We start from the raw sequence: 102,197 nt of genomic DNA, 5'->3' as shown, positions 1-102,197 counted from the left end.
GCGTGCACGAACAGCTATTGTGTTCGACTGTGGCGGCTCTGCAGGGCGTACTGCAGCAGGTGTTCTTTCACCTATGTGCGCGTTCGAACACGGGGGGCACATAACAGCACTTTGCCCTTTTTTGAACAACTTTTCCTGATAATCAAGTCCCGAATCGCAGAAGAGTCCGAAGAACCATCATGGTGCATACTTCCACGGCAGCGCGTGCGTAGAGGCTAAAAGGCGTACGCTGCCTCACCACGTGGCTTCACTTCACCAATCAGGTGCGGCTCGGATGACGCCAGGAGCATCATCGCTTCTCATCGTGTTTTTCATGCACCTGTGTTTGCCGACGACACAACTCTTGAATGATAATGCATTAATCCTGGCTTAGAAGACTGACGACATACCCGCAGGTCAGCAGGAACGGTCGCATAGTTGACAAACGTATTCCCAGCCAAGAGCACTTTCTTCCGATTCAATTAGGCGGGCGGCCTGCGAGGAGTTATGAAAGAGAGATGGCGACTGCAATTCCGGCGACTGCTCTGAGTACCCTGATAGCCGCAGGTCTGGTGGTGATGGCCTCAGCAGAAGAGCCGGACTTCATGAATCAAGTGATGCCCGTGATCTGCGGTAAGTATTCGATAACACGGTGCTGATGGCTTCGTACCGCTCTCACACGTGTATACTTGTATGAAATAGTAGCGACTATATCAGCTGGAGTGCTGCCACACTCAAGCGCCCAGCCGAAACCATACCACTCGCACCACATGGTGTAGCGAACGTCTTCAAAATTGCGTGAAGCGAAAAAGATTAAATTATGAGGGGGGTGGTTTAATAATACTAAAAAAATTTCTTTCGGTACAATTCGCATGGACTTCGTTGCAAGATAAGCATAAAAAAAACCACCTGTATTCAGTGTAACTGTCCACTGAAAAACGAACAAACAGAAACTATCAAACTTATGTCCTTATGTCCCAGAATACACGAGAGTGAAGCAAAGAAATAGCCCCAAAGTGCTCGTGAAAAGTGATTCCGGTTCATGACATTCACAGACGTTTTACCACTACGATGCTCTGTAGCACTGTAGCTGTATAGTAAGAGCGGATAGCGTTGTAAAATAATTGTAGAAAGCAAGCAGTACGTTACCACGCAGCACTTAATCCACTCCTGTACACATATCCCAGATCTGTTTCCCGCCAGTTTGCTTAGTTGCCTGCCTGACAGGCCCATGAGGCGAAAATACTGTTTGTTCTTTTTCTCGTCTTCTAGACGGATGTATTCGCTGCTGATGCTAGAGTGATGCGCAAAGTGTGAAGTAAGTTTAAAATAAAGCGTTTAAGTGACATGCATCTGCTAGCCTATAGTCACCGATAGGAATTTGAATTCGTGTGCCTTAGTCGCCTCACTACATCACGTGACCTATAGCGCAGCGGCCGTTTTCAGAAGAGGAGTGGAGAGGGTTTTGGTAAGAGAAGCAGTAAGAGTACAGAGGGCATCACGCTGCCGGTCGCGTCGTGGCATCACAGGAGGAAGCATAGGAATCGGGCGTCGCTGAGCGAGTGGCTTTTCGCTTTCATATATACACGTAGGCGGTTTAAGAGTTAACGAAACCGTGCTGTATACACCTGTGATCAGTGAACCTTTGAAGAAAATTAGATCCGTATTTCATACCTGTTTTCTTAATTTATCATCATCAATACGAGGCTTTGCTCACATCTTCGGCTATAGTCATTTGAACCGAAAGAAAAGACGACGTACAGAAAAGGCACTGCACTTTAATAAATATCTACCTAACATGTGTCGAATGGTATACGAGGCGATTATTGACAAGCTCGCATTAGAAGTAATTGTGGACGCAAAAATGAGTGCCATCTTTCAGACATAGCCCTGGCAGGTGACACGGCAGAGCTCTAAACGCAAAAACTCTTTTACTGTTCGAAGACGTTGGCAGACATATATACCGGAAGAAGCACGTGTATGATCGGCCCATAATCGGCACATAAATAAAAGCAAATAAAGGGCACATTGCCATCAACACAGTATGATACATTCTTAGCGGGGCATCCCTCCAGCGCTCTAAATGAGTATGCTCGTGGATGTACACACAAGAATGTTCCTTCTCGACTGAATTTGCGGCCACTCGTATTGGGGTTTACCTTGCTTAACTGAACTCCTAGCAAATGGTGGAATAAAGCGAGATCATCGCGAATCATCTCAACTTCCGCCGTCACAAAATGATGTCGCAATACCATTTTACATTTACCTTTGCAGTGTTAAATCCGAGACGTGCTTGTATTTTTCTGATTTTCCATTCGCGTAGGAGTCCTCAGCGCTGGCGATCATAGTGAAGTTGGAAACGCCCTGGAGGCGAGGGACAATCGTGTGCGGCTCCGCTTGCACGGCGAACGTTTGAAGATCTGCACAGAACGACGGTGTCCAAGAAAGAAAGAGAGCAAGATTTCTAATAGAAACATAGATATTAGCCAGCGTTAATATTCGCTGACATGCTACTCTGCATGAGTGGGGGGGGGGGGGGGGGGGGGGGGGTCGATTATGGTATAAAGATGAAAAAACAGTTGGCAAAGAGTGCGGTCATTGAAGATGGATGGATGGCTTTTTGAATAGGACCGAAGTCCAGTAGTTTGATGATAAAGTCGGTGGGTAATTTAGAGTTTGTCTAACATACCCATAGCATCTACACAGACAAATAAGAATATATAAAGTCCACTGTGAGCGGCACTTGGGTGGCAGACTGCATGCATTGTTCATAGTGCGCATGTACATTGGCGTACGCTGGACATTCGCGGTTCTTCGTTTTACACAGATTAATACAAAATGATTAGCTAAAACTCGGTGATAACCTTCAAACAAGACCAGCTCATTTAAGTCGTGCAATCAGAAACGAAATCCTGTTATTGAGCCAAGACAGATCATAGACGTAGCTCCTCTTGAAGTCGTCATCTTCGCCCGATGGCCGTGCTGTTTATCAAAGTCACTAATAGATGTCAAAGGCTTTTAAAGTAGTATATAGCAACGTGAAAATTACGCTGTCCTCTGATGACTGTGTTAAACACAGAAAACAAGCTGAGGGTAACCGTAACACAAACAATTTATATTGGAACGTTGTGGGCCTTTAACATTCCGAACAGAGCTACGCCTTTCAATGTGCATGTTGATTGTGAATGCGACCTTTTTCTTTTTTTTTTGTTTACGGACAGAATTGCTAATGATAGCAGCCTCTTATCTGCCATAGGGACCGGGCGCCCGTTGTATGGCGCCACCGTCGCCTCGGTGGAACAGCGCCGCCCGCGGCGGAGTGCCGAAACAGCGGAATGGCGAGGCAGCTGAGCGGCGCAGTCATTTCCGTTCTGCGAGGCGTTTTTGAGCCTGTCCCAACCCGTCGTTTTGCGGTGTGGCTTTGAGAGCTTTGAGCTGCTTTGAGCTGCTTTGAGTAATCGCAAGGATTGGATTGGTAAAACGTTTATTCGGGGCCTGCAGTAGAACGCGCGCTCGCGCGTGCGCGCTTCGGACGGGGCCTACGTCGTCCTCTGGGCACCGGCCGCGCGGCCTGGGTCCCCGCTCGCCGTGGCCGGCTCGCTGGTTCCCTGCCGGGCTAGCGCCTTGATGACCTGCTGGACGGCCCAAATCGCAAGGAGTATTTTTTGACGGGGAAATCTTGAAAAAGAAAAGGGCCGTTCTCGGCAGGGCGTGCGTGTTTTTTCTGTTTTTTTTTTTTTTTTTTTTTAAACCGCCTGGCGCATGGTATTTCTGATACTCGAAAATGCCGCGCGCGTGATTTCACCATGCGCTAGGAACACCTTCGTTAGGCACTTGTTAAGGCGACTTCGAAGACGGGAATTGCGCCTGCACTGCGCGTCTATCTTATATTAGGTATACTCGGAATCTGCCTGAAGATCAAATACCGCCGAGCCGTGTAGCCGTGTAGTAGTGGTAGTTGTAATGGTCAGTGTTCATGTAAAATGAAAAACATGCTGCACCTGTCTTTTTTGGTAATAGCTAGGCTCAAACGATTCAGAGCAGAATAATAGCAAATGACATTCCAGTTTCAACCTTGCAACGAGAGCTGTAAAAGGAGAAAAATAAACAAGCAAGACAAAAGTAGGATCCTATTTATGGTTAGAATAGCAAACACACATATACTTCCAGGACTTCCTGCACAATTACGCTACAATAGCTCACTGAACCCGACCTTGAGACCATCAAACTTAATCATAATATAAGCCAAATGAGTAATACCACCTCAGCATCATTTTTACATATACGGCAATGCTCTTGTTGAACACGTCGGAGCTGCTACATATAATTGACTTAGAAAATATTATACTATGCATTCCTCTCTCCCGACATGCTGCAGAGGTTGTGAAAAGAAAAAAAAATAAATTTCCTGCTAGCGTTCTCTCAGCGCAGGAAGTTCAATGCGATTGACCGCACCTGCCTTGAACATCTGAAGGCAATAGTCCAATACTGTCAAACTGTTAAATACAATAAAAAAACACAGTGTGATGTGTTTTAAGATAAGCCACCGACAACCAAGAGAGCGTTCTATTGTTAAATGAATCCCTCTGACGGCTCGTTCGCTAAGGTGGTCTACTTTCTCAGCGTACCACGAACTTGCGGGGCCGATACCTAGCTGACCTCGATACCTGACGAGTGTGAGGGGACACGACCATGTATGTAGTTTTCTATTTGCACGTAAAGGAATCCGGATAACTGAAAGCCATTCCTTTTACAACTTTGTCACTGCAGCTTGCCGGACTGCTGCTAAATCTGTTTGCATTAGCCATACCTAGAAGCAATTTCTGAGAGAGGTAGAACGGTCTTGTCATACTACGCCACAATCAGGAAATCTCACGTTCACTAAAACGCAGACGAGAAACACATGTGTTTAGGCGGGCCAGGAAATGGATACTGCTGAGAAAATACGTAAAGCCGTGTCAGGTGCAACGTGAATGCGAAAAAAAAAAAACTGCTACACGGCCTTCGAAATTAAAAAAAAAATGCTACGTTTATGCTCGTTTCCACCAATTAGATTGTATTTTTTTCTTGTTCGACTTTTATATGAAGCCGATAGCAGATTTTGTGACCATGCGGTATTGATTGAGCTGTGAAATGAGTGATATTATTAGGCGAAATGGACATGCCACAAACAAATGTTAACAAATTATAAGAGTATCAACGCAGAGCTCTCAGCGCATTTTCATTGGTTGACAAACGAAAAGAGGAAAAATTACAAGATCATGGCAATAGGAATTGTTCATGTCTTCTATCTGCTCTTTCTGTTAGGAGAAAAAAAGTAAATTATCTTTGACTATGTCAGCGAAAGTATCCGCACAAACATTGTCTCTGCCCATCACTGAAGATCGTAACGCAGCCCGAACGACGATGGTGGAGCTGCCTTTTTTTTTTTTTTTTTGCCGTTCTGGCGTTTTCTTGTACACAGGCGGGGAAATGCTAGCGTTGTAACTTACGTTGTAGGGTTATTTCGATTTCCAATTGTCAATAAAGTGACTACATATGAAGTAGTGCGGCTTCGACTCCGAGACTCTCGTGCCGTCACTCCTGGGGAACAGACGGCACAGAGCATCCGGTAGCAAGCAGAATTTTAAAAATTCGGCACTTTCCAGGACCACACAGTAACCAAATACGTAGATTCGTGCCTTTGCCTTTCAAAGAACCATGCTTAGGTCACCCGCCACTCATGCTTCTGTGGAAACCCGTAGAAATGAATCGACTTAAAAACTTCCGACGAGTTTGGGTAGCTGCCAGTGGAGCCAACAACGCACCACGTTTCGCCAGCCTTGTTCGACCAGACTTCATTTCACTAGACATATTCACACATTTAACTAGCCCAACTTTCTGTTCTCTTGAGGATATATCCAGGCACAACGTCATCTAAACCTTAGGATTTCCAATTTCCACACAAACCAACGACAAACAGTACCGTCCAATGCGCTGGCAATGCGCCGGCCAGGGCCGGCGCATTCCGGCGATTGAGCGATGCGCCGAGAGGCGGCGCCACCCGTTCAGCTGTCCGGTCCCTATAGTCGATGCCTATTAGCCTTTATCAACTTTAATTCAGATCTCCACTTTGGACACGAGCACAGTCAGTATGAGAGGTATTAATACATGTTATATACTATATATGTGTGCCGGGACTTGTCTTTGCTCGCAGCCTGTTCGAGAAACCACCGTTGTTTTTTTACCACCGTGAGAATGGCAAAAATCTAAAACCTCGAAAGTCTTTCTGCATTTCATTTTACAGTCCATATGTCAGAAAGTACGCACAGCGTATTTTGGTCCATTCCCCAGGTAAACAGACGACGCGGCGCGAAATGTTTCATGGATAAAGCAACACCACTGGGAAAAAAAGTGATTGTGACCATGGTCATTTGTTCAAGAAACTACTTTCTGATCACTTATTAATGTCACATGATCGAACTGTGATCGCATAGTTTCGTTTTGCAGGCGCGTTGTCATTGGTTATTGAATTTGCACTACAGCTTAAGTACGCCACCTGTTTTTTTACAATTTTGCAGTTGGGTCATTCCATCTTTGTGGAGATAGACTATCTTATATTGCTCAAAACAAAGTTCGTGGTAGTAGGTAGAAATAACAGTAATCTGCCGAATATTCTGCGAAAAAGAAAATTCATTGTTAAAGCGCGTGTTGAAATATAAGGCTTGGTGCGAATACGGGGATCAGATTATTTAAAACATATATTTAGCATATCACTGGAATTACGTTTTTCCCACATATTCACACGTTCCTTCACGCTCAAGCTTAATGCAGAGATGAGAAATTTCTCCTGAGTACAGTTTGTCTATTTCAATGTCCCAAAATGGTGCTAGTTCTCGGATTGATTTCAAAGTCAGGGCTTGTATTGTGGTTGAATAAATCGTTTTTTTTTTCTTTAATTGTCAAGATGCTTTATTATAAGGAAAATAAATTGTGCTCATAAGCTGCATACCGGCTTGCAGAAAAAAATAGCAAATACGCGAAAAACAGCGGGCTGCGTGCGCTGGCTCTCCACCCAGAAATATAAAACACAACTCTGCGGACAGCCCAATCTACTTCGTTCTAACTTACTATAATTTGCCTGAAACAATAGCTGCTTTCAGCCGAAAATAGATATTTCTTTAATTGAGCAGTATTGCTGCGCACTGCATGGCTTATCACGGGCGCTCCGCCAATTCTCAGTGCGCTGACACAGCTATTGACTTTACCATGCTATAATCTGCACGAAATATCGTTTGGTGTGATATAACAGTAAAAAAAAAAAAAAAAAAGAAAAATTGCCGCGGTTTAGCTCAGCGTAAACCGATATAGATGCGCCAAAGCACTGTTTACTGGCATGGTTTGACATGATTAAAACAAGTTTGCACTCATGGTTACACTGGTAAATTGTCTTAATGGTAGTGCATGGAGTGTGTGATTACTTTAATACCATATTTATATGTTGTGCAGTGTTCTTTTACACTGCCATTCTGAACTGATTGCTTTACCCAAATATGCCAGTCAAAAGCTGTACAGCGATTCATCAAGTTCTTTACAACTGCTTATTTCTCTTCGTGATACATTTCAGAACCTTTAGTATGTCACAAGCACGCTGACGTCTTGCTCATATTTTACAATAGAAAAGCAAGCTCCACGACTAATCATGTTTTGTGGGATACATCACGAAAGGCACGACGAATGATTTGGAATGATCAGTATCACACAGTTGTGTGAGAGCTGAATGAGACGGGTGACATGCGATTTCGAATGACTGACGAGACCACACACAATAAATGTGGTCGCAAACAGAAACCCCCTTATCTTTGTATGATATCAAGCAAAGACATCATACGCACTGACGCGCTCGTACATCGCGGGCCAGGCGTCCACGTCAGCACAATGCTATAGTGTCCTAGAAAGCTTTGTAGTGGCAAGAGCGGCGCCCTACCGGTGAGGCTGTTGAGGCGGTTGCCGCGACGCGGCGCTGCCGCTGGTACACGCACGGCGCGCGGCTACGATGACTGATCAGACAATTGCGGCACTCGTTGTGGCGAAATCTCATAAACATCTACCTTTTTACGCAATAACGTAAGGGCCCCATGTCACAAAAAATCTGACATCGGCGTTGCCTTGGTTTTAACGCAAACATGAGCGGAAAGCAAAAAAATAAAAGCAAAATAGCCTTGTAGACCCATTTGATCAAACTCGGTTACATAGATGTGATAATTTATCGAATAAAAACTGGGCCGTAATTTTTTGCGCAGTGTTCATGGTGTTTTCATACCATTTTGCTTCCCACTTAGTATCCATTTGCTAGACAAGTTGAAGGCTAGCCCGGATTATAATCCTGACGACACATACACGTACGTAACCTCCGATTGCATGTTGGTAATTGTAAGCGTCGGTGTCCATCGAGAACTGAGACAGATGTTCTACCTTCCTTTCTCCAAAACCCAACATTAGCAAAAAATAAAATTTGCGGATTGAATGCGTTGTTAATACAATGTCAAAAAAAATATATAAATAAACTACGCTTGAGCAAGCGTCTCTCTATATTTAGCTTTTTCCCCGCCTGGATGGCAATGGAGGTGCATGAAACAAATGGGTCTTTGTTTCCTACTCTTTTTAAGTAAATCAGTCGGCTGCACATGCATAGTTATATCTTATTTTATTTTAATTTCTTTCAAGATTGGTTGCTACGTGAAATATATATCACTGCTCGGCTTCCCGAAACTTGCTAAAATATATAATACAGGCCATCACAATTATTTTTGCCTGTATTTTTTCGTACAATTTCGTTCTGCGCAACATAAATCCATAATTAAGCGTACCGAAACTCTGACTGTGGTGTAATAAGGGAAACAATACCAATATATAATATGATTATACATGGTACAACTACACAAACAATTATCGCTGCTTTGAGACTCGACAACGATGTATGGATGGGAAAACATTTATTTCATCGGCTTTAAGAGGTTCAGTTTGATTGCTGGCCGCGCCAGATGGCCGCCAGTTGCGTCCTGTCGGCGATCTCTTCGGCCCACTCAGTGACCCGAGCCTGGATGGCCGGGTCCGAGCAGCGCAGCACGGCCTCCCACTCCTCCAGAGATGGAGCTGGCAGCAAATCGGCTGGTGGCGAATAGGCCGCGCACCCCCATTTAATGTGGTCTAAAGTAGCGTCGACGCCACACCCTTTGCATTCAGGGTCAACCTGCTCTTTGAATATATATGAATAAACTTTGGGGCAGGGGAAGGAGCGGGTTTGTAGCTGGCGCCAGAGTATCTTCTGGGCCTTCTGGTGGAGGGAAGATGCGCCTTCCCAGGCTAAAATGGCGAGTTATATCATGGAACGAGAGCAAGCCCTCCCTCGCGCCCGCGGGAAACGAGGTGCTCACCGCCCGGCCGAAGAAACCTCGGGCATATTCGTGAGCCTTCTCGTTCCCGGGATTGCCCGAGTGAGGCGGGACCCATACCAGTTCTATCGTCCTACCAGGGACTGGACGGTAGCTTTTAAGGATATTCGTGGCGGCAGCCGACAGACGGCCCCTCCTGAAATTCCGTACGGCTGTTTTGGAATCACTGACTATAACATCTGCTTCGGTAGAAGCGATAGCCAGCGCGATGGCTGCTTCCTGTGCAGCCTCGGAGGTTCTGGTGCGTACAGTAGCTGAAGCTAAGATTTTGGTAGGCGTGGACTCACAGGCCCCAGTCACCGCACAAATCGCGAAACCGCGGTCCGTCTCTTCATATTCGGCCGCATCTACGTAAGCCACCGAATGGTTTCCTTTGTATTTGGTGTGTAGTGCACGTGCGCGTGCTAGTCGCCTGCCTTCGTGGTGAACGGGGTGCATATTCTTAGGAGGGGCTTGATAACAAGCTCCTTCCTGATTGCTGTGGGTATTTGCCTGGGATCGTCCGCCATGGGTTCGGCATTGATGCCTAGCCTCAGCAAGACAAGCCTCCCGGCTTTGGTGCGCGCCAGTCTGGAGTACTGCGCTATTAAATGCGCTTCCTTGAGTTCATCAAGTGTGTTGTGCATTCCAAGAGCTAAGAGCCTATCTCGGTTGAGGTGTTTCTCAAAAGTCCTAGTGCTGTCTTGTAAGCTTGCCGGATAAGACATTCAACCTTTTGCTTTTCGTCTCGGTAAAAGTGCAGATAGGGCAGGGTGTAGACTAGCCTGGTGATGACGAAAGCCTGAATGAGTCGACAGGTGTCGCGTTCTTTCATGCCCCTCCTCTTGTTGGCTATTTGCTTGATTAGTCTGGCTGTTTGGGTGACTGTTGTGGTCAGTTTAACTAATGTTCCTAAATTTCTGTGGTTACTCTGAATTAACAAGCCTAGGATTCTGATGGTGTCTACTTGTTTGATTGGCAGTCCTTTGAGCTCTACCCTGATTGCAGGAGGCGGAGGTCTGTTCTTTCGATTGGGGCCTTCTCGAACTACAAGGAGTTCGGACTTAGAGTGTGAACATTCAAGACCCGCCCTTAGAGCGTAAGTCTCAATGGTGTCGACTTCTTCCTGAAGCACACTTTCTATTTGGGCATCACTTCCTCTGTTCAGTTCAGTTCAGTTCAGTTCAGTCGTTCAGTCGTGTCCGACTCTTCGTGACCCTATTGACCATGTCACGCCACGCTTTCCGGTCTCTCACTATCTTCCTAACATCACATAACTTCATCTGCAGTGCCTCGAGGATGCCATCTAACCATCGCGTTCGCTGCCTACCCCTTCTCCGGCGACCCTCAACCTTTCCCAACATCAAATCTTTCTCCAGCGACTCCTCTCTTCTCATCAGATGACCAAAGTAGCTGAGCTTTAACTTTAGAATTTGACCCTCCAATGAGCAGTCAGGGTTTATGGTCGACAATATTGACTGATTTGACCTTCTGGCAGTCCAAGGAACTCTCAAGAGTCTTCGCCAGCACCACAATTCAAACGCGTCAATTCTTCGGCGGTCAGCTTTTTTCACAGTCCAACTCTCGCATCCATACATCACAACTGGAAAGACCATAGCACGAGTTATACGGATCTTGGTTGGCAGACTAATGTCTCTGCTCTTTACTAGGCGGTCAAGGCTAACCATTGCTCTCTTTCCTAGAAGCAGGCGTCTCCTAATTACATGGCTGCAGTCTCCTTCCGAGGTAATCTTGGAGCCCAAGAAAAGAAAATCTGTCACAGCTTCCACTTCTTGTCCCTTGATGCTCCAGGACTTTATAGGGCAAGACGCCATGATCTTTGTCTTTTTAATGTTCAGTTTAAGCCCAAACTTCTCACTCTCTTCTTGTACGCACATCAGAAGTCTCTTGAGTTCCGCTTCACTTTCTGCCATTAAAGTGGTATCATCCGCATATCTAAGGTTGTTGATACATTTTCCAGCAATCTTCACTCCAACTGAAGACTCGTCCAGACCGGCTTTCCTCATGATGCACTCTGCATATAGGTTAAATAGGCAGGGCGACAGTATGCAGCCTTGCCTCACTCCTTTCTCAATCGGAAACCAATCAGTAAGACCATGCCCAGTTCTGACTGTGGCCTCTTGCCCTTCATACAGGTTCCTGAGGAGACAGATGAGGTGAATTGGAACTCCCATCTCTTGGAGAGCTTGCCACAATCGGCTGTGACCTACGCAGTCAAACGCTTTCGCATAATCAATAAAGCAGAAGTAGATGGGTTTCTGGAACTCTCTTGCTTTTTCCATGATCCAGCGAAGGTTGGCAACTTGGTCTCTAGTTCCTCTGCCCTTGCGAAACCCAGCTTGCACGTCCGGAAGCTCCCGATCCACATACTGCTGCAGCCTACCTTGGAGGATTTTCAACATCACCTTGCTAGCATGCGAAATAAGCGCGATCGTGCGGTAGTTGGAACAATCTTTGGCACTGCCTTTCTTTGGAATGGGGATGTAAACTGACCTCCTCTAATCCTGTGGCCACTGCAGGGTTGTCCAAATCTTCTGACATAATGTATGCAGAATGTTAACAGCGTCATGGTTGAGGTTTGGAAGCAACTCAGCTGGAGTGCCATCAATTCCGCTAGCTTTGTTCTTAGCAAGGCTGGCTAAGGTCCATTCAACTTCACTCTTCAGGATGCTCGGCTCGAGATCAGTGATCACAACCGTCTTATGTTGGGTTTGCACATTCGGGTCCTTCTTGTACAGTTCTTCTGTGTATTCCTGCCACCTCTTCTTTATCTCTGCGGCTTCAGTGAGGTCCTTGCCTTGTTTGTCCTTTATCATGCCCAGCTTAGCACAGAAGCTTCCTTTGATACCTTTGATTGTCTTATACAGAGCTCTTGTGTTCCTTAATTGGCTGTCGTCCTCAACTGCTTGGCACTGTATGTTCAGAAAGGCATTCTTATCTCTCCTTGCTATTTTCTGAAATTCCGCATTGAGAACCTTGTATCTTTCTCTTTCCCCCATAACTTTTGCCATCCTCCTTTCCTCAGCTATTTGCAAAGCCTCTTCAGATAACCAGATTGCTTTCTTGCACTTCTTTTGCTTTGGAACTACCTTAGTAGCAACTTCTTGTATTATATCGCGAACATCAGTCCACATCTCTTCGGGCTCTTTGTCTTCTAGATCTAATTCTTAAAATCGATTCCTCACTTCCACAACATATTCTAATGGAACTTGATCCAGATTATACCTGAAAGGCCTTCTAGTTTTCTGCGTTTTCCTCAATCGAAGCTTAATCTTGGCAACAAGAAGCTGATGATCGGTGCCACAATCGGCCCCAGGCCTTGCTTTTACTGCTTGTATAGCGCTTCTCCATCTCTGCCGGCAAATAATATAATCGATCTGATTCCTGTACAGACCGTCCGGTGAAGTCCATGTGTACAGGCGCCTCTTGTGCTGTTGAAAATGAGTATTCGCTATGGTCAGGTTCACCAACAGGGTAATGGCGTCCGCGTAAAACGTATGCTGTAGCCCCTCGATGGCGGCGAGTCTGGGGGGCAGTGTTATCAGTGCAATGTTGAAGAGGAACGGCGACATCACAGAGCCTTGTGGTGTTCCCTTTCAGCCCAGAGATATGGGGTCTGATTTGATTGCGCCGAGAGTGAGCTCGGCCGTCCTGTTCGTAAGGAAGGACCGGACGTACCCGAAGACTCTCTCCAGGATTCAAAAGCGAGAGGTTTTCTAATATCGCCTCATGCGAGACATTATCGAAGGCTTTACAGAGATCAAGGCCAAGTATTGCCCTCGTTCCATGACAGTACCTGCGATCCATAACATCCCTCGACAGCTGGATCATGACATCCTGCGTGGAGAGGTTGGGTCTGAATCCTATCATGGTTGAGGGGATGAGGTCGTTGTCCTCTACATAACCCTGCAGCCTGTTGAGAACAATGTGTTCCATTAATTTGCCTAGGCACGACGTTAACGAAATGGGTCTTAGGTTTTCTATGTTAAGCTTCTTCCCTGGTTTCGGTATGAATGTCACTTTGGCATGTTTCCATTCTTGCGGTACCTCTCCTTTCCTCCAGTAGGTGTTCATGAGGTCAGTTAGGGCCGAAACTGAGCCGATATCTAGGTTCCTGAGGATTTTGTTTGAGACGCCGTCTGGTCCCGCCGCCGAGGTCGTCCTGAGTTGTCCTATCGCGTACAACATCTCCGCTTCCGTAAAGTCCTCGTCCAACTGTTCATTGGGGAGTCCTCCATACATAGGGAGTGGGCTAGTGCTAGGTGTCGTGTACAGGTACATTTGACATAGTGCATTTAGTAGCTCCGCGTCCGTACCTTCATACTTTTGTATAATTTGTGCGAGGTGATCCCGCGCAGCAGATTTTGTTTGCGTTGGGTCGAGCAAGTGTCGGAGCAAGAGCCAGGTTTTCTTACTGCCGAGCTGTCCGTTCATTCCATCGCAGATTTGCCCCCACTGTTGTTTCTCCAGGTCGCTGGCATGTGCCTCGATCTGCCTCTCTAGTTGTGCAATGCGCCGTCGCAGCGTTCTGTTGAAACGCTGCTTTTTCCAACGGCAAAGTAAACTAGCGTGAGCCTCCCACATGTGCAGTAGCCGCGCGTCCGTGGTTGTGTTGTCCTGACCATTGTATTTCGGCTGCGGTGCTGTGAACGTCAATAATAAAGGAAAACTGGAGAACTGAGAGGGAGAAATAAACTTTATTTCTTCAAACAGGGAGACCAGTTTTGTCCAGAGCGGAGCTCCGGGCGTGTCTGGTCAGCTTAGGTGCAAGCCTGAAAGGTGTTCTGTGACACGATAGACGATATTGCTGGTCTATTCAGTGGCTAAAAGGCTGATTTCCGTGCAATGGAAAGAAGTGCAGACGCACAGCTACGAATTAATTCTGATGTAATGGCACTTTGCTCGATTACCTGATCACAATAGGGGAAAAATGAAATGAAAACAGAAAATCCACTGCAAAATATATTTTCGTGGACATGTACTTAAAGCAACAATGAATATACAACCAAATTTTGTTCATTATACGCCATAAAATGTCGTCAAAGATATATACAGCCGGAGACAACCGAGGAGCAAGGCAATGAGGGTCCAGTGTTCGATGCGCTCCTTTCTCTTCACTTTCCAATGTTCCACAGAGGAGCGCGCCACTTCATTCTCCACCCGTGACAATATCACACAAATATCGGTCAGATCATAGGCATCATTCATCACAGATTTCTCATACATTTATCACACAGTTTTTTCAACAAGGAAGGTACATGTACCGCAGAATTTTTTTTTATGCGTTTAAGCTTGAAGCAAAAAGGGGGGGGGGGGTAGTGAAAAACGCTGCAAAAGAAACATATATGTGCTACTAGCACAGCTTTTCGAAGCCATGTGCTAAGGATAACTGAAAGATGCAATTTCATACATGTTTTGTAAAAACAAAAGCGCTACCTCTTGCAAGTTTGCGTTGTTCAGTGCGTTGCTCCTGTTATTTATACGAAAGTAATATTTAAAATTCCACACGAACACTTCTTGTCTGGCAATTATCTATCTCTGGGGAGGGTTTAGCGGTATGAGACAACTTCGTTGGGGTAAGTTCTCTGCTGCTGCCTATGCACTTTACGACAGTACTAATATATATATATATATATATATATATATATATATATATATATATATATATATATATATATATATATAATGTCAGCGCACGTTAAAGAACCCCAGGTGGTCGACATTTCCGGAATCCTCCACTGCGGCGTCTCTCATAGCCTGAGTCGCTTTGGGACGTTAAACCCCACAAACCAAACCAATATATATATACTTATTTATTTATAGATCGATCACTGCCTATGGCTTCACGGGGTTTTACAGGAATGGATTCTTGTTTGCCTGGAGACAAGCAGTTGACAAGAAATACCACTGTTGCAAGAATACACGAAGGGCACAAGGACAGTGGGAAATATAGGGCCAATATTACAATGCATTGGCCGAGAATATAAAGAAAAGAAAACGCATAAATCAGCCTCACCCTGTCACATTACGCATGACCGCGAGAGAGCAAAGTACAGGAAAAGCCCCTTAGAACGGAGGAAAAGAATGAAGTACATCACGTTTTGATTTCTGACAACTCACTTTTGCCAGCTATTTCTAAGAATTTCTCAATAGTTGACTGTGCGATCACCGCATCGTCTAGCGAGTTCCACTCCCGCACAACTCGCGGAAAAGGACAACACAAACGCTATATTTGAGCGGAAATAACCTTGCAGTGGGAGTTTATTCTTGTGAAGCGTTTCTCTGGAAGTGCTAAAGGAAATGCATGTGCCGGAATCAACTTTAAACTTATTATTTAATGGCATATACAAAACTTCAGCCGTCTGAGCATCGCACGACTAGTTAGCCTATCAAGCCCGATCTCAGACATTTGCATCGGTGAATCGGCGCGCCTATATATATCTGTTATAAATAAAACGCACATCTTTTCGCTGGACAGCCTCAAATGTGGTCATGTGATCTTTCGTATACGGGAACCAGGCGACGTTTGCTTAATCTAAGAGCGGATGTATAATATTTTTGTAAGCCAAAAGCTAGGCTTCCTTCGTGGAATGCTAGCAGGGCTCGTTTCGTAAACGTCAGCTTTCGCATCACTTTATTTTCTACGTGCTCTACGTGAGTAGTAAACCCTATGGAGGTTAGATGATAATGACGCCTAAGTATTTATTCTCAGTCACATTCTTGAGTAGCTGCTATAGCCGAAAGAAAAAAATAAGCTTTAAAATTTTTCCGTTGTAGTCATTGAAACGGTGCCACTCCGCACATCATTCACCTGTCTTTCCTATACATTGCTTAAGCTTATTTGACCTTCTCGGCTTATTTCTCTGCACAGCTAGCAGAAAATCATTAGCAAACGACCTCAGTTTGGCTTCTGTCTGATCTGCAATGTTATTTATGAACAGAAGGAACGGAACTGGAGCTAGATCAGAGTTCTGCGGTATACACCAGAAGGACCGGGACAGTGTCTGAAATGTGGTCGCCGAGGTGCATGAACTGGCGACGCGGTCTGTTAAGTAACTGGCGATCTGCTCAACTATTGGTACATCCTTTAATATATGATTTACTTTCTGTAGTAATTCAGTATTGCAGACTGGATAAAAGGCCTTTAAAAAGTATTTAAATATTGCATCTATTTGTGTTTGGTCATTAATTGCTTTTACGAAGTCGCTTAGAATCTCGACAAGCTGCGTAGAAGCATGCTGTATCTCAAAAGTTCCTTGCAGCAATACCAAAGCTACTGTAAGCGCTACGGAGTGCAGTGCCAGAATAAAATGGCCGTAAAACACATGGGATGACATGTTTTAAAGCATGCATTCACGAAACACTATTTCAAATCAGACCTTAAACTAAACTCAGCTTACATGAACTATTTCCCGAGTTCACCCTTCGCGACTCTTTTGCATGCTGCGATCACGTTTTCAACATGGCTTCGAAGCAGGCCCGCCTCGAAGTCAAATCGTCGTTGTTACTAGTTTTTTTTTTTTTTTTTGTACATTTGCCATAAATGGTGCATCCGGCAGTGGAAGCTTCTGCCCCGCCACGTGTCATCTGCGGGGGCGCATTTTCCGACCGTGTGATTGCTACGATACCAATACACTATAGCGCAGCAAAAGACGAGGACACAAGAGCGAGAGACGAACACCACGAGCGCTAACTTCCAACAAATTTTATTCTCCTGAAGCATCATATATAAACGCCAGAAAAACATGAATCAGATGTGCTAACAGTATCAATTCCTTAGAAAGACAAGCTCTTTATCTGAGAGGAGAATGGAAGGTGTGCTTACACACGCGCGTCCTGAACTATTTATCTTTTCGGCTTCAATGATTTCGCTGCGCCTTTTGCTGCGCTATAGTGTATTGGAATCATGTACCAACAAGCCCAAAAAACCACGCTACTGATTGCTGCGATCTCACCTCCTCGTGAGAGGAAGGGCATCAACCCTGTGACCGTGACCGCTTTCGTGGTGCGTCGTGGCCCTTGAGCCGGGTAGGACCTTCGCCCCATAACACCCCCTCCCCCCCCCCCCCCCCTTCCCCTCCGGCTCTTACTTGGCAGGGGGAGGTTGCCCTTCCGGAGGCGTCGGATGGATGATGACAGATAATGGGGTGCGACCTTCGGACTCGGCACTTTCGGGTGCCAAGTCATCTTCCTATCTGACAACAGCAAATAATGCATCCGGCTTTCGTTTGGTTTGATCTCACCTACAGCATAATTCATAAGAGTTAAATTGTCTTTTTTTTTTTCGGGCTATGATTGCACCTCTCCCAGGCCTAAAGAAGAAATTCCGTTCGGTAAAAAAAAAAAAAAAAAAAAAAATGAAGAAGGAATGGTTGAAGTTCGGAAAACCAGATACCGCCATTAGGCTGAATTTTCCAGGACACCTCGATGCAGCCTAGAATTTTCCACCACGGCTTCGTTTGCGTATTATGAACTAAAAGCGCGGATATGACAAATAGCTTAAAGATACTCAAAAGGCTATTCAAAAACTTAGGAATGTTTTCCAAGGTTTGGCATATAGACATGATCTATTCATACCTTTAGAGTAACGTTCGCATACGCCGCGAGCAGGCGATGTGCAGACGACGCGGCGCGGAGGAGCATGCTTAACGATCGCTAGTGATTTGTTGAACAGGGATTCTCGTTTCCACAATGCTGTAAGGAAGTGATGAGACAGGGTATAGGCAGGCCGCTCTGGAAGCCATTTGGTGGGAATGGAGAATATTGCTCGACTCAACGAACTCTGAAATTGATTTTAGTACAATGCGTTCTAATACTTTACAGAAAGCAGAATCAAGAGAAATATGCCTGTAATTTGATTGGCAAGACTTATCAGCTGATTTATGAAATGGTATTATTTTTTAAGCTTCATTTCACTCGTAGCCAGCGCTCCAGGGTAGGCTTACTGAACACAAGGCCTATACATTTGCTTATATAGTTCGGCATAACATTTAAAGAAGGCTATAGGTATTCCGTCGAACGCCGCTATTTTTGTCAGAGAGGTTAAACAAAGTGTCAGTACTTTTTCAGTTACGACTGGGGAATCCAGACACCGTGTTGCTTTGTTTCCTTGCTGAAAACGATGGGTGATACCGTGATACCATTGTCAGGTGTAAATACGGATTGGAAAAATACATTAAACGCTTCCGCCTTTTTTATCTTTTCAAAAGAAGGCGAACGATATGAAGGGTTTTCTTTGTGACTAATATCGGTACGACGATTCTTTGATAAAGTTGCTAACTGTTGTTCTGCAGAAATGCCGATCTGCTTTTCTTTTCTTCTTTTTTCAGCTCTTTGTTCAGGGCATTAACCTTCTGGCAGTAGTCTGAGATTGGGCTTGATTTGCTGGATCTTTGAGTTATGCCTTTTAAATGAATTACTTCACGTGTTATTCCGCAAGGATTGTCACGTTGGTGGTTTGTATTTTATTTGAGGGACTAACTGCATTATAGAGCGCATAATATGCTACTTCAATAACTGCATTATAGAGCGCATAATATGCTAGTTCAACTGTAGCCATATTTCCTAGATGTCCGTGGAGCCTTCAGTGCATATGATGTGAAAGTCATGGTACTCACGCGCAAGGCAGGTCATGATAGCGGGATCGTCTGTTTTGTTAAAGGCATATAGGCACATTGTATAACCACGCTGGCAGAGCCGTCCTGGAAACGATAGCATGCACAAGACCATAGCATAGTTAGATAAACCATCAAGAATATTCACACTAGCTTTTTCCTTCAGAAAAGGTCACTTAAGAAAAAAATAAGATCTAGAAGAGCTTGAAGGACCCTGCACACGAGTAGCCTGGCAAACAGTTTGTGTTAGATTTAAAGTGAACATGAAGTCAAGCATAACGTTGCTTGTCACCGTGGGTGGACTTAATGGGTTCCAATTAACGTCTGGAAGGTTCACATCATGTGGCGATTGGTGCTTTCCAGCGTGTATTTTAGCATGTACTAAAGAAGCGCCAGTACCTGTCACTCAATCATTTAGCCATTGTGCAACGTCTGAAGCCTGATTGACCCAGGGTAATATAAGAATGTAAGATACTCCGCGGATGCGAGTGAGTTTCGAACCATAGGCAGTGCGAACAGATCAATTTCGCTGGACACTGCTTTAGGCCATTATCAATCACCGCTGACTAATATATCGCGTGTTTAACTGCCACTCTCGCACTGTGCGTTGCATTTCGATCTTCGTTAACCTCAATCCGCTCGCAACTGATTCCGGACGCACAACTACTGCATTGCTCTCTTACGGTGCCTGTTTCAGCTGTAAACTCAGTCCGAGATGTCACACAAGGACGAGGAGATGCAAACGCGCTGACATGTGGACAGGGTACTGCCGTGTTCATCATGAAAAACCGTTACAGCGATTATTACGCCACTATTCAGTGCTCCCAGTTCTTAGATATTGGTGGTGGCGCAGTGGTTACGGCGCTCGACTACTGTTCCCAAGGACGCGGGATCGAATCCCGGCCTCGGCGGCAGCTTTTCGATGGAGGTGAAAAGCAAGGCGCCCGTGTGCTGTGCGATGTCAGTGCACGTTAAAGAACCCCAGGCGGTCGAAATTACCGGAGTCCTCCACTACGGCGTCTCTCATAGCCTGAGTCGCTTTGGGACGTTAAACCCCACAAACCAAACCAAACCAAGAAAAAACGAGCCGTACTTTTAGAAAACTTCACATATCTAGCAGATTTTAGACATATTGTCTTTATTGGAGAGTTGAAGAAGTTGGGCAGTTGAAGTTATGTGTTTCTTATTGTGCTCTCCTCGCCCCCCTCCTCTGTAACGCCTTGGCGCTATGGGCTTATTGATAATTAATTAAATAAACAAACGAATAATATATATTTAATTTTTTTTCCATTTTCTACACTTGCATCTGCAGCAGCAACCCAGAACCTGACAAGGCGAATCTGGTACTTAGCCTGCGTGGAGTACCTTATGGAGTACGGGGTGCGTATGCCGTTTTACAGTCTTAGGCATGAAAGACGCTGTTCTTTAATAGTTACGTGGCTCCACCGATTTGTAAAACGGCGATGAGGTATTGCCTAAAAGAGATTTTGAGTTCTTGCTATAAAACAAGGAGCACGGTGGTGGCAGACCTGGAGATGTAATTTGACAGCGAATATAGTATCTTCCTTACAAGCACGCGTAGAAGACTCAAGACGGTGGCTCAGTAGTTTTGACTATGTGCTGCTGATCCCAGGATCGTGGATTGGATCCCGACCAGTACGGCTGTATTTCGATGGACTAGTGGCACGGGGAGGGGTATATTATTTTATATTATTTTTGGGTAGCCTCACCATAATATATATGTATTTTGATGGCGGTGAAATGAAAATATGTCCTTGTGGTGTTCAATGTCAGCGCACGATAAATAACCACAGATGGTCTAATTTATTCTGGAGCCTTCCATTACGACGTTCCTCGCCACCCATATGTCGCTTCGGAACATTACGACTTACAATTTATAATTGAAAAGTACGTATATGTTACCGGATCATAAATTTATTAGCAACAAGTGGTTCTTAGGTGGCCGATGTGGCAAATGTCATCATTCACGTTGAAGGGCATTGAGATGAAAAGCACGGACATTGACAGGCGGCTCTTCCTCTGCATTAATCGCAAGGTTCAAAATCAGTTCAGTGATAGAAAGTTTACCAGAACGTATACATCGACAAGCCCCGGGGAGGACTCAGTGCGTCCTCAACGAGAGCGGACGCTTGACGAAGAAATGCGCGATGAAGAAAGAGTGAAATTGTAACCAGTTCAATTTTTCAAAATATAAACTTATACGTTTTTATCAATGATTCTTGCAAATTGGTCGTATCAATCGTCTTTTTCCATTTCTTTTTTTAACAGATGTTACTCATAATAAAAATTAAAAAAGTAATTCAAATATGATTTGCAATGAACAGCATGCACTCGGTCAGTTAATTGGGACTATATACTTTCGATCTGAACATTTTTTCTGACATGCCAAATTGCTTCAATATATTGCAATAGCTGTGTATGAGTGGTATAACCAGACATAATTTTCGAGGGCGTTATACGGCATCGATAAAAAATTGCAAAAAAGGCCGAAAAAAAGGAGTTCAAAAACTTTCGGAAGGTGTTTTGACCTCGAAACAGAGCCCTGGCTACGCCCCTGCTGTATATTGACAGGCGTATATACAGAGAAGTATATTCACCTAACAACTTGCTATGTACTAACTTTATATGAACTGATCTAAATACACAAAAGTAACTGTGTATGAACTTCGTATTTATACATGTCCATACATATTAAAAGTACGTACAATATTGATACAGTCAATAAGGTGCTAATACAAATTCTAAAGACCGTTGACGACCATTTTTGTAAGGGCCTCCGCCGAACTATTAGAAGGACTTGTACCGCTATAGACAGGCGCAGTGATATACTATCAAAAATAGAGGCGCTGCTCATTGCAAGCTCTAGCCAGGCATAAGCACTGATAGGTATACGGATAGTGGACCTCCGTACTTTTCCACGTACAGGAATAAGACATATGTGCTGGCTCGACATACGAGTACACAAATTGTCGAAGCAGCTGTGCTGAGTGACACAAATAATAGACCTTGTTCAGTCCGTTCACGCGCCATGACATTCCCAAGAAATTCGGAGTACAACCGTTTTGCGTTGTGTCTAGCGCGTTCAAACAGGCGAGGGATCCGCACACGCGTGTCTGGTCGAAATTCTTTACAGGCTGAACTAGATTCAGACTTCGACAGAAGCATGCGAGTCGTCTCAGCAAGGTTTTACTTTCTGTGTTGTGACATTTTAATCAAGTGATAGTGTTAAAGCTGAAATATACTAGAGTCAAACGAATGTCTCAACCATCACACAACTACTTAGCATAGCTTCCAACACCGACGACAGATTTCCGCAACAAGCGGAATAGAGCGTGCAGACCGTCGGGCAAGAATAAGAAAAGGAAAGGGCGAGGAGGTTAAGGAGGATAAGTGTGAGTCTGCTGACCGGCAGTGAATGAATTGGTGATGTAGAGGAGGAATCACAAATGAAGGACATATGGCAGAGTGATAGCATATAGTACCAGGTATGCACGACGCCCTCAATAAAAGGAACAGGGACTCGAAGGCCTTTGCAGCCTGCATTCAATAAGGACTTCCAATTCAGTCAGATGGCAAGGGTCACAGCAGTGCAGTGCAAACGATGCAATGCAAGGCTGGCAGCCATACCAAAAGGAGTGTTGGTGTCCGTCAACGAAACACCACGCAACAGGGCCCGTATTCAGAGTTTGCGTCGTTATCGAAAGTGTCGCTATCTCCCCGACCTCGAGTAATCTGATTGGTGGAAACCCCGGAATATGATGTGGCCTCCTCTTCCGGTTCCGTATTGGCAACACCCAGATCCGGCGTTTCGACCAATCAGATGACTCGAGGTCACGTGAGATAGCGACACATCGATAACGACGCAAACTCGGAATACGGGCCCAGGCGACACGTACAGCAGATCTGCGCATCATGCTGCGGCATACGCACAGTGGAGTTAGAAACTTGCGGATCAGGGTTTTGATAATATATAGTCGCGAGTTCGAAAACTAGCCCCGATTCATGATCACAAGAAAGAGAACGAAGCCTATCCGCTGCGTTCATTCTCCAAATTGAGATCAATAAACACAAATCAACGATGTGGACATATATATCGTGTGACCTCGTCATATTATTCATTTCGGTGCCACAGTTTGCTACTATTCCCTAATAATAGATAATATCATGTCTGCTATATAATAACCGGGTTAATTAGTTCTTTAAAAAGTACCTTCAAATATTTCAACCCCATGATGTAAAACGCATATTGTTTGTGGTATTACATTGCGTTGTATAATAATATACGTAAACTTTACCGCCTCTGTCGAGTAAGGAGCTCATGCGTTAACTTTTCTTCTCCTTAAGTTTTACTTGCAACCTGAAGTTTAGCGTTTTGAACGTAGGGCAAGTTCAATATCATACTTTAAAAACCCATAGCTACAGGTGCGCCTTCGAGAAATCAATCTGAGACCGCTGCTTTTCAACTTGCACGTATCAATTACACCCTTATTTTGCGATACGCCATGATTAGCGATAAGACTCATCATGTCATTCTCGGCGACTATGCCAGCCAGCCTTTTCTCTCCTTTCCCGGCAGCAAAATGCCATTACGTGCACCCGATGATTTCCTGGAAAAATTAAATGGAAAGAAACTAACTCGCTGATTAGTACGGTATTCCACAAGTGCAAGAAAGCTGTTCTTCTCTTCCACCCATCTCAGCGTGCGGCATAATAGCGCACGAAGTCTTGAGCAATTTCGCAAGAAGTTTGTTGAACAGTATCTCTTGCTGGGCTAGTTGGTGTGACATTGCGTTAAACCAAAGGAAATACAGCGCTAAGTTTTAGACGAACCACACAGAAAGACGGACGGGACAGGCGCTAACTCCAACTAAGTTTATTGAAAGATTCATGTGCACATATATAACCCGAAGATAGTGAACGCTTGCGCATGTCCCTAAAGTAAGAAGGAAAAAAAACCATTCAGAAAAAACACCCTAAGGTAAAAACCTTCTCATAATCTCGTATTTTTTAACAATCTGTGTTCACTTTCGCGTAAAGATACAGAAGTTGTGCTGACACACTTACCCCCCCTCTCTTTGATAAAAAAGCTTCTACGAGCTCGCGAGCTAATCTGTCTTTACTTCTGGTTAGAATTTTAATCTCTCCAAATCGTGGTTCACAGATTTTTTTATTTTCATTAAGGCAAGAGCGGCAATGGGCGGGTAGGTTTTGGAACGAGTCTGATGCGTTCCCTAAAGACCTGTTATGCTCGCCGGCACGCTCGTTAACGCAGCGTCCGGTCTGACCGACGTACACCTTGCCACACGTAAGGGGGATCTCGTAGACCACTCCCGTGGCACACTTTACGTAGGGCTTCGAGTGTTTCTTTCCACACCCAGATATTGTTTGAGCCCTACTGGTAACCTTGGGGCACATCTTGGCCAATTTGCAGGGGGCGGAGAAGACCATGGCGACTCCGTACTTGTTGCCAACTCGTTGTAAATTGTGGGATACTTTGTGTATATACGGTATCACCACTAGCTTGGCTCCACGAAAGGATTGTTTTCGACGTTGCCCCTTAATTTGGCTTGCCCTTGAGGTTTTGTAGCAATGCCTCGGTCACGCTAGCCAAAACATGGTCTGGAAACCCTGCTTAGCGCAGTCTGCTCACCTCACCCTGGAAGCTCGCTTTCATCATGTGAGAGCACGACTTGAGGAGTGCAGATTCCATAGAGAGGGCGGCAATAGCCCTCTTTACAGTTTTTGACTGGGCCGAATCGAATGGCAAGAAATCTTTCTTAGCCCTAGGAAGGTAGCGCCAGCACACACTTCTGTCCCCCAGCTTAATGTTCAGCTTAATATATGTGCACATGAATCTTTCAATAAACTTAGTTGGAGTTAGCGCCTGTCCCGTCCGTCTTTCTGTGTGGTTCGTCTAAAATTTAGCGCTGTATTTCCTTTGGTTTAACGCAAGTTTGTTGAAACAACAAAAATTCTTTTTTGTTTCAACACCGAATTTTTTTTCAACGTAAACTTGTCATGCAATAAGCACGTAGAGCATGTTCAAACAAATTTGTCAAAATATCTTTGACTGCGGACATAATTTTGTTCGCTTCTTTCAGCCTCCCCAGTCGAAAAATACTACAGAACTTTGTCAAAAATACGAAAAAATATCCTGTAGTTCTGTCGTAACCAGCAGATTTTTCTGTAGTATATTTCTGTTGTCTGTACCCGTCAAAAACCGCACAGAAATTGTGTCCTAACATCAGAAAAATTTCTGTAGTTTTTTCCAACTGGGTCCTTTAAGGTAACGGCTTAACGCGATCTTATTTATGTCGTACGTGTTTGCTGCTTATTGGCAAATGGAGTTCGAAAAGTTTGAGCGCTAGATATTGTTGTGCGTTAAAAAAGATATTCTATATGTACCGACAAATTAAAGTTTACTCTTACATCCCAGAACTACTCGTATGTGTTTAACATAATACTAATACATACGGCCTTTAACGAGTGCAGCCAGTTGTATATGCAAGGGGTCTATAACGTTTCCATTAGTTTAACTGATTTTTGTTACTTTTGCTCACAAAGAATATAGAGTAATCATCTCGTGCAGGTTAGACGCCTGAACAACGCCGCGAAAAAAAAAAGGGGGGTTTAGGGCCAGTTGGCAAACAAAGTCATTTCATAATCGCATTTACAGTCTCAGTCGTCGTATAACGTTTTCCACATACCATAAGTACATTGTTAACACATATCTCGTCGCATGAATCGTAAACATCGTCAGTGATCTTTCTTTTTTTTTTTCTTTTTGCACTTCGCCTTCAACCTAATATGGCCGAATATTGTTACGACACACTCTGCAGCTGAGCACGACATCACCTAAGCCATCGCCGCATGCAGGCTTCTTTATAGGTCGACTTAAAGGTTATAATGCCCCTAGTAATATCAAAAGAAGAATATTGATACGTTTCATGCTCTAGAACACAAAACACAGCTGCCAGATCTGCTATTCTTTTCCGTCTGGTGCTCCATCAACCAACTAGCTCAGATTTCCGTTCTTGTGCTCCATCAAATGCTCCATCAATTCCTCTTTTAGCTTTCCGAAACAAAACAGGACGGAGAGCCGTTTTTTTTTTCTAGTTGATTCTTTTGATTATGTTCCGCTTTGGCAGCTAGTGGTAGGAAAGAACCAAGTATCGGAAAAAATTGTTTCAGGCCAATATCTGCTAAATATAGACTGGTGACTATATATCTAGTGCTACAAATGACGAAGAAGCTTTTCCTTGCAACCTATTGCTAAATAGTCTCTTATTGTTGCCTACTCCTAGTACATTGTAGCTCCATTCATGTAGCACGATAAATTTAAAAATTCAGAACAGAAGTATTCGTCGGAAATAGAGCGCATAGCGACAAACGATATTTTCGCACCAAAGGCTAAATAATAGGGCGGAATGATTGAAAGTTAGCTTCTCTGGGCGCGTTTCCTTCTCATATTTCGAAGCTGTTACCATTTAACGCCTATGCTGCGTAAATTGACAACACACTTCTGTGCATCCCCCGATACCTTAGTGGGCCACGGACGCTTCTAGAAAAATTGCTTTACTAACCCCTCTCTCCTCTCTCTGTTCCCCCTTCCCTGCCAGCTGGAGACTGACGCCAACTACTGCTTCAGCGGCGTGAACACGCAGACCTGGGAAGAAGCGTTCGGATTTTTCTGCGGCGACAAAGAGGTATGACATACGAGCGATATAACTAACAATTACAGAGCACAGCTGGGGCAGATTTCCTGCATTAAGCGGGTGAAAACGCCGTTACTGTTCTTTTTTTTTTATTTTTTTATTTTTGTCTGCTGTAGCTACACTGCAACGGGAAATCCGCTGTCGCACTGTGATAAACTATGGCAAATACAGCTGACAAGCGTGTAGTATATGAAAATGCGTCGGCAAGCTAGGCCAAGCGAGGAACAAGTGTCATAGACACAAAACGAGGGAAAGTCCGCCGCGTAATGACTTTATCCCTTGGTTATGGGCTACTCTGGTAATGTTGTTTGGGACATATATATGGCCCAACAGTACACGCTATGTGTGGTACGCGTGGATGAATCGAAGCCACAAGCCCTGGTGCACGTCGTTGCAACACGACATACCCCGTAAAGGCTGTAGGTGTATTTACGGTCGATTGTATGGGTGCAAGTGGTCTGGGGGATTACGTGCCTTTTCGCCGCTTGAAAAATGGAGCGTGCATACATCCCGTCAAAAAAGTGCTGGTGACGTACCGCTGACTGCGACGGCGGTCGAGCGAGCGATGCGGCGCTATACTTTTCTGCCTATACTTTGCATAGCAATTGAGTTTGAGAGATAGGTCGAGAGCGAATTTATACAGAGGGGAGTGGGGTCGCTTCTCTCATGCGAGAAATCTTACATAGCAAAACCGTGTTGCGCGTAATTTTTTTTTTCGACGGAAAAACATTTTCAAGTAATACATGTTGTTCAAATAGGATCACACCCAAGCAAATCACCTCATCCAATTGTGATCCACAAATCAGCATCTGTGGTATACTATGACTAAGGTATCGAAGCTAGCGATATTAGTCATTGACTGGCGGTTGACTTTAGTGTGAGGTTCGTCTCAATTGAATCGTCGAGTAGGACCAGCGTGCATTGACTCGTTTACTGTTTGAATAACTATATTCCTTGCGATACAATCTGCCAATTTTGACTCGGGTGAAATATGCCTTTATTCGCTGAAAAAAAATCTGAGAACAGTTCGCTTCTTGCTACCCATATGCTTACGTTAAGGAGCAACTGGACACCGAGGACTTATGTTTCATTTGAGAGCATTATAACTATAGGCAAGGTGCCACAAGGAAGCCGTGGTCGTGGTCTATTGAGCCACTCAAGCCTTTCTTGGCTCATGGTGAAAATCTCGCTTCTGCGAAATGAGTCCGCGAGATGTGTCAGCGAGACGTCGCCATACGTTCTGACGTCAACATAATTCCCCGGTAAGGACGTGCGAGCTGCGAGCTGGCGAACATTTCGCTAGCGTATAACCTCCAACTTTAGCAGCTTCTCAAGGCTAATTTATTCACTGTGAAGGTACCCTCCCCATCGCCACGAAAAATAAACCGCGGAGCAATTGCAGCCTTATTTCTGATGAATTATTACTGCCCGAAATTATTTCTCCTAAATTTCGAAACGCCTACAGCCCACAGACGACGGGTCGCGAAGTGCAAGCATCAGCATGATTTTCCCTGCTGAAATGCGTGGAACCATAAAGACATGGCAGGGTATCGCTCAGCAAAATGTACAGCACGCCACTCGTGGCGGTGACTTCAGGGGCCAAGCGGCAGAAAGAAACAATGGACGCCGAGGAAAGTAAGCGCACAACTGTCGCTGTGTCCAGAGAGCGCGCAGTTACACTCCTCTTTCCGTATATTTAATGCGCCCCAGTCTGAAACGAAAACACAAAGGCTGCGTAGTGAGACGAAGTGCCTTCGTCCGAAGGATTTACGAGACAACACAAAGCATGGGTGAAGAAAAGTAGGGGGTGGCAGGGAGAGGTATAGCAGACACGATGAGCGCTTGCACGATGTAAAACGCCCACGAACGCTCGGTAAGGAAAGCGTGGCAGCTGTGGAAACACCTGTAGCTGCGTCAGCGCAATGCACCGTATACATTTGCTTCAATGGCGGGGGCATGTCGCTGTTTCGCCTTACCTGCCTTGACCAGATTTTTTGAAATTTTATTTCGTTTGTGTTTATTCGCGCTGCGCGTGCCTGATATATGTGGCAAGCCTCGCGCACTTCAGCTGCAGTGTTACGTTGTACCAGATTCGCAAACAAGCTTCAGAAAGTGTTTGCGAGCGTTTTCTGGATGCCGTCGACCTCAGAAACTGGAAAAGAACCGCTCACAGACAGAGAGAGGCTTATTTACAGAGAACGGCAATGAGGTCGATCCGAGCTGTATCTTGCCTATACTGCTGTGCGTTTGGGAAAGGAAGATGAGATTAAATGGTGTTATGGTGGATTACCGCGTAGAAGTATAATGCGTGTAAACATGGTACCCTGTTCGGTGACATGACACGGCGCGTGGTGTTTGGTGACATGGAGCCTCATTACAGCCGGGAGTCGTGATGCGCATTGCATATGAAGCGAACCATGTGCCCAAGGTGTCCACAGAGATTTTCAAGTGATTTACGTACATGAAGTTCATCGACAAAGTACTGCTGAACAACGCACGGAAGCGTACCAGCAAATCACTTGGTTAGCTTTAGTGCTAGCGGGAGTCTCCGAAATTGGACCGCTATGTATGATACAAAATTCGTTTTCTTTTCTTTGGCGGCATAATCTTATTTTTGTCGAAGTTACGAGATGAAACGCTGCGACGCACAGTTTTTCTCTCTATTTATTTTTTGTCGGATCGCTGGAAAGCTGTACGAGTCAGAGTGTCATTTTTCATGCCCATAAGAGACCAAAACAGACAGATTGACTAACATGGATGTACTGATAACCCGTCTTAATTGCTCGCTATACTTGCACGTGTGGTGCAACTCTCACAGTTCAGAGGAGGGGGGGGGGGGGGGGGGGGGGATTTGGAAAACGCGGACGTGCAGAGGTCGAAGTCACCCCAACACCATTAAGGGTGGCTCACTCACATCCATTCACACTCATTCCCATCACACTCAGTATTCACACATCCCTTACTCGCGCTCGCACTCAAAACCGCTCACTCGCACTCATGCACACTCACGTCAACTCACTCAAGCTCACATGCACAACCGCTCATACTCACAACCATTCACACATAATCACGAATATGAGCGTGAGTGAGTGGATATGAGAGGACCGACTTATGGGTTCCCCTTTATAAAATTATAAAAACAAAAACGCACACCCCTCAAAACACGCCTGCGATAATGAGAATATACCTCTATAATATTCTATACTTCGAATATACTGTCATGAATCACTGGATTATGATATAACTACTGATAACCGCGTCCGCTGCGCAATTCAGCATCACGCGCCACACAGCGGCCCAGAATACCTAACACTCCTGCGCATAAATCACGCCGCGCCCCGCATTCGGGCTTCCAGCTGCCTGCCGTGGCGCGAAGGGAACGCACGAACTGGAGCCGCCCAACAATTCGGGCTGCCGAAACACAACGGTTCCAAGGTTCGAGCGAGGATGCAATCTGATGAACTGGAGATACTGCCAGTTCGAGGCATCACAGTAACGATCCGCCCACGCTCAGCAGGCCCACACAATCATCCTAAAGTGTTCAAAAATAAGTTTGCTGTTTATTGAGGTTCCAGCATCCTTGCTGTCAATCGTCAGTCTGATTAAAACACCAATATCCTCGTTACATAAGACGGTTACCATGGATGAACTGATTTCATTAGCATAGTATTCACATTGGTAAACAGAGATACCATGTAGTATAAAAACATGAAGCCACACATCCTTCTTAAATTTTCTTGACAGAATAATTGGACCTTGTCCCGGCCTCTGACCTGGAAGCACAGTTATAGACGAGGTCTGTCACTTTACCCACAAAGCTTACATGCGGTTCGTAATCGATAAGCAATTGGGGACGCCTCCGAATAGCTTGCCTGAAGCGGCAGGTGTATTAAGTTCACACATCGTTACAAATTCTATTCACTTTGATTGATTCACCAAAATTCCATTGTACGACACGTCATGATACTGCTTTATATTCACTATATTGTATCATATATAGTTGCCCTTTCTTTAACAGTGACAACAGTTTTAGGATTGTTCTCTTGGTCTGACGGAATAGGCTTTAACATCAACGTCGGCAAATGAAAGCTCTGCGATGTCACCCCTTCGCGGTATATCACCTTCCCACTGGTGACAAGAAGCTGCTATGACGAGCCATAGGGTTGCAGATTGCAGCCAGCTCGCCGTCGGCATTCAGTGCGATATGGATTAGGGAACAAATACAAATTAATTATACAGTCTAGCTGAAATCTAGAATAAATGGCCATGGACATGATGGGAAGCATTATATATCAAATAAATTCAAAACATAATGGGAAAAGTATATAGCCTAGCCCTTTGGGTAACAGAACAGATTTCAATAAAGCAAACGTGCAGGAGGCGGCAGAGAGTCATGTGCGCTGATTAGATCATAAAGTTTGCGGGGATGTAATTGCAAAGGGGGCGCAATTAAGGCAAGGTCATTTGGAGGCTAGTGGAAGAGGCCTGTCTTGGAAGGAACGTAGCTTCCCTAGCGAAAAAAACCCTATGAGTCACAATAATCTCATACAGGTTTCTCATACTAAACTCATACTAAACTCATATAAATTTTATATAATCACGTACAAATATCATTCAACGTACGAGATTGAGATTGGAAGCATATGAGATTGTACGAGACTTGTATGAGCTTAGTATGAGTTTATATGAGGAACCTGTATGAGGTTATTGTGACTCATACAGTTTTTTTGCTAGGGACGTTAATTGCGATGATACCAAACACCCAATATACGTAATACTTCACGGGGCACCGCGTGCGCAGGAGGACAAGCACCACTTCCTGATGCAGTGTTTCTCGGACCGCATCAACGAGAACGTCATGTACGACGCCAGAGACGTCGACAAAATGCTCCAGGTGGGACGTCATTTTCTGGTCCCAGCAGTGTTCGCGCGAAGACTGACTTCACCTGTACGTCAGACGCGTTCTCTCTTCAGTGTTCCATTTTCTCAGAACGGTAATTTGTAATAGTTGGCTAATGTTTGTCGTGACTCGTGACGCGCTATACTATCGCAGTGTTGATCATTTGCTCTCTGCGCATGAGACGAACACTATATAGTTCATTCTGGTGCCTTTTTTTAATTCCGTGTTTTTATTGTGTTCAACAAATTCATAGCTGATCTGTGCGTATTACAGAACACTGCGTAAAGGGACATCTACTGAATTGTTTTTGACACCTGTTGCGCCACATTTTTACTTTCCTTGATAAGTAACTGTTTTAAAAGCGGCGCATAAAAGGCCTACTCAGTGATTCCTATGTTAGGCATGCATATTTTAAAGTATAAGTAGTCCACATGGAAACTGCTTCTGCCCATTTTTTTACGAAGCCGGGTCACTGGCCGAAACAATGAAACAAATATCAGTTTCGCAAGCACGATCAATTGCTCTGTTTTTCCAAGTAAAATTGGATGCTAGAAGGTTTTGATAGCGCGCAGAAGCATGCGTGCACTCACGCAGGCGCGTACAATCATGCATGCGCAAAAAATATCCCTTCAGCAGCCACCAAACGAGCTCGGTTTCCTCAAATGACGTAAGCAAGCTGTGGCTATAATTTTGCGCTCGTGCTTGCTTTCAGATTGACCCTTGTGTCTACCAGAAGACCTGAGCTATAAAAGGCGCGGAGAAACATGAAAGATATGACCCTTCCCTCGACAGTTTTTTTGCTAACACTGCAGTAAGCTCTCCCATTTCACTTGCGTGCGCTTGCGGCGCGCGGGATCAGGGACAGCGTCCCTTGGAATGCCACATCGGGGGGCATCAAGCAGCCGTTCTGTCAGGTAAAGCCTATAATGGAGTAGCGCTGAAGGTAACTTGAAGCTGACCACATTTCTAAGCCCGAAGTTTTGAAGCTTACTTTCACACGGCCGATTTGCGCACGCACCTCTCTTCCTCCAGCTCCATGGAAGCGAACCGCTAGCTCCAACTGCGCTTGCGGGGTTCTTGTTAGTGAGCCGCATCGCAGTTGTCAAGCACGCACTTATATATTACTCCTCCGTCTCCCATATGGGTTTATTTTGAACCAGTAGCAAATGCATTTTCTCCACCTCTAGAAGGCGCCGCACCTCTAGAAAACGAGAGATTGGAAACAAGTTTCGACCTAATCTAAAGTCTGTACTTAACTCCCAAAACAATAGGTTGCTTGTTTGATACGCTACTCTTTGCTTAGGAACCTCGTTGCAGTGACTTGTTTTGAGGCTTAACGAAGGAAATCTTTTCCCTTTCAGATCCTGGTAAAAATTATCAGTTGTTCTGACAGGCACACGATTTTCCTTAAATCTGCCGTTGTATTTCAACGAAACGACTCGAAGCCCCGCAGATGGTGAAAAACTCCAGTTGGTTGGGAGTTCGGAATTTATTGGCGCAAGGGCGGCTAAGGCAAAAGAGCGCAGAACAATGTTTGACGTGTGAGATGACGCGGAAAAGATATTCGCTGTGTGTCAAAACTGACACTAAAATCCAGTGTAAACGACTGGAATCGAAGGATAAAATAGAATTAAATGGAAGCCAGTAACAGGGCTTTGGCACGAGCAAGAGGGCGAGGAGTTTCCTCATACGGCGCTTGGCTACGACGGGATCCCACTCGGAGCCAGATCTATCTGCAACTATAGTCATCCTGAACTGAAAGGTTTGGTTTGGTTTGTGGGGTTTAACGTCCCAAAGCGACTCAGGCTATAAGAGACGCCGTAGTGGAGGACTCCGGAAATTTCGACCACCTGGGGTTCTTTAACGTGCACTGACATCGCACAGCACACGGGCGCCTTGCTTTTCGCCTCCATCGAAAAGCTGCCGCCGAGGCCGGGATTTGATCCCGCATCTTTGGGAACAGTAGTCGAGCGCCGTAATCCCTGCGCCACCCCGGCTTTTTTTTTTTTCTTTATTGCATGAATTGGTACAAATACATCAGTAACAGATCGTGGTCTGATGGGCGAACTTGTGGTAATGAAAGTCCATTAGACACGGTTGTCAGCCAAGGGGCATGGCAACCACTGCGCCACCCCGGCGGGGTTGAAATGAAAGGATTAAAACTTTATATATTCATTAAAATTCCGATGGTATGTAAATAGTGCACGACTCGTTCAGTGGTGCCATCCAGTATTAAAAGTGAAGGATCAAATGGTATATGATATTCATAAAATTTTCCTAAATGAATGGGACGATGTACTTCGTAAAATGGACACGTGAGGAGAACATGGACCACTGAAAGAGGGCCTCTACAGTGCTCCTATTGCGTTGGCTGTCTTCCTAAAAGCAAGTAGTTGTGAGTTAGATGTGTGCGCCCAATTCGTAATCGTGAATGTATCACTTCATAAAATCGATTTTCGTGATGGCAATCCTTCCCGTTCTTTTAAAGTTGGTTAGACTAAATGCTATTTATCATCTTGTTCGTGGTCCCATTTTAGCTACCATTTAGACGTCAACGCTCGTTTAATTGTACTTTTATGTTCTTGATAGAAAATTTTCATTTCGAGCGCGTCGCTCCCGGCTGCATTTCCTAAGCTCGTTTCCTGCAACACCGACATGGTTTGAAATCCAGCAAAGGTGCAGAACATAAGCGCGTATCGCACGACGAATTTTTTGGATGGCATGCAGTAAGAGAGTGTTTTTATCCCTTTGTTTTGAACTAATTGCTGTCAGCGCTTGTAGAATCCGTGCAAATTATGACGTTTTTATTGTTTTTATTGCTTATCATTTCTAGCGCCGTTAATACACCGTACAGCTCGGCCGGGTACAAACTTCCATTTAAATTAATGGTAATGACATACCACTTGAACCCTTGTGTACGGCAGCTGCACTAACACGGTTATGTTTTCCGGAGTCATCTGCGCAAAAAGCTGAGAAATGACTGTATTTATGTTCAGTTTACAAGAATTCACTACGAATGATTGTTGAAGACACGAAATTCTTAGTTTCGCTAGTGCAAAATTACATTCCATCCATGGTGCTGCGTCATTTTCATACGGAAACGTATGTTGTAGTGAAAGATCAATTTCATATGATTCTACTATCTGGCTTAGTCTGAGTACTATAATCGGTATAAGGTTTGGCTTGTTGCGGAAAAGAGTGATCATACGTTTGTTTTCAAATATAGGTTTGCATGGGTGACCAGGCAATGAAAATATATTTTGTGCGTATGTCAGTGTTAAGAAACTTCTTTATGATTTGAGAGATTATTCATGGCATTCCATATACAGGCTCTCAATAGGGGATGTTCTGTATGCGCCAAAATCAATTCTTAAGCCGGAGTAAGACGCAGGGTCTAAAGCTTTTAAAGTTGATTTTCGGGCTGAACTATTGACGATACACCCAAATTTCAGCTTTGAACGGATTAGCGAGCAGTATAGCTGAAATAAGCAATCTTTGCCGGCACTCCATGCCTTCTGGTGTAAAATTTGAAGAATATTTATTGCTTTTTGTGCACGGAGACGTAATGTGTGGTCCAAATATTAGTTTAATATCGAAGAGCATCCCGAGAAACTTTTCTTTTTTCCCAAGGATGGGTTTCCCAATGATGCTAAGGAACGACTGCGGAGGCAGACCTCGCTTGCGTGAAAAACAAACTGAACTGTTTTTGTTTTGTTTTTTAAGGAAAAAGTAAATACTGTTTTCGTTAGCACCTTTTGTAAGACGGTTGATAGTTGTCTGTATCTGTCATTTACAGACGGCAAGGTTACAAGACGCGAAACTTATTTGTAAGCAGTCTACGTATAGGGAACCTGCACTGCCTAGGTGGCGCTGCAATTGTCCTGCAGCGTGCCTCAAAAATGCTGCTGTTAGCCGCTTCGCGTTCGCGATAAACGACCGACCATATTCAGCACCATTATAGATACGCGTGTGGCAGATAACGTCCTTGGTCGGGCGCTCTCGATGCATCCCAGTTATCTGACACACGCCATGCAAAGCTTCGACAGAGCGTGCAATCTGATACCTGTAAGCTCATGCAGGTGGCATGAAAACGCCCTCAAAAGTATTTGTTCTTCTCACTAGGATATGTGTTACGGCGCGGCGATCGCCAAATCAAACTTCACTATAGGCTGCCAATAGCGAGCAGTGTACACTAGGCGTAATGACACTCTTTACTGAGTTTAATTAAGAGAAAATAGCGTAACACTCAAACCGCTGCCTTGGGGAACGCCATTTTTTTTAATGAACACTCGGAAAGAGTGTTCCCAATCTTAATCTAAATGTGCGAAACGATAGAAAGTCTTTAATGCAGTTTGAACATATTGCCACCGATTCCACTGTTTACGAAGTCCAAAAGAATTCCGTATCTCAAGTTTGTGTTATATGCTTTTTCTAGATAAAAAAAAAAATGCGGAAAAGCAATGTTGGCTATTTGCATGAGCCTCCCGTATTTGCGTGTTTCGAGCTGCAAGAACAGATAAACTGCAGATCGATGACATCTGAATCCGCATTGAAACCTATAGATGCTCTTATTCTTTCCCAAAACGTACTACACTAGTCGCGTATTGGCAAAACGCTCAAAACTTTTGCTGAGACAACTAGTCAGGGTAATCAGACGAGAGTTTTCAGCACAGAATCTACCTTTTCCTAGCTTAAGTATGGGGATCAGTATTGCTGTTTTCGAGGCTTACCTTCCTTCTAAATGCAATTAGCGAAAAACTCGCCATGTTTCAACACATGAATACTTTTTAAATGTACATACTTCACCAAACCGAGGTGGTTTCTTCTGCTATACCACAAGGATAGTAAAGTTTTGGCCACGAAACTTATCTTCGTAAAAAAACTGGTATTTTTTTACGAAAGAAATGACGCATACTTATAATGACACTTGCGGAGCTCATGCCATGCCCGACGTGGCTTGACAGAACGTCGTTTGGTGCAAACGTCATCAACTTTTAACTGGGTGATGGATCGCACACGTGCATTATGTTCTCAGCTGGCATATAATGTTACGATTTCTTCTATATCGGGGAACAACGACTGATGCTTGGATGAACTATTTAGTCGCACATAAATAATGGATGCGCTATCCTCAGATTGCCTGTAACATTTTGTTCAATGAAGGAGTGCGTTTAACTGCTAAATTTTCACCTCCGTTTGTCCGTCCGTCCATCCGCACCGAGAGTAAATGGATATCTCTCAATTCGCTTGTCACGTAAATTCATGAACAGGTCAAAAATATTCAGACAGACAAGGAATTCTTTAGGATGCTTCTTGTAAGCAGAGGAGGGTACTTGAGCTGAAAAAGAACGAATGCGTTATTTTTGGAGGGGCGGGATTCGAACACAGGACCTTCGGAATGTGAGACGGGCACCCTGTCTATGCATAGGCCAAGGAGGCTTTTCTTTTTTGTTGTAACGTAGGTCACGGAGGCTCGATCGTGGCTTCAGACTGAACAAAAGAGGGCCTATAGTGACTACACGATGCCAACGGGAAGGGCCCGATAACGCAATCGCGTTCAACTCTTCAGCAAACATTTATAACAGGACAATACGAGAGATAAGCTTTATCTTTTTATGCGTGCGCAATATCACCGCGAAATGACCGAAAGGATTAACTTTCGTCTAAAGAGTGGATGACATAGCGCTTTTAACATATCGCATTTTCATTCCGCGAATTTTTTAAGTTTTTATTTAAGGGGGGGGGGGGGGGGGGGAGAGAACAACTTTTATTTAAAATGCCTGCAGAATCGGTTAGGCTCCCTCCAAGCAGGGAGGACAAGCTTTTACCGCGACGCGGCCACTACGTCAGTCTCGTGCGTCGTGCTCCTTGAGGTCTTGTTACGTCCCTCGCTACTTCCGCGGGTTCGAGAGGGCCGCCGCCCCCTTCTTGGGGGTGCTGCCCCCCCTCTCCTCGGTTTCGCTCGGTCGCTGCCTCTCTAGAGCTGCCGAGACCTGCTGGACGGCCTTGAGTTGTGTCTCTTGATCACAGCTCCTCGTTGCAGCCTCTAGCTGCGGCGGGATCGTCGTCTTCTCGCTGGCTTCGCGTGGATTTACGCTACAGTCCCAAAGGATGTGAGCCGCGGTGGCTCTCTCCTTCGCGCACAGTCTACACATGTCGCTCGCGTGCACACTCGGACACATGTGCTTAGCTAGCACCGGGGTGAGCAGGGACCCCGTCTGTAACTGTCTGTATAACACTGCCTCCTTCCGGGTAAGCCCCGGGTGAGGTGGCGGCATAGTCTGTCTGTTCAGTCTGTACCATTTCACTATTTCGTTGAAGGTGGTCATCTTGTCCTTGGCACTGCGCCGCGACCAAGACTCCGAGTCGGCCGTGCTTGTAGCCGCGCGGTTGGTTAGTCCTCGCGCGGCCGAGTTGGCCGTCTCGTTGTGGTTCATGTTTCCGCGTTCCGACACGTCACTGCCCATGTGGGCCGGAAACCACTTGATCACCACAGGACTTTTGCGTCCGATGTCTTCGGCCTTGCGCAGTATGCGCGCGGCCTCACTACATACCCTACTCTTGGCGTAGTTCTTCACTGCCGTTCTAGAGTCACACAACACTGTAGTGCATCCGGGGTCGGAAACGGCCAAGGCGATGGCCACCTCCTCCGCCCAGTGCGCTTCTCGAGTCCGGACGCTCACCGCGGTCTTCGTTGCACCCGTCGATGCCCCGACAACCACCGCCGCGTATGCGTCGGTGTTCCCTCGATACTCCGCCGCGTCCACGTAGGCGGCGCCTTCTTCTCTGGCGTGGAGGTCTACGAGAGCCCTGGCCCTCGCCAACCTCCGCTCTCTGTTGTGCTCGGGGTTCACGTTCTTCGGGATCGGGAAGACCCTGAGCTTTCTGTTGATGCTATCTGGTATAGGTACGTCTTTCTGCTGCTTGCCTTCCCTCGGTTCGAGGCCAAGGTCCCGCAGTATCTGTCTTCCGGTTCTCGTTTCAGAGAGACGCTCGAGTTGCGCCGTTCTCTGTGCTTCGGCTATTTCGTCCAGCGTGTTGTGGACTCCCAGCGCCATGAATTTTTCGGTGCTCGTGCCCCTGAGGAGACCGAGTGCCGCCTTATACGCCTTGCGTATGGTGGCGTCTATCTTGTTACGTTCACTCGGCCTCCAGTTGTGGAAGGCGGCCACGTACGTTATGTGGCTAACTGCGAAGGATTGAACGAGCCTAGTCAGGCTCTCCTCCTTCATCCCCGCTTTTCTGTTGGACACCCTCTTGATGAGTCTCATTGCCGCAGCCGCTTTGCCCGCGAGCTTGTTGACCGTTTCACCGTTGGCTCGGTTTCGCTGGATGAGCAGCCCGAGTACTCGAATCTTCTCGACCTCCGGTATTACTTGTCCTCCCGCCGTCTTGACCGTGATCTTGGGACGCTCGTACTTGACTTCCATATTCTTTCTTTTCCTGCCCGATCCTTTCGGGGGAATCACCAGCAGTTCTGACTTGGCCGGAGAGCAAACGAGTCCAGACCCGTCCAGCTGCTCCTCGATGGCGTTGACCGCTTCTTGCCGCGTTGTCTCGATGTGTCCGTCGCTTCCTCCCGGTACCCATAGCGTAACGTCGTCGGCGTAGATGGTGTGCCGGACTCCCGCTACTCTTTCTAGTCGGGTGGCCACCCCGATCATCACGAGGTTGAAGAGTAGCGGGGAGATTACCGACCCCTGCGGAGTTCCGACGCTGCCCAGCTTCTTCTCTTCGAGCTGCAGGTCTCCCGCACAGATTTCGGTGGTCCGTTCCGTCAGGAAGTCTTTGATGTACAGGTATGTCCTCCTGCCCATGTTTAGCCTGGATACTTGGGCCAGGATAGCCGAGTGCCTCACTTTATCAAAGGCGCTCTGCAAGTCCAGCCCGAGTACGGCTCTGTTGTCCTTGGTGCCCGTCGTATCGTCGATGATCTCGTTCTTCAGTAAGATCATGGCGTCTTGCGCCCCGAGTTTGTTCCGAAACCCGATGATAGAATTTGGGTAAAACTCCGATTCTTCCAGGTAACGCTGCCACCTGTTCATGAGAACGTGCTCGAGGACCTTTCCCACGCACGAAGTGAGCGAGATCGGCCTGGGGTTCTCTATGTTGGGCGGCCTGCCAGCCTTGGGGATGAGGATCGTCTTGGCTGCTTTCCATTGCTTGGGTAGCCTTCCTTCTTGCCAGCACTTGTTGTAGAAGTTCGTGAGCGTTTCGATGGCCGCTTCGTTGAGGTTCTTGAGCGCTCTGTTGGTCACTCGATCGGGACCCGCGGCAGACCTTCCATTGAGATCCTGCAGGGCAACTCTGACTTCCCAGGTCTGGATGTCGCGATCTAGCGTCTCGTTCTCTTTGCCTTGGTAATCCGGGTGTCTTTCCGTGGGGGTGGTCGGCAGGTACTTGGCGTCCAAGCGCCGCTTGACCTCGTCTTCCCCGTGTTCGCAGATTGCCTTGTGTAGGATCCTGGCCAGGTTGTTGTGTTGGTGGCCCTTGGTCTTGGTTTCGTCGAGGAGGTGCCGCAGCATGTTCCACGTCTTGCCCTTGTGCATCTGTCCGTCGGCTTCGTTGCAGGCCTCGTTCCACTGTTGGGTGCATAGCACCCTGCAGTGGACCTCGATCTGCCTGTTGAGCTCGGCGATCTTCTTCCTTAGACTTCGGTTGGTTCGTCGCTTCTGCCACCTCGTTTTTATGGACTGCTTGGCTTCTATCAGGTGGGCCAGCCGACTGTCCATCTTGTCTATCCGTTCGTCCGTCTCTAGCTCTTTGATGGCTCCTTCCGTCGTCTCAACGACGTTGGCCGCCCATTGCTCGATGTCCGTAATGTCCACTTGCACCGCGGATAGCGCCTTTCGAAAGGCGTCCCAGTCCGTAATGCGATGCTTCCTTATGCCGGTGTTGCCTTGGCCTTCGAGCGGTACGACGACCTCCACGATGTAGTGATCGCTGCCCAGCTCTTGGCCCGTGTTTCTCCATTTCGCTTCTCTTGATCCTCCGTCAGTTTTGACGAAGGTAAGGTCCGGAGTTGTGTCTCTCGTAACAGATGTGCCGATCCTGGTGGGAAAGGCCGGATCCGTGATTAGGTTCAGTCCGACGTCGGTAGCGTCTTGCATCAGCTCTCTCCCCTTGACCGTCGTTCTGTGGTAGCCCCAGTCTTGGCTCGGAGCGTTAAAGTCTCCGCACACTACGAGCGTATTGCTCCCCGCGACTGAAGTTGCCTTGTGGAGCAGTGCCTTGAATTTCTGTTGTCCGTGGGACGGATTGCTGTAGACGTTCACCAGGAAAGTGCTCTCCTTTCTCTTCTTGCCCGTGATTACTTCCACCGTGCAGTGTTCGATGGCGCTTCTGCCGATCATTTCGTGTTCCACGAAGGTGATCCCTTTCCTAACGAAGGTGCAGACCCCTCTGCCCTTGCCCTTGGACGTGTCCCTTTTGCTCGGCGGGCTGTCGTGCGACCGGTAGCCCGGCAGTCTCGGCGTCTCTTCGCTGTGTGTTTCTTGAATCATTATGACGTCTGGTTTCCTCGTTAGTTGCTGCAAGTGTTGCTGCAGCACCGCTCTCTTGCCGGTAAAGCCGTTGCAGTTCCAGTGCCAGACCAAGAGGTCTCTCACTGGTGGTGTGGATGTTGCTGTACGTGCTGTCCCGTCCATGATTGCTGCAGTTTGGCGATGATCTGTGCTTCCATACCTTGTATTTGTGCCTGTATCTGCGTCTGCAGCTGTGCTTGCGTTTGCGCCATCATGTTCTGGATCGTGCTCTGTATGTTCGTTGTCATCTGCTGAACCGTTTGCGCGAGCGCAGTAAGGCTTTCGTTGCTTACCTTGCTGATCGCCTCGAGACGGTCGAGTCTGTCGTCCTGTTTTTCGATTCTCTCCATTGTCTTTCGTTCCTTGGCGCCCTCTATGGCTCTCCTCTTGGGAGCCGGTCCCGCCGCTTTCGTGGCTCTCGGGTCCACCTTGACCTCTGGTTCGTCCTCGGTTATCTCTTCTTGTTTCCTCTCTTGTGCGGGCTTCGGCAGCAGCTGCTGCTTTTGCTGCATCGCAATTAATGTCGTTAGCTTCGCGTTGATTTCCTTGATGGTTGCGTCCTGTTCGGCGATTCTCTGCTTTAGCTTCTCGTTCTCGTCTCTTAGGGCTTTTATTACCACCCCGTTCTCTTCTTGGAACTTCTTAGTGGCGTTTTGCGCCGGTGGTTGTCTCTTCTCTGCCATGTTTGCCTTGACTGTTTCGGCCCAGGCGACTCTTTCCCCCGATTGCGACGGTCTGTGGCGGCTGGCGCTCCTGCCTCCCTTGCTGTTGTCCCTCTTGCGGCTGCTGTCGCGCTGCCTCGAATCTCCGCGGGGTCTCTCGGCAGACAGCTCTCGCAGCGGCGGAAAGCTTTTCGGATCCAGTTGTTGCTGCATGGCTTCCATCTTGCGTTCCCATTTCCGTTTTTTGAGCACATACGGCATCTTGTACTTGTTCTTGCATTCCCTCTCGCCCATTGGATGCTGTCCCCCGCAGAGCCTGCACTAGGGCTTGCATTCGCGTTTGTGATCCTCGCTGGGGTTCGCGATTCCGCAGCCGAAGCATACTCTGGTGTTGGGATTCGGGCATACGTCTCTTCTATGGCCGATCTTGCCGCATTGCCTGCACACGTCAAAGTGCTTGCGGTAAAGCCCGCACCTGACTAATATCGAGCCATACTTGACGTAGTTCGGTACTTTCTCTCCTGCGAAGAGTACTATCACCGTGGTTGTATTGCCGATTCTGTGCGCCTCCACCGCTAGGGGGTTGCACGGGTTCACGATGTTTTCGGCTATCTCCTCCGGGGTGTCGTCTACGGCTATGCCTCGGATGACTCCCTTGACCGTGCCGTCCGGCGCCCTTCGGTAGGCGCTGACTTCGTATGTCCTGTCTCCTACGTTAAGGGTTTTGACCTTAGAGTACAGCGTGGAACGCCTCTCGTCCGGGGTGCTGACCACGATGATGTTTTGCTGCGCGTTCGTGCAGATGGTGTCTGCTTTGGCTTCTTCCTTCGTTACTCGAGCCGCCGTCATGATGGCCGACATAATTGTTGAAACCTCAGTTCTCGCTACGTTGAGACCTCCCCGTGGTCTCATGACTATCTTAGTGTCTTCCTTCGGCATGTCCATCGGCATCCTCGCCGCTTTCGTTACCGAGGCTGCAACTCTCTTAGCAAAGCTGGCCCTAGTCTTGGGTCTAGACTGGCGAGTAATGGCGGCGGACTCACCGTTTTCCTTGCCGGCCATGATCTGCTTGACGCGCTTGCCGGAGGCCGACCAGCCTTCGACTTCTTCCGGTGTAATGTCCTCTCCTTGAACTTCAATGCACGTACGCCCGCCGAGACTGTCGATGTTCGGTGCTGACGTCATGTTGTCTCCCATCGACGTGGCCACTTCCATTTCGGACGCCATCTTGGTCGTACTCGTCGCCGGGTTAGGCCTAGCGGCCGGGCCCGTCGCCACCGGTGGCCGTACTCGTGGTAGGCCGACGTTAGGCTTAGAGAAAAGTCCGCACCGCACCAGAGAAAAGTCCTCGTAAATCGGGAGAATCACGTACCGCTTGGTCAAAACTGGTACCGGTCGATGCCCCGCACCTTCGCGCACACTTTGGTACCAAATATATCGCGGTAACTGTAAATTAACACTGCGGTAATTGGCATAACAGCAGGGGCCGATGAGAAGCACGTCCCCTCCCGTCGGCGACCGCAGCGCCCTCCTTTCGATGGAGGCGAAACGAAATTTCTTCCGTGTGCTGTGCGATGTCAGTGCACGTTAAAGATCACTAGGTGGTCGAAATTACTCCGGAGCCCTCCACTACGCACCTCTTTCTTTCTTCCTTTCTTTCCGCTATAATAACTCCCACCTTCCTCTCTCCTCTTATTGTTGCTGCGACTGTAGGAATAACGACAAGGAAATGCACGGGCCTGCTACTGGCTCTGTATCTGAGCCACCTTCGCTACCTCGGGCAGACAGAGGAGAAAATAGAGAAGAAAGTAAAAAAAGAGGTAGAGGAAAATACGCACGTCGCAACAGCCGTCATCCACCACCGAAGCAGTGGCGGGTGCAATGCCTCCCTTCTCTAACGGCGCGGTTCAGATGCCCGCAGGACAAGTGACAGATACTGCGCCTTTCCTTTCCTGTGAACCAATTATTATTATTATTATTATTACTATTATTATTATTATTATTATTATTATTATTATTATTATTATTATTATTACTATTATTATTATTTAACTGAATACAGAAGTTTCAGTTGCAGCTGTACATGTGGCGTCATCTGGGAGCCGCCGCGTCAAATGGCAAATGTTTTAATGACGAGCGAAAAGTACCATCCGCGGTGGTTCAGTGGCTGACGCTTGGAACTCGGGTACTCACTTTCAAACCGGACCGGTTCGAATCCGCTCCAATGTATTCTTTTTTTTTTATGTGAAAACACCAGAAGAGGTCATGGTCATAGACTATATCACTCTGTTGGCTAGCAAACTTGAAAGACCCGTTGGGGGAGACTTGTGCTTTGGAATGAATGAATGAATGAACGTTATTCTCGTCATCATGCTGGTCTGGGTCCAACAATTAGGAGAGGGTGCCTCTAAGCCAGCTCTTAGCACCGGAGACTGAGGAGAAAGCCTTGCAGTAAGCTCTATCCGCCTGACGGATGATGAGTCTGCTGACCCGGGTAATGGTTCCGGATCAGCTTTTCCCACGTGGCAAGGTCTGGGATGCTATGTGATTCAGCCCCAGGAGAATCCTGACACTAATTAAGCGCAGGATTGAGTTTGAATTAGCCGTTCGAGGCCACGTGGTTGTGACCTCACGAAACCGCTTAGCCAATTAAACCGAAGGCACAAATAATGGGGATCGTGTGAGTGCTTTCGCACTAAAATGCGCGGGGCTCCAAAATGGCTTCGGCTGAGCCTCTATCGCTGCTTCGTGCGGACATAAGAGACTTGGAAGAATGCGGCAAGACACACTGAAAGAGGGAACGCGACTCACATCATTCGTCGTCTGCCACGGAAGCTACGAGTACAGCGACGGAATGAATAGATGCCACTCTGGCAAGGAGCTTCCACCGCAAACACAACCTCTAGGCCCACAGCCCCGGAAGGCCAAGGCTTGCAATCGCCAGACCTACCTCACCTGGAACACGTGGCAGCTTTCTTTGTGCTGCGCATTGAACAACACGCATGCATTCCTAAAATGAGTTAATCTATGTGTAGCATGGATAGACGGCATTTTTAAGCGACAGCTGATACAGCTCGTTCGGTCGAAAAACTCGTCAGCGTAGTAGTCGGCACCGCGTATCGGAAATGATCAGGGTCTGCGTAAAAAAAATTGTAACACAGTAATTTGCGGTTCTAGCGATTGATGATTGATTGGTGTGTGATTGGCGGTGACGAGTTAATGAAATCACTGTAATTTTGTAATCAATTGATTAACTGATGAAAAAAAAATAGGAAAAAGGGTGGTTCAAAGGTATCAAGATGCTCAGAATGAAGTCACTGCTTAAGGATGATAATTAAGAAACATTTAGAGTGTGTAATTGATCAAATGAATTATTGAAAAAAAATGAAAATGCGTTCAAATATGTCAAGCTGCTCAGGATGAAAAGTCAATGTTTGCTGATGCTAATTATCGGTGTATGAAGCAATTATAGATAAAATAAAAATTAAATGCGGAAAAAGCATCGTCCGCGTGTGTGAAACCCTGTAGCGTCATATCCGTAACGGCGCAGCTTAAATATCCTCCTATTTTTTCTTTTTACGACATGCGGCATGCTTCGCTTGAAGATGCATTTATCAGTGTATTTTACTGCTTATACATTTGTTCTGAATTCGTACTTTTCAGAACTGCAAATACAGAATTCCACCGGACTGAACTTGGACCTTCTGTTCACCAGATGTTCACAGCGGCCCTTAACGAGCCTCGCACGCCTAGCAAGTGACATATCCGTTTTCGACGCAGTAAATTAGGTTATTTCTGTCACTCCTGTAACAGAAGCTATAGCGACAATACCCATGTGTCCCCTGTGATGAGCTGTTCGGTCTGCGTCAAAACATTTCCTAACAATAAAATATATTTTTATCGCTAATTCAACATATGCTGCCTACATGTACGTGGTAAACTGAAAATAAACAGCGGCAACTAAAATGAATCGCCACACTCTTGTTTCTTTCTCTGCGTGTTCGAAAGCATTGGTTTTCTCGCAGTAAAATTTCAGCTCAGGTTTAAAAACCCTGAGTTTCGGTACGTGTTGTCGCGTCGCCCCGAATGGAGTTGGATATATTTCGTGGACAGCAAGTTTCAGGGGTCTTTCAAAGCAGGAAGAAAAATAGGAATAGATTGCATCTCTAGAGTTCGTAAAACAATGACCATGTTGTTTAAAGGAAGCGTCATCAGACAGGTTAAGGCTGAACCATTTGGAATTCAGGTGGTGATGGTAAAGGCGTAGGCGTTAATTGCATCTAAATATGGGTATGACGCGATAGCCTAGGGCTACAAGCCCACATATAAAACACCGCTTTAACCAAGCCGCATGAACGTGCCTTAGTGGTCTATAGGGGTAACGTGAATACCAGGGTCCTGGCAGGCTGATTCTGACATAACCGTCCCATATGAAACGAGAGACCGAAGTTGGCAGTTCCTGCCACCTGCGGCTAAGGCATATGCGACGAGGCGAGCTTTTGTTTTCGCAACAATAAATACGAATTAATCATCATTTTAATGCTTGAAGCTTCTAGTCGTTCATACTTAAGGCACCAGCCCTGCTGCTGATTGGCCAACATCAATGTGTATGACCATCACAGTGGCTGTACTTGTACAATAGAGCAGACATGCTAAGCATTACGACTCCTTGTGTAGTGGAAAGGCAAGATGATCACAAGGTGGCCGCAAATTTATCCACGTTGGCAATCATTATGTACTTGCCTAGAAAAGTGTTCGATTCTACATAATGAGCCTATACTGATGTGTATCAAAGCATGTGCTGCCCGATATCAACATCACAAAAATTCTAAATCAACCACTGCGACTTAAGCTTTCACGGTGACATATCAAGGCAGCATGTAAAGCGGTATTCACTAATGCGCCGCGTGCAGTGCATTTTGGGTAATTGTGGCGCAGTCGGCCATTTTTGTATCCGCCGAAAGAACAAGGCGAACGTATGTATCAAATGCTGTAGTGCGCGCGTGGGGTTCCACAAGCAGTGGCATCCGCAGCTATGGTTTATTGAGCTGTCGTGGAATGCGATAGCCGTATACAGTGCAAGCAATGGAAGCTGAAGAGCTGCGCGAACGGCCGGGGCTTTTTAAAGGCGAGAGCCTTTAATGGCTCATAGGTGACACACTTTGCGGCCACCCTATGTCACGTGATGTCACCCAAGATGACGGCCACCATAGATCAAGGTGGGCCACCCTGGGCCCATACCCTCCAAAGGGGGGATGTATTAATACGCTTTCGTTATGTGGGAGGCGGTAGCTGGCAGCTGACAAGGCCGAGCACTAACTTGACGTAAGGCTTCCTTACATTACGTTTGGCGGCAGGCGCTGCCAACTCGAGCCTCTCCTTTCATATGGGAGGTGATATATCAGAATCAGCCTGCCAAGGCCCTTGCATTCACGTTACCCCTTGGCCACGCAGGCACGTTCATACGGCTCGGTTAAAGCGGGGCTTTATATGTTGGCTGGTAGCTTACGCTATCGCGTCATACCGATCCAGGCGTCCTTTCGGCGCCTTTCATTTACCGCTTCCTCAAACGCCGCACCACACAGCCTACAGAAGCAGACAGTAAAACCAGGAATCAGCGAAGTTTAAAACAAAAGCTTTCGCCTTATCGCACTTAAGTGGTTCAAAATGTTACATAAATTTTTAAAGCACACACGAACGTTTCCGCCCGAACGAAACAACTCGCAGAGATGCGGCGTCACTTATGGCTGGCACGGCTCAACCGCGTAAGTGTCACGGAAAATGCAAAATCTATGTCGAAAATGGACTGGACTTGTTTTCTGGATGTTCCCTGGCAGCGAGCTGTTGCCACGATCCGGGCACAGCTGCTCTTCCTGCACTCACACGCCATATTCCAGGTAAAAGAGCAGCGCGGCAACATAACAACATGCATCTCCGTGTGCAGCCATGCGCATGCAGTGAGCCGCCAACACCTCCTTGTCGTGTTTTGCGGCAATCCAAGTATTTAGAGGACTTCTGCGTTTGTAACAGCAAGCGCCGCGCATCCAATGCAGACGACCCGAGCTTTTGCCTACACCACGAAAGTCACTGCTGTCGCCAGCGCCGCCGCATCTCCACTGACATCACGGGCTGACGAAGTAGTTGGATGGTTGGATGTTGGCATCGTTTGGGTAAAGGAACGTAGGCGGGCAGAGTTTTTTTTTTTTTTTTTGCGGAAGGTTTGAAAACCTTTATAAACTTATTTATAAATATAACAAGCGAAACTTAGTTTGGCCAAAACTTCACTGTATTTGAAGAGTTTTGTTGAAAGGTCCGTTCGTTTCACCTGCACTACGTGAACTGGTTCACGTGGTGCTGCACTTCACCATTCGTTTCAACGATGCAACATGGCGCCCTCTGCACTACGCTGTTCGTATCAAAAAGTGCAGGCGTCGTGCAGGTTGAGTTCACGAAAAGTTAAGCAGAACTGTGCACCTCCTCAGTGGTCAGTGCCGAAATGGTACAGCTGCAGCCGCCGCATGAAAGCAGACGACAGTTGCGCGACGATGGCTTGCGTGTTGTGATAAACAGTGAAGCGACCCTAGTTATTCCACTCAACGAGAACGGTGCCCGTGTTCGCCAAAGAAACGACGATGCGTACTTCAAACCATGTCTAACAATTGTAAGCACGTGCATGCGTTAATGTTCATGCTGACTTCAATCGTGATCGAAGTTTGCGCTTCGTGCCAGCTGCTGCATGGTCCGCATACACGCTGGTTCGTCCAACGCTTTATTGCGATGTGCTATTTGAAAATTGATCTTATTCGGCATGTTGGCGCCTGTTGATGTGAGTGGCAATATAATTCACAGCTAGCCGACCACATGCGGTCGGCTTTTGTACATATATGCATCGCATATTCATGAATGAATGAATCCTATCGCACGTGTATATGCCGCTCAAACGGAGCTAATCATCCCAAACATGAAGATTTTCAAATAGCATATCGCATCAGGTACGCGTTGTGCAAACGCATATATATATATATATATATATATATATATATATATATATATATATATATATATATATATATATATATATATATATATATATATATATATATATATATGCACCTTTTGCGGCAGCCAGCGATCGAAGCGCACATGATCATGATTGAAGTATATAATCAGCATGCATCACACCGCATGCGTGAGACTACTTCTTGTGAGTACGCGTAACGATTACCTTGGCGAACTCGATCGTGTTCTAGTTGACAAGTGCCGTTTATTACAACGCACATGCCGAAAACGTCGTTGCCATGTGCTATTTGAAAATTCATGAAGTTAAAAGGGACGTTGGCGTCGGCTGACGCGAGTTGCACACAGCCGACCGCAGCTTGTTGGCGACGCCAAGGCTAGCAGACGGCCTGGCCTGCACTGTACCGTTCGTTTGGATGCAGCTAGTGCCGATGCTGCACCTAAACTGCTGGAACTGGCACTGCACGCTTGCGACACAGCGGCAGAGTTTTACGGAACTGGTGCAAAGAGTGCAGCTGAATCGAACGGGTCTGCGACGCAACGAGGTGGCGCCACCGGAGCGGGGCCATCGCTGTGGCAGCGGCTTCTTTTGCTTCGTTGTCGTCACAGACGATGCAAACATCCGACTTCTTCTGAGCAAATAGGCAAGTACACCGAACAAGCTTGGTATAAAAATACTGACTACAAAATGCCATTTCTGTGCTAAATTTGAGCTACAAGGACTCGGTGGTTTAGCTGGGATAAGCATTGTACGGCACGCATGCAATTTCGCAAAGCGCGAGTTCGTCTGCTTCAACCGCGGCTCTTTAACCAGGCGCTTGTAACATAGTTGTATTAAAGTCCCTCGATAATTTGAAAGTAGCGACACTCTCCTCCACTCCGGCACTTTCCTCCTCAAATATCCTCGCCCGCCGCCTGCGCGCGCTGCACACGGCACGCTTTTTTGGGCAGCGCTCCTTCGCCGTCCGGGAAGTTGGCTGGCACGCGCGCGCGCTCTTAAGTTTGCGCTTTTTCCACGCTCTGTTATCGAATAAAGACACGAATAAGACATGCGACTTGCTTGACTGTACCGCGAGCCACATAAATTAGCGTCTCGTACGCGCAATGAAAGTGCAAATTACGAGCGCTTGCCGCATGAACAAAAACCGCTTGCCGCATACACCTCACATTCCTTTTGACTTTTCATTACCGTGTGTCTCAACCCGTCATAATATATTAAGCATAATATTTACTATATATTTGAACATTCCTGAATATTCTCACCATACTGATGCTGAGGTAAATGTATTTTCACCTCAAACTAATTTTAGCGGTAGTAAAGTTTATGCAGTTGGTAACGAGCGGAGTTTCATTAATGCGATGGTTGCTAGCAAGAGGCTGGAACAAATGCTTTAGTGGTCATTCTAAAATTTTTCAATAAAGTTTAGACTGAGGTTGCTACCGCTCAGTGTACATGTAGCTGCTTAGTTGTTTTCGTAGTTAAAAATTTTCGCGGCTGCTTGAAAACGATCGAATATCAACTTTTTTCTGTTAACAATGAAACGGATCTTGCTCCTGCTGTCGGCAGCCTTGAAGTGACGTCGAGCTAAAACCGAGAGCCAAGATCAGGGCACCGATTTCCCGTCATCCGTACCCCAAAATTTGGCCCTGTCGACCATCGATACTTCACCTTGTCGGAAGTTCATCCACATTGGTGTCAATTCTAATTTTAGTATGACCAACATTTTTTTCTTTTGCTTTGACTAGACTAAATAAACGTGACCCACAACGCTTTCAACTCTTTAGTGGGAAAATGTGGAAGTACAGGCCTTATGTCGATAACTGCGACAGGGTGCGCACGTACAAAATCTCAAGACCAAACAGCATTGTTTTCTTTGTACACACTAGACCTCTCGGGTCCAAGGCCGACGGCTACTCTACGCTACGAAAATGAACATGACGCCCGTTAACTAGGCAAATAATTAAGGAGGCCCACCTAAATTTGGAAGTCAAGACTGAGTTGGCCATACGCATATTAGGTTATAGACACCAATTTCCGGTCAGACACAGACCAGGTCAAATTTTGGCGATTCAAAGGGCCACATTTCGGGGGTGGCCCTCCTATATTGGTAGATTACCACTGAATTTCCCATACTCAAATAGTTCGGACACCAATTTTGGTCAAATTCAGGCGAGGACAAATTTCGGGGGTCCAGAGAGCTAAATTTTGGGAATAGGCCACCTAGGTTTGGAGGTAATCCCTGAATTCGCACTACGCAAATGAGGTTGGTCATTAATTTTGCCACCTTTCGAAGTGGTCAAATTTAAGGGGTCTCTGGGGCTACATTCTGAGGGAGGCCCACCGAAATTTGGACGTAACCAGTAAATATTCAAATTAGGTTGGACATCAATTATCGCCAGATTAGGACGAGGTCTAATTTCGAGGCCTAAAGAGACAAAATTTCGATGTGCGGATATATATACACTCTGTGGACAAGTTCTGCGAAAGAGTCCTCTACACTCTCCAGCGACATGAACCTATTAATGAATTAACAATCTCCTTCATTGCACGCGTTCGCACTGAAAAGCGAGACCTTTAGTTCAGAAATTAAAGCGGCTATTGTATGCGCATTGTATGCATCAGCTGTCGCTATTATATAGCACGTTGAGCGCAACCATGAAGTCAAAACAATAACGCGCATAACGGCGCAAAATGATCAGTGCATTAAGTGAGATTATCAGCTTTGTGATGCGCTTGCAAGTAGTTTCATGTCGCTTGGAACAAATGCACAGTACGTCGCACAGGCAGCAGAGGTGAGTAGTCTTCGTCGGCCGGGTGAAATGCTTGCGGCCGATGTTGTTGAACCACTTTTTTATTCGAATGGTGGCCTTCTTTCTGCTCGGAATTGCGAAAAGCCTTTTTCACGACAGCTTGTGCAAATAAATATGCAGCCACTCGGTATAGCGCTGAATTAAAACAGCGCGAATAGCGCGAAGTGTAAGCGCGGAATGCTAGGTAGATCGCTCCTACAAACAGCGGCTGCCTAAAAAATGGCGCCGGCTAAAAATGAAAACACAAAAAGAGCGAACTTTTCGCGCGCTTTTCCTGGCGATGGCCCGCGGAGCCAATCACCGTTGAGAAGAGCGCCGATGGGAGAGTTGAGAGAGGAGGATCTGCGAGGGGGCGCGGAGCGGCGGCAAAGTTCACAGAAAGTCGCTACTTTCGTTTTATCAAGGGACTTTAAGTTGTATCCTTCGAGTGGTCTGTTGGTTTCGTGTGACGAAGTTCGTCCTTATCACAAGGAACTCATGAATATCGCACATATTTATGCAAGGCCACATATCGACGCTTACCGTGCAGTTGCGCATCGACTGCAAACGGGTCGGTGCCACTACTATAACTATAGACCGTTTTCACGGCGAGGAAGAAAATAGCCTTGAACCGAACCGCGCAGCGCCGTTCCTCCTCTCTGGTATGTGGGACGCGGTGATAGCAGCGGGGACGCCACGGAGAAAGCGCACGCGTTGCGTAGTCGTTTGCGCACACAAATTAAGTGTCTCGAATAGCTGAAAAGTGTCTAAGCTGGTTAGCCGATGAAAGCGATGCGTTTCTTTAAGCCTTTTTTTACATACCCTCATCCCCATTCTTTCTTTTTTCGCCTCGTTCTTTCCTTCCTTTCCCTGATCGTTTCATTTCCGATAGAGTTTTAGTTCTGCGTAGTGAGCGCTACGTACGTACAGCCCACGTACCTTGCGGAACGCTACGGCATGGTCGCATATATGCTACAGAAAGACTTTTAGTTGGTCGGAAGCCCATACGTACGCAGGAGTCCGGAAGCTAACGCATCAAGCGCAGTGGCTTGTGTAGTGCCACCTCGCGGCCATCCAAACATGAATTTTTCAGCGCAGTAACGCTTGCTTCATTGCTTTTCCGACAGGTGAGCGATAAAGCACATGCTGCAGATGTGCTGCTTTGGTAGGTTGTTGTTGCAGAGGATGAAGATATAATGAATAACTTTGACGGAATCGGGATAGTACTACTCCCTGAAAACGTAGTAGAAAGTGAAAATTAACAATACAACCCCGTGCAAAATTTAAATGCGGAGAAGCAAACCGTTGGGCGTAGAGAAACGATGTCAAAGCAGTTTTCTGAGTTCACAGTGCGCCTATGATGTCATCATTCGGCGCAAATTACCTATGTACCTCGGAGAACACATTGTCAGACTATGCAGCCTTATTAGACAGGCGGAGTATATTTAAAACACCGCAAAACATATGGCGGTAAAAGTGGGGAGCACGGCCTATGGGAACACATGAAAAGAAAACTTACCAAATCAATTTGCCGCTTAAGGAGAGCACCAGTAAACACAGCAGATTTTAAAAGTTGGAAAATGTTTTGAAGAAAAAAACTATGACAAAATATGCTGCACCATTTTAAAGCCAATCAATTTTTAACGTGCATCGATAAACCTGTGTCGTAACGACCTACATACCCATGAAAACTAGCTGCACTTTGGTTGCTTTTCGCAATGGCGAGAGCTTTTCGTGTTTTCCTGCATGTCGTCGCACAGGCTACGTTCCCTCTCAAATACAGCCACTCAAATGATACAAGCTTTTAAGCTGAAGGCAGTCTTTACTCGGCACGATAAACGAACCACGCACAGCAGCAGACGACCAACAGTCCGTCTCTCACACGAATGCCGTTTGCGGTGGCCGGCGTCGTCTGCGCTGCCGTCTGCTACAATGGGCCGTTCTCTTTCGTTCTCGTTTTAAGTTTAAAAAGTGCTTTTTGAACTTAGTTTTGTGTATGGGCTGCTTACTTTGAATGATCGGTATTATTACAAAATTTTTACGACAGCATATCAGGCTATACGAGAAGCTTGCAAGATAGGGAGAAGCATCCAGCGCATTGCGAGCCTGTAGGCGGTGTGGACGACTTCGCAACATTTTAGCGGTATTTATTTTCAGTCTGTTCTAAGATGTTTGTGGTTGCTCCTTACAAAAAAAAAAAAAGAAAAAAAAAACCCGACATCATATGTGCCCCGTAAAGACATAAAACGGCTTTGAAACATTTCGCTTCCACGTATCCTCATGGATGGTAAGCCCACTTTTCACCCCTAGTCTGTGGCAGCGTCACGAACGCCACCTTTGTAAACACGGCACCGGACTACAGATGTAAGGCCTACGGGAAACTTGGTACTTACTGCTTCAGGTTTTAGCAATCCTGATGACGAAGTACACCAGCGCTTTCTCATACACAACGAAAGCAACACGAAGACGCGAACGCACGCAGAGGCAGGGATATCGGCGTACGCGAACAACATATACGCAGTATGCAAGAATCGTGCTGCGTATGACGCATGCGCAGTACGCAGGCCGTCTACGTACGCAAGGGTTCTGCGTATGCTTACGTACGCAGTGCTAAAACTAAGAGGTGTCGCGGTTAGCAAAACCCCTTTTCTTTACTCTGTTGTTCGCATTAACGAGAAAATAGCAACCAAAAGGAGATGATTAACGGAAGATAAAATATTAACAGCAGTGGTATGCGCTTGTGTCGCTCTACGCTGTCCCAGTTGCAACTCTTTCAATTAGGCGAAGACGAGCAGCCTCTGAATTTCAAGCCCCAAGCGAAAATGTTTCACCTTGGCAGTCTTTAGTGCCAGTTCCGAAGACTGTGTTTGTAGAGAAGGGACAGGAAAAACTGAATGTCAGTGCAACAACGGCAGTCTTTGGGCAACAAGCGGGTAATATTTCTTGTGGTAAATATTTACCAGATGCCATCAGGAGGAAAAACTATTTCGATTCATTCACCTGATGTTAACGAAAGTATGAAAGAACATGTACCACTTGAAGACGACGATACCTAATAAACTGCTTGTCAACTCATTTAGTGAAACAGCATTACAATATATATTTTTGAAAGAATGCCACTCGTAAGCTTTTGCTGCGATAATGAATGGGAATATGGTCATAGCAATAGTAGTGATTTCTTGAAGTAAGCAAATCTTGCGACGAGAAATGGACTATATAATTTTTGATAAAAGCAACTTTCTGTGAGGTCATTATGGGACATAATTTAAGGTCATTATTCCATAAGTATCAATTGTCCATTTTCTCTCTCATCTGGATGTCAGCATGACGGCAGCGTCAGACAAACGCAGCTAGTGCCCAGTCAAAGTAATCGCAGGATACCAGCACCCGATGTCGACAAGTAATCGCCACTTCCCGCACATACCAGCAAACCAGAGGTTGGGTTATGTAGGCAATGCTGTAGGCTGCCTGGTAGTGAACGCTTGAACACCCCCCCCCCCCCCCTTTGTCACTCAACAAAAATAGCCTAGGGCAGAGTAAACGGATCCAAAATGGATAATGGATCCTTATAAATAGAACCCCAGTGGAGGTGTGGCGCAGTAGCTGCTCAAGCAGTAAAGAGTATATGAATGATCAGCTGACCCAAAAAATGTAGCACGATTAGCATTACTCCTAAACATAATATGAAACGGCTACATTCGCTTACTTTCATTGCTCAAATTGTTACGGTAGCCTGTCTCTAGAAATCATAAATGGATAAAAAGTAGATCGAAAGCTGCCCTGCCTTGCTTGCTTCACGGCCAGTGGTTTGCCACCGCCTCTATGTGTCACTTAAAAGTTACACACTAATTGTAATCAGTCCTGTAGCCTTCAGCTGACCCGATCAGGAGCATATATTTTGGTCACTTCTGACCAAGTGGCTTGGGTGCTGCTGAAAAAATTTTTTCTTTCAGTCAGGTACCTCCAAAAAGCAAACATTTGCATGCGAAAGCTCCGAAATGCCCATGTGGGCTACTGGCAGCGCCCATAATAAAACCGTCTATACTTCGTCTCACAAGATGTTTGCAGCACTGCGAAAGGCAGAGGCACTCTGTTCCAATCAGAATCACGCGCACTACAATAGGCAATTGTACTCCTACGCGCCTCTCTGCCCCAAATTGGTGGGGGTGACAGTAGAAGCACAATTCTCTATTATAGTGCACGGGGGTGAGAGGCAATTAGGAGCACAATTACAAGGGCTCCACTGCCTTTCCAAGTGCTGCAGATATCTTATGAGACAAAGTATAGGGTGCCTCAACCTTAGGTGCCATTTTTATGGGTTTGTTTTTTATGCACTTGTCTCTGTCCACATTGCGCAGACTTTGCAGATAATTTGAACTGTCACTTATGATGCCAATTTAGTTTTCATTACATCAGTGCTGGCATGAGGTAGAGTGACTGAGAAAACGGATGCACAGAAGCAGCTAAGCTACCGACCGTATAGTCAGAAGAGGGCGTAAAGATGGCGTCGGCTGTCTACTGACGTCAGGTGAATACCCCCTGTAACAAACTAACTCCTTTTTACAAAGGTATTGAATGAAGACCGCGAGATGTGAACCCAGTTGCAAGAATTGCAACATTGCAGTTGAAAACTCTCATGCCAACTGGCAAAAGAATGACAAAAGATCAGGGCTTAAAAAAGTTTAATAAACGAAAGTAATCTTCAACATATGTATACCTTAAATTTAAATCCTTCAAGTCTATAAACTACATCGGCTGCTGTATATACGTCAATATAAAAACTGAGAATAGCAATCATAAGGCACGCTCAATTTAATGCTGTCATTCAACAGAAAACATCAAAGGTAAAGTTAATTAATATATCTCTAGGTTTAAGTAACAGACCCTTTCTAAATCACTTCCTGCCACAACGCTCCAGCTTTGTGTCCTCTAGCATGTATGCTGGCTTGAAACGCTTAGCACCCCGGTCATCAAGATACATCAACACTTCATTAGGGGCTTCATTTACTCCAATCGATGAGTAGCCCTGATCATACAGTGAACAATAAGGAATGCTTAGGTCACGAATGAAGTCCCAGACATCTCTGTATGACCAGTCCAACACAGGAAATACACGCATCACCGGAGGCCAGCCTTCATCTGTTGGAGTGAAGGGCTTGAGCTTTTCACCGCCAGGGTCTGTGGAACGGTTGCCCAGCAAGAAAGCCTTGATATTAGGCTTTGATGCAAGATATTGTTGCACGGCAATCTTGTAGCTGCCTTCAGAGAGAGTGGTCAGGTCACAGTTGTAGAGCTTGGCGCTGTTGTGGATGAAGGAGACTGTGTCGGGCCACATGTTTTCACTGCGCATGAAGAGGCACTGAATCTGTGGCATTGTTTCCTCGCCAGACTTTAACTGTTTCTGAAGCACAGCATACAGCATATGAAGGATGATGGTGCAATCTTTGCCACCGCTGAACCCCAGGCATAGTCCTTCCACAGTGTACTTTTCAATGGCCTCCTCAATGGTCTTGATAGAAGCTGCAACGTTGGGCTTCCGCTCTGCTAAAGCACACAATTTCTGCCAAGCATTTGCCAGCGGATCTCGATCAAACTGGGTGACAGAGTCAACTGGCAAGTTGTCCAGGATGAACCTTTTAGCGTCATCCACGTCCTCCTCCCTCTCCCCTTCAAGGACAAGGCGAACACGGTAGTAGTTGTTGTCCAGGGATGGATAGGATCCAAACTTCACCTTGTTCTTGAACTTCTCAACGGCCTTGTTCAGGGGAGCTGTTATGCTAAGCTCATCTGACTTAACAAACAGCTCCGTAAGATACATTATTTTATGGCCTTTCTCTTCGCAATCCTTAAGGAACAATGGAAACAGTGCCTCGAGCGCCAGTGGAACGCCTGGGAGCATGTACACGTTCTTGGCGCAAACTAAGGGCAAACGTATCACCCTGCCAGGACGTTGTATGTCACCGAAGAGAATTTTTGAAGAGCGTGGAACGGTCGCAAATTTGCTAATTGCCAAGTCTGCTCCAGACCTGGGACCATACAACGCCTGAAAAGCAGCAAGTACCTCCGGGTGCACGAAGACGTCTTCGTCGAACGCTTTGGCTACGCTTTCGTAGGTAACGTCGTCGTGGGTCGGGCCCACGCCGCCCGAAGTGAACACGTAGTTATATGAGGTGGAGAACCTGCGAACTTCCTCGGCGATCACGGGCACGACATCAGGGATGATGGACACCCGTTCCACCCGGATGCCCACTGCACGCAAGCGCGAGCAAATGTGATACACGTTCGTGTCACGTATGTCGCCACGCAGTATTTCGTCACCAATCACAATGATACCGGCCGTGTCGTTCCCAGATGACATCGCGCGACGGATCCTGAGAAAGAAACGCGAAAATAAGCCGACTGACCTTAGTGCCATGTCCGTTGCGTGCTAATCAATGAATAAGCTTCTGTTGTGGTGCGTTGCAATGAAACACAGTACGAACCCATTTTGTGTCCTCCAGGAAGTCCCAGACATCATCTGCTTCTTGCGCCTAGCGCGTCACACATGTGTTCCGTCCAGTATTGTCGCAGCAGACTGAGCATGGTATCACGCACGCCGTCGCATATAAGTGGAGAAGGGTACCGGCGGATGTAAGAAAACGACGTCAACGAAATACAAACACACATGCGCTCCTACAAACATACAACTTGCTGCTACATAACTCTACCTGCTGCAACCGTGAAGCCACCTAGCGAGCGAAGGCTGCGCTAGCGCTAGCCAAAGCCGCAACTGCTCGCGGCTACACCAGCGGCAAGCCAGCGGCACAAAGCGCAATTTTTTGACACGTGACCATACTACGTGACGGCAAACATGTCGGCCCCCATGGGAAGAGAGAAATCAGGACGACTTTCGGGCGCTGTCGGAGTCTGTCGATCGTTGCCGTCGCCAGGAAAAAGCGTAAGTACTTTTTTTTTTTTAAATCCTACTTCCTGTAGCCCGTGACGCTGCCGATAACGTGCACACGTACCGGCACGCAGCCCGCAGCATTGATGGGTACCCGCGCTGGTTACAGTCGCAGTGGTCGCAGTCACCCATCTGTGGACTGGCGTTTCCAAAATCCCGCGTGACTCATGCAAGAGTGCACGGCATCAGTGTTCTTGGATATTTCCGTTCGTTTACTTAGGCTGTTTGCACCTTCATTTCGGTGGCTAACAAGGAATGCAGCTCCGTGTGCGCTCAACAATACGGTTTTCCACGTGTCTACCTCGGAAGTAGCACGATGCTAGCTTGGCATCTTTGAATTTTCGTGCACGCTGCATGCCGCGATTTGGTACAAATGTCCGCCTCCGGTGCTTCTGCCCTGTGAGCATGTGCATTATTTAGAAGTCGTATGCCTTATAAGGACGTAGGAAAAACGATAACAGGCAAGGTGAAAAATAATAGAATTCATTTCAGCATCTGTCTTCGACGGGGCTGTTTACGTGGTCACGTAGTAGTAGAGAGAAAAATGTAACTATGACAATACACTTAATTCAGCTGTCATATGTTTGTTAGCCATGCAAGTTTCAACCAAGACCACATTTATGTGATGTTTAACGTGTCGTACCCTGACATGTATAACTTGATGTTTCTTTCTATCCACAGAAGATGCTGCCCCCCAGCTGTACGATGCAAATAGCAGAATATGATGTCTGACAGCTGCCGCCAGGCTGGGAAAGCACGTGGTAGCGCCAAGAAAAATAAACGCCCGAAGAACGTCGCCGTCACTGCCGAGGCCAAGGGACTTCTGCCAGTAGTGATCACAGCGAAACATCCGGAGATGACTGTCAGCCAGACTCCAGAAAAGAAGAAAAAGCGACGAAGTCGCAAGCGGAAATCGCTGGAAGCCGCACATGGGCCAGACAGTAGCTTGTGCAAAAAACCGAGGCTTAGTGCTGATGATGTCGCGGACTTACCTAGCACCAGTGCATCGCCCGGTGTCAAAAACCACAGCCTTGTCAACGACAACACCGCCGAAACGGGCTCGGATCGTGAGCCAGCCACGACGACTTTTCACTGTACGAACAGAGCGGCAGTGAGTGCAAACAGTGCTTTGAACAACAGTGGTGAGCCAGAAGACGACGAAGATGCCGAAAGGCATCGAATCAAAATGCATCTTCATAAGCAGCGCAAAGCGCTACCCATCTTCCCAGTTAGAAAGGAGCTTGTGCGGGTCATACGACAGAGAGACTGTGTCATCCTTATAGGGGAGACTGCCTGTGGAAAAACGACTCAGCTCCCACAGGTATTTGCTTTCCACAGCAATTATCGTGCTGCTGCATCTGTGCTTAGAGATTATCCTATTTATTTAGGTGCTTTTACTGTGCATGCAAGACAGCATGACATGGGAGGCTAATGTTGCACTCGCTTGCTGCAGTATCTTCATGCCACTGGCTTCACGAAACGAGGGGCTGTCGGCATAACACAAGTAAGTTGTGGTCCGGTGCCCAGGTGTGCTTTGTAGTTTTGCTCAGAAATTGTCTGTTCATTTGTTGATGCAGTTACACAAGTTGCTTAATACCAGGCTAGCGCAGTGCCTTTGAGGTAGAAAACAACATTGGCAAGCATGAGGGTGGGGTCCCAGCGATTATATGTGCTAACACGTTCGTACTTGCGTATCCATTCTTCCACGTCCGCAGTGTCGGTACCATTAAAACAAACAGCATCGCGTGGGTTGGTGAGGATGACCGATAGCAAGGCCCCCGTTGGTGCAGGGACGGCATCCTGAGGCATCGTCTGGCAGGAAATCAGGCGGCCGCTGCGGAGCTCCGTCGAGCTGAGGCTGACGCCAGGATCAATGGCTGCACCTCCACTAAGATGTTACGCGAAGACTAGTTTACCAAACTTCGGCTGGGCCGACTCTTAAATAAAAAAAGAACGAAAAAAAGATGCAGACCCAAAATATGATGCATGTGAAATACACACACCTCCAAAAAAAAAGAGTTAATAATAATAATTGGTTCACAGGAAAGGAAGGGTGCAGTATCTGTCTCACTTGTTCTGTGGACACCTGAACAGCACCGGAGGAAAGAGAGAAAGGGGTGCCGGTAGTTGGGGAGCTCCCCAGTAATTTTGACCACCTGGGGATCTTTAACGTTCACTGACATTCATCGAAACACAGCCGGCGGCTGTCGGGATCGAACCCGGGTACTCTGGCGCAGTAGTCGGGCATCTTACCACTACACCACCGCGGCACATCGCCTTTTTTTGCTTTCATATCTTCTTCTGATTGGTTTCTTTTTATTTGTGTGCTTTTCTCACTGTGGAAAATATAGCCAACTAATTTCAGTGTTTCAGTGTTCGCTGACTTGTGAAATTTGCAATCATTTGTTTTATTGGGTTCCGTGTAATGCCTAATAATTCACACATTGGATTATTGTGTACACTTTCTTACTGGTTAGCTCTCAACTTGTCTCAAACATTTGCTCTGCAGCAAGAATAACACCAAAACTTGACATATCCAATTGCTTGCGTTAGACCTGCAATAGGTTTTGTTTTCCTGATCAGGTTACTGTAGTAAATCTGGCCTTAGAAGAGATATACGGGGCATCTGTTCTGAATTTTAAAGTCTTTCAGCGAGTTGCTTCTTCCGCTTATCTTGAGTGTGTGATTTGTTCTCTTGATACAATTTTTTCTTCTTTGTTCTTAGCCAAGAAGGGTAGCTGCAATAACTGTTGCTGACAGAGTTGCCATGGAAATGGGTGTTGAACTTGGTGACCTGGTGCGTATATACACAATATCATGCAGCATAGCAATTTTTTTTTTTTTTTCGACAATCATAACCGTCACTTATTTTCAGGTTGGTTACTCAGTTCGCTTTGATGACACGACGAGTGGTGCCACCAGAATCAAGGTGCTCTTGCGTCTTTTTGTTTGCTGCAATCACATACCAGTCTGTCCTTTCCTGCCAAGATGATTTTCTGTTGTGCACGAATCCAAAAGAATGCATGCATCTGTTTGTAGTGCATTGACTGAAAATAATGAGCTGTGATGCACACTATGTGTTGCAGTACCTAACGGATGGCATGTTGTTACGAGAGGCCTTGCTGGACCCACTGCTTCGAAGGTAAGCTGAGTTGTTGCTTTCTTGGCACAGACTTTACTGTGTTGGCATTGAGGACACTAAAGACGATAGTTTCCATGACTTGAACTTGGCTGTATGAGATATTTTCTTGTTATGAGCAGTTTCATGCAGTGTACCTTTGCTTGCTTTGCCTTTTGATTCTTGCAGGTACTCAGTCGTGGTGCTAGATGAAGCTCATGAAAGGACAGTGAACACTGACATTCTTTTTGGTGTGGTGAAGTCTGCACAAAAGGAGCGGCAACGCATGGAAGCAAATCCGTTAAAGGTGAGTGGGGTTCTAATTGTGTTACCTTCCGGTTTCTTTCTTGTAATATGAAGAACACATGAAGAAGGAAAAGAACATTTGGTAATCCTAATCAGACTTTATTCTTATGTTTAATGTGCTGTTTTGTTCCTTTTTAAATCACTTTAAAATGAACCGGATTGCTGTATGCTTGGAGCTTTTATAACTGAAAGTTTCTTCTTGCAATGTGAGCCCAATTTTATTAATTTTTTAATTTGCCATATAAAGCATCTATTTATGCATTCTCATCCTCATTCTTTTAATTTTTCTTCATACATCACACCATGTAGTATGCAAGTGTAGCTAAATACTTGTCTTTTGGTGTGCACCCCACTTGGGCCACCTGCCAGGTGCAGATTCCATGGCAAAATGAAAGGTTATCTGGCTAAACGGAGGCTGTAACAGCTTTCACTGATTGATGTGCTAAGCCAGCAACCTTATCGCTACATTTTTTTCAGGTTCTGTGTAGGGTTTGTTTGAAATCATTACAACTAGGTCACTCTTCTAGATTCTATGTGCTGACGATTTCTGCCATTAGGTTCATTTCTACGCTGTCTTGAGTGACATAAATGCCTTTTCTTGCTTCCTGCCCATGTCTCAGATTGTTGTCATGTCCGCCACCATGGACGTGGACCACTTTTCCCGGTACTTTGATAATGCCCCTGTGTACACACTTGAAGGAAGGCAGCATCCTATTGAGGTAAGTTTCACTGCATTAGTGACACGGCTTAGTCTGTGCTGTGTTGAGCTACAGGAGGCGGTACAAATGCTGTCGATAATGTGAGCTCGAGGAGGGCTGAAAATTTGCTTAAATTGCGTGAAGCCTTTTTATTACACCAGAGATTGATGAAATCATGGGCAGATGCAACTCATGTAAGCAGTGGCAAATGCCCTTCAAAGGAGGCCCTCCAATCACTGATGTGAACCAGTTGTCATGACGTCAGAGTTAACCTTTTGCACCTGCTGGCAGGGCATCACAGGGGGCTAGCAGTTGCAGAAGGATTAACCACAGATTAGTCAAACCAACATAGGTGCCACATTTAGTTGACTCATTAACTGGAGGGCCGCCTTTAGGAAGCATTGGCCACTACATTCTTAAAGGACATTCAGCTATAGTGTGTTAGTTTGTATAATATGCCAGTTCAAAATGAGCAAGTTCAAATCACTGAAAGAACCAGAAATGAATGAAGTGGAATAGATGGTGGTCCTTTGGTTCATTAGCATGTTTCATGCTGCTGCAGGTATATTGGTAAGCATGGAAGAGAGAAAATCACGCAAGTATAATATATATATTTTTTAATAATTACATTGTTTCTTCATGGCAATAGTAGAAGCATTACTGAGGGCTGCGTGCGCATGCAAAAAGCTTTTCGGTTTGGTTTGGTTTCTGGAACTTATTGTCCCAAAGTGACTCTGGCTATGAAAGACGCCATAATGGAGGGCTCCAGGCATTTCGACCACCTGGGGTTCTTTAACGTGTATTACATGGCACAGCACATGGGTGCCTAGCTTTTCGCCTCCATCGAAAAGCGGCCACCGCAACCAGGATTTGATCCTGCATTCTTGAACTCGGTAGTCGAGCGCTCTAACCACTGCGCCACCCCGGCAGGACCAGAAAGCTCTTTATCCTTGGCTGCCGTACCAGTGGGGCCCCAGCAGACCACGGTGCCACTGAATGAACTGTCAGTTTTATGCAGTCACCTCTTGGCTCTTGCTTAACCACCTGACTTACTGGTAATTACAAGTTTACTGCTTACCATATTGCTACGGGTCGACTCATCGAAGATAAATACTTAGTAACGTGACTTTCTGCTTTAGCTGACTTGACCATGACCACTCTTTTTCTCTACCCTTCCAGATCATGTATGCTGTAAAGTCTCAAGAGGACTACATCTTCTCAGCCTTGGTCACTGTATTTCAGATACACAGAAACCAAGGGCCAGGGTTAGTGGCTCATCTTGCCTGCCTTCTCGTAAAACACGGCAAGCAAGTTTTTGAATTAGGCACCCGGTGCTCGGCAGCAAGAATGTTGGTCAGTGCTTTACCTGCTGCACCCTGTTTTAATTTCTTTAACTCTAGTCTACCTTCCTGTCTCGCCTATTCCTTTCTCTCTCTGGCTTGTTTAAGAGGATAGGATTATTCACATTGTTAAAGTGGGGCATGCAAAAGAAACGGCAACTTAATGACAGAAACAGGACAACGTGACATGATGTTGAGATATGCTTTAATGGCCAGTGGGCCAGGTTCAAGTGCTCCACCTTGCACCACTGCCCGCTTTGTCATCTTCATATTCATGCCCCGAGCAATCATCCAGCTGATTGCTTGGAATATGATGCATGACGTGATGGTGAGCATGGTCAGGGAGGCTAAGCTTAAAGGCTTGCCACAAGATGAATGAGAATACCTGGTGAATGCTTCTCCCTAGAACTTCGAGTCTGGCAGTTGCCATTATTCGTAGGGCCAGGCACATGGACACAGTGGGCGACCGAGGCGGGGCACTGTTTTGGGTCTAATGGTCATAGGGTCAACACTTCATTGTGGGGTCGCAAGCATTGTTTCGTCTTGTGGCTTTTCTTGGTCATCTTTTCTTGGGGTTAGGGCTTGGGACGGAACTGGGGAGAGCGGCAGGTTGGGTTGGTCTAGTCGAGCCAGGGCAGAGCTGTGCAGCCAGTCCAGCTGACTGTGGCTCACAACCGAGGTAAATGAAAGGCAGCGCTTCAGAGACTGGATGAAAAGGAATGAAGAACGGCCACTCCACGAACAAGATGTTAAATCGTTGCAAGCAAAGGACGATAACATGACTGAAAACAAGGCTACGTGATGATAGGATTGCTTTAAAAGCCAGCGGGCCCGGTGTGAGTGCTCTGTTCTGCACCACTCCCCGCTTTGTTGTCTTTGTAGTAGTATGCTCCTTTGGAAGAAAGCAGTTTGTTGCCACCCTGTATTTTGGAGATGAATTGTGCATAGAACTCTCTGAACTGATAATTAGCTGCCTAAACCAAAAATTATTCTATCCCCATTGAGAATTGAAGGTAATAGTATGTGGGGACCCCTCTACATGAAGAACCTTAGCAATTACGGGGCTTGTTGGTCACGTTGCATAATAGAAAGTTTCCATACTTTCTGGTAGTTTTGTTGAAACTAATAATTTACTTTGGTAAAGTTAAGAAATAACTAAAGAACTATATTCATTGCTTGTGGTAGCATTATCTTTGTTATCCTCAATGGCAGTTTTAATGCAGTGCTGTTGCAACGTTTCTTGTTTTCCATAAAGGTGAACAACTTGGCGATGGTAATAACTTAGGTTGAGCTTAGTACTGATTTCAAAGAGCCTTATTTGTGTAAGCTTTTGCACTGTAACCTTTTACATTGCAGGGACATTCTCGTATTTTGCACTGGCCAAGAAGAAATTGAATCAGCTGTTCGAGCTGCTCGGGAAACAAGGCTGCAGCTTGATCCTGGTATTGTACTGCGATATTCCTTTAACCTTGCTAGCCATTATGGACTACATGTTTTAGAAAATATGCTTCTGTAGCTAAGGGGGTTTGGGGGGAGGGGGGGGGGGGGGAGGGGGGAGATTTTTAAACCTCAAGGTGTCATTATTCTGCTGTTTAGTTCTTTTTGTGAGTGTGCCATAAAATATCAGTGTTGCCAATTGTAGAGAATTTTCATGAGATGCTGAGGAAAACATAGCAGTACTAGTAGCCAGAGTATAGTTGCCTAAGGCATGTCACTAATTTGGAAGTTAGAGTGTCAGCATTTATTTTAAAAAAAATTGGGTAGTATTTGTTTAAGTTTACAGTATTTGCTCACGTAGTGAGTCCACTTACATAATGAGCTCACTCATCATTTTTTGTCGATGAAAACTCGCTTAAAGAAAAATGCTTGTCTTTAGCGCCTCTCTCAGTTTTGCGCCATTGCAGCCCACACTGCATTCATTGCTAGTGCGCGAAGAGGCTGCACAGTGAGAAGCGAGAACATCATGGCATGTTTATATTTTGACATTACCTATTGCGGGGTAATGTCAACAAACACCTTTTGAAGCGAACGATGCTGGAAAACGGTACCGTTATTGGGGCTGATCATGTGCCATCATTAATAATGGACGGGCAGCGTTTCAACTCTCGCAAAAAAATTTGTCAGCTTTTTTTTCTGCGTAATGAACCCCGCCCCAAACTGATGTCAATGTTTCTTGAAAAAAAAAAACTGGTCCATTACGGAAGTTTATCCGGTTAATACGTCTGCTTCAATTCTTGTTGAGTTTTAACATGTTATTTAGGCAGTCTAAAGAAGAAGAAAGGTGATGTTTTGTACACTGTTACATTCTTCCCATTATGTACAGTTCTGACAGATTGCATTTCTTTTTAATTGAAACTCATGCTTATATTTATCCATCTATGTTTTTTTGTTTCTTTTTTCTGGCTTTCTACTGAAGAGGAGCAAAATGTCCTTGCCCTCCCTCTGTACTCGGCTCTTCCTTCAAGTCTGCAGCTGAAAGTGTTCCAGCCAACACCAAAGGTATGTGGAAGGCTTTTGCCCTCTAGTTTTGTATTTTTTTTTCATTGGTGTAATTTGTGTTGAAAGAACACTTCATGTGCTGACTGCTAATGAATGTGTGCAGTGCATGTTGAATGCTTAAGCTGCAGTAATCACTGCATCAGATTCTGTACTTAGTCTGCAAACAATCGAGCCCTCTTAACATCCCTTGTAAGGGATGTTACTGTAAAATTGGGCATTAGGATCTTTGATACACCTAATGATCGATCTCAGAACTCTGAGCAAATGAGGAGGTGACATAAACTGGCTTCAAGATGAAAACTCTTGCTCGTCTGTAAGTGCGATGACCGACACACATTCCCAGCTTCCATGCCATCCCCTCCAAAACAACAAGGTGACCCATAAAAAAGCAACAAAAAGACAGCATTTTTTGCAATGCTTGTATAGACAAAGTTATGCACGGGAATGCATTGATGATGGGGCTTGCAGTGTTGCCAATGGAGTACATCAATGTATGTCATCAAGAAACCCAGGTAATGGGTTTAACTTCCAACTGCCTAGCCCACTTGATTACTGTTCTTTCCACTTTTTCTTGGTGGCAGGAATAATACATGTCTTGCACATATTAAAATAGCTAAAGTATCATAACTTGTGACTGTTGCTTTGCACATTATCACACACATTGCTCTGACATTAATGTGCTCTGGAGCGAAAATGTTCTTTTAAATACCTTGCATAACAGTGAGTTGGTGCACTATCCCCTTGACGGAATGGAAACATGCACCGGAGCCTGGTTCTGTTATAGTTTATCTGTGCCATGTCAACTCCACCATGCCTTGCACTGTACATTTGTCCAGGCTACACATAGGAGTGCAGGGCATGTTCTGCTGCAACATCGACAAGTTACCTGTTGATAATTTCGCAGCAGGGTTTTGCTCACCGCTTCTCACAACATAGTCTAACACGTTGAGGAAGAAATATTAGGAGCACACTCAGACATGTTGAGAAGTAGCTATTGTTATAGCAATGCACCTATTCGAATTCTTCAGCGTAAGTGAAAACTTGTTTTAACAGACCGTGTTTTTCACGATGTGGAGCTCATGTAGGTTGCCTCAAGGTGCTAGGTTTACGGCGAGTGAGGCTGCGATGATCCTAAGAAAATAAGGAAATACGGATGGTAGTGTGTGCATTCATTCTACTCCTTGCCATGCTCGAATCTGCCTACACAAGTCCACATCGTTCTAAGAGCTGCATCCTAGTAAAAAGGCTCACAACTGAAGGATGTGCCTACTACGGGCTTGGTGTGCCGATGTGCCAAGCCAGGGAGTTTAATTCGTACACCTACCCTATGTTAAGAAGTTGATAACACAGTTTGGTCTTTCTATTATCTGTCAAGTGCATTTTGTCTTGTTTATTTGAATGTATTTTGTACTGTAGTTATGCTGTCTTCAAGCTCTTATTCTTGTGTATCTAAAAACAGGGTTGGAGGAAAGTAATCTTCTCAACAAATATTGCGGAGACATCCATCACCATCCCTGGAATCAAATATGTAGTTGACACAGGAGTTGTCAAGCAAAGGTAAAAATTTGTTTCCTGAAGCAGTCTGCTTCGCAGCATTGTTTTATACCTGCTCTCTGGTTTTTCCTTGGTTATGCTGATCTAGCTGTTTGAACAATAATTTGGCACCAAGCTTATTGCTGCTGGCATCAACAATTGATTTCACTAGTCCACAATGGGTTTTAGCAGCACTTTGTTAATAAATTCCTCTCTCTCTGTTTTTGCCACAAACTTTAGCACAAGTGGTGCTGTCACCAAGTGTGTATTCATAGGAGCAGTACTGCTGTTACCGGTAATGGATTCACTGCACCGGCATTAGTGTTACTGCAGATACTGTTCTACACTGCATCAGATGTGTTCTCTGTTTGAAGCAGGTAATAGTGGATTCACACAGCTGTGGAAAGTTGATGCAAAGCTTAATGGCAACGGAGCAAAGAAAATGACAGCATTACAGCATTGGCGCTCTTGCAGAAAGACAGTGTTTATCCTGTCATATTCTCATCTACATGCATTTTTTTTTTATCACTTTGTTTGCACTATGTGGATTATTCAAGCTGAATGCAGATATGGTTCCGTAGGTACATGTCTCTTTTCTGGCCAACATTAAACACTTTGTGCAATGTTGTGCTGTTTTTGTTTAAAGGACATACCAACCAGGAACAGGTCTTGAGGTGCTCAAAGTGAAGAAGATATCGAGGGCGCAAGCATGGCAGAGAGCTGGAAGGGCAGGCCGTGAGTGCAGGTAAGTCTTGCTCCAGAATTCTCTAGTACACCTTGTGTACGAGGTGTGACACAAAAGAAACGAGACTAAGTGTGTAGCTTCGAAAAAGAGTGGAATTCTAATGATTTAGTGGGTTCCCAGTGGTCAGACTGTTAATCAACACTACTACACTGAAGTACTTCGGGAAAAAATTAGGAAAAACAGAAGGTCACAGTTGTGAAGTGATAGATGGCTGTTGCATCAGGACAATGCACCCCCTCACACGGCCCTATCTGTCAAGCAGTTTCTGACCAGCAAAACATTACTGTGATGGAGCATCCTCCTTATTCACCTGATTTGGCTCCGTGTAACTTTTTTATTTCCAAAAATTAAATCTTGCTTAAGGAGGGACGCGGGTCTTAAACTGGTCAAAAAGGTCTTAAACTGGTCAAAAATGGGCGAAAAATTGATTTTGAGAAAAACGCATTTTCGGAATGTTTGTACCTTTGAGCACTAGCCTTCAAAATATCAACACTGAATTCGGTCGGAAAATACGGTAAAATCAACTTTTAAAACGCCATGGGAGCCTCGAAATGGCCAAAAAGGGATGAAAATTGTTCGAACTTCCCGCGCGCGCCGCAGGTGAAGCAGCCGGCTGGCTACCGCCACCTTGGACTTGTTTTGAAGCTTGTTTCTTTGTGCGCATTTTGCGGCATCTCCAAATGACATCGCTCAAACAGAACAACCACCGTCGCGGGTTTTCCGAAAGCCGTTTCCGGTCCACTGATTGGCTGGAGCGCGCGCTCGCGAAGCGAGCCCCTTGTCTCGCGCTTCCCATTGGCCAGCGCGACTGACTTTCCTTTTTTTTTTGTTTGTACGTGCGGCATATAATCGTTTGCGAGCGGTTCAGAGGCATCAAAGATAGCATCGATAGATTTAACTGTTCAGCTGATACTCATGGTCCCCACCGACGCTACAACTTCGTTGCTTTTTTATCGCGTCGCTTCACGAGCCTGACATTGCGCCGTTGCACGCGTTCGTCATCCGCGGACGGTTTCGTTTTTTTGCAGATTGTCTAAGTAATCACGTCGCTGTGCTCAAGGGGTGTGAAAGTTCGAGCTTTGCTACAGCAAGGGAACCCGCGTGCGGCCCTGCATGCGCTTTACAGCAAAGTAGCAAAGTTTCATTCTGGAATATTAGCCAATTTATTAGGTCATTCCAGTATGCCGCTGTGCTTTAGCCTTAAACTTTGTACAGGTTTATTAATATTGCAAGACTGTTTTATCGTTAATTTGAGTATTTGTCTGCATTGAAGGGCACTGGGCATATGAAGTGGTAAATGAAGCTTCTCATGCTGGTTCTAGTGGCGGTATATTTAGACTTCGTGGCAAGCTTTTGCCAGTATTTGGGGAGGGTACTGTTATATGTTTAGTATACTATAGCCTTTCTCATAAAGAACAAAGCCTCACAACGATTCCATTTATGTTACCATAGCTGCCGTGTAGCAAAAGTTAAAGGTCTCAAAATGCAAATATGTTTTTCTCAGTGCTGTTTCTGGGCATTGCACTCAGCCTTACTGTGCTTTTTCTCTACATTGTCGCCGAGTGACAATGACAAATTTAGCATCACTGCAGTCATATTGAAAAGATCAGGGGGTGATCCAACACTTACATCACTCTATCGAGATTTTTTCAAATTGCCATTAAAATAATATTGCATGTCAAAAACTTTTGCTGATTTCCTAATGGCATACACTACCTTGGCCATGGGTAATGGTGATAGCTTCAGTTTTAGTTGACATATTCAAAAGCCAAAGACAGTTTTGGAAATGGGAAGAGCATGACATTTTTGGTGAGAAATATCACAGTGAGGCTACTGATTGTTCAAGTTATAATATGTGGTCAAATTTCAAATGCCGTTTTCTCAGTTTCATATTTTTGGTCGATCTCTACAGTCTTACGCAGGGTTTTGATAACTTCATTTTAGTTCACACAAATAACTTTGGTACCATTTTCTTCAGAGAGAAATGAAGTAGCCAATGACATTTTTAATATTTTGGTTTAGACAATGGATAAATGTCAATTTGAGATTAGATTAATGAGTTCATGTCAAATAATGCAGCCTTTTACTCTCACCATAATATGTGAGGATGACGTGCCTTTTTGAGAAAAACGAATGATGTCATCGGGTATGGGAAGACTTTGGCTATCAATCTATGTAATTAAAAGCAACGAAAAGCAATGACAAAGTTCATTAAAGCTGCGTAAGAAATTCACTAATTATGCTCTGGACTTTGTTTGATAACTTTTGATCTAAGACCACCAGCTTAATCATAATTGCATTTTTGAAATCAGGAGAGAAAACCACATCTGTGTACAAAGTTTCGTGAGATTCTAGCCATAACTAAAAAAGTTAGTTTTAAGACCCTCGTCCCCCCTTAAAGGGAGCCCATTTTACCTCAGTTGAAGAGGTTCAGGCAAAAACGGAAAATCTCCTGAAGGGCCTTCCAATAACCTTGTTCCAGAACTATTACCAGCAGTGGCAGCACAGACTGCAGAAGTGTATGAATGCTAAATGCGACTACTTTGAAGGTGATAATGTCACAGAGAACCGATTCTTTAAGTACAATAATTTAATGGACCAGTCTCATTTCTTTTGTGTCACACCTCGTATATATATCTTGCACGTTGCACTTGCCATGGGTTTAAATTCGCTTTGTAGTGTATTGATGAAGCCAGTGCTTGCTTCGTTACCACTTTTATTCAGTCCATTACGTCTTGTTGGTGGTTGTTAGGTGTATATTTTTGTTAGAATTTGCCTATCCTTATAAGAAGTTGCACCTGATGTGCACTGTTACAGTTTTCACGAAGGTAGAGGTTGCAGTTGGTTTTAAAACAGATAAGTGAAAGGTTGCATGCTGCAGCTAACATTTGGTTGTGAAACAAAAAGACATAATTCTTCCTGGTTTCAGTGGTGTCTGCTACAGGCTCTACACCAAGGCAGAGTATGAAGCCATGAAAGAGCACAGCATCCCTGAAATACAGAGGTATGACATCTTTGTGTCAATAGTGATGCTTAGTGCCTCTATATGATGCATACAGACTAGGCTAATTCATCTTTATAGTCAACATTCACTGGATTGACTGCAAAGTACTCTTGTTCAATGCTTTATTTGTAGCACGGCACGGCATGCTAAAATCAGATTAGTGTATCAGTATACAGTAGACTCCCTTTAAGACAAACTCCAAGGGACCATGAAAATTGTTCGTCTTATCAGAAGTTCGTCTAATCAGGAGTGCTTCCAAAAATGATGTTTGAGCATGCAGAGTGTGTCCAAATACCTCATATATGAGAACAAATGAATAAAATGGCCTTTCAGGAAAATAAACTGCAATACAAGCATTTATTGGACTAATGATTGTCTACTACACTTTGCAGTAGTAAGGCATCAGGCATTGTTGACTGTTACCCAGTCTGTTATTCTTTTTTGTGCCTGTCGTGAAAATCGACGGCCTGTTACAAAAGCAGACATCTCGCTTAACTTTTGAAGATACCCTTCAGTGCCCTCACACTGTTCAAAAAACTGCGCTAAAGTGTCTAGGCAGGCATCAGCTGCATCACAGGTAACTAGTGCAGATTCAGGCATAACATTCAAGCTGTCATCTTCAGCAGCAGTTTCCGATGGTAGGTCAAGCACTTCTTCAATCAGAGCGTCCAGTGTGTCAGCCCTACACGTTTCCACACTTTCGTCAATGCTGACATACGCACTGATGTCAATGAACACACCCTTACTGCTCAGCGCAGAAACAATGCTTCTATCCTCCAAGTTCGCAGTGTGGTCCTCATTCGTAGTATCGCAGTCATTCTGCACTGAGCAATCACTAAGTGCCACAAATCCTGCATGGCGGAAGGCGTTGGCTTGAGTAACCTGCTCCCAGGCGCTCGTCAGTAAGTGGACAGCACTTAACAGGTTAACTGTGTACTCCTTACTGCTCTCCATGCAAATCAGCATCCTTTGCAGCAGAGAGCAACAATAGTGCCTCTTCAAGCTACTTATTACTCCCTGGTCCATAGGCTGCAGCTTCGCCGTTGTATTCGCTGGTAGAAACTCCAGTCGGATGGCATGAAGTCCGGCGACGTGGCAGTGTCCGGGACAGTTGTCAACAACAATGAGAACTTTTCTCTTCTGTCTCTGGAAGTGGCGATCCATCTCTTGAAGCCACTGCTCGAAAAGTGCCTGCGTCATCCACGCTTTTGAATTAGCCATGTAAGTGACCGGCAGCGTTTTTATGTTTTTAAAGCAGCATGGTGCTTTAGATTTGCCAATCACCAGCAACTTTAGTTTGTCAGTCCCAGTCATATTTGCGTCCACGAGACCGTTACTCGAAACTTGCTCCGTTTGCCCGCCACGCAGTCATCACCAGCAAATGTGAGCGTTTTATTTGGGAGTAGCTGGTAGAAAAGCGCAGTTTCGTCCACATTGTATATGTCTTGAGGGTCATATTCGTCCATGAGTTCATTCATCTTGTTCTGCCTCCAATCGCTGCAGACCGCTTCATCCACTGCAGCGGCCTCGTCGACAACACAACGAAAGGCCAGTCCATGCCTTTTCCGAAAACGGTCGAGCCACCCATCGCTGCACGCAAACTCGACATTCAGTTGCAGAGCAATTTCTTCCGCCTTAGCTTTCAGTAGCACTCCATTCACTGGCAAATTCGCACTGCGCGCTCTCTTCACCCAGGCAAGCAGAACGTCTTCAAGGTCTTTGTGCATAGCTGTGCGCATCCTCTTCTGCTTCGGCGCAAGCTCACCATCTTCCAAAGCACTGGTAATCCGCACTTCGTCCTTCACGATACCGCTCACGATACTTTTCGCGATGCCAAACTTGCGCACTATTTCAGTCTGAAAGCCGGCCGGCGCGAACTTCGGTCAAAACTTCGGCCTTCTCACGAAGCTCAAGCGGTTTTTTTCGAGTTGTTGTCTGACCAGCCATAGTAGCAACACGGCGAACACGGCGTGCACGAAAACAAACAGCGCACACCACGAGGTGACAGCGTACAGCCTGGTAGAAAATTGCGGGACACGACGTGCACGCCCGCCACGAACAATTGATCTCTGCACTGCGTAGTAGGCGTCGTTGGCAGTCAGCAAAGGTGCGGAGCTCGGTAGCACTGGCATGACGACACTATCACGTGATCACCATTGGGAAACGTCATTGGCTGCTTTTTCTTCTCACTGTTTTTTTTCTCGCGTTTCGCTAGTTTTGCTGGCCGGGCCGCGCATGCTCTTTTTTTCCTCTCTCTCTCTCTCTTCCTCTCTGCGCTCTGTTTCGTCCTTGCTCGAGGTCGTACCAAGACAGCCGGCGCGACGCGAAACGCGAACCTACTCCTACTGCGGGGACAAAAGGAGTGAGCGGGGGAACAGTGGGAGAGGACGAACAGCGGCACTCTTCCGCCTTCGTAGAATCGCATTTCCGACGCCGACATGCTTGGGTCTGCATGCGTCGGCGGCACGGATGGTCGTGGCACTGAAAAGCTTTTTTTTTTTTTTTCTTTCCGCTGAAGCGCTGCTCGGACGGTCGAGTAAGCTGCGCGGGTGGGGTGCGGCTGGCCGTGAAAATTCATCTTCGATTAGCGATTGCAAAGTGTTCATCTTAAGCGGATTTTTTTTGCATTGACTCTATGGGGAACCAAACAAACGACCTCCACTGTTCATCTTAACTGAGGGTTCATCTTAAGCGAGTTCGTCTTAACGGGAGTCTACAATTGTGCAACACAAATACCGAAAGCCAGGTTGTATGAAAAAAAAAAAAAGTAATTTCATAAATATCAGCGAAAGCTCACTTTCATTCCCTTCACAAATGCCAGTCATACTGCAATGTGCTTGATTCACTGTATCTTGGTTTTGATGGTGTCGTCCATTATTTTAGAGAAAATGTTCCTAAAGGACTTCATTTTTTTAATAGTTGTGCTAAGAGTGACTGAAAATTGTACTGCTTACAGAGCTTAATTTCTTCTGTCGCAACCTCTTCTTAGTTTCGAGATAGCTTGATGCTTTCCTGTTTTAAATGGCATTTAGAGCAGGCATGACAGAGCAGTGAAAAATAATTTTTCTTGTCTCTAACACCCCATTGTGTTGAACTAAGCAAATTAATGTCATTCCCTTGGCTTGCAGTGTTTTGAGGCAATTTGATACTTAGTGTAGCATTATGTATGGTTGGTGCCTGAATATTTAACAAAGTCAGAATTAAAAAAATTTCACTGATTGCATTAAAACCTAAATATCTTTGTTCTATACACACCTTATAGGTTTTACATGCCAAGTGTGGTACTGATGCAATTAAATATATGCTTGAAATTTTGCACACAAAAGTCATCTTTGGCCTAAAGTAATAAGTAGGGAAACAACATTTTTAATGTTATGAAAAGGTACAGTGAAAAACCTCAGTTCCGATGGTGAAAGCACTTATTATTATACTACCTGCTGGAAGTTAGAAGCAGTGAAGCCAGTCTTGGGGAGAAAAAGCATAGGCCTATCAGCTTGCACATGCCTGGTTGCGGGTGACATCATGATTTTACGCATCACACTCTTGAACAAGGATAGGATCTGCACCTTTCACAGCCACCGTGGGCGCTTTAAGTTCTTCAATAATTTTTCTCATAAAAAAAAAAAAGGATATTCAAAATGCATGCCCGCCTAACAATAGCTAGTGCCAGCAGCTACCGAAGTCTTAAAAATCGCTGTTGGTTAGCAACCGTGTGAGCATCTGTAAGCAGCATTTAACTCATCGGAAGAGGCAGTACAGTCTAGCAAATGTGTACATACCAACCAGGGACGGGATGAGTGTGTCCTGCTTGGATGGCCATGTGTCATCTTCCAAATCCATCCTGGTATAGTGGTTTGAATTATCAGTGGCGAAACCAATTTGCTTTTGAATTAATTAGCTGCTTTATTCGTAGATGTCAACGGAACAAGGTGTTTCATTTATGCAAGTTCATATCAACAAGCTTTTGCTACGTGTGTTCTGGCTCATGTTTCTGCGATTTGTCTCTCTTTCTCACTTACTCCAATTATTCTCACCTGATAAACACCCAAACACGTATGCCCATTAGCCACCGGAATAGTATTCTGGAAAGCAGTTAGAATGTGCTTTCACTTCCTAACACTCTGTCAAGTGCAATACATATTGCTCCAACTTTCGTGAGCTGCTCTTATCGTAACTGTATGGCTGCTAAGTGATGATGCACATTTGTTTCTTCAGTAGTACATCTGGGCCCTGTGTTTGTGCTCATGGTAGAAAGGTTTGAATATAGCTGCTTAATGCATGCACCCGGATTGTTCGAAGTGAAGAAATCTGTTCAGTGCTGCCTCACATAAGTGCATATTTCTTTTTCTGTTTGGATGTTCACCTCGCAACATAAATGCTGAGCATCCTGGGTGTTCAAAAGTGCACTTACCTATATTGTGGCTATACAAAGGGTTTAGCAGTATTTCAAGGTTCAGTGTGAGGGTTATTGCTCTCCAGAATTTATGTGGGTATACATCATGCGCTTGATGGTAGCTAGGAAGATTTTCTTGCTTTTGACCGTCCATGTTTCCAAGTGCGCTTGTGCCCTTTCAGGTGTAGTCTTTCAGGCGTGGTCCTGCAGATGCTCGCCCTGGGCATCAAAAACATATTTTCCTTTGACTTCATGGACAAACCATCCGACAAGGTGAGCGTGCTTCATAACCAGTTGCGCATTTCGATGTGTAGCACAATATTCATTATACAGTCAATGACCGAATTTTCGGACACCCAAATTTTCAGACATGCCCGATATTCCGGACGTCTTCGCAGCACCGCCACGAGCCTCATAGAATCAATGTATAAAGGCATCTGAAATTTCGGACGCTCGAACCCCCGCCATCCAATTTTTGCACTTTTTGACGCATTGGAAGGTCTGAAACTGCAACTGCATCATACAAAGCCGCCATTTTGGCTATCTCCCAGTCTGCGTACCATGTCACAGCTTTGAACAACTAGCCGTACCTAGCTGTCTAACACAGATTTGGTCTGGCCACGCTGGCTATGTTTACCAGCGCCTCTCCTGGAGTTTTCTGAAGCGCCGTCGATGCCGCGACCGTTTCGCCTTTTTATTGCGCAGACGCATCGCAGATCACATGGTGTTCTTCCGCTACGCTAGTGCATGGTTTTGCTACGTGCTACGTATTGTGTCAAGTGTGCTCTGCGACGCTAGGCTTAGGTGGTTCAACACTTCGCAACAAGAGGATTTTGCTTGCCCGCGATGGCCCCCACTCCGTCCTCGCCGATGGCATCGAAGCGCGGAAAACAGTACCGTCGGTTAACGATGGAGAAGAAAGCCGCCATTATTAAACAAGTAATGAGCAGCTGATCGCAGGCTGACGTGGGTAGGGAGTTCGGCATTTCAAAGCAAACAGTCTCGGATTTTCTCCAGAACAAGGGCGAAATCCTGGAAGCGGCCGAAAAACCATCTGGAGCCAAAAAAGGAATGCAAGCCAAGGTGTTCACCCAAAGCTTGAAGAAGCCCTCATCGTGTGTCTTAATTCAATGACTGCAATGCGGTTGCCGGTCTCGGGCGGCGTCTTGAAAGAAAAAGCGGAAACTCTCGCGCTTCAAATGGGCATTGCCGATTTTAAGTTTAGTGATGGGTGGCTGAGAAACTTTAAACATTGGAAGGACCTCAAGTTCAAGGAAGGTGTGCGGTGAGAGCGGCGCCTTCGACAATGCAGTTGTTGAGACGTACCGCAACGGAAAACTGCAGTCTTTGTTACAGCAGTTCTCTGCTGACAATGTTTTCAACTGCAACGAAACTGGCTTATTTTATAAGATGTTGCCGGAAATAACGCTTGCTTTTGCTGGTGACCCATGCCACGGTGGCAAGCACAGTAAAGAGCGGCTGACCGTTCTCGTCGGCAGCAACATGTCTGGCAGCGAGAAGCGTCCCATGCTTGTAACCGGGAAGTCGAAGAACCCGAGGTGCTTTAGGGGCATCGCTGCCAGTGTTGTACGAAGCCAACAAAAAGGCATGGGTCACTCAGCAGTTGTTTGAGTATTACGTCCGCAGGTTGGACAGGAAGTTTGAACTTCAGAACAGACGTGTCGTTCTCTTCGTTGACAACTGCGTCGCTCATGGTCACATCAAGAATTTGAAGGCTGTACAGCTGGAATTCATGCCGCCTAACACGACTGCAATTCTCCAACCGATGGACCAAGGCGTCATCCTCATTCTGAAACTTTTGTATCTTTAACAGGTACCAAACCACATGGTGTTGTGTGCGGAAAGCGGCAAAGGCTACAACGTTGACCTTCGGTCTGCTGTCGGAATGCTTGCGGATGCATGGAAGACAGTGAAGGAAGACACGATTCGCAACTGTTTTCGCCATGCAGGCTTCGCACTCTCCACAGAGGCAGCAGACTTGCCTGAATGCGACAACATGATTGACATGTGCCTGCCCATGGACGACGCAATCAACGACCTCTGCTCTGCTGGGATTTCCATACCGACGGAAATAACTTTTGAACAGTTCGTCGACGCTGACAATGAGCTCAACTTCAGTGCAGAACTGACCGACGAGGAGCTAGTCCGTCAAGTTGTGGAGGATTCGAAAGACTCCGATGTTGAGAATGAGGAGCCAATGTCTGCGCCGCCTACGAACGTCAAGTTGACGCGAGCATTGCGCACGCTTTCATCGGTGTACAGCGCTGACATGACTCTTGCTCAGATTGAGGCGAATATGATAGCATGCAAGCTTCCGGAATGCCGTCCAAATAAGGATCGTCAAGTTCTTTAAGGCACTGTAGCAATAACGCCAGCTGCCATAACGACACATGTATAATAAACAGGCTGTCGGCTGCATAGAGTTTTTGAACGGCTCTTTTTCATGCTTTGGTGTTTCGCCAGCCTAATACCTCATGTTTAACTATTTTGATCCCAGATATATTCGTAAAATGGTAAGTCTTTTTTCACGCATTCGTTTTTTCGGACTGCCTGAATTTTCGGACGTTTTTGCGTTCCCTATAGGGTCCGAAAAATCGGTCGTTGACTGTAGTACCATCTAATAGGTGCAGTTGTCTCAATGAAGACATGCTATATGTCTATAGCCCTTGTATCTTTTTAAAGCAATTTGGTATGTAAAAACTGCACACAGTTGTTTGAGGTGTAAGTTAGGTACAAAATTGAGTTCCTAAAAGCTTTTTGCCTGTAAAAGTAATCAGTGATGTTTTTCTGCTGTGATGCAAAGCAGAGGAGACATACTGATTCTTACTGTTTCTATAGACAATCTATATATGGCTGCTTTTGTTAAAAAAAGACTTCATTTACCTAAATTCTTCTAGTTTACATCCTGTTATTTCCTCGCATATGTTACTGTTTCTTTGCATCTTCATAACAAACGTCTGTGTTTGTGTGTACACTGCAGAAATGTTCTTTCAGAGCAGCAATTTGAAATGCAATGGAGTGTTGAAGCCAGACATTGCTAGCAGGGGCAACACTTGGTGCAGTGACGCCTCTTAAACATCATGTCAGTTTTTGTCTTCTGGCCGCTATCTTCAGCATCTGTATTTAAACATATCACTAGGCAGAGCTATGCTGACGTTAATGGGCATTAAAGATAGCTTGAAACCATTTGCAATTAAGAGAGAACTCCGTTTCCAGTACACAGCCTTTCATACTTGCAACTTTTGGAGGCTTGTTTTGAGGTAGTGATCAGGTTAACTTAATCCTGATGTAATCTGCTCGGGATGCAAGAAATTGCTAAAATGTGGCTTTAACTGGAAATGAAAAGCTTTATTTATATATATATATATCCACCATCGGCGCATTGTTTTTCCTTCCGCTTTGTATTTAATGCTCTTTATTCTAATAATCAACGCAAGACAATGTTCCTGTAAATGTCAACAGTATGAATAATAATAAAAAAAAAAGGTTTGCCTTGCACTCCGAGACTGTTCGCTCCTTTAAATGCTATATATATGTATATATAATGGATAATATAAGCAGAGCCCTTTGCATTTGGGTAAACCATGGTTTCAGCAAATTTTTTGACAGTGAGCAGGTTTCTTCGAAGCAAGGTTAAACTCAATTTATACCTGAAAATATGCATTCAAGAAAGTAGTTTGCCAGTAGTTTGCCAGTGTGCAACACTGAAACAACTACATAAACAGGAGCAGATACCTTTTGTTTTTTCTGCAGCAATGTGGTTGTGAACTATCAATGGTTTTAGTTCTCTTCAGTTGCTTGTTACCTGCAGCTTGGCTTAATTTAAAGTATGCTAGCTCACTGCAAATTTCTGTATGCTGCTGTGGGCATATCCTTCCTTTGGCAAATGAATATGGTGCAGAGGAGGCTGTTGGGAAGGGGGTGGGAGGGGGGGGGGGGGGTGTACAAGTATGCACACTTTAAATATACAACTTATTTAGAGTCAGCATTTTCTTTAGCCATTGAGAGTTTTGAGTTTTCTGGTAAGCTTTTTCAGCAGTGTTGAGCATAAGTATCCTAATGCTACGACTTGTAGGGTATATATTAACACCACTTTGTGGTCTTCATTACGTGTCAGTTTTACGCTTTCTAATACTTACTTGACATAGTCACATATTGATTGATATGAATAAAGGTTGGCCTCCCAAGTTTGATAACCGGAAAAAAAAAGTTGGATTTTCATATAGATTGCATAGTTGTGTCATGTATGAAACTCTGAACTCCTAGGTCTGTTCGATTCGGCTGCATTTTCTGCACCAGTTCAAGGAGTGCAGCACTTGCTCATTCAGATTCTCACCATCTGCAGTTTGCATGTACAAACTGAAATAATGACTGACTGACTGACTGACCGACCGACCGACCGACCGACCGACCGACCGACCGACCGAATGAATGAATGAATGAATGAATGAATGAATGAATGAAATTACCAGTGTTGTATATGCCATGAAAGTGCAGCTGTAATGTAGCTAGATGTCAGCACCCACATACAGTGAAACGTCATTGATATGATACCACTCAATATGTGCTTTGGAATAATATATGTTTTTGTTCCTGGCCAGCACTTTAGATAGGTAATGCATTTTCGTATAGCTAATCTTATTTTCGTGTGGATTTGGATAATACAATCGCAAAAGTATGTGCAAAACCCATGTGGCTTTTAATTTTGCTCCAAGAGGCAGTAGCTGAAATCTGGTTGTTACATCATGGCAAGCAGATGACCAGGCCTACATCCAACCATTCATTTTTAATGTAGCCAATGCCAAGGTATATTTCAACAGCCTTATCCAGTGTGGAATTGATGGAACAAGTACAACCAAATGAAACATACCTCCCAGCATTCAGTAAGGCACTCGTGCATCGCATATCGGAGATTAAGTGGTTCCATGAGAAATTTTTCTTCTTCTGAGAGGACAAATGTACACTTGGAAGATGATTTCAGCACTTGAACTTTAAATAACATGGTTTAAGAGCATGCAAGGCATCAACACCTTGGTTTCATTCTGAAAAGGTGTCGATAGCAATCAGCTGCACTTGGAAGGCGTGACTTACCGTATGGCCAAGTGCCTAGAAGGAATCTCTTTTCTATGAAAATGCCACGATTGGCACAATGATAGTTTGGTGGGCCTGCATGGTGATAATCATTGTATTGAAATAATTTGGAAATCTTTCATAAATTTCTCTTAAAAAAGAAGGGGGGGGGGGGGGGGGGAGAGGCTGGGACCTCATGAAATATTTGTACATTGATGATGGCACCAACCGCTGCACTTTTTAAAGGCTCAAAGGAAGCTGGAAGGCAAAGCTTTCAGTAGTAGCATTGTTGGTGCTGTTCTCTTAATTTTGTTTTACACGAGCGTGTATACAGCACATTCGGTCAAAAAAGTGCCATCATTGACTCGTCATTGCCATGACCTAGAATTGAGAAAAACGTTTAGGAAAAAATATGCACACAATTTTTATATCAAAATTGTGACGCAGCTGTTCTTTGTGCACCATTCAGTGTGCTGTCATACCATCTCGCTTCCCATTTAACCTAATTAAAGCAGAGGCTATAGTTAGCAATAGGAATTCAAACTGACTGATATGTACAGCCAATTATATGCTGTTAATTGTAAGTGTAGGTGTCCACCAAAAAGTGAGACAGATTCTGCGCCTTCCTTTCTGCAAAATTCAGACGAATTAAAGACATTTGGCATATCAGTCGCAAAATGCCAAAAATTTGCAAAATGACAAGGCAGTGTTAAAGGCACTGCTGCATCTACTTTTAAGGCAGAGCTTGAACGTCTTCTAATTTTTCTGAGCTTGAATCTTGGTTTGCACCTTGCTTTCGCTCTTAACTATAAGGTTGGCCCACAGGCTTTTGAGAGCATGATTTTGGGAAAACAGGCAATTCTGTATGTGAGTAAGTAGTGTACCACTCTACATGCCCATTGCCAAGTTCCAGCCATACTGAAAGAGCTTCGAGACGTCGGCAGGTTACCACATCCATGTATCGGTGCGGGCAAATGTGGAGCACGGCTTGCCTAACATGCATATTGCGGAGTAAAATTTCTTAGATTTATAAGCATAGTAATTTTTCTTAGATTTCGATTTTCCTAAAGTTTGGCAAATGGTTTTTCAACTACGCATATATGTTCCTCCTTTTGCTTAGTTCAGAGCAAGAGAAGTTTTATTGCCATAGTGAGCTACTGATAGTATGATTGCAACAGTTTGCTACAATGCTGATTATGATTCATAGCAGAAATGAAGAAAGTAGTCTGTATGAAAACACTGTTTAATTGCTGGCCTCTTGATGTTTAGTCAGCAGATAATGAGGACAGAGCAGGCACCGATGCTGAAATACAAGTGCTCATAACTATGGAACAATTAAGAAACTGCTAAGTTCATCTCTCTGTTTTTCTCTTTCTTCTGTTTTTCTCTTTCTTCTGTTTTTCTCTTCTTCCCTTCTACAGCACCTGATGGAAGCCCTGGTCAAGCTGCATCAGCTTGGAGCCATTGAGAAAAAGGATAACCTTCAGGTGAGCTGTTGCCACCATTTAAGTCTTGTGAAACTGAACTGGCTTGCAGTGGGGGCCTTTTCTTAATCCCACGTGCTGAGGTCAATGCAAAAGCTTGTTACATCATGAGAATTAGGCTTTCACAGTTCTTCCTCCTTTTCTTTGCAAGAAAAAGAAAGTGAGCGTTGTCCTGAAGGCATGTGCTCAGTGTGATCATGTGTCAAATGCTCTTTTAATGTTTTTTAATTCTTTCTTATCTTCAGCTAAACCCCAGTCAAGATACGGCTTGTTGCGTCATGAGAATTAGCTGTTTTCGGTTAAACATCACTCTGCAAGAAAAGGGAATCAAGTGTTGTCTTGATGGCATGTGCTCAATGTGCGAGCGTGCATAAAACTTTTCTTTCAGGATTTTTTTAAACATTATTTGAGGGTGAACACTAGCCAAGCTAAAAAACTTTTTCTTGTGTATCTATATACGTTGAGAGCTGTTTGATTCTGTCTCTCTTTTGAGGTGGTAAACCAACAATGTTGTTGCAGCTTACTGCCCTGGGTCAAAAAATGGCTGCATTTCCACTGGAGCCTCGGTTTGCCAAGATAATACTGTGCTCAAAGGACCTTGGTTGCACGTAAGTAGCTTTTTTTTTGCCATTGTTTACTTGACTGTATAGAGATGCTTTGGTTGTACTAAAGCAGACAGACTGCTGAGAAGGTTGTGCCAAACCTTTTTTTTTTATTGTTCGGGCAAGGGATTGGGTTTTTTCACTGGCAGTAATGCTGTCTTAAGGTTCATTATTCAGATGAGTAAGCATGGGCTGTGCGACATGGCAAAGCCTTTCATCAAAAGTGGGTTGCCTGTCACACTGTTATGGTCACTGCAGGTGCAGATTTGTGATGAATTTGGCCACATGGCCACTTGGCCAAAGCCACATAGGAAGAGTAGCTAAGTTTCGGCTTTCTCATTAAACGCTGACTGATTATTGTTCCTAACCTGTGCACCACTTTCTTTGGCAAGAATGAAATTTATGTGCAGTAGTACTGCAGCACATATGCGATGAGGACGAGAGGAGACACAGATAGCGCTGCACCGATAATGTCCAACCAACATGCCCGAGCATCTACCCTGTCTGATTTGTGTGCAGGTTCCTCTAATACAGAATGGAACAACCATTGTGCACAAATTGTCCAATTTCTTGATATTGTTGTACTGAAGTTGAAAACGAGTTTTAATTATTTGAAGTAGGCAGTATCATTAGTTTGAAAAGAAGAAAAGTGTGCTTTTTACTAATAATTATGGAGTAAAATTTAACTGACTGCTCCAGCAGTTTTCTTTCGTATTGGAGGGACCTGTACCTTAGTTTTCGTGAAGAGTTACTTTTCTTTTGGCTAATGTGGGTCTTGCCACGAACAGTATTTTTACTTTTGTATTAAAAAAAAATTTAATTTTCAGCATCTCCTTGAAACTTCACACTTCTTGTAGGGCAAGCATGACAGTTATGCCTCTGCATTTGCAAACACTGCTTTTCCTTTTTTAAATGGCACCTCTGTAGCTCGTTCATGTTAAAATTTTTTCTGACTTTGCACGAGATTGATGAATGTTATTGAGAGGTAATAATTTCTCTCTTTCTTTTTTTTTTCTGTTTATGTAGGGAAGAAATCCTGACTGTCATATCCATTTTATCTGGCGACTCAGTTCTTTACTTCAACGAAAAAAATGTGAGTACAATTAGTATAATTTCACTTCATAAGGCGTACATTAGAATTTGCGAGGCAAGTACTACTGGCAATATAGATCAACTAGAAATTCATAATGTCTGAACGTTAGGAGACTGCTGGGCCGCACTTGCAATACACAAACTGTTTACTAATAGTTTGATAAATGAAAACTTAGTGCAAATTGAACTGAGTGGCAAGTACCATTCGAAAAATATTAAAAATTTCAAATGTTTGTACACCCTTAGTACTTACTGCAAATTCTTTTCCTTGCTTGTCAGAGGGATCGTGCTGCTGAGGTCTGGAAGAAATTTCAGTCAAATGAAGGGGACCATGTGATGTTGCTGAATGTCTACAAGGCCTATAAGAGTGTCAAGGGAAACAAGGTGAGCATAAGCGAAACCGCGTAATGCTGGGTGGCAAACACAGCATATAGTTTGTGTAATTATTTCTAAAAACAATCTGCTGCAGTGCACCTTTCAGCACAGTCATGTACACAAATTTTGTCTCTCGTAATGTCTTTTTTTTCTCTCAGTTTCTAACATCGTGTTCTTCGAAAAAAGTGTGATCTCACACTCCCTCAAGTTCCTAAGGGGGGAATACTGCTGTTTCAATGTTTCAGTTTCCTGCTATTATGGTGCTTAGCAGAAAACTTAATAAATGCCGATAAATTTAAAGTAGTATAGTACTTGGTATTCTGTGTTGCAAAGCTCATTGGCTTTCTGGAAGGCTGAATAGACTATTTATGTGCATAGGGAAGCTTTTTTTCTTTTCTTTGATAAGAGGTAAGCAGTGTATGTATGAAGGGTTAAATAAGACTTGAAGAAAAAAAAAAAATCCCAGAGGTGACCTTTGCTGGACTTCTTATATTAGAGAATGGAACAGTCTTCCATTTGGTAGAAACAATGCTTTAATGCATCTGTAGTCTTATTCTTCTTGGCTGCATCAGCTAGAAAAACAACGAACTTGTTCTCATGCCCTTTCAGGCTGCATTAGCTAAAAAAATAATGCACCTGTTTTCATAGTCCATTCAACCCATCAGTAGAACTGTTGAAACATATTTTTCTTTGATAATGTGTGATTTGTAATGCTGGGTCGAATACCGCGAATATAGGTACATTAGACAGTCTTTTGTCATTGCTTTCAACAGAGCATGTTGACAAGTGTGCAGTGATGCTAGCAAACACTCTGCATTGTGCTGCACTACAGGAGATGGTAGAAGCCTTGAAGACTAGCGATGGGGGCGCCCTTGATCACTGTGTGAGCTGCCTATATACAGTAGAACCCGTTCATACGTTTTTCACCGGTCCGAAAAAAACAAAACATAACAGCCGGGAAAACGCAACAGTGAGAAACGCTCCAAAAAGGAACGAGAACGGTGCAGCTTTCACTTCAAACAATTTATTTCCGCAAAGTGGCGTTAGGACTTAAAAAAATCAAGAATAGTGGACTGCCGTTTCTTTTGCTCGCTAGAAAACACCAAGCGCTTCTCAATAGCCTGGAAAGCCGCATTGCTGTCCGCGTCGCTTTGAGGTGCGACATACCCACGGAGGAGGTCCAGAGCCGCGACCGCTTCTCCAAAGCTCGGATCTGACAAATCTTCGGAATCTTGTGGCTCGAGATCGTCATCACAATCTGCGGCTTCACTCGCGACCGAGCTCGCAACAATATCACCGATACTCTGGCACTCCGATGTCACGACGGCAGCATCCACTGAGACGTTGTCGTCGTATGTGAGTCCCGTGGCACCCAGCGCATCCATCGCCTCAGTGAGGTCTTGATTGCAAGAGGCTTCTTAGAAAAAGGAGAACACTCCTGCACTGGGATCCCATCTTGTTGTCAAAGTAGCGAAGAAATTCTTCGAAGAACGAACACGTCATCCACGCACGACTGTTACTTCTGTAGTGGCATGGCAGCAGGCGAGTGTTCTTCAAGCACCGCGGGTTCCGATATTTGCCGATTATCCATGGCTTTAACCTATCGGAACCATCCATGTTGCAGCAAAGGAGCACCATCAATCACTCTTTGCTGTTTTTGCCTCCGTGACACGCTTCTCCTTTCAGGCTTAGGGACTTCGACGGCTGCACCCGAAAAAAAAGGCCCGTTTCATCGGCGTTGTAGATGTCACGAGGCGCATAGCCCTCAATTAGTATAGCAGATAGTATGGCCTTCCAATCGTTGACTGTTGCCAAGTCCACACTAGATGATTCACCGCTTACTGTCTTGTACACGATGCCGTGCCTCTTCCGGAAACGGTCGATCTAGCCATTCGACGCCGCAAAGCCCGTGATGCCTAGTCTGTCGGCGATGTTCACTGCCTTCTCGCGCAAAATGCTGCCATCAAAGTTGACGCCGGCAGCGCGAGCTTGCTTGAACCAGGTCAGAAGAGCCTCGTCGAGGTTTCCATACTTAGCCCCACGAGCCTGCTTAGCTTTCGGGCTGAAAAGCGCTGCATTGCCTTCAATCTCTGCACGCTTTGAGCTGATGCTGTTAAGCGTCGATGGTGGCAGACCAAGGTCTTTGGCAATATCAATTCTTTTCCGCGCTGGCTGCCTGTCGACAGCGTTGAGTGCATCCAGCTTTTCCTGGAGGGAAAGCGCCTTCCGCTTGCGCGACGCCATCGAAGAACATCAGATCACGATCGTCGTATACAAAGGACAAGGGTTAGTTCGACTGGTTCACGACCGGCTTTGTCGTGGACTGGTTCGATGGATGGGTGGATGGATGAAGCTAAACCCTTTGAATCGGGCGGTGGTGGTGCACGTCACCTAGCTGACGTTTACGAGGCAGATGGCCATCTAGTGGCGGCCTCTCCAACTTGCGTGCGGCTTCTTGAAGTCAGTTCCATAGCCAAGCCTAGCCAAGACTCTTCAAAAGTCAGGATGGTGGTCGGCGCGCGTTGCCTCAGGCGGGTTCGCGGTGACCAGTTGCGACGTATCATGCGGGAACGTTTCCCAGCTACAACGTAACAACAAGGATACCAATACATTGGATCCTACAAGAGCAATGCCGGGACTTGGTGAAAGCGACGTAACAGCCGGGAAAACGCAGCAGTGAGGAACGTAACAACGGGGTTCTACTGTATCAGCTAAAAGTATAATGCTAGTTTACTGCTTCAGTGTCACGTAAGCAGTTGAGGAGCGAGGAATGAGAATCAGCTGCTATGTTGTCGCTACTAGTACATATCTCTTGTTTGGATGCCTCTGAGCAGTGCAGCTGTGACTCACACAGGGATATCCAGTGAAAAGAATGCATGTGGGAATTCTCCCTCATGCACTTGTAGCAGTTGTACATCCATGCTTATTTAACTGTCGTGCATTTTTTGGTGGAAAAATGTTTTAAACTGTGTCATTTTTTTGTTTTGTATGCTAGGGCCTTGGCTCATTGAAATTAGTCATGCGTTCCACTGTTATATGTCCAGGCAAGCCAGGGTTTGTCCCACTTTTCAGTAGAGGTTTTTCCACCCTGTGGCCCTGTTATGCAAATATTTTGGGGTTCAAAGTGGCTTTGTGTTGCAGGCCTGGTGCAAGGAAAATTTTGTCAACAAGAAGAATATGCTCAAGGTTATTGACATTCGTTCCCAACTGGCTGAGCTCTGTGTCAAAGCAGGTGTACCACTGCGATCATGTGGCCAGGACAGCGCAGCTTTGAGGTAGTGCTTTCCTTTCGTTACTTTTAAAATGCTGCAATGCAAGAGAACAAAAACATCAGTGCTAAAGGTGTTTCCAGCATGGGCTGTACATGTTGGGATGTTGTGGGTGAAGTGGTATGTATGAAGTAAACTCTCATTAGTTTCGCTTTTGGGGGACCAAAAGAAATGTTCAGATTAACCTAAAGCTCAAATTATCGAACGGGCCAGAAAAAAACTGCCTAAGCCTGTTTGCATCAAAGTGAATTAAGCATCACAGTGAAGCGCGCAGTGCATCCAAAACGGTGTGACTGGCTGATGCACACATACCAATTCCAGCTAAGAGATGGTTTATTATGTTTATTAGCAGGCCCGTGCACTTTCTTTTCCTTCTTCCTACAGCCAGAACAACAACAATCAGCTTATGCATCTAGTTCGCCGCATAGTCAATAAGCACTCCAGGCTACATGAGGGTCAAGTCAGGCAGCTTGTCCACGCATTAGCACTTAGCAAAATTTTATATACAATTCCAAGCACATTCTGTGACCATCTAACTATTAAAGTAGAAACGATGGTATAGGTGGCAATTACCCGTATAATGCACGTGGTTGACTCCAAATTGGCTACACTCCCCCCCCCCCCCAACCATCCCCCACTTCTCACTTCCCAAGCCATCCCCCATCCAACCACCATTGCCCCCCTCCGTAGCACCCCAAGTGCAGCATGATGGCAGCTCATCCTCCCATTCATAACGGCAACAACCCACTAATAATCTTGCACTGGAACTGTCGGAGCATTAAGCAAAAGCGGGATCCTCTAGTACAACTCATAACTAGCAACTCGTCATCCCCAGACCTTATACTACTACAAGAAACTCGTACAGCCCTCAGCATACCAGGATATACAGCATACCATGTACAGAGCGGGGACAAGCCCGTGGTTACAACCTACATCAGGCGCACACTCCGACAAAATACATGACTACACACACGAGGTAGCACACGTTACCGTAGAAATCATACCGAATGATGTTACTGACGAATCATTAATAGTCTCTAATATATACAACCCCCCTAGTAGCCCCGCATCCCGTTGCGCGAATCTAATAGCACAGGAGGCCAAGAAAACACCTTTATTAATAGCGGGGGACCTAAACTGTGCACACGCTAATTGGGGATACAGCCGTACAAACAGCAGAGGAGAGGTTCTGTCCAATCAGATACAGCAATCCCAGCTATCCGTATGATTTCGACATGCCCACCAGACAGGGTACGGTTGGAATGATGGATACTAGCCCAGATCTCACGCTCGGCAGAAACATCCCGCACCTGAGATGGGAACGAACCGGACACACATTAGGCAGCGATCATTATATCATCGCGATAATCCTTGAGGGACCATACTGCACACCAAAGTCATATAAGCATCGTGTGGTGAACTGGGAAAAATTCCGACGTCAAAACACCCCTGCTGAAGACCACATAGAATTAGAGCTATCGGTTAAAAAACTCCTTCAGGACCAGGAGAATAATACGCAGATCTTTGATACAAACGAAAAGGTGCCAATGTTAGATGCCGGAATGGCCCATTTACTTGAAGCCCACCGCAGTTTAACTAAACGATATGCCACACAGAAACACAACCGCAAACTTAAGCAGAAGATTAATGATCTGGCCAACCAAATGGAAGACCATGGAGCGCAACTGTTCCAGCAGAATTGGACACAAATATTTGAAGGGCTAAAAGGAAACCTTACCATAAAGCGTGCGTGGCACCTACTTCAGCACCTTCTGGACCCAACCCAGAGCCAGACATACACACGAAACATAATAGCAAGACTAACCCATCAACACAAGCATGACACAGATGCCCTTCTAGCTACTCTAAAGCACAAGCACACCACCCTGGGAAACCCTCAATTCCTTCCCCCCTATGCAGGAGGACCAAATGATGTATTAGATGCTGCAGTACCGACATCAGAAATACGGGCAGCACTTCACAAGCTCAAGAGATGGTGCGAAGGAAAGAGAAACCAAAACTATGTGTCTGAACTGTATTTTAGAAATATGGAGGTTCCAATTGCCATTGTGCCTGCCATAGCGTGGGCAGCACTGTTCCATGCAATTGATGTTTGGGGATGTTTATTACGGTGATCGCTGACTGTGTGGGTTGTAGCACGACACAATTCCACATCTGAATTAACCGGAGCGAGCCTTCCCAATACTTCAATTAACAAGCGTCTGGCGCTATAGACTTACATGGGTGTTGGCCGGAACTGCACTCCTAGTTGGAATTATCCGAATTTTAGAATTAACTAGACATTACTGTACTGGTATTTAAGGGTTTGACTTTCAGTGCATGCCTTCCAACTTCTGAGCAGTTTCTTCACTGAATACAGTATAATGTGTCGTACTAGTGAAGAAAAATTAACCCATGTATCAATGATGTTAAGCAAATGTTCTGACAGAACTGCCATTTTTGTGCGCATCCTAGAAGGGGTTAGGGAGGGTGTTGTTTTAAACTTTTCCTTTTTTTAATTGAAAAACCAATTTGCTCCAGGGTAAACCTGGTGGTCTGGCGATGGGGAAGGGGGTTGTTTGGGCTTGTGGTATGAGAATGGGAATAATAATTCTGCAGCGGTGGATCAAGATGTGAAGCTGGTGCGAGGCAGCGAGTTTAGCTTGTCTGAGTCTTCTGCTGTGGTTCAACCAGAGAAATGCACCTACCTATCTCTTAATTGAATTGCTTCGTTTCCTGGAATGAAAGCATCCAGTGGAAGGCACCTTGGAGTAGTTTATATGTTGTCTAGTGTGTTTTGGATGTGCCGTGACTCATGTGGTACATCTTTTGGTACAGTATCTTCTGTATGTTCGGGCTATGTTGGGAGTCATTTGTCCAGTTTACAAGAACACCTCCAGAAATGAGATGTATTGGTCATTTTTCGCTTTGAGGATGATTCATCTGTGTGATCCTGTAGAATTTATATCATGCAGTTTGGGATTTTGAACCTTTTGGCGGTGCAAAAGCAGTCAGCATACCTGGGGAATATTTCGAGTTGCAGTTGGAATGCAGCCGCCCACATGCTGTTATCCTCACCTTGAATCATTCCACTTCTTCCTCAACACTCATAAGCCCAAGAAACCTTCCTTTTTTTCAACTATTTAATGGTGCACATTGGGCTGTCTGCTACGAAGGTTTCTGAAAATTTGGTTAAATCTCGGTGATACGAAGTTTGGTATGATACGAATTCACGAAATTCCCTGACTGGAGTGCATTGTGTACAATGTGCAATATCTTGGATGTTCCGAAGACTCTTCCACGCCACTACTACAGATAATACGAACACGTGACTGCAACCTTGAACACTACGCACTGCCTGCGCATCGTTGACTCCGCAATCGCCAGCAGCCCTGTATGAACATCTAGAAGCAATATAAAAGGGAACACGGGAGCGCGTGGCCTTCGCGCATTGCAAAGCGGTGCCACCAACACAGAACGAGATTTGGTGGGACCAAGGGTAGGCTCGGAAAGAGCAGCCGACCAAGCCTACTTTGGGTGCGTCTTTACCACTGATTCTTATCACCTGTCGGTGGCAGCACATTTGAAAGTGTGGAGGCCACTCGCTTCCGTGTTCCCTTTTATATTGCTTCTAGCTGTAAGCATCTTGAGCAGTTTGCAGTGATGCATGGCTCGTACCTCGCACTAGTTGCTCTGTACGCATCACTAGCAGTCTGTGGTGCCGCGCTGCCGACACGTCGCCATTTCTTGTTGTGCTGTACGCGCCGCGAGAAATCCGCGGAGACGCACGGCACGCGCATCGCCGACGTCTAGATTGCCTGTCGCGCGGTGTGCGCCGAAAGTGGCGAACTGTGACCGCAACCGTAATAAACCTTCTCAGACGTGAGCAGATCTGTGCGACTGCGTTTCACATGCTTCTGCATACTTTCTTTCATTTTTGATGGTACGAATGTTTGGATGATCTGAATTTTTTCGCGACTCCGTGAGATTGTATCACCGAGATTTTACTGTACTCTTCTTTTGTAGCAGTGATGCTTGTTTCATGGTTCTGTGTACAATAAATACTTCATCAGGTCAAGGACACTGCTAGATGTAGGTGGGTGTATGTGAGACGTAATCGAACCCGGATATATTGATCTCGAAGGGGATCGCGAAATAGTTCGATATATCGATAATTCGATATACAGAATTCGGCTTGAGACGCCACTTGCGATTGTGAAAAATGATATGGTATTTGTCGCGTAGTCAACCCACTCTCATAATGAACCCACTCCCCATTTTTACCCCCGAGAATTTGAAAAAAAAAAAGAAGCGTTCGGTGGCGCGTTTCTCCGTTTCGACTGTCGTATCTACAGCTCATTTATTGACAGCGGGCCAAGATGCGCAGCGATAATGTCACGATGTTTTTATCTTTTAACTATACTTTTATGGTTCAATTTATCGTGCCGCGCTTGGGGTGGGGCGGGCATAGTCCACTGCTTACAAAATCATTGGTAAGCGGGATAGCTGCAGATGCCGTTTGGAGCGAACAATGCTAAAAGTCGGTGGCATGATAGCAGCCGACCGCTTGCTTTCGTTGATTCATAAATTCAAGAATGAACGACTCTCGCAAAAAAAAAAAAGATCTGCCACTTCTTAACGTCCGCAGGCGCCATAGCTGACAAGAAAACTCTCGCAAAAGAAAAAAAATTGCCGCTTCTGAACCTCCGCAACCGCCATAGCATACGTTCCGCACGACTGCAATAAACGACTCTCGCAAAAAAAAAAAAAAAAAAAAATCTGCCGTTTTTTAGCGTCCGCCGTGGCTTACGCACGTTCAGCACGACGACACGAGATGCTCATCGCACGCCAGCAGCCGCGCACAGTGCATTCACAAGACACACTGGAGAAGCATCTGCCACGGGCTGAGCTGGCCTGTCCGCGCATGCGTAGTGCATGCTGCTGCGAATGAAGACCGGGAAAGGGATAGGTAGGGGAGAGATAAAGCTCAGCAGAAGAGTGGGCACACCCTAGTTCTTCGCTCTATCGCGTTTTTCCCCTCTCCCAAACACCACGGCTGCATTGGTTCCCTCTCGTTCTTTCACCCACATGACTTGCAAACGTCACATGCTAGTGTGGCAGTGATCACCGCAGATGCGCACGCCTTTGGGGAAGGGCGCGGCGCTGCCCTAGACTAGCCGTTGCTGAGCTGTGCCCTCTCATTCCTTCCGCGCGTGGCTTGAAAACGTCACGCGGCAAACGGCCGAGGTGATGCGATCGTCTTTGGGGGAGGCACACCGCACCGTCCAATGCGTGATGCGGAGTTCGATATATCGAACGACTGGTGAAATTGAGTTCGATATACGATGCAGCTTTCCTATACTTTTTTTTACATGAGATTTTCAAGGGGATATTCCGCGAGTTCGATATAACCAAAATTCGAAATATCCGGGTTCGATGGGTTTGACTGTATTCTTTACGATTGCAGGCTCTTTTATGCCGCATGCGTTGCTAAATGTGTTACTTTTTTCATTTGGTATCTCGAGGGTCATTTTCACTGGGCATTGTCGAGGAACTCTGAACAGCTTGAACTAACCATTCTCAAACCTAAATAATTGTTATAACTATTATAACAATAATCTTGCTCTATAGAGAAAAGGGACGCAGCTATGAAAGGAACAGATAGGTAGATTAAAGCCAGCTCGACCTGGACTATTATGTATTTCCTTAGTGAAATGCATTTATGCGTCGCCACAACATGAAAGGCATTGAGAATTGGCTAGGAGATTGCGTAGAGTAAAATTTAATTGTGCAGCAATTGTTATAAACCTAAAGTAAAAGAAAATGTAGTGGTGACTTAAATTTACTTTTTGTTTCTTCCCAGAAAGTGCCTGGCCTCTGGGCTGTTCACTAATGTCGCTGAGCTCCAGAAAAATGGAGATTATTTAACAGTAAGTATTCTCTTACGTCCTCCTACTGGGCAGTGTGTATACTTTGCTGTATTAGTTGTATATGCTAAACTGTAGCGAGGGGTGCTGCTGTTACTGTACTGAGAAAAACCATCTTAGGCTAAGATAGCACTATTTTTTGTCCACAATTGAGAAACTTCTTGTTCAACAAATTGATCATAAAACAGAGGAGTAGCTGGCATGAGAAATTAGTGAAGTGTGAAAAGTGAGTTTGGATTGTTGTATAATGCACTGAAATTAGACACATTGTTTCTGGCACAGAGCACAGAGTGTATAGTTTGCTGTGCTGAAGTGGTAAACTCTTGCAGCTTCATTGCAGTACTTGCACTGACCGGTGCATTTAACTGCTTCGGGTAAAGGGTAGAAAAAATACCAGTATTTAACTTCTCAGGTCATAGCATTCTCATTACGAAGATTCAGCACAGAACATAGATGGGCACGAAAGAGTAAGACACCATCGATAATTAATCCTTTGTCCCGTCTCTCAGTCTATGTTCTACGCTGTTAACTCCAAGATGGAAAACTAGCAAGCCCAGTCTGCTGGTCTGGCCAACTGCATTGTGCTCATTGACTTGGTGCTAATGAAGTGTCCTTCTCTTTTGACCAGTTGGACGCACGCAAGAAAGTTCACATTCACCCATCATCGTGCCTCTTCTCATCATCACCTGCATGTGTGGTCTTCACGGAAATGGTGGAGACCACCAAATGTTACATGAGGTGAGCCGCTCTCATAGATTGGCCTTTGGGGTTTGTCATTGGAGGCTGTGCCTTTAGCTAGAAGTAGCAGCCAGTTTAAAATAGCAGTGTATTTCACCAAAACTTGGAGCAGACACCAATCTTACTGGCCAGCAGCGTGACCTCTGTTGCATCTTTACACGACACAGCTGACACAGTCCTGGCTATGTTAAGAATGCGTAATTGTGCTGGGCTGCTACTGAGTGCCATAGTGCCTTTTAAGGCCACTTTGTCTTTTATTGTGAAATTGTACAGAAAGGTGGCATGTCATTGTCTGTGTGCTCTCTCTACTGTGCTTTTAGTGCGAAAGCACTCATCCGCTCACCACCACTGGCCAATAATCTTGTGCGATCTTGTTTGTGCCATCGCTCTGATTGGCTAAGCTGTCTCATGAGGTCACAACCACGTGGCCTTGGCGCGTAATTCAAACTAAGTCCAATGTAGCGGCTCTAATGCGTTAGTCTCCCCGATGGGTCTTTTGCCAACCAACAGAGAGAATGATAGAGCCTATGACTAAACAATGGCTGATCATGACCTCTTGTAATGCTTTCACACTGAGAAAAAGAACCATCGGCGGGGATTAGAGCCAAGCAGATTCGAACCCGGTTAGTCGTATTCAGCAGCCAAGCGTATTAATCATTGAGCTACTGCAGCATTTGTGTTCGCTCATAACCAACCTGGTTAAGTAGGGTAAAGCATAAACCATTTGACAAGGCAGCTCCCAGATGAAACCACAAACCCATGTCCTCCACAGCCGAGTGCGCCGTAGCATCGGAGCTGACCTTCCGGAGCATCGGAGCTGAACATTCCTTACACTGGATAGTCTACTTTTGAGCTGTTTAGCGGGCACTTTCGACATTCCTGAACTTCATAATCTAGGTTAGGCATAGAAAAAGTGATTTCTCACTTCTTAGACCTTAATAGTTTGTTTCGTCTTAAATTCCAGGATACTGAACATACTGCTGAAGAATAGACCCCATGGCCTGGGAAATTTTGATGCACCCTGTACATTTTTTTTTGTTCCAATACTTGCATATAGCAGAGCATCCTGTATATTATTATTTTATTTTTTAAGCAGGTGCAGTAACCAAGTACCATCATATACAGTATTGGACAAAACATACTAACACTGCAGATTACTTTGGGTTGGCTGATAGAAAAGTTGCATTGTGAACAAGCAGATTGACAGCCTGCGAATCAGATTGAATGGATGTAGTATGTGAAACATGTCATGTTGCATTGCTGACATAGAGTGGAGCAATGGCTTGATCATGAACTTTTGCATGCAATAAACTGCTTTTTGTTCATTGTCACAGGAACTTGACTGTGGTGGACCCTGACTGGCTGCCTGATGTTGCTCCTCAGTATTTTAAGAAGAAGCGCCTTGGTGCCAAAGCACTATCCTGACGAGACAGGTAAATATTTACCTTGGTTTTGGCAACTTTCTGATTGAGGCTGACGTTGCATGATTATCATCAGTGTGTGATAATTACCGTATTTACTCGCCTAATGAACCCACCTTTTTTCCAGATAAGTTGACATAAATTTGGGGGGAGGGTTCATTACGCGGGGAAAAAAAAATTGATATTTTTTAGGTCGAAATTTCATGTCACAATGAAGATAGGAAAATCGCAATCCCAACCTTACCTTTATAGTAAAAACACATACACGATGAATGTGAATTAAAAATTCATTTTTATTTTCATGCTGCTGGCTGCTTATGGTCTGTCTCACTCTGGCTCGCTATCTGAATCCACGCTTCAACTCATATCGCTTGCGACTTCATCGGCGTCGGCGTCTTCCCACAGCGCGTCGTCTTCACTGCCGTCGAGGCTGTTGGAGATGCCAGTCTTTTTGAAGCTGCGGACGACCATCTCGCTGGGAATCACACTCCATGCTTCTAGAATCCATCGACAGAGCATGTCGATGGTGGGCCTTCTAATCTTACCTGCGGGAGTCAGGTCGTGGTTTCCCGCGGCCATCCACTCTGTATAGAGCCGGCGCACGTTGTCCTTAAAGGGCTTATTAATGGAAACATCAAGGGGCTGCAGCACTGATGTCAAGCCACCTGGGATGATAGCAAGGTCCGTGCGTAACTCGCTCATTCGGCAGCGGACATTTTTTTCCAGATGGCCGCGGAAGCTGTCCATAACAAGCAGCGATGGCAGGAGAAGAGCCCCGGGCCGCCGTCCCCAGGCTGTTTTCAGCCAGTCGGACACCAGCTCGGCCGACATCCACCCTTTCTCCTGGGCGCGAATGTGGATACCGGCAGGAAGAGTTCCCTTTGGCAGAGTCTTTCTTTTGAAGACGACGAACGGCGGCAGCTTCCTGCTGTCCGCTGTTACAGCTAACATCACGGTGCACCGCTGCTTCTCGGCGCCCGTCGTCTTAACCTGCACACTTTTCGCACCTTTCATATCGACAGTGCTGTTTCTTGGCATGTCAAAGTTTATAGGCGTCTGGTCCGCGTTCCCGATTTGCGACAGCAGGAACTTTTTTGTCCTCACGGATCCGAATGACAAAGCGGTGGAAATCACGCACTTTGTCCCCACAGTCTGCCGGCAGCCGCTGGCATAACGTAGTACGCCTTCTGAGGCACAACCCGTTCCGGCGCATGAAACGAGTCGTCCAACCACTGCTCGCCTTAAATTCACTCGCGGCAATGCCGTGACTTCTTGCAGTGGCCCGCGCATGATTCTGTACCAGCTCGTGGGATACGGCACATCCTTCGTTGCGGAGCCTCTTCACATAGCTCAGAACTTCTTCCTCGACGCGAGGAAACTTGCCCTGCTTCGGCCCGCGAAAGGCCCGGCGATCTTTCTTCGTCGCTCTGAGTTCCTCTTGTTGATTCCTCCAGTAGCGCACACGCACGGGGTCTACACTAAAATGCCGTCCAGCCGCGCGATTGCCATGCTCCAAAGCATGCTCCACGACTTTGAGCTTAAAACCGGCCGTGTAGCTAGCGTAACGCCCCATCGCACAACGCGCAGAAAATGCACAGCACGCACGAAATAATGCAAAGGTCGTAGCGAAGCACTTAAACAGCAACAAAATAGGACTGGCGAAATGGCGACCGACGCTGTCCAAGTGCGTTGTCTTTACTTCGTTCTGCCGCCGCCGCGCATGCATGGCGCTATAAGCAGAGGTTTGCTTTGCATTTAATAGATGGCACTCGGCAACCTGCATCATCATCATCATTGTAAAAAAAAAAATCTAGAGAAGTTTGACAAATTGGTTCGAGAAATACAAAGAAAATAGCCGAGCGTGGTGGAAACTGCCGTCACCCCATTTCAAAGAGGACGCCCCAGTAAAGCCCTTTGCGCATCCACCAACGAATCATGCAAGGTCACTGAACGATCAACGAAAGCGTGCAGTCGACGCCCGCGTCACCCGCGTTCGCGTCGCCGGTGTTCAGCATCGTTGGCTTCAAATGATGTTTATTTTATCACTGCGCGATCAGACAATTTTATGATCGTCGACAGTCGACAGCGCCGGCCAATTGAGCCGAGATAACGCGAACATGCTGAACACCGACCCTGCGGGCGGGTGCGCGTTATTTACGCGACGTAAAAAAAAAAAAATTCAATTTTCGACGACAAAAGTGGGGGGTGGGTTCATTACGCGAGTAAATACGGTAGGCAACAGTGCAGGTGCTGAATCTTGTGAATGGATGATGATGATGGTATGGCCAAACCCTGTGATGGGTGATCACAGTGAGTTCTGGATTAGGCCTACAGAAATTAATGCACACGTTGCCATTGGAACTAGCTAGCATAATCTTGTTAGATATGCTTGTCTCATTTTTGTGTTTGTGGCTGTCAGAGGGAGGCAGTGGAATTGGATAATTCATGAGTTATGAGATGTCTGCTGGGTAGACCTTGAGCAGTTTGTTTCTTGTGCTTACAAAGTTTGAAAAAGCTGCACAAATGCCAGTGCACCTTATATTTCTAGAAGTGCTTGCAAGGAACCGAGGACTCTGTTTTGCTATGTCAGTGTGGTCGCACTAAGCCATGATTTGATGGTAGCTATGATAAGGGCACGATAAACTGAGGGCATCTCGTAAAGGATGTAAAATGTATGTGCTAATGAGATGCTAACCACGAAATAAAAGTTTATGTATATGAAACTAAACTGCACTGTTAAGGGCATGTTATTCTAGTGCTGCCTGTAATCATGCTAGGGTTTGTGGGGTGAGAAGCATTCCGCATATCTGATATTTTGTGCCCTATTTCTTTGTCTAGGTGGTGCCACCTCTCACCATTCTGCCCGAAGATGCAGTACTGCCCTGGGGGCTACAGATATGCAGCTCCGCTTGCTTGTCTGCAGCCTGAGAGCAGCAAGAAACCTTTGTTAATAAATTATCTATATATGTTTACATATGCTACATACTGCCTACAGCGCGTCGACGGATGAAAAGATGCTGTGCACTTTTGATAGCTGTACAAAGGCTCTCAGAAAGGCTTGGCAATGAAATCTTTTCAGCAAGTCATTGGTAGTATGTTACCTGCTTCTTCAGACACACGGTGGCAGCTTTTCGATGGAGGCGAAAAGCAAGGTGCCTGTGTGCTGTGTGATGTCAGTGTACGTTAAAGAACCCCAGGTGGTTGAAATTTCCTGAGCCCCCCACTATAACGCATTGTACAATAACACACACATTATACAGTTGAATAGCAGAAACCTGAGTACCAGTCGAACACTCTTTATACAATCGCTCCTGACTTTACCCTCACAGCATCACGTCATTCTCATTCAAGAATCGCGTGCTCTTAAAGGTATTCCGGGCTACCGTGCCCTGCAACGCATGACAGTGAGTGTGCCCCATTAGTGAGCACTTATATTCGTTGGGACCTCTGATTTGAGGCCATTGACGTCCCCTCTCGTCTTGAACGTCACCTCACGGCATTTACTCTGTATTCTGATCACTCATTTCGCCCTTTATCCATTTTCAATTTTTATAACCCATCTAGAGAGAACACACTTTTCAAACCGTTCATGCACTTCAACATTGTTTCGAGACTCCGACTTCTTGATAGGTGGGGACTTTAATGCTCCGCATGTTATCTGTGGTTACCCACACACCTTGCGACCTGGTTGCATACTCAACGACGCATTAAACGGAGCTTAACAGTTTATAATACCCCATACTCCATTACTCGGGAAGGTTACAGGCACCAACAATCCACCATGCCAGACCTCACAGTGGGCCGCGGACTGCGAGATGTCACCTGGCAGGTTACAGATGAAAAACTGCTCAGCGACCATTACATTATTCAAATCACTGTCCCTAGCCGTACTGTCCGCATAAACATAAAATTTCTCATACAAACTGGAATACCTTTCGCACTATTTGCGACACCTTTCATACTACTGGCAGTCTTTAGAGCTGGACAAAAGCAGTCAAGCATGTCCAAAAACAAGCTACGTGGGATAGTTCCACTTCAACCCTGTCAGATAATCCGGACCCTTACCTTGTACGCATCTGGAAGAGGCGGAAACGACTCTTGCGCACCCTTCGCACTCAGCCCAACAATTCTCGCCTGTCTGAGCATGCCACCGAATTGACGCGACAGGTTAAAGAACACTGCGTTAAACTTGACACGAATCAATGCAACAAAATTTGTAACACTATCAACGGCACACTAAATCAAAAAAGAACCTGGCACTTACTCAGAGAACACCTCAGGCCTCAACCGGCTCCTGTTCCCACTCTCGAGAAGCACTATTCGCAACTAGGCGCAGATGCCTTAACAGCTCAACTCCGCGATCCCCACATTCCTTCTCCCCTACCTAGTATTTATCCTCCGTACACTGGTGCTTCCAATACAGAATTCGAGCCGTTTACCCTCTGGGATCTTGACTGGGCTCTAGAACAGCTAAAGCAGAAGTCAGCCCCAAGTGAAGACTAGATTATGTACTCACTCATTCGAAATCTCTCTGACAAGGACAAAGAACATTTGCTGAGCATTATAAACTTGCATTTTGAAAGCACACTCCCAGCATCTTGGAAACAATCACTTATAACCCTACTTCCAAAGCCAGGCAAAAGAACAGCTTCAAAACCTCCACCCAGTTTCTTTAACATCATGCCTGGGAAAGACCATGGAACAGATAGTGCCCAATCGGCTCGAGGCTCATCTTGAATCCACAGATTTCTTTCCTCCTCTACAAACTGGCTTCCGAAAAGGTATGTCTACTCAGGACTTTTTTTTTCTCCTCATGCACGAATTTGACCCTCCTCCCATTTCCCAGATCCAAACCATAGTGGTGGCCCTTGATGTGCGTAAGGCTTTTGATAACATTGCCCACGATCCTCTATTAAACATCCTTGCCTCTACTGGCTGTAGTTAAAGATGTACGGCTACCTCACGGCATTTCTCCGCGATCGCACGGCCAAGTTCCGTCTCCCTGATTCTGTATCTAATCATTTCCCCCTCACACGTGGTACTCCTCAGGGCGCTATTCTGTCACCCACCCTTTCTAACCTTGGAATGGCTCCCCTATCTTGTGTTCTAGCATCTATCCCAAACCTAGACCATGACCTGAAGCTCCGGCTTCCACCTGGCTTACCCCTTCCCAGATCCAAACCATAGTGGCCCTTGATGTGTGTAAGGCTTTTGATAACCTTGCCCACGATCCTTTATTAAACATCCTTGCCTCTACTGCCTGTGGTCTAAAGATGTACGGCTACCTCACGCCATTTCTCCGCGATCGCATGGCCAAGTTCCGTCTCCCCGATTCTATATCTGATCCTTTCCCTCTCACACGTACTCTTCAGGGCGCTATTCTGTCACCCACCCTTTTTAACCTTGGAATGGCTCCCCTATCTTGTGTTCTAGCGCCTATCCCAAACCTAGACCCTGACCTGAAGCTCCGGCTTCCATCTGGCCTACCCCGACGTGAAGAAACTGCTGTGCCGCCTGTGGGTTGGTGCAGCATACACAAACTTATTTTATGATAGGTATGGCAAACAGCCCTGCATGTACAAACTGTGGGTGCGACGAGACTTTGCATGTGCCCCATATACAGTGAGGAAAGACAGTGTCTATGCCATGCGCTGGAGCATCGAGATGGACGCCCATTGACTGAAATTAAGATTTTAGTTCCCTGGCCACGGCGATCGTCTGCGGTGAAGACCTCCCAGGCACTGCTCCGCTTTATGAAAAGCACAGGCCTAATCGAAAGGCTATGATTTTGCTGTTACGTTACGTGATATGACTGTGACGTGATATGATGTGACATGTCTGTGATGTGACTGTACTAACTTCACCCATCCCTCTCTTACAACTTTTATATCCACTCACCCCTTTCCCTCAGTGCAGGGTAGCAAACCGGTTTCTTTTACGGGTTAACCTCCCTGCCTTTCCTC

General features: G+C 45.6%; 3 protein-coding genes across 4 annotated transcripts; 2 read left to right on the top strand and 1 right to left on the bottom strand.

The window, feature by feature from the left end:
* Positions 1 to 209: 209 nt before the first annotated feature.
* Positions 210 to 45,818, top strand: LOC146199413 (uncharacterized). The gene is made up of 5 exons (XM_084592763.1): positions 210 to 612; positions 20,340 to 20,407; positions 26,668 to 26,754; positions 31,565 to 31,657; positions 45,513 to 45,818. Exons 1-5 carry the CDS (start codon positions 498 to 500, stop codon positions 45,540 to 45,542), a joined length of 393 nt encoding a protein of 130 aa, XP_084448889.1. The 5' UTR covers positions 210 to 497; the 3' UTR covers positions 45,543 to 45,818.
* A 10,503-nt stretch (positions 45,819 to 56,321) lies between these two features.
* On the bottom strand, positions 56,322 to 58,399 carry LOC146199412 (bifunctional FAD diphosphatase/FAD synthase-like). The gene is made up of 2 exons (XM_084594884.1): positions 58,139 to 58,399; positions 56,322 to 58,027 (listed from the first exon to the last, which is right to left on the bottom strand). The coding sequence occupies exons 1-2, from the start codon at positions 58,171 to 58,173 to the stop codon at positions 56,551 to 56,553; spliced, it is 1,512 nt and encodes a 503-aa protein (XP_084451010.1). The 5' UTR covers positions 58,174 to 58,399; the 3' UTR covers positions 56,322 to 56,550.
* Positions 58,400 to 58,436: 37 nt separating this feature from the next.
* LOC146199411 (ATP-dependent RNA helicase DHX33-like) lies at positions 58,437 to 99,215 on the top strand. 2 transcript variants are annotated; one of them, XM_084594882.1, is made up of 24 exons: positions 58,437 to 58,593; positions 59,281 to 59,920; positions 60,053 to 60,103; positions 61,325 to 61,396; positions 61,475 to 61,528; positions 61,686 to 61,741; positions 61,907 to 62,024; positions 62,644 to 62,742; positions 63,901 to 63,986; positions 65,418 to 65,503; positions 66,478 to 66,560; positions 68,020 to 68,117; positions 68,740 to 68,838; positions 71,768 to 71,842; positions 76,418 to 76,508; positions 82,748 to 82,813; positions 83,330 to 83,418; positions 84,439 to 84,505; positions 84,784 to 84,888; positions 88,021 to 88,154; positions 94,012 to 94,078; positions 94,704 to 94,813; positions 96,148 to 96,246; positions 99,073 to 99,215. In XM_084594882.1, exons 2-23 carry the CDS (start codon positions 59,321 to 59,323, stop codon positions 96,236 to 96,238), a joined length of 2,397 nt encoding a protein of 798 aa, XP_084451008.1. In that variant the 5' UTR covers positions 58,437 to 58,593; positions 59,281 to 59,320; the 3' UTR covers positions 96,239 to 96,246; positions 99,073 to 99,215. The 2 variants fall into 2 exon arrangements, with proteins under 2 accessions (XP_084451008.1, XP_084451009.1); XM_084594883.1 differs by lacking the exon at positions 58,437 to 58,593 and adding an exon at positions 58,697 to 58,998.
* The last annotated feature ends 2,982 nt before the right edge of the window (positions 99,216 to 102,197 follow it).

The sequence above is a fragment of the Amblyomma maculatum genome, chromosome 2 (genome assembly GCF_055883805.1).
Source record: "Amblyomma maculatum isolate TAMU_Amacu chromosome 2, ASM5588380v1, whole genome shotgun sequence".
In the NCBI taxonomy this organism is placed as follows: domain Eukaryota; kingdom Metazoa; phylum Arthropoda; class Arachnida; order Ixodida; family Ixodidae; genus Amblyomma; species Amblyomma maculatum.
The sequence above is the reverse complement of the archived record's forward strand: the minus strand, read 5'-3'. Positions and strand labels throughout refer to the sequence as shown.

Coding starts and splice junctions, on each gene's coding strand:
- LOC146199412 (XM_084594884.1), bottom strand. CDS start 58,173: ATGATGTCTGGGACTTCCTGGAGGACACAAAATGG. Junction 58,028..58,138: donor TCCTGGAGGACACAAAATGG/GTTCGTACTGTG, acceptor TTTCTTTCTCAG/GATCCGTCGCGCGATGTCAT.
- LOC146199413 (XM_084592763.1), top strand. CDS start 498: ATGGCGACTGCAATTCCGGCGACTGCTCTGAGTACCCTGATAGCCGCA. Junction 20,408..26,667: donor AGTACCTTATGGAGTACGGG/GTGCGTATGCCG, acceptor CTTCCCTGCCAG/CTGGAGACTGACGCCAACTA. Junction 31,658..45,512: donor ACGTCGACAAAATGCTCCAG/GTGGGACGTCAT, acceptor CGTACTTTTCAG/AACTGCAAATACAGAATTCC.
- LOC146199411 (XM_084594882.1), top strand. CDS start 59,321: ATGATGTCTGACAGCTGCCGCCAGGCTGGGAAAGCACGTGGTAGCGCC. Junction 68,839..71,767: donor AGGGCAGGCCGTGAGTGCAG/GTAAGTCTTGCT, acceptor TCCTGGTTTCAG/TGGTGTCTGCTACAGGCTCT. Junction 76,509..82,747: donor TGGACAAACCATCCGACAAG/GTGAGCGTGCTT, acceptor TCCCTTCTACAG/CACCTGATGGAAGCCCTGGT.